The sequence below is a fragment of the Pleurodeles waltl genome, chromosome 4_1 (assembly GCF_031143425.1).
Source record: "Pleurodeles waltl isolate 20211129_DDA chromosome 4_1, aPleWal1.hap1.20221129, whole genome shotgun sequence".
Lineage (NCBI taxonomy): Eukaryota > Metazoa > Chordata > Amphibia > Caudata > Salamandridae > Pleurodeles > Pleurodeles waltl.
Genome location: NC_090442.1, coordinates 131,109,463 through 131,253,641, shown reverse-complemented (window position 1 = coordinate 131,253,641; position 144,179 = coordinate 131,109,463). Strand labels below are relative to the sequence as shown.

At 47.2% G+C, this 144,179-nt stretch overlaps 1 protein-coding gene and 1 long non-coding RNA gene across 2 annotated transcripts; both read left to right on the top strand.

The window, feature by feature from the left end:
* Positions 1-53,400: 53,400 nt before the first annotated feature.
* Positions 53,401-63,893, top strand: LOC138287451 (interferon-induced protein with tetratricopeptide repeats 5-like). The gene is made up of 2 exons (XM_069227880.1): positions 53,401-53,504; positions 61,156-63,893. The coding sequence occupies exon 2, from the start codon at positions 61,160-61,162 to the stop codon at positions 62,456-62,458; it is 1,299 nt and encodes a 432-aa protein (XP_069083981.1). The 5' UTR covers positions 53,401-53,504; positions 61,156-61,159; the 3' UTR covers positions 62,459-63,893.
* A 9,463-nt stretch (positions 63,894-73,356) lies between these two features.
* Positions 73,357-142,055, top strand: LOC138288482 (uncharacterized). The gene is made up of 3 exons (XR_011202409.1): positions 73,357-73,564; positions 115,768-115,835; positions 141,941-142,055. It is a non-coding gene; the product is annotated as an uncharacterized lncRNA (long non-coding RNA).
* The last annotated feature ends 2,124 nt before the right edge of the window (positions 142,056-144,179 follow it).

The window sequence follows — 144,179 nt, the reverse complement described above, 5'->3', positions numbered from 1 at the left end:
CTGCAGTGGAACGTGAGCCTTCTCCACTGGTGGTTGGTGTGGCTAGAAAAAACATTATACAGTCTTTAGATGCAAGGTACACCTCCCCTTAATTTTTTTTATCCAAAAAATGGAACCGCAATACATTGTTACAGTTCGGTTACCACTCAGTATCTTCTATCAAAAATATCACTCTGGGCATTTTGCTGATTCATGTTAGAAAAGCCAGGTAGTCAAGGCAACCAAAAACTTTGACCCATATTTATACTTTTTGATGCAAAACTGCGCAAGTGCACTTTTGTGTTAAAAAGTTTAGCGCTGGCTTGCGCCATTTTTTAGTATCATATTTATACCCTGACACAGGATGGCGCTAAAAACTGGTTAGAATAAAAAATGTTGACATGAACCCTTGCACACTGTCGTAAGGCAAAATGACGTTAACGCTGCAAAATTTACGCGAATCGGTTTTACAGCACGTAAACATGTCGCGAACGGATATGCACCATTTTAACCATGCATTGTGAGAGGAGGCCTCTTTTTGCATGGTTAACTCCTCCACTTTTTGCCTGATGTTGATGTGTTCTAGAAGTTGGTAGTGCCCAGGGCACCTGCTAAACAGGTTCCCTGGGCCAGAGCTCTTTCCCTAAATCTGTTGTGATGCTTGGCACAATTGGATACACTCTTAAATACCCCTGTTAGTCCCTAGTATATGAGTACCCAGTACCCAGGGAAAGAGATATTGAGAGTAGGCCCCTGGGGGCAGCAGCACTGATTGTGCCACCCCCAAGGGCCCTGCACTCAGATGCACCCAGCATTGCCATTGCAGGCTGAGTGTACTGGGGCAACCCTAAAAAGACAAACTCGACATGCACTGTGTGCCCTGTCCACCCTACACTGCATATATTATGGATAAGAAACCCCTCTGGCAGGCCTTCCAGCCCTAAGGCAGGGTGCACCATACTGTATGTGAGGGCATAGCTGCATGAGCAATATATCCCCACTGTGTCTTTGCCAATCATAGGACATAGTAAGTGAACAGAGCAGCAATTTTAAATGCATGTACTGGAAACTGGTCAAACACGAGTTTTCTAGTTACATGATGGCTACTCTGCACCCTGGGTTGTTTGGTGCCAGTATTGCATTTATCCATAAATGTACCCAGGGGTCACCTTAGAGGTGCCCCCTGCGAAAGCTAGCCCTAACTGGCAGAGTTGCTGACTGGTTTCATCCAGCCTGCCACTCCAGACAGTCAATCTACAAACCTGGGGGAGAGCCATGGCTCTCTGGTTTGTAAGTCAATGCCCTTCCTGGATGGAGGAGCTAACACCCCATCCTGGCGGTGAGATTCAAAGGGCTACAGCCCCTGAAACTTGAGCCCCCAGGCCTGCTGCTAGCAGCAGAGGGCGTCCCCCCTTGCAAACCCACACTTTGGGCTGGAGCCAGGGTGGGAAACCAGACAAAGGGTAGGAGGAGTGGCCTCACTGGACATGAAACACCCTAAGGGCTGGCATGCGAAGTGGACCCTCTGATTCAGTTTTATCCAACTTAGAATGGAGGAAAACAGCCAATGAGATTTAGGTAAGTGACCCTTCCCACAGGAAGTGGTCACTGTAGTGAGTGTAGCCACCCAGGGGTAAGTGTCTAATTGGACACCTTCAGGTTCCCCCCAAAATGCCCACTAAATTCAGTATTTAGTGGGCTCCCCTGGACCAAGATTTTAGATTTTGAAAAGGATCCCAAGAAGAAAAGAAGACCAGCACCAAAGAACCTGCCAGGATGGGAACAGAGGACCTGCTGCACCAGAAGAGGCTCCAAGAACCCTTCTTGCTGAACCAGAGTCCCGACAATCGTGACTACGGAGGAGCTCATCCCTGGACTGACCCCAAGAAACCCAAGGGACCTCCAGGCTTCAGGGATCGCCACAGATCTCCCTCCTGAGTGGAAGCACCACTCAAGAAAAGCAAGAATCCTGCAAAGGACCAACAAACCAGTGAGGGTCACTTCACTGAATCGCCAATATCTCCGTGACTGGAATTCACAGCCATACCTGACAACACACCACTGACCACCCGGACGTTCCGCACCACTGGGCCAAGTTTGGTGGCACTGTACCCTCCAGTGGCCGAGCTACAGCAATACCCTGGGTACTGGTCAGCTGACTTCGGACCAGGAGAAAACCAGCTCCCCCAGAGCTGAAAAAGGATCAGGAGGAAGCCCAAGTCGAGAGACTTGAGGAACACCCCGGACCTCTGACCAGAGTGCCCTCTTGTCCTCTAAGTCGCCTTCAAAGAGACTCACCTCCAGCTCCCGTAGACTTCATTGCGCACAACTTCCAAGACCTCCAAAATGCCCTGCACCTGGCTGCCCTGGGCCTTTTATCGCGGGATCTGGGCTTATAAGGTCCCCAACCCCTTGCGCACTTATCAGCCCAAGAGGACCCCCAGGCACCAACTTTAAATCAGCACACCAGCCCCTCTTCTAAGTGGCCCATCCAGGTGGCCCTGTGCCTGTGTCAAGAACCTTTCCAATGCTGCTCCCACCGAAACCGGGAGCTGCCCGAGGCTCTCCACCTGGCACAAGGTGCTTACTGACTACTGCAACTACCCTGCAAAAGAAGAGACTGGTAGCTCAAATGTGCGATTTTTAATGCATTTTTAAAAGTGACTGCCTATTGATTCCTATGGTGCGTATTTACGCACAGAAAGACTAACTTTATTAAAAATTCAAAAAGTCATAACTTAAAAAGTACTTAACGTATTCTATAGAGTTTGGTCTTACAAAGTATATAAAAGTCTGAAGTATTTTTTATAAATTCTGGTCTCGAGATATTCATCGAGTGTGTGTGGTGCATGATTGGATTTGTGAGTACAGCAAATACTCAGCACATCTCCTGGATTAGCCTAACTGCTCGACCAGCTCCTTTAAAATTTGAGTATTAGGTGGTCTGATTTTTACCTCTGGAAACCAACATGTGGTTGCTTGAACCCCCTGCATAGTGTACTTGGTTTTGTTCACTGCATAGAGGGCCAGCCTCCAACATGCATTAGCGTCAACTTTAGACGCTAATGCAGGACACTTTGCAAAGCAGAGGGAAAATTGAACCAGCAGGCCAGGAGAGACCCCAGGGTGACCCCATACAACCAGGAACTAGCCAGGAGGACACACAGAAGTCCCAGGGGAAGGAGAAGAAAAGGAGAAAGTGTTGGTTGAGTGCGGAGGAGCATGAAATCCTTGTGAGAGAGGTGACGGAGCACCAACATCAACTATTTGTCACCTCCAAATTGCCAATTGGCAGGAGAGAGGCAATATGGCAACAGATAGTGGACAAAATTAACAGTGTGGAAGAGGTGAGAAGAACGGTAACCGAGTGCAAGAAATGCTGGCCTGGAGGTGGAAGTCCAGCACCACAGGAGGACCTGAATGAGATGGAGGAGATGGTTGCAGTGGTCAACTGGTCATTGGAATCGCAGGACAGCGCAGACTAACAGGAACCACCACAAATGCAGGGTGAGTTGCAGGGGGTATCCAAATGCAAAATTAACAAATGCAGGAAGGGGGAGGCAAATAGGACACACTCAATGCATGTGAAAGGAGTGCAGAGGGACACATTGGCCATGAATCAAGTTACACCACTCAAACAGAAGCAACACATGAACACACGCCTTGGTTGTGCCATGCACCACAACACATACACAACCTGGACATATGTTAATCACCAGGGCCACATACCAACATGTACATATGCAGCACATCAATCAATCAATCAATCAAATTTATTAAGCGCGCTACCCACCCGGAAGGGTTTCACGGCGCTGGGGAGGACGCGGGGGAGGTGATGAGATACTGTTCAAAAAGCCATGTCTGGAGGTGTTTTCTGAAGGTCAGAAGGTCCCGGGTCTTGTGTAGTTTGGTGGGGAGGGAGTTCCAGGTCTTGGAGGCACATAGGATGGAAGGCATGTTTAATTACTGTGCTTGTGGTTGTGTCATCGCAACATCCCTTGTATATAGTCAAACAAGCCCTAACAACACAACTAAGACATCAGAGAATAGAAAGTCCGTCAATACCATTCCTGGGATTCCGTCTGTAGACGGGTCTCCTCGACCACGCCTACCTCTGCAGCGGCCTGGCGCCTTTTGCGCGCCGCACCAGAAGGACTCACGCGTTCCCATGGAAACATGGGGACGCCGCCGAACGTGCGCGAGGCCGAGTTCCGGAGCCCCGCACTGAAAGAGAGGACGGACTCCGGAAGAGAGGGTGAGGAATCCTCCGGACAGACGCCGAAGACTGAAGACGCGAGAGAGACGCCGCGAGGAGAGAGAGAAGACCGACAAGCCCTCGAGAGACGCGAAGGAGGGGGAAGTCGAACCCCCGAGACGAGCACTGGCCGCCACGACCCCGGAGGGTCGGGGCTTACTAAGGTACGGTCCTTGTTACAAGGACAGGGTAAACACCGTATAATCCACAAAGCAAAAGGGGGAGGAGGAGGAGGAGAAACGGAGGGGAGGGAGAAAAGAGAGCATATCTGAAAGCAGACCCAGAGGGGAAACTAACTAGAAAAGAAACCACTACGGGCCAGCACTTGCCAGGTATTGATTGTCACAAGTATTTCTGCCCTGCACAACCTCACTACTGGGCTATCTGTAACCTCACCTACCCTTCTCTTCCACAAATCTCCCCTTTTCCTGCATGTCTGCACATAAACATCCCCAGAATTTCCAAAAGACTTACCTTCGTTTTCCTGCTGTATTTTGTGTTTCCGGTTCCACCTGGGAGGCCCAAGAACTGCCACCATTAGAAGACCTGGGGAACGTAGGAGAGACAAGAGAAGAAGAAGAGGAAATTAACAGAGCAGCCATCATCATTCCCTGTTAGATATTATATCAACACTCACTATTCAATAAATTTTTACTTTTACACCCTACGTACGTCTCCGACCCTCAGTACCGCCGATCCCCCACCACAGTGGTGTCAGAAGTGGGGTTTTGGAATCACCCAGGCGGTACAACGAGATACCCAGAATGGGGGAGAAACCTAGGCTGGAGGATATGATCAAACAGTTGGCAGAAGGCCAACGTCACCTCCAATTGGTATGGGAGGCACAGCAAAGGGAAGCAAAAGAGGACCGGGAGGCTCTTCAAAGTGCCTTAAAAAGTCAAGCCACCATTATGGCGAACAATCAACTGGTGCATGAGACTGCAATCCAGAAATTGACAGAAACCATTGCTGCAAGTAAGGTACACCCTAATGTCCCGAGCTCAGTCCTACAAAAATTTCAAGAAGGTGAGGATCCTGATTCCTTCTTCACAAACTTCGAACGGGTGGCCTCCTCGGCCCAATGGCCGGAAGAACACTGGGGACAATATGTTGCCCCACTCCTGACAGATATCCTTCAGACTGCATACCAGGCCGCGAATCCAGGGGGCAATACACCCTACAAAGATATTAAGAGTAGTATTTTGGAAAGAGTGGGTCACGATACTGAATACTATAGGATGAAATTCCCGAAAGTAAAATGGGGACAGAGTGAGAACCCCCGGACATTCTATTTCAGAGTAAAAGACTTGGGTCTAAAATGGCTGGGTCCCTTAGGAACCGACCGAGAGGATGTCATTAAAGCAGTTATCCTTGAACAATATCTGGATTCCCTCCCAGGCAGTACTAGGAACTGGATTAGACAACACCCCAAGATAAACACCAAATTGGCCATAGACCGCGTCTGTGCGTACCACAGATCCACTGACATTAAGGCTTTAGGTCCCCGAACTAATGTCAAACCTCCCGTGGGTGCTTTTAAATATCCCCTTCGACGAACACTGGAATAACCAGGAACGTCCAGACCCGGAGACACAAACTCCATGCAACAGCCACAATGTTTCAGCTGTGGAGAATGGGGACACATTGCGAGAGTGTGTCCCAGAAAAAATGACAGGGTGGAACCTATGGAAATAGGAGTTACCCGGGGTCAAGTACTCTGCACGGGAAGAGGGCATCATCAGTTCAAACATGTCATCAAAATAAATGGAACAGCAGTAGAAGCTCTAAACGATTCGGGCTGTAGCCAGTCCGTAGTCCGTAGCACCTTTGTAAACCACCCTGAACCGACCACGAGTCAGTGGGTTACCATCTGTTGCATTCATGGGGACAAGGAGAATTATCCACTAACCTTGGTTAGAATAGAATGGGGTGAATTTCATGATTTCCTCCAGGTAGGAATTATGGACAGATTAGTTGAAGACTGTGTCATTGGTACAGATTACGTCCACTTCAAAGCTCTTCTGGAAAAAGTAAAAAATCAGGGACTATCTCCTGATTGGTGGGCGGAAGCACCTTTTTCCAACAGTCACATTGAGAGTTCCCCAGTTTGCACTAAACTGTCGAGGAGGGAGAAAAGACAGGAGAAGCACAAGCACCAGACTTCAAGGACCGAATCGTTCCCTGAGAAAGTAATAGCCAACAACAACAGAGGGACCCTCTCCTTTAGAGCTAGCCAACGCGAGGACCCTACTCTATCTCATGCGTGGAAAACCGCCAAAATGGAACCCGCAGAAGAGGTGGGTCCTTATTTTTTAGTCCATAAGAACCTGTTGTATAGAATCACTTCATCGGCCCAAGGAGAAAAGAGACAACTAGTGGTACCAGAACCCTATTGACAACAAGTCCTCTTTTTGGCCCATAATCAGCCGGGGTGGACATTCGGCTGAGAAAAGACTGAGGAATACTTGTTAAGAAGATTTTATTGGCTAGGGGTATATGCTCACATTAGAAAATATGGTACTCAGTGCTCAAGATGTCAATTAATAGAACCTGGAGCCCTGAGGAAGGCCCCTCTACAACCCTTGCCCATCATTGAGATCCCCTTCAGTCACGTGGGTATGGATCTGGTAGGACCCTTATTGCCCTCCCCCAAAGGACACACCCACATACTTGTTTTGGTAGACTACGCCACTAGATACCCTGAGGCGATCCCTTTATCCAGCATGACCACTAAAGTAGTGGCACAAGCCATGATAAACTTTTTCTCCAGAGTCGGGTTTCCACAGGAGATCCTAACAGACCAAGGTACTCCATTCATGTCCTCCCTCATGAGACAAATTTGCAAAATACTAGGGATCACCCAGATAAAAACCTCTGTATACCATCCTCAAACTGATGGGCTGGTAGAACACTATAATCACACTATTAAAAATCTGCTGAGGAAAACCGTGGAAGACTCCGGAAGGGACTGGGATCAGAAATTCCCTCTGGTTCTCTATGCCATCCGGACTCATTCACAGTCCTCCACCGGTCGCAGTCCTTTCGAGTTAGTCTTTGGAAGACAACCCCGTAATTTGCTTGATATGGCAGTAGAAAGGTGGGAAGAAGAGAATGAGGAGGAAAAACCTTTGTTAGACTATGTCAACAAGTTAAAAAGTCACCTACACACTGTCTGGGAGGATGTCCGGAAACACCTTGAAAAAGCACAGACTAAACAAAAAGCTTATTACGATCAGGGGACTAAGTTACGGTCCTTTGATCCGGATGATCAGGTCTTGATAATGCAACCTACTTCCGATAACAAATTATTAGCTAAGTGGCAAGGACCCTACCGAGTAATAAAAGCAGTCTCCCCTGTCACATATCTTATTGAACTTAATCAACACCCAAAAAGGACTCAGATATACCATGTCAATTTACTAATAAAATGGGAAGTAGCAGAAGATAACAACAACGTTTCTGCTTCCGGGTTTTTAATTACCCCAAACCCTGAGGTAGAGATGGACCTATTCCCCCACGAGACCGAAGAACCATGGGAAAAACCGTGTATAAATGAGTCCCTCACTAAGTCAGAGAAAAACCAACTAGACGCCCTGTTACAACAACATTCCCTACTGTTCTCTGGGAAACCAGGGAGAACCACATTGATCCAACACTGTATCAGAACCCCAGAAGGCAAAAATATCCGCCTACGTCCCTACAGAATTCCAGAAGCCCGAAAACATCTGATTGAAGAAGAAGTAAAGAAAATGCTAGCCCTAAAGGTTATCGAACCGTCCACAAGCCCCTGGTGCTCCCCAGTGGTTTTAGTTCCTAAACCAGATGGGTCGGTCCGATTTTGTATCGACTTACGTAAGTCAAATGACTTGTCCCTTTTTGACACATATCCTATTCCTCGTGTAGATGATGTGTTGGAGAAACTAGGGAGGGCCCGCTATATGTTGACTCTAGACTTAACGAAGGGGTACTGGCAAATTCCCCTTGCCACGACAGACAAGGAAAAAACTGCCTTTGCAACCCAGTCAGGCTTATACCAGTTTATTGTCCTTCCCTTCGGTCTCCACGGAGCACCCGCCACATTCCAACGCCTAATGGACTGGCTCTTAAAACCATTCCAAACATATGGCGCAGCTTACCTAGATGATATTGTGATTTTTAGTGACTCTTGGTCTGAACACCTTCACCATCTAGGCACTGTATTCCACGCCTTACAAAAAGCTGACCTTATCGCCAACCCAAAAAAATGTATATTAGGGAATACCCAAATTTCTTATCTCGGTTACCTTATTGGTAACGGGGCGCTTCGACCACAGAAAGATAAAGTCGAGGCCATTATGACAGTCCCAGTGCCTAAAACAAAGAAGGAACTGCGGTCCTTCTTAGGTTTAGTTGGGTACTACCGAAGGTTCATTCCCCAGTACTCTACGATTGCCTCCCCTCTCACCGACCTCCTAAAAAAGCAGTATCCCTATAAACTACCCTTATTCAACAGGTCGCAACTACTCAGCTTTGAGCAATTGAAACTATCCCTCGCATCCAAGCCCGTCCTTAAATGTCCAGACTTTACCAAGTCCTTTCACTTGTACACGGACGCCTCCAATGTCGGGTTAGGGGCGGTTCTCACTCAGCCTGATACTGATCAATATGAACATCCCGTTGTCTTTATCAGCAGGAAACTGCTTCCTAGGGAGTGTCACTACCCCGCTATTGAGAAGGAATGCCTAGCGATTAAGTGGGCTGTGGAAAGTTTGAGGTATTATCTCCTGGGACGTCCTTTCATCCTCTATACTGATCATACCCCGTTGACCTGGTTGGCCGCCCATAAAGACACGAATTCCAGGGTGTTACGATGGTTTCTGGAGCTCCAACCTTTTACCTTTCAGGTCCGCCACATTCCTGGCTCCCAACAGGGCCCAGCTGATTAGCTATCTCGGTTCCCCACCTCTTTGGTCCTCTACCAGTCCCGATCATGGGATGGGGAGTGTAGACGGGTCTCCTCGACCACGACTACCTCTGCAGCGGGAGACGCCGCAAGGAGAGAGAGAAGACCGGCAAGCCCTGGAGAGACGCGAAGGAGGGGGAAGTCGAACCCCCGAGACGAGCACTGGCCGCCACGACCCCGGAGGGTCGTGGATTACTAAGGTACCGTCCTTGTTACAAGGACAGGGTAAACACCGTATAATCCACAAAGCAAAAGGGGGAGGAGGAGGAGGAGGAACAGAGGGGAGGGAGAAAAGAGAGCATATCTGAAAGCAGACCCAGAGGGGAAACTAACTACAAAAGAAACCTCTACGGGCCAGCACTTGCCAGGAATTGATTGTCACTAGTGTTTCTGCCCTGCACAACCTCACTACTGGGCTATCTGTAACCTCACCTACCCTTCTCTTCCACAAATCTCCCCTTTTTCTGCATGTCTGCACATAAACAACCCCAGAATTTCCAAAAGACTTACCTTCGTTTTCCTGCTGTATTTTGTGTTTCCGGTTCCACTTGGGAGGCCCAAGAACTGCCACCATTAGAAGACCTGGGGAACACAGGAGAGACAAGAGAAGAAGAAGAGGAAATTAAGGGGCATATTTATACTCTGTTTGCGCCGAATGTGCGTCAAAAGTTTTGACGCACAATCGGCGCAAACCCTGCCCCATATTTATACTTTAACGTCCGACCCCGCGGGCGTCAAAATTTCACCATGTGCGTCATTTTTTGGAATGGGGAACCAGCCTTGCGTTAATTATATGCAAGGTAGGCGTTCCCTTCCAAAAAATGACTTTAAGGCCTGTGCCCCATAGTTATACTCTGACGTCATTTTGACGCACAGGAGGGGGCAGGCCTTAAAAAACATAAGTCCCCTGGGCATGGCCATTGGTCAAGGGGGCATGACTCCTGTCTTTGCTAAGACAGGAGTCATGTCAATGGAGGTTGGGCATAAAAAATAATGGCGCAAATCCGGTTTGAGGCCTGAATTTTGCCTCAGACCTGACTTGCCCCATTTTTTGACGCACAACCCCCATTTTCCCCTACGCCGGCGCTGCCTGGTGTGAGTCATTTTTTTTTACACACACCAGTTCGCAGCGCCGGCTAACGTCATTCCATAAATAAGGCGCTCGCATGGCGCGTTGGAATGGCGTTAGCCGGCGGTAAAATCTTTGACGCACAACTGCGTTGGCACAGTTGTGCGTCAAAAAGTATAAATATGGGCCTAACAGAGCAGCCATCATCATTCCCTGTTAGATATTATATAAACACTCACTATTCAATACATTTTTACTTTTACACCACGGGAAACATGGCACTACCCAGTGTAACTAACCTGGTGCACTGTGGAGTCACAGATACTGATGAAGATCAGAACTGTGCGACTAGAGGAAAAATGCACTACAGATTGCAATCTATAGGTCACAACACATACAGGCTGAGCCCACAACTACTCTGACATAACCATGTGAGTCACATAGGAATGGGGAAACAATTACACAAACGCAACATATGGTGTATGCTTGTGAACATCATGGTGTACTACATCACATTGACAGGTGGGGGATGGCGAATGGGCAAGTCTGGTGTTGTTAAGACTGCTAGTGAAGTGTACCCTCCGCGGTTGGCAGTATGAGTATCACGCTGGGATGGCGGGTGGAAATCTGTCTCCTCATGTCAGCTCTGTGGGGCAGTCACCACTACATTGTTGATGGATCAAATAGAGGTAGCGCTAATCTTGGGGTGCAATGGGTGTGATAGCACACACTGCACTTATCACTGCAAATCAACCAGTGGAAAGCGCAAGGGTCCTGGGCATGGGGCCCCCTGCAGTGCCCATGCCAGGTACATGGGCTGTGCAGGGGCACACCACACAACATTACCACCAACCTTTGCATGGGGGTTTGACCGCCATGCAAAGGCTGGCGGATAAGCAGGAACATACCTGGAGGGTAGCTCTGATTGTAATACTGGTCTGGTGTCACAAGACAGGTGGCATTTCCAGTCTGTAAGCTGTTGGCAAACTGCCAGTGCCAGGCCATTGGCCCATGGGGCATTCCCCATGGACAACATGTGCCACTTCCACCTGCGCTGTTGGTGGTGGTTTATATCCCCAATGGCAGTCTGGTGGTCAGAGGACAGCCAGACTTGTAATGAGGGTCCATGTATGCACCAGTACAACTACCTGCAAAATCTCCATGAAACTAGCTCGAGGCCCTGATCTAACTTCAACATCAGTCAACTGGCTATGTCCAGGATTTTGTGGCATCAGACACTGTCATGAGGAAAATTATGTTCACATCAACAAATAAAACCCATGCTGACCATCCCTGGGTCCACCCCTGTGCCAGAGTCAAATTAGCTGCACTGCCACAATGCTGCATCTCTTGCACCATAGTGCAAGGATGGCTGCATTGAGGGGGAGATCAGAGTTGTGTAGGAAGGGACACCTTCCAGCACAACCAGAAACAGAAATTGCAGTCTGATAGGTCCATGTGTGCTGTGCAATGTAACACACATACACATATATCAATATGAGGATCAATCAAAGTAAACAACAATATAGCGCCTTGGTAATGCCATCCCTGGGGTGGTGTAAGTTGTCGGTGCCGCCTTGGTGCATGGAAAACACGTAAAACTGGGACAGGGGCAAACTGCATTGTGTGTTGTTGTGGCTTGACCACGGCAACAACCATTGCAAGGCCTTACCATGCAAATGGATGCATAGGAAGTGGCCACAATAACAAGATGGTGTCAAGCCACCAAATGGAAATGCATCACACCTTGTAAATATGATGCAGCCTATTGTGTTACTTGAGCCTTCCTTTACATGACACTCAGGAGACCATAGAAAGGTTAATATTACACAATCTCATTGCAGAGGATGATGGCTATCCTGTTGATCTGCCTGTCCTGAAGTTCTCCAATGACATGGATGACCAGGTGACAGCCATCAGCCAAGAGACTCTCCAGGATGTCCTGGTATCCCTCCAGACACCACCTCCAGTTGCAAGGAGGACAACCAATGTAGCAGCCATCCCAGATGACTCACCCAACACCCAAATATTACAACCTGCCAGCACCGACACAGCTGAGGACTCTGAGGACCCAGGGGGTAGGAGTCCAGCGGAAGCTGGCCAAGCAGGTGCGGTGGGGATGGAGACCGTGGCAGCTAGCCTAGAGGGAATGCGCACATGTCTTGTGACAGCTAATGAACACACAGCTGCCAAACAAGGCACACACTCCCCACTGTGTGGAGTCCAGCAGTGTCTGACGGACATTGCTGCTGCCATGAGAGAGAGGCCACAACAACTGCCCTTCCAAACTGGAAGCAGCATGATTGAGAACAAGATGGACTCCATTCAGCGTGAAGTGGCCTCCCTCAGGGCAGACACAGCTGCCTACCACCGGGATGTTGATACTATCCTAAAAAATCAGCAGTTCCTCCTTGCTGCAGTGATGCCATATGTTATTCCACAAATGGCAGCTGCTGGGAATTGGGACTCTGCATCTTCAACCACTGAAGTGTGTGTGGCTCCCTCTACCTCTCAACCACCACTACCAATGGCACAGGAGATACCACACCCATTGGAGGATGAAGATGTGGAACAGATCACCTTTACTCGGGAGAGTACCCAGTAGCACCAGACTATGCCACATGGGCAGTGTTCTCCTTAGTTCTGTGCTAAAGATCATGCCAGTGTTTTCACAGTAGGATATGTGCACTCTTCACCCACACACTGTTGACCTGTCTGCTATGGACTGTCATTGTCTCTCACTTACCAATTGGCAATTTTTGTTCCTCCACACAGATTGACACTGCTCTGAAGACATGTCCCTAAACCCTGGACTCTGATTGCGTCAAAACACTGTTATTCACAAATGAGGTATCAAACCTGGATATTGTCGTTATATCACGTAGACTTTTTCACCCCTAAATAAACACTTTGTACACATTTTCCATGTCACCGTTTTCTGTGAACCATCTACTCAGCAAAATAATAGTATTGAGTGAAACCATGTCAATGAATTCAGAAGATCAGAACATGAGTGCTGAACTGTGGGACCACAAAGCTACATGCATGGATTCAAACATGACAATGGTGTATAATGTAGACTTCTCATAAACTGATGGATACATATAGACTTTGGTCACGATATATGGCAGGTCAGGCAGAAAACCAAGTAAAAGGCAATGTAGCCAGCTGGAAGTGCCAGAATAACTCATTAGTGTGGTACAGAGGTAGCTAACCTCATCAGTGATGGGCACCCATCTATGTGGAAGGATATAGTACCATTTGGGCATGATGTCAGATATGTGACAATTCCCAACATTGTTCAAACAGGACCAAAATAATGACAGCTGAAGGATCAGACTTACCTGTCCAAGAGAAAGTAGACATAGACATAATGAATGGTGGCTACTCTGCATGGCAGATGCATGGACTAGTAGTTGTGATGTTGCAGCCAATGTGACAGCTCAGTTGTCACTACGTCACACTCATGTTAAGAGAAGGATTTGAAGGCAGGACGGAATCCCTAGGCCAACCCCTAATTTGCCCTGTGCACTCATGGAAAGACCCTGAGACTCAAGCATATTACACAACTTTTATGGGAGAATGCAATAATATTTATTATAAATTACAGTAACCTAAAATAACCTAAAAAAACGAAAACCTACCCTATCCAAAACTAACGTATAATACTTATACTTATCCAACAACTAAAGCTATCTACCCTATGCTAAACTTAACTTACACATTGAACACCACACTCTAAACATTGGCCCTCCACTCCCCTTAAGTTACAAGACACATATAGGACAACAAATACTAATACTACACATGTACTAACTAATCCTAAACAAATATATAATTTTTTGTAATTTTATTTTTTATAAAACACATAGATACCCTAACATGATCACCACCCAACCACCTGCAAATAAACCCATAAGAAGAAAAAAAAACACCCCCCAACTACACTTATCCTAACTAATCTATAAACCTACATTAACCTAAAAGTAACCCTCTAAAACCCACAATAAAATATCGGATAACTTCATAAGGGAGGGGACTGAACTGGGAGGTTGCAAATCACAATGAAGTCACAGTTTTGCCTTTTTGAGCTTCTTCTTTATGTATTTTAACATCTTTTTGTTGTCCGCAAATTCCTCCTCCAATTTGTCCAAACATGTTAGAACGAGGGACACGTCTCTCTGCAGATACTGCAGCAACTCTGTTGCAATGGCAACAGGTGGTGTGAGCTGTTGTGCCGGTGTGGTGACTGCTGCAGCCGATGTGGTTGGGGTGGTGATAACTGTGCCCCTCTGCACTGCTGAGGAGCCTGAAGCTTGGTGGGCCTTTTTAGGCTGTGTGGGGCCCCTGTGTGGGAATGCCCACCATTCCCCTGTAGCCTTCTCTGCCCTCAAAGCGGCGACCCATACGTCGGTAGCCTGACTCCACTTCCAGGATGTGGCGGTACTGTACTGCCCTCTTCTGGAAGTCAAGCCTCTTCTCATATGTCATGTTGGCAGCTGTAACATGAAGACAAGCAACCATCAGTGTCAGCATTGGGTGGAGTCTGTACAGATTACTAGTTTACACTGTTACATCTAATTACACATGCACTCCAACACACATTCCAGAAAAGACAAAAAGCCTGATTTATCTAAAGTCAGCGCCTTTTTGATGCAAAAACGGAGCAATCTTACAAAATATATTTATATTTTGTAAGATTGCGCCGCTTTTGTGTAAAATAATAACGCAAAGGCAGCGCTAACTTTTTATAAATCAGGCCCAAATTTCCTCCTCATCTGTGTCTATTTCCAACCATACATCACCAGTATCTTAGACATGCCAGTGGGAGGAGGGGATGCTGTTGGTAACCATAAGGGGTCAGAGCTGATAGGTACACATGCAAGCCTGATCAACATAACTGTCACCTACACTGTGAAGATCACATCTACCTACAAATTTGGTATTCCTCTCTCCCTGAGCCTAATGGGGGATGGCCATGCTATCCATCATCTCACCAGTGCTGGTCATCCACCAAGGCCTGAACACTCATTCAATGAGTCAAAGAGTGGGCCTTTTGTTAGGAGGGCTGCCAACTAGGAAGCTGGTATCCATAGGTCAATCATATCTACATTCATGTGTCCAGGTATAGATACCCATCAATACATGATCTGCCATAATCATTCCTTTCACACACAGTTCCATGCCAGTACACACTGGGCCTTGACCTGCATGCAAGCCTATGACATTCCACAAAAGTGAAACATACATGGAGTGCAAAAGACGGAGCGCCATGCTGGGGGAAAATTGGCAGCCCAGTCCTCCACCTTCATAGCAATACAGAGATGCACTAATTTAAATTCAATATAGTGCACCCTATGTCTGGGCACATATTGATTACATACGTTAATCCAGGGAGCCTTGCCCCATGGTGCATACTTGGCTGCGTTGAGGGGAATTTTGACTGTGTGCTGGAAGGGACACCTTCCAACACAATAAAGTAACCTAAAAAGAGGATATACAATTTGATGTGTGCTGCCTAATGCATCAGCCATTGAAATATTTCAAACAGAAGATACATAAGAGTATTCATCCTTATTGCACATTGCTAAGGCCCACCATGGGGTGTGTGCTGAATTTGGCACAGACTCTGGTGTGAGCAAATCTGTTAATCTGGGACTGCGTCTAAATGCAATGGGTGTTGCTGTGGGTGTGCCACAGCAACACCCATTGCAGTTTATCACGCTGCCCCAGATATTTTAGTCAGTCAGTCAAAATTCTTTATTCAGCAAATTACCATAAAAGCACAAATTCATTATACAGAAGAAAACATTTTTAAAACACAATACATAAAATTTAAAACAGCAGTAATAAAAGATGGCTCACCTATCTGGCTTACAAACTAACTTCAAACTGGTAATTCTGCATTCTCATAAAATGCCTAAAAGCAATAACGATGTCATAATCATATTAAAATCTTACACACTTCAACCCTAGATTAATATACAACTGCTTCCATCAATTCGTATCATTTTCTGATATCCATAGCTGCTCTTAAATTTTCTTAAATGGCATGACAAATTTCAATAGATTTCAGTTGTTGCCCATACATTAGGGCATCCTTACAAGATGTAAATTTAGTCTACTTACACCTGAGTCAGAGCAAATTTGGCTAACCTCATGCCAGGGGTGGCATTAGCAGGGTGCAATGAGGAGAAAAGTTGGCATATCCCCTTGTTTGTTGCTCTTTCTATGTGTGCTGCACTCTGCAACGTGCAGAGTAAGAGTAAATCGCATATGGAGATAGTTTTTGTATCTGAGGGTGTCCCTCCTGCACAACAATTATCCCCCCTCTCAATTCAGCCGCCCGTGCACTATGGCACAAGGGTGGCTGCATTAGGGATTGTCTGCAGAATTAGCAACAACACACGGGACAACACAGGGGTACTCTGTATATGATTAAATACGGTGCATCCCTGTGTTGTGAAAAAGACGGAGTGCGCCACTGCCAATTTTCCCACAGCGTTGCACTCTGTCATTCTTAGTTACATATAGCCCTAAATGTGACTTGTCCCCACCTTGTATACATGATGCTGGCCATTGCGCACCACAAGCCTCTCAAGACTTGACCCCCTGGTGGTGCTTGGGGCTCTAAAAAATGGGCCATGATATCACCATCCAGCTTACTATGATATCTGATCATTGGACAGTTTATAACACCTAGCATTGTATTCCACACACATGACTCACTCACACCAAACCCTGGATTACTTCACAGGACACACATTCTCACACTTACTGGATGCACCATGGTCTTCAAACTGCGCCACTTCACCAATTGTGAAGGGGACTGGTCCACCTGTAAGACACGAATGGTAAACCATGCTTAGTTTCAAATCATAGTCACTGCAAGTGGACAACAAATTTCAGTTTTAACTAGTTAAGATGAGTGAGCTAGTCATCCTAGTGTAACTCAGTGGAACAGACACACCTCTACGATCACTAAATGACACATACACTCAGATGAGGTAGAGCCACACATCTGAATACTAGCACTGGGCCAGAGAATCCTGTGGTGCTACACCCTGCAACATTTATATGTGGCATTGTCATGGAGCTATCTGTGGGTACGACACCTCCATTACCAAATAGGACTGTTTGATCATGTATTTTCCATCTGAGGGCCATGCTATGGTTGTTGCAGTGGCAGGACCATTGTCACACCCATAGCATTTCTGCCTGCAACAGATGTAGGAAACATCTATGTCATCATCATAGCTCACAGACAAGCTACTACTGTGATTGTGTGGGTATTGCAAGGTGTTGGGGATTTGCATTACACTCCCTGCAATTAACAGAGCTAAATATGTGTGCCATCACAAAGCAGGCACACTTAAGGAATTGCTATGGCTGTGGACTCATGTGCAGTTGGTTTACCTACATGCACATTGACTGAATTGTGACATGTATGTATTGCAAACAGTAGGTGCCCTCCATTGTTGCCATTGTATACTATTGTTAATCCAGTGAGGGAGAAGTACATGGACATTGAAATAGCGCTCAACACAGAAACACTTGCTCTGTGGTCAGAGGATACATCTGGTGTTGCAGGTTAGTGAGTGATGTGGTAGAGATGGAGCCTCATACTGTCAGTGAGCAGTTGTAGGCCAGTGGAACAGACTCTGCTCATGTGTGTGGTATGGGGGTGGTAGAGGCTGTCTGTGACAGAACATGAACTGGAACATGGAACTGCCAGAATGTGTTTGCCAATTCATGTTCAATCTCCCTTACATGGCCTTACCTAATGCACAAAGGGACCAATAGGACAACAGTGGTGCAGCACCTGGGACTTGATTAATGAAAAGTGAGTGCCTCCCTTGGCATCATTTTCAGACGCAGAAACAACGCAAAAATTATAAATTATGTCTTTGATGTTAAATTTGTGCTGCTTGTGCGTCACACAAGGATGCAAGGATGGCGCTCACCTTTCATGAATCTGACCCATAGTGCTGCCCCCAATGAGTGTGCCCCTTAGCACACTCCTGACAACACCATAGGGCATATTTTTACCCTGTTTGCGCTGAATTAGCGTCATTTTTGTACGCTAATTCAGCGCAAACCCATTGCCATATTTATATTTTGACGCTGGACCCGTCATTTTTCGGATCTGTGAAACCTCCTTGCGTCAATGAGATGCAGGGTAGGCGTTCCGGTCCAAAAAATGACTCAAATACCCTAGCGCCATGTTTAACCACCCGGGCAAAAAAGACGCACTGGTGGGAGGCGGACCCAAAAATGACATCAACACTGATTTGCTTCAAAATATAATGCCTGGGTCAGGGCAGGTGTTAAAATGAGGCAAACACACCACCACTTAAGGAGAACACACAGAAGCAACATTACAATCTACAGGAGTTGATGGAGGTAATACTGATACATCTTGCTAGATGGCGCAGAGGACAGCAACAACTCCAGCAATCACCAGCACGGCAACACAGCCCACAAAGGCAATGCAGAAGGCCAGAGAAGGTCTTCAGAACCAGGACAAACCTCCTTGGCCTCAGGGACCTGGACATCATTAGGACTTATAGACTCAACCGGCAAGCCATACTACACCTGCTGCACCACATTGAGCCACAAATTGCAGCCAGCCTGCACACCCCACAAAACATACCACCTATAACAAAGCTGCTCGCTGTGCTGCACATGTTGGCAAGTGGCTCATTCCAAACATCTGGTGCATTGGTTGGTGGTATCTCACAGCCGTCGTTCTCTGCATTCCTGCCAAAGGTTTTAGACGCCAGATTCCCCAACACCCAGCAAAAGCAACAGGAGAGCAAACAGGGGTTCTATCAAATCCATGGCTTCCCGCATGTGCGTGGTGCAATTGACTGCACCCATGTCCAGCTCGTACCACCTGCAGCAACAGAGCACTTATAACGGAATCGCAAGCACACGCATTCCATTAATGTGCAGGCCATAGTGGACCACTGCAGATTATTCATAAACATTGTGTCCAAGTATCCTGGGAGTGTCCATGATGCGTAATATTCCGGCACAGTACGATCAATGAACAGTTCCGGGATGGACAACTTCGAAATGGCCTACTTGTGGGTAATTCTACAAATCTAGTAATGTACACACAACACCCCAACCCTGTCGGACACACAGGACATACACCACTACAGTAACATATGATCAGGCTTACATACATGTGCAGGTTATAACATATATGCAACATGCTGCAGTACAGCACGATCAGTGCACAACACCAATACATACACCCACATGTACTTAACACACCCACAACTTGACAGGCACACCACAGGAAGGACAGGTGCAGACATGTACCCTTTGAAAACAGAAGAACTACACAGACCACTACAAGTGCCCTCAGGTTGCCCACTATGTAAACATCACACACACTACATCAAATAAATAATAGCACAGAACATCAAAGGCATACACCATGCCCATGTCATGTAACTTACAAATAGGAACAGATGTCTCAAGTCATGTCTTGCTAATCACTGCCAGAACAAATATCAAACACCACACAACGTGCGCCAATATCTACTGCATCTCATCAACGCATACCTAACTTGTCTGTAGTGTGCAGAGACATCTGCCTGATGCATTAGCGCACACACATTGGAATACTAGATCAATCTCCATCACATACCAAGTGCCAGATGTGTTAGAAGTAGAACCACAGTCACTGTAGTGCAGCCTCACATTCAAACCCTAACTGACTCACAACACCATCATGTCCGTACCAGATACAAGAAATGGCCTAACAGGGGGAAGAGACACAGTCAGACAGTGCAGATCATCAATGTCATAGTGGGACCCAGTAGGAGATAACATGACATCACTGACCTCACATGCACTGTGCCAAGGGACACATTTGCTAAGTCGCTGAGCTACATCCCATAGCCTGAACTGTGCATGTGACAACAGTAGAAATGCACATAAATGTTTTGGAAGATAGGAGAGACACTGCTAGTTATGTTGATCATCCAGTGACAATGGGATACACACCTTTGGATACCTCATGGCTGACACAAACATTAACTGCCACCAAGGGAACAATGTAATAGCCCACAGTTTCATAGTCATGGCCTGCACTGAATGGACATCTTAGAAGATGACCATTTCTTCATTGCTTGAAGCCACATTCTAAATTGGCCACCCTCCCATGCTGCATGTAGCGTGGAAGGGGTGTGCAATATTTCTCTCTGCAGGTCAGTCACCACAAGATACATAGCATGAATGTGCAAACTCACATGTAGCTGTCCCGTAAAACCTGAGGAAGTGCCAATTAAAAAATACCACCCCAAGGGTGCAGTATGCAGGTTGCAAATAGGAAGTAGACTGTGCTATGAACCCAGATGAATGTGGCACAAATGCATGCTGTACACAGCTGCACACACAGGAAAAGCCAATTGGCCATCATAAAAGCATATGTCCAGGGCGATGAACCGTACAGCACAGGTGCATCTACCTCCACATGGCAGAGAGCCAAGTACCCTGGTGTAGGGTAGGTAGCGTTGGTGCACGACTACACATGAGCAACTGGTGCAGGTGGCAACAAAGGGTTGCCAAGTAACATGTCACACATGGGACATCCTTGCATAGTTGAAATGTTGCAGAACACAGCAGCCAATTTAGGAGACATGTTGTTCATTCACACTAACCAATTTCATAGGCCCGACATGTCACACCTCATCTGCAATGACACATGTCAAAAGGGATGGGATGTCCAGGCACTGTAGTGCTAGCATGTTGCCACCACATCTGACCCCATTGTGTTGTCAGGATGTGTCATGTCCCCTCTATTGATAGCACACTGATACAAAGGGGCACTACACAACACAATGTACATACATAATGACTATCAGTGTGGAATCCAAATCAAGTTTTGTAGGTCCTTGACCCAAACACAAGATTGTCATGTCCAACAACCTAGTACTGAGGAAAGATCACACAAGGTTAGGAACTCACACCAGAACACAAATACATATGAGCCACAACCAGATCCTAATATCAACTGCCATGCTACATGACTTATACAGGAAGTTGGCTCTGTATATACTATCTCAAAGTGAGATAGTCCAAAGATTCCCCTTAGAGGTTGATAGTGGCAAAAATAGATAATACTAATGCTCTATTTGTGGTAGTGTGGTCGAGCAGTCGGCTTATCAGAGGGTAGTGTTAAGCATTTGTTGTACACACACAGGCAATAAATGAGAACACACGCTCAAGGACGTAACTCCAGGCCAAAAGGTTTTTTATAGAAAAATATGATTTTCTTAATTTATTTTAGAACCACAGGATTCAAAATTCAAGTAAATACATAAATTGTAAGGTACTTGACATAGGTAAATATAGAACTTTGAATTAAAACAGTAATATACACAGTTTAGCAGAAAATGGCAATATGCTATTTTAAAAGTGGACACTGCAAAATTCAACAGTTCCTGGAGGAGGTAAGTACAAGTTAGTTTAGCAGGTAAGTAAAGCACTTACACGTTCAGTCTCCGGGACATATGCAGCCCACCGTTGGGGGTTCAAGTCAACCCCAATCACCCAGCAACACAGGGCCGGTAAGGTGCAGAGGTCAAAGAGTGGCCCAATTAACATAGGCTCCTATGGAAACTAGGGGTGCTCCGGTTCCAGTCTGCTAACAGGTAATTACCAGCGTCCTCGGGGAGCAGACCAGGGGAGTTTTGTAGAGCACTGGAGGGGTCCCAAACAGGCACACAAAATACACCCTCAGCGGCCCAGAGGCGGCCAGGTTCAGTGTGCAAAGTAGGTGTTGGGTTTTGCATTGAAATCAATAGAGGGACCCGGGGGTCACTCTGGTGATGCAGGGAGGGCACAGGGAGGCTTCTTGGGCCAACCACCTACTGGGCAAAGATGAGGGTCGCCTGCTGGTCACTCCTGCACCAGTAGTTGGTTCCTCTAGGGCCTGGGGGCTGCGTGTGCAGTGCTTCTTCCAGGCATCGGGTTCTTTGTTACCGGGCAGTCACGGTCAAGGGGAGCCTCTGGATTCTCTCTGCAGGCTTCACCGTGGGGGTGCAGGGAGGTCGTGTCAGGGTGGCCACGTCAAAGGAGTCACCTGGGGGTCCTCGCTGAAGTGTTGGTTTCTCTGGACACGAGCCGGGGGCGAGGGGTGCAGAGTGTTGGGGACTCACGCTTCAGGAGTGAGGCTAGAGTCCCTTTAAAGATGGTTTCTTCTTTGTTGTTTAGACAGAGCCGCTGTCCACGGGAGTTTCTTGGTCCTTTGGGTTGCAGGGCAGTCCTCTGAGTCGGTAGAGGTCACTGGTGCCGCTGGATGCATCGCTGTTGCAGGTTCTTTGAATCTGGAGACAGGCCGTTAGGGCTGGGGCCAAAGCAGTTGTCGTCTCCGTCTTCTCGGCTGGGTTTTCAGGTCATTAGTCCTTCTTCTTGTTCAGGTTGTCAGGAATCTGATTTCCTGGGTTCAGGGCCACCCCTAAATACTAGATTTAGGTGTGTGTTTAGGGCTAGAGGGCAGTAGGCAATGGCTACTGTCCCTGAGGGTGGCTACACCTTCCTTGTGCCTCCTCCCTTTGGGGAGGGGGGCACATCCCTAATCCTATTGGGGGAAATCCTCCAAAAAAGATGGAGGATTTTCTAAGGAAGGGGTCACCTCAGCTCTGGACACCTTAGGGGCTGTCCTGGCTCGAGGGTGACTCCTCCTTGTTTTTCCCATGATCTCCTCCTGACTTACCGCCAAAAGTGTGGGCTGTGTCCAGGGGATGGGTATCTCCACTAGCTGGAGTGCCGTGGGGCGTTGTAACACCAGGCTTGAGCCAGGAGTTGAGCTGGCATGCAGGGGGTATCTCTAAGATGCCCCCTGAGTCCATTTCTTAATAAATCTCACACTGGCATCAGTGTGGATTTATTGTGCTGAGAAGTGTGATACCAAACTTCCCAGTATTCAGTGTAGCCATTATGGAACTGTGGACTTCGTGTTTGACAAACTCCCAGACCATATACTCTTTATGGCTACCCTGCACTTGCAATGTCTAAGAATTGTCTTAGACACTGTAGGGGCATAGTGCTCATGCAGCTATGCCCTCACCTGTGGTATAGTGCACCCTGCCTTAGGGCTGTAAGGCCTGTTAGAGGGGTTACTTACCTATGTCGCAGGCAGTGAGTTGTGGGCATGGTACCCTGAGGGGAGTGCCATGTCAACTTAGTCTTTTTCTCCCCACCAGCACACACAAGCTGTGAGGCAGTGTGCATGTTCTGAGTGAGGGGTCCCCAGGGTGGCATAATGCATGCTGCAGCCCTTAGAGACCTTCCCTGATCACATGGCCCTTGGAACCCGGGATACCATTTACAAGGGACTTATCTGTGTGCCAGGGCTCCGCCAATTGTGGAGACAAAGGTACAGTTTTAGGGAAAGAACACTGGTGCTGGGGCCTGGTTAGCAGAGTCCCAGCACACGTTCAATCATAACTAGCATCAACAAAAGGCAAAAAGTTAGGGGGTAACCATGCCAACAGTGGCATTTTCCTACAACTCACCTGTTGCAAGCCCTCACAATGAATTACTCCTGTAATCTTTTGCAGCGGATATGGGTTATGGCATACAGCCATGGATAATGACCCCATTTCACAACCAAAGTACAGCAGCAGAGTGTGCATATAATGAGGGAAATCGGAGGACACAGCCCATTGTGGAGAGGACATTTGGCATCCTGAAGTTTAGATTCAGGTGCCTGGACATCACAGGATGCAGCCTCCTATATGCCCCACAAATGATCAAGATCAAGATCATATTGACTTATGCTATCCTGCACAACATATATGTACGGATGAACGTACCATTATATGAGCAGGTTGATGACCTGCCTGAGTAGGAGGATGGTGGACAAGAAAATTAGGGGGAAGACCACAACACAGCTGCTGGGATAGACCGCAGACTGCAAATTGTACAGAACTCATTCACATAATCATCACCCAACTTACCTTGTAAATTTTGTCAATAAACATCTCACTTATCAACAGAATCTGGCTTTGGTGTCTTCAATCTCTTCAACATATACTTTAGGATTATGAGTCTAACCTCAGGGAGCATGTCACAAATACAAATCTGAAGAGTACTGTAGCAACATCACATGTGAAGCGTAAGAGTGAACTGCTACAGTCACACACATCACAATTAGCCTCATCACTTGAATGTGAGAACTGAAAGACTCAGTTTATTGGCCACAACGTATTAATAACATTCACATTGCCAACTTGTATAACAATAGCACATCACACACAACAACAACATGTCTAAAAATGACCTAAATAAGGGACCCACACATGAGGCAGTGGATGTCAAAATATGGTGAGACTGTAATGTTTGAACAGACCACTAACACAACTCAGTGTGAGTTGCAATGGCTGCATGGAGCATGTGTGACAAGGTGGGGATATCATTGGTGACAATGCCCAACATGATTAGCTCAGGTATGACAAGCAATGGGAGAAATGGACAGTACATCCATGGAAATCACTCCTGCGACTGCCATGGGGCCCAATCCTGTCAAAGGGTACACATGACCTCACACTTTGCATGGGCATGTCTATGGAATGCACATCAGAATGGATGAGAACATATGCAGCTAGGGCTGCTAGGTCTGCAGGTCCACCACAAAGTAATTGTAATGACAAAGCAAAATGTTTTGATTTTCAACTGTCTATTGTGTTCAATACATGATATGCTTGGAATGTAGGCAGAGTGTGTCAATCACAGTATGCAGCAAAGATGTACACATGTCAGATATGTAGTCCACACACAAGTCATCCATATACTCAAGATCAACATATGGAAACATTTGTTGCATAGGATTTGCCAATTTACAATCATCAGCTATCATCAACAATCCCTGAGCTCTGAATGTTGTATTAAATGTGATGCTCTGTAAGACAACTACACACAGCACATAAGTGAACACAAATCACAATCACATACCATGACTATTGCATAGTAGTGACTGCCATACATATGTGGATACACTGTTGTCACACATACAGACATATGCATGACATGTATACTTTTGCATGCTGTGGATTCTGTAACACACACATTGGTGTAACACACCAATCACACACAAATCACATTGTACAAGGAACTGCCACATGTGGCTATACACAAAATGCCATACTGCAGCCCAGCACATACAATTATTAGGTTGATACAGGGTGCATACATTAACAAATGTAAAAATCACACAATCACAATTAGAGTAAAAAAAGAAAAATGACGCATGTGCGTCGAAAATATCTGCAAACGCAAGCTACATGACCCATGGGCCCTGAGAATGCTGATTTTCTGGTAAATCGACGCATGAGGGTAATGCGTCTATGTATATGGACGCACATAAGTAATGTGTCAGAAATACTCACGCAAATACCAGATGCGTCAAAAAAATACACGCATAACAGAAATTGTCTTGCAAGGGCACAGGAAGTGAGGTAATAGGATATCCTGTTTACAGGCATGGTACAGTGGGTGTACTTTCACTTTCTCTTTACAGTCTGTGCCTCTTTTGACTGTCTGCTTGTGTTTTGGAGTTGGTGGTGTCTTCTTGCTAATTAGTCTATCTTGTGCTGTCCCTCCTGTTGTGTTTACTGTTGTATTTTATTGTCATTTGTACCAGTGTCTGTGAATTTGTGTGTCTAGTGTATTTAACCTTGTACTTGTGCTGTGGGGTGTCTGTCTGGGTTAGTTCTATAGGTGGGTTAGTTGGATTCGTGAATGAAAAGTTTCCTTTCATTATTTATGTTTCTCCATTGTACTTCTTAATAACATTTTTTTCAACCTGAACAATGTCTGGTGAGGGGGCAGACCAGAAGGGGGGAGGAGGAGCTGGGAGGCTTTATTTGGCTGGCAGCCCACTACCTCCCATTGATGCTAGAGATGGGTGGCCGTGTGATCCAGGGCTACTGTATGGAGGCAAGGCAGCTGCGGTGGGGAAAGGTGCTCCAACACCTGAAGAGGTTGTCGCAATGACCATCAGCTGAAGCATCGTTGGACTGATCTTGTGGCCAGGGAGCAGGATCTTCTGGACCATCTTGGTGTGGTGATTGGTGGCCCTGTAGGTGAGTACCCCATTGGCTAACTAATTACTGTTCACTGCACTTGAATGACAGTAGCAGAGGTGTTGGCGTGCTCCATGCGATACTTGTGGAGAGGTTGCATGCAACCAGAATTGAGTGTCACTGTGGCAGTATAGACATGGGCTTCACATATCCAAACATTTACCAAATGCAAGTCAGAAGTTAGGATAGTCATGCACATCCATCACTAAGTCACACATTTCAGGGGCTATGGCAACACTGCCAGCATACCATTTGTGAGTGGATTGTGATACCTAAGTACGACAATCCATGTATGGTGCAATAATGTCAGATTTTCACATACATCATCCATGCCATTATGTTTACAAAAGGGGACCTTAGGGGGCACTGGCAATGGGCCATTTGATGCCATCACCCAACTGTGACACATCAGTCATGGATTACTCAATGCATGAAAAGTGCAGACTAACTATTTAGCCGCTTGTCCTCCACAAAGTGCCTCTGTGTGCCTTGCAGGGCAAGCCAGAATACTTGAATCAGTTGTCTTGTGGAGCACAAGGGTTGTGTCATTTATCTGTCACCCAACTCCCCACCATTCCATGGAGTTCCATCTTCTACAGATTGGCCACACATGGTTGTTGCAGGATGTAGCACTACATGAGTCTCAGGCCAGTGTAAGAGTGCAGATGTTTGGCTCTCATTCAACAGAGTGCCAGTCTCATTATGAGTATGCAGTGGTGTGTCTGTTGCACTGTCCACAACCTGAATGAATACCTCACTCTTCTGAAATAGTACATACTGCCATATGTTGTCCACTAGTAGTAACAGTGATGTGATACTAACCATGGTTTTCCATCCATATATTTCAGGTGGACCTCCCCCCTACACCATTGGCGAAGTGGCAAAATTTAAGGACCCATATGTATCCAGTAAGTGTGATTTTGTGTGTCCTGATCAGAAATCAGAGTAGGATGGATGGTGACACTGTATCACATTTAAGTGGTTCCCCATGCACAAGCAGAGACTTGTGAGGCTTTTGGCGATCAATGGCCAGCATTGTGTAAACAAGGTGATGACAAGCCACATGTAGCTCCTTATGTGACTTAGATGTGCACCATTGTGTATGTAATGGCACTGGAACACACCGTCATTCACACAACACAGTGATTCACCATTGAATTGACAAATTGGCGCATCCCTGTATTGTAATGTACATGTAGGAATGTGTGGGCATTTGTCCCGCATCATGGTGCCAATAATCTTGTAGGCCACTTATGTGACAACTAAATGGAATGTGATGGGCGTGCATTCAGGTCAAGTACAATCGTGTGATGGCATGGTTATGGCTGTGTGAGGAATGGTATTGGATGATCAGGTATTGATGGGTGTCTACACCTGGACACATGAATGTAAAAGTGATATACCTATGGATACCAGCTTCATTTTTGTCATTACCTAAATTATTGTCCACTCCCTGACTCCATGTATGAGTGGACATGCATTGGTGGATGGCCTGGACAGTTGAGCTGTTGATCTGCATGGCCAGACCCCTGGGGCCCAGGGGGTGGGATCAACAAACGTGAAGATAGATGTGATGCCCACTATGTAGGTGACAGTCCTTTTGATCAGGCTTGCATGTGTACCTTTCAACACTGAACCCTTATGGTAAACAACAGCATCCCATACTCCCAATAACAGCATCAAGTTTCAGGTGATGTATGCTTGAAAATTTGGCACTTATGAAGATGAATAGTGGCCCTGATCAATGTGAATGTGATGCTGCCTTAGCATTGTCACACATGGTGCAAAGTCTAAGCAGATCTAAAAGTGTTTGTTACCGAATCTTGTTGTGGCTGGCTATGGTGTAAGGGAAATGGTGAAAAGGCAGCGTTGTCATTTCATCCATCAGGGCCATTGTATCATATGGATTTTGAGTAGGAGTGCAGGTGCTATTTGATGCAGATAGTAAACTAATTTACTGTATATACTCCACACAATGCTTACACTGATGGTTGCCTGTCTCATTTTAAGAGCTGTCAACAGGAACGACCAACCTCGTGCCTTTCAGAAGAGGGCAGTGCACTATAGGCACATACTGGCAGTGGAATCTGGGTTCAGGAAGATGGCACAACACTATTGCTTGGAGCAATCCACTGGTAAGTAGCAGGCATTCATCCAAGGGGGACCCACACTGCCCACACAGGCCAGACCAAGCACAACAGCTGTGCAGGGGCCCACAGCTGCCAACATTAATATTGCTCCAGCTGATGCACCCACAAGTGCCATCATACAGCCAACCACATCAGCTGCCATCGACATGAGTGCCATAACAGATCTTCAGAGGGATGTACAACAGGTTCTCCAAAAGTTGGACTCCATTGAGAAGGAGGTGGTCAAGAATAGCAAGTCCCTCAACAATATAAAAAAAGACTGAAGAGGGCCAACCGCTGAATGACATTATGTCACTCCTCCCAACTTAACTCCCCTCCCTCCTCTTTTTCTAGGTGTTTTGTGGGTATTGGGGGTTAGTTGTAAGTTAGAATAGCTTAGTGGGTTAGTTAGGATAAGTAGGTTTGGGGATGGGTTTTCTACTCTTAGGTGGTCATTACAACCCTGGTGGACGGTGTTAAAGCAGCGATAAGACTGTCAACAGGCCGGCGGTAAAAAAATTGGAATTCCGACCGTGGCGGAAACCGCCAACAAAGACAGCCACTTTAACACTCCAACCGCCACGGCGGTACAAACAAACAGCTTGGCGGTCACCGCCAACAGACAGGCGGAGGACAAAGTACCACCCACAGTATCACAACCTACCAATCCGCCACCTTTTCCGGGGCGGATTCACCGCGGACAAAAACACGGCGGAAACAGGACTTCGAAGGGGAAACGCTCACCTCTACACACCGCACGAGGAACCAGGACGCCATGGAACCAGAGCTGCAGATCCTGCCAGCCCTTATCTTCTTGCTCCTCTACCAGGAGCACGAACGCCGGCGGCGAAGACCACAGTGAGTACTGCACCTACAACACAGGGGAGGGGGAGGGAAAAAACAGGGACACACACATGCAACACCCCCACCCTCACCCACGACAACACACACACTAATACAGCATGATACATTATAGTGAAACCCCCAACCCCCCCGGAAGAATGCAAAGACCAAGGAAAATTATTCTAACCATTGTAATATATTAAAATGCAGTACGCAAAAATATACATATATACACTATAAACAAAATATATACCGAGAATAGTAGTCCAGGTAGTGCTCCATTGAAGTCCGTGGAACACTGGGCCCACACGGTATGGGCGAGGCCCACACAAGATCCCCGACAATGACGGAGAGAACACTGCACGGGCATCAGATAGCAATAAAATAGGCACCTCAGGGGGAGGGAAAGGGGGGCACCTCAGCCGGTTGAGTGCATGACACCAAATCCATGAGGGGGCCACATGCCCACTGTTAAATCCTGGGGAGTGCAAAGCCACAGTCTCCCAAGTCTCTACAGTGGGTGGTTTGCCCACTGTTCAATCCTGGGGAGTGCAAAGCCACAGTCACTCAAGTCTCTACAGTGTGTGGTTTGCCCACTGTTCAATCCTGGGGAGTGCAAAGCCACAGTCTCTCAAGTCTCTACAGTGGGTGGCTTGCCCATTGTTCAATCCTGGGGAGTGCAAAGCCAAAGTCTCTCAAGTGGATGACAGTCTCCACTGGTTCTGGAGGGGGCTTGGTGCCTAGAGTGCTTCATCCTGCCAAGGACTGAGGTAGTGGATGTATCTCTCCACTGGTTCTGAAGGGGGCTTGGTGCCACAGAGCGCTTCATCTTCCAAGGACTGAGGTAGTGGATGTATCTCTCCACTGGTTCTGGAGGGGGCTTGGCGCCCAGAGTGCTTCATCCTGCTCGTGACGGACTCAGTAGCGTCAGTGCCCTTGGCGCTCATGGGCCAGCGGTTCATGTGGCGGCGGTGCCCTGTTCAGCGGTGCTTGTTGCTGTGGTGCCCTGTTCAGCAGTGCTTGTTACGGCGGTGCCCTGTTCAGCGGTGCTTGTGGTGGCGGTGCCTTGTTCAGCAGTGCTTGTTGCGGCGGGGTCCTTTGCAGTGATTCAGCTGCTGGCCGTCCTTCATGGCCCAGCGGGGCTGGTGCTGGCGGTCATCTCTGGCCCAGCTGGGCTGGTGCCGGCGGTCCACTCTGGCCCAGCGGGTCTGGTGCTGGCGGTCCTGTCTGGCCCAGCGGGGCTGGTGCTGGGGGTCCTGTCTGGCCCAGCGGGGCTGGTGGCGGTGGCCTCTTGAGCAGCGGGGATGATGGCAGTGGCCTCCTGGGCAGCGGGGATGATGGCGGTGGCCTCTTGGGCAGCAGGGCAGGTACTGGTTACCGGGGATGATGGCGGTGGCCGCTTGGGCAGCAGGGCAGGTGCTGGCAGTGGCCTCCTGGGCAGCGGGGATGATGGTGGTGGCCTCTTGGGCAGCAGGGCAGGTGCTGGCGGTGGCCTCCTGGGCAGCGGGGATGATGGCGATGGCCTTCTGGGCAGCGGGGATGATGACGGTGGCCTCCTGGGCAGCGGGGATGATGGCGGTCTTCTCCGCCGTGCTGCTCTTCCCAGACCTGCTGACTTTCTTGTGGCCCTTCCCCACCTTGGAAGGTGTCGCAGCTGACTCCACACTCCCACCTGTACGCCTGGGAGTGGCTTTGGTGGCTGGAGTCTTCCCCCTCTCCCGCCGGGCACTGGCCAACTTTTGATGCTTGACAGGTGGGGGACTGTCCGTGCTGTGGCTCTGTGCCACACTGGCTGCCCTGGTGGCCTGTGCACTCCAGATTCCGGTGACTACAGGCACCACTGGTCCCGGAGATGTTGTGGCTGAGGTGCTAGGTTGGTACCTGGAGAGTCGGGCCCTAGGAGACGGATGGGGTGGGGGAGGTGTGGGAAAGAGGTCAAGGTTGGACAGGAAAAGTTTTTGGGAAACACTGGGATGAGTAGCTGGAGGGGGTTTGGGAGTGGAGGAAGTTGTACTAGGTGTTCTTTTGGTGACTTTAGGTGAAGGTGCATGCACTGGAGGCTGTCGTGAGGTGGATGGCTGTTGGGTGGGTGTGTGCCTGCGCTTGTGTATCTTGGGAGGTGGCATCACAGACACACTGGGAGAGGACACAGGGGACGTGTGAATGGCAGTGGGGGTGGTGACTGCACGTGAGTGGGGTGTGGTGGTGTGTGTGCTGGTGATGGCAGTAGTGGCTGTAGATGTAGTGCATGCAGGTGTGAGTGTAGACGAGACTGGGAGGGAGGAGGGAGACAAGGAGGAGGGGGACACAGTGGAGGCAGTGGATGTTGGTGTGTCAGCATGTGTGTGATGCTTGCTTGAGTGCCTGTGGGATGTGTGGTGCTTATGTTTGCCTGAGATTCCCTTGTGTGTTGACGTGTGTGCATGCTGGTCTGAAGGTGTGCTGAGGTAGAGGGGATTGGGTCTGGGTGGAGGACGTTGGAGGGGGGAGCCTAGGCACAGGGACAATGGCTGCCATCACTGCTGAGGCCAGAGTCTGAAAAGCGCGCTGAAGGGCCGCCTGATCAGAATGAATGCCCTCCAGGAATGCATTTGTTTGTTGCAACTGCCTTTCTACACCCTGGATGGCATTCAAAATGGTAGACTGCCCAACAGTGAGGGACCTGAGGAGGTCAATGGCCTCCTCACTGAGGGCAGCAGGGGTGACTGGGGCAGGGGCTGAGGTGCCTGGGGCGAAGGCGATGCCCACCCTCCTGGGTGAGCGGGCATGGGGCAAAGGCTGAGGGGCTGCTGGGAGGGCGGTGCTGGTAGGGGGGTGGCTGCTGTACCTGTAGATGCGGGGGCACAGACGTTGCCGCCACCACAAGGGAGCTCCCATCAGAGGAAGAGTCCATGTCACTGGTGTCAGCTCCTGTCCCCGCCATGGAGGTCCCCTCGCCCTCCGTCCCACTGGTGAACTCCGAGTCCATTGTCTCGCCCTGCAGGGCTATGTGGGATGAAACTCCCTCCTGCTCCGGTGCCACTGCTCCTCCGCCTGATGATGCTAATGCATACAAGAACAGGGAGACCACAAAAAGGGGGACGACGACAGAAGAAAGACATGTTGAGTGCATGCATTACCGCTACCGTTGGCGGTCACGACAGACACAGAAGCCCCAAACTCTACGCCGCGCACTTGGGCTCCACTGTTCAATCCCTGGGACATGGCCTACAACGCTATGAACGACATCTGCACACATGGATGACACAGGAGCCTGAATAGGTGTACTTGGCACTGTACACAGGTGGGGTGAGGTGCCACAGGGTCTGCCAGAACAAGGGGACCTTGCCTACTAAACTCGACCTGGCCTAGGGAAACCCAAAGCCCACCTCACCCACCCAGACACCTCCACTGCGCACAAAATCAGCAGAATGAGACTGTACTCACCCCCTTGTGGCTGCTGTGATGCCCCCAAGCGCCCATCTAACTCCGGGTACGCCACCGCCATGATCCTGAACATCAGGGGGGTCATGGTGCGACGGGCACCACTCCCACGTTGGGAGGCCATCCCCAGCTGGGCCTCCACCGTCTTCTTGCTCCAGCGGCGAATGTCCTCCCATCTCTTACGGCAGTGGCTGCTCCGTCTGTGGTAGACCCCCAGGGTCCGGACGTCCTTGGCGATGGCACGCCAAATATCTTTTTTTCTGGTGGGCGCTGACCTACATGAATTGTACAAGGGGAAAAGAAAAGTTATTACCAAATGCACAGTCACACTCATTGGCCCCCATCCCTACCCTTGCCATGATGCACATGCACTCACCGTCGTTTCATGCACGCCTCAATCTGCCCCCAATCTTTCATCCACCCCACTCCACACAGGCATAGCCCATACAGCATGCTCCCAGTGTACTTACCTGTTTGTCTGGAGGACCATAGAGTAGCGTGTACTGGGCGAGGACCCCATCCACGAGTTTCTCCAACTCCTCCGATGTGAAGGCAGGGGCCCTTTCCCCAGACGCACAAGCCATTGTCTCTTCCAGACCGAGGTCACAGCAGCACTTGCAGTGTAGGTCCTCTCCTGTCGAAGATCAGGTATCGAGTGATTGAACAGATAGAAAATGGCGGTCACGTCCGCAGTGGTGCGTACCGTCACCGCCAGCGTACATCGTCATTGGCTCCTGGGACCCATAGGGTCTAATGTTAACCAATGCAGCATTGCGCTGCGGTCTTCGACCACCTACCGCGACGGTGTACAACGGCAGCGCAGTTACCTCACATCCCATTGTCCCACTTCACAGGTCAGGCAGCCGCCATTTCAGGGGCCCACATGGCTTAATTTTTAACTGCGTCACACATACCTAGGCCTAGCCTCAACACACATACAGGCCAATTTTTGGATTATGATTTGTGTTCTATGTAAGCTGTGGGTACGTACCTCTGAGTTGTTTGACTCTGTGCTTGCTTTTGTCCTTCATAGGAGGAGATGGCGGCATCCTCCGGTGTACATACCGCTGGTGGACCTGTCGACAATGGAGGAAAGACATGTGATCATCACCTACAGGCTTGACCGTGCCACAATCCAGGAACAGTGTGCCCAGCTGGAGCCAGACCTGATGTCAGCTATATGCCATCTCACAGGAATCCCCCCTCAAGTGCAGGTGCTGTCAGTACTCCATTTCCTTGCAAGTGGGTCATTTCAAACAACAGTGGCCATAGCATCAGGGATGTCCCAGCCTATGTTTTCCAACATGTTGTCCAGAGTGTTGTCTGCCCTGCTGAAACACATGCAGAGCTACATCGTTTTCCCTCAGGTGGAGGATTTGCCTACAGTGAAAGGAGACTTCTATGCCCTGGGACATATTCCCAACATCATAGGTGCCATTGATGGGACCCATGTGGCTTTGGTACCCCCCCGCAGGAGAGAACAGGTGTACAGAAACCGGAAGAGTTATCATTCCATGAATGTGCAGATGGTGTGTTTGGCAGACCAATACATTCCCATGTTAATGCCAAGTTCCCTGGCTCAGTGCATGTCGCTTACATCCTGCGGAATAGCAGCATCCCTTATGTGATGGCTCAACTCCCGAGGCACTGTGTGTGGCTAATAGGTGAACACCTGGAAGCAAGTCAGTGGGAATGGTTGTCTGGGTCTGGGGATATCACTACAGGTTAGTGTGTGTCTAATAGTTGTCCCTCGCCATTTGCAGGTGACTCTGGTTACCCCAACCTGTCATGGCTACTGACCCCAGTGAGGAATCCCAGGACAAGGGCAGAAGAATGCTACAAAGAGGCCCATGGGCAAACTCGGCGGATAATAGAGCGCACCTTTGGCCTCCTGAAGGCCAGGTTCAGGTGCCTCCATATGCCAGGTGGATCCCTATTCTACTCACCAAAGAAGGTGTGCCAGATCATTGTGGCCTGCTGTATGCTTCACAACTTAGCTTTGCGACGACAGGTGCCTTTTCTGCAGGAGGATGGTCCAGATGGCGTTGTTGTTGCAGCTGTGGAGCCTGTGGACAGTGAAGACGAGGAAGCAGAAGAAGAGGACATGGACAACAGGAACTCGTGATCCTGCAATACTTCCAGTGAGACACAGGTAAGAATACAAACCTGCATTCTACATGTACTTTAACACTACTACCTCTCTACTGTCTTTCGTTTTCACCTAGTGTATGGTCACTGAGTTGTCACTTTCCCTTACAATTTCACAGATGTGTATCCCACAGTGTGACATCTGCTTTGTTTCCTCATGGAATAGAGCTGTGTGACATAGGTATGTTGACATTACAATTTAAAGAGCATTTTGGCACTGTAATTGCTAATACACTATTTCGAAATCACAGACAGACTCCTAATTGTTTTGTGCTTTAAGGGTGTTTATTTAAGTGCTCAATATTGGAGGGGGTTGTAAAATGGTGAGGGGTGATGGTGGAGGAATGTCCATGGCAGAGTCCAGTCTATTAGTCTCACAGGTGCATTGCCCAAATGGGCATAGGAAGTGGAGCTGGGGCAGTATGAGGATGGACAGGGTGACAAAGTGGGACAGAAAGATGACATTCAGGGTGGTCTCATTTCTTGGCGGGGGTCTTGGCATCGTTCTCTGTCTTTGTCCTGGATCTCAGGGACCGTTTGCGGGGTGGTACTCCCTCTGCAGGGGGTGGGGTGCTGGTGTGGTGGTCCTGTGGCGGTGCCTCCTGTCCACTAGCGCTGGCAGAGGTGGTGGGCAGTTCATCGTCCAGGCTAGTGTCAGGGACCCCTTGTTGTGCCACAGTGTCCCTCCTGGTGTTGAGGACTTCTTTCAGCACCCCTACGATGGTGCCCAGGGTGGAATTGATGGCTCCGAGTTCCTCCCTGAAGCCCATATACTGTTCCTCCTGCAGGCACTAGGTCTCCTGAAACTTGGCCAGTACCGTTGCCATCGTCTCATGGGAGTGGTGGTAGGCTCCCATGATGGAGGAGAGGGCCTCGTGGAGAGTGGGTTCCCTTGGCCTGTCCTCCCTCTGTCGCACAGCAGCCCTCCCGGTTCCCCTGTGTTCCTGGGCCTCCATCCCCTGGACCGTGTGCCCACTACCACTGCCCCCATGTCCCTGTTGTTGTTGGGGTGGTGGGTTAGCCTGGGTTCCCTGTAGTGGTGGACACACTGCTGATTGACATGTCCTGGGGACAGAGGTATGGGCCCGCTGGGTGGGTGCTGTGCTGGTGTTTCCAGAGGGGGGAAGGTCTGTGGTGGCCTGTGGCTGTGTGAGGGGAACCGACTGTCCCGAGGTCTACGATGGGCTGGGCTGGTCATCTAGATCCAGTTGGACAGAGCTGCTGTCATCACTGTGGGCCTCATCTGTTGGTGGTGTGGACATGTGTGGACCCTCCTGTCCGGTGATGTTGGGTAGGGGTCCTGCAGGGGTATAAAAGGATGTTTATTACATCTGTGTGTGCCATGGTGTGCAATAGGTTGGTGACCGTGTACCCCAGTGCTTGCATTCCTGTGTGGGACCTTGTGTGATGGTGGTTTAGGGGGGTGTATGGGTATGTGCAGTGGCCATGCTTTGGGGATGGGTGTCCATGCTTTGTTGTTGCATGCAGGGCTTGGTGTTGGGATGGGTGGGTTGTGATAGTGGGACATTGGTGAGGAGTAGGAGTGATGGGGGTGAGGGTGGGGGTATGTGATGGCATGCATGTAGGGTGGGGGATGAAGTAGTTAAAGGTTTGACTTACCAGAGTCTATTCCTCCATCTACTCCTGCGTGGCCCTCAGGATGCAGAATCGCCAAGACCTGCTCCTCCCATGTTGTTAGTTGTGGGGGAGGAGGTGGGGGTCTGCCGCCAGTCCGCTGAACCGCAAGGTGGTGTCTTGAGACCACGGAACGCACCTTCCCCCGTAGGTCGTTCCACCTCTTCCTGATGTCATCCTTATTTCTTGTGTGCTGTCCCACTGTGTTAACCCTGTCCACTATTCTTCACCATAGCTCCACCTTCCTAGCTATGGAAGTGTGCTGCACCTGTGATCCGAATAGCTGTGGCTCTACCCAGCGATTTCCTCCACCATGACCCTGAGCTCCTCCTCAGAGAACCTGGGGTGTCTTTGCCGTGCCATGGGGTGGTGTGGGTGATGTGTGGGGTGGTGTGTATTGTGATAAGTGGGGTGATATTTAGTGGTGTGTTGTGTGAGATGCGTGGAATTTCTGTGGGTGATGGTATTGTGTGCCTGTGGATGCTTGGTAGTTGTTTGTGGTGTCTCTCTCTGGCCTTCTCTCAGTAATTGTGGTCGTAGGGGTTTGTGGGTGATGTGGGTGTGTGTTTTATATTGTAATGGGTGTGTGGGAGTGGTGTGTGTATGTGTATCAGGTATGTGTATTTCGATTTGTCCAATGTGCTTGTGTTTTGTAAGAGTGTGTGTATTTTGAGTGTGGCGGTGTGTACCGTCAATGGAATACCGCGGTTGAAAGACCGCCGCATGGATTCGTGTGTCGTGATAGTGTGGGCGTATTTCTGTTGGCGTGACGGTGGAGGTTTTGTTTTCGCCAGTTTATCACTGACCTTTGGTGTGGCGGACTTGTGTGGGTGTCTGAATTTTGGCCGATTCCGTGCTGCTGGTCATAATAGCTGTGGCGGTGTTCCGCGGCTGCGGCGGTGTGTTGGCGGTCTTCTGCACGGCGGTAAGCGGCTTCTACCGCCAATGTTGTAATGAGGGCCTTAGGCCTGTATTTATACTTTTTTTGCACCGCAATTGCGTCATTTTTTGACGCAAAATCGGCGCAGACTTACAAAATACAATTGTATTTTGTACGTTTGCGCCGATTTTTCGTCAAAAAAAGAGGCAAATGCGGCGCTAAAAAAGTATAAATACGGGCTTTAGTGTTTTACTATGTGGGTGGGTTGTAGGTTGATGGTGGGGCTTTTATGTTTATGAAAAAAAAATACAAAACAATTTTAAAAAACAAAAATCCCAAAAAATAAATATTTGTTTAGTCATAGTTAGTAAATGTGTAGTTTAGTGCATGTTGTCCTGTATGTGTCCTGTGATATAAGGGGGGTGCGGGCGAATGTTTAGAATGTGACGTTAAATGTGTAAGGTAAGTGTACCATAGAGTAGTTAGGGTTTGTTGTGGGTTATGTATAGTTAGGATAGGTTAGATTAGGATAGGTGTTTATTACTATTGTTTTATTGATTTATTTATCATAATAAATATAATTGGGTACTCCCTTACTTCATGTGTCATGTGCTTTGGTCTCAGGGTCTTCCCATGGGTGTACGTTGCATATTGTGTGTTGTCCTGGGTACTCCATCCTGCATCCAAATCCCTCTCTTGACATGATCAACACCTCCTTATGAGTGAGCTGTCACATCGGCAGCTACAACACATCTACTTACCTGTGCACCTGCCATCCAGTGTTCCTACCACTCAAGCTGACTATGTTGACCATGTATAGGACAGGATAGGTGTGGGAATTCGGCTAACATTGTATGGGTTTTGTTTTGGGATGTTGGGCACTGTGGGACATGTTACAACTGCCTACATCTCATTCCTATCCTGCTAAACTGACCAGTGGCAATAATAGATGAGTTTGAGTCCCTCTGTTTCCCACCAATGTGTTCTACTTGTACTCTCAGCTGACGATATTGCCTGATTACTGTTTCACACCCATTCTTTCAGTATGTAGTGGGTGTAGCATACATGTTTTCAACATATATCACATATTCATTGATTTGCTTGTAGGGGATGAGGCCAACATCGAAGTACAACATGTAGGTATTATGTGCATAGATATGTGCCTACATATTCATGCACTCTTGTACTGACACTCTGTGACTTGAGACATGTTACACACATCACAAACTCTAGGCATAGTAGAAGTGTCACAACACACATAAACATACTGGTTGTGTAGGTGGTGTTTATTTACAAGTGTAACAGTGCTAAGTATATACAAATTCCAGGTCTGTGACCACATTTGTGGAATCCATCCAATTGGGACACAACACAAGTCCAGGGTTGAGGGACATGTCATGGGACATGTTTGAGTAAGTGTCTTTCAGTGCAGGAGAACATAAATTGCCAAATGGAAAGTTAGGGACAATAGCAGTCCATAGCAGAGAGGTCAACAGTGTGTTGAGAAGGAGTGCATATCTGTCAGAGTGGCAACACTGGCATGATGTCAAGCACAGGACTAAGGAACACACTGCCCATGTGGCATGGGCTGGTGCTACCAGGTACTTCTACGGATGAAGGTGATCTGTTCCACATCTTTATCCTCCGATGTGTGTGGTGCCTCCCCTACCCCTGATGGTGGTAGTGGGGAGGTAGAGGGGGCCACACACACCTCAGTGGCTGCAGGTGTGGAGTCCCAATTCCCGGCAGCTGCCATCTGTGGCACTACATATGACATCAATGCAGCAAGGAGGAGCTGCTGGCTTTTAAGTATAGCTGCAACATCCCTGTGGTAGCCAATTCCCGGTGCATGGAGTCCTTATTGTTCTCAGGCACACTGCTGCCAGTTTGGGAGGGCAGTTTGGCCTCTCCCTCATGGCAGCAGCTATGCCCCTCAGACACTCCTAGACTCCACGGATTGGGGAGGGTGTGTGTCGGTTGCCTGCAGTCTGTTCTGTTGTCATGACATGCACACCTGCATCCCCTCAAGGCTGGCTGCCATTGTTTGCATCCCCACCCACACCTCCTTGGCCAGCTCCCGCTGGACTCCCACCACTGTCCTCGGAGTCCTCTGCTGTGTTGGTGCTGGCAGGTCGTACTCTTGGGGTGCTAAGTGGGGCCTGTGGGATGTCTGTTAATTCAATACTCCTCCTTGTGACTGGAGGTGGTGTCTGCATGTTCACAAGGACTTTTTGGAGGGTCTCTTGGCTGATAGTTGCGAGCTGGTCATCCAGGTCATCAGGGTTCTCCAGGACAGGCAGATCCGCAGGACAGCCGAATGGCAATAAGATGGAGTAAAATCAGTCTATCTGTGTTGTGGCAGTTGACAAGTCATGTCACTGACTTGATATTTGAGGATCATTGTCATAATAGTCCCATGTTGATGTAAATGTGGTGCTGCTGCATAATGATAGTGCTGTGCAATAATAATCAGTGCCGCACTGCTTCACTTTGATGAGACAAGAATGCACTGTATGTAAGTGAATACGGGGCACCCCTGTGTTGTCCCATATGCTGGTACAAGATTCAGCTGCCAGCTTCATAGCAGGCATCCTTGCACCATTGTGCAAGGATGTATGCGTGGAGGGGTGTGACTGTTTATGTGCATGAAAGTGTCCCTTCATGCACATTAACAATCACCAGTGGCACTTTGGCACTTCTGTGTGAGCCGTAGAAAGCAGCGCATATTAGAAAATCAGAAATTAAGGAGGTATAAATGTATTCTTCCTCCTTGCACCCTGCTAATGCCACCCCTGGGGCTGGCGTAAAAGGTTTGGCCCTATCTCAAGTTTACAATATTTCATTTATCTGAGGCAGCATCGAAATGTAATGTGTGTTGCTGTGGCACGCCCACAGCAACACCCATTGTCCCACCTTCCATGCACAGTCATGATCAGGTGGCTACGTAATTACGAGGTGACATTATGCCAAAAAAAGTGGCTTAACGCTACCTTGTCAATACAGCACAGTGCTTAGCGCCACTGGAGCATCACTGAAAGTGATGCTCCAGTGGCGCTAGGGGCCTTTAGTGCGCACATTAGTTCCGATGGAATGTTCCAGTACATCATAGCTGCAGTCTACAGCTCTATGCCCAACCTGCATGTCACATGAATGGAAGCCCAGTTGCCACTATTGGCTGCGTCATATCTTCTAAGTGTCTTGTCTATCCTTATTGTGTCTTGACAGCCTCTTATCTTGTTCTGCCTCCCCTTTGCATCCATTTGCATGGTGTGGCCTTGCAATGTGTGTTGCTGTGCTCATGCCACAGCACCACACATGGCAATTTTCACCTGTCCCAGTCTTATATGTTTCACATATACCCATGCTGTGCTCTTGTTGCCACTGATGTCTCCTCATGTTGTCATTTGTGTTTGTGTGCTACTTTGCATAGTACTTATGGACCTGGCAGAGTACTGTTTCTACTCCTGTCAGAGTAGGTTGTTTACCTTACCGAACACCTATGTCCTCCCCCTCAATGCAGCCCTCCTTGCACTATGATACATGAGTGGAGCATGGTGACAGTACAGCTCATGTGACAAAAGCACGGGGTTGACCCCAGGGATGGGCAATATGGGTATGAAACGTCTGCTCTGTACATCTAATGTTAAATGTGTCTATGGACATTGCTAATTCAGAGGAGTTGTACTTAGGTCAGGGTCTGAGGTAGGTTCATATTTCATGTGCATCAGTCCAAGGGCCACCTGACTGCCACCGTGTAATTGTTCCCCCTTGCAGCACAGGTGGTAGGGGCAACTGTTGTCAATGTGTAATGCCCCATGGGCCAATGGCCTGGACATGGCAGGTTACCAGCAGCTGACAGCTGGCTATGGCATCAGTCCTATGACACCAGACCAGTGATACGTTCAACACTACCCTCCAGGTAAATTTCCAATTTTCCTCCGTCCTTTGCATGGCGATGTAACCCCCATGAAATTGTTGTTGGTGAAGTGGTGTGGTGTGCCTCTGGGTGCCCCTGCACAGCCCATGTACTTGGCATGGGCAGTGCAGGGTGTCCCATACCTTGGCCCTTTCCCCTTTCCACTGCCTGTTTTGCAGGGCTGGGTGCAGCGTGTCCTGTTACACCCAATGCAGGCCACAACTGGCGCTGACTCTATTTGATCCATCTATATTGTCTAGTAAATGCCCCACAGAGCTACCATGTGCAGATATATTACCAGCCGCCATCCCAACGTGTGACTCATACTGCCACATGCAGTGGGTACACTGCACTGGCAGTCTTACCAACACTGGGCTTGCCCATGCACCATCCCCAGCACATTGAAGTGGAATTAACCGCCATTATGTGACAGCCATACCCCATGTGTTGTATGAGTGTGTTTATTTCCCCATTCCCATTTGTCTGACATGGTTATGTCCAAATAGTTGTGGGCTCAGCCTGTGACTGTTGTGACCTACTGTTTGCTATATGTGGTACATATTTTGTGTTGTGGCACATTTCAGTTCAGCATCAATATGTGTGGTTGAACACAACTTCAGTTTAGTTTGTCTGGGTAGTGGCATGTTACCAGTCCAGCCTGCTATTCCGCCAGCATCTGTTGAGTAAATTGTTTGTGCACCCAGAGGACACCCTGATTGTGTGTTGTTGACTGCTTCATGTGGATGTGTTGTCTAAGTGTGGTGGTGCTACCGGCACATGCCTGGGCCTCTGGGACAGTTGCAATGACTAGTGTACTGTGAGATGCAGCACACATGTGTTTGGGCAATGAGGCAAGGCTGTTACAAAATGTTACAGCAAGGGACACCACTATGTAGTTGCCCCAGGAAGGGTGTTGACTGACTACCTGATCTCTGAGGTCTTGGTCGTGTTAGTGGTGTTGATGTGACTACATGCAAGGGATTTTGTGATATCACAACCAGTGGCACAGTGATTATACATGCCATCCATCCCATGTGCTGCATTTGTACATGTGGATATTTAGGCCTGGTGTTCTTAATATGTCCAGGTTGTGTATGTTTCAATGGTGCATGGCACTCCCAAGGTGTAGTTACATGAGTAAGCTTAGGTTGGCATGGTGCAAGTTGCTTAATGTGCATTGTATCCCTCTGTGCTCCTTTGACATACATTGTGTAAGTCCTATGTGCCTCCCCCTTCTTGCACTTGACATTTAAGCATATATTTCCCCCATGCAACTTACCCTGCATTTGTGGTGTTTCCTGGTATTCTGCGCTGTCCTGTCCTTGTATCCCTGTGATGATTTTTTCCGGGATGACCGCGGCAACCATCTCCTCCATCTCATCCATATCCTCTTGCGCTGCTGGACTCCCACCTCCTGTTTGCAGTGCTGCCTTCCTGTTCCGTGCCATTTTTTCCTTGGTCCTTCTCTTGCAGTCATGCCACTGTTTCTTGCACTCAGTCACAGTTCTCCTAACCTCTGCCACACTGTTGATCTTATCCACAATCTGCTACCATATTGCCTCCTTTCTTCCAATTGGCAATTTAGAGATGACAAGAGTTGATTTTGATGCTCCGTCCCCTCTCTCACCAGTAGTTCATGCTCCCCTGAGCTGAAACAACACTTCCTCTTTTTCTTCTCCCTCCCCTGGGTCTTGTCTGTGTCATCCTGGTTGGCTACTGGTTTAATGGGGTCCCACAGGGGTCTCTCCTGTCTTCAGGGATCCATTTTGGGGCTCCTTTTCTCTGTTTGCTCCGTTAGTGTCTGTTTTTGACGCTATTGCGGCCATAAATTGTGTGTTTCCGCTTTGCGACGTGTTTACATGTCGTAAACCGGATTAGAGTCATTTTTCCTCCCTTTACGTCATTTCGCCTTACGACAAGGTGCAATGGTTAACGTGGGAAAAAAATGACTCGAAACATTTTTTAGCGCCACCCAGCATCAAAGTGTAAATTCGACACCTGAGTGGCGTTAAAAAATGGCGCTAGTTAGCAATAACCTTTTTGACGCAAAACTGCATTAGTGCAGTTTTGCGTCAAAAATTATAAATCAAGGCCTTGTGTTTGGCCCGTCTATACAAAATGGCACAACATGGTGTAAGGGGGAGTTGTGTTGAAAATACATGACACTACCCTGGCGCTTTGCACGATTTACATCTCAAGTACTTAAGCTAGTCCTGCAAGGCACCCAGAGGTGCTTTGTAATTTAAGTGCGGCTCTTTTGAATGTCTGCAATGATCATACGTTGAATATTTTGTGACTGATGTGGCAAAGTTGTCTCACTGAATCAAATGCTCCATATCCATTGCCCCCTTAGGGCGGGTAAACCCCGTTTGCAAACATAATGGCTGGGGCAGAGCTCATGTGTGTGAAATGCTGACAAAGTTGCACTATGCATGCATCGCGCCACTTTGTTGACACAATCCCGGGAAAAATGGTAGGGTGGCAGTGCCTTAGCATTTCATACATGACACAATGCCAGTGCACATGTGGCGCTATGGGCTCTGAAATGTATGCCTTTGTGATGGTTGTGCAGGACTTATCAGACATCTGACCTGTATTGGTTTCATTGTCAGACATGTGAACTGCAGGCCTGAACTGATGCAGATATTTTTCATATCAGTTGAATACAACCTGTTCACAAGCATTGCATGCAGCACTCCAACTTATCGGCTACTGTCATTCAAAAGCAATAAACAGTCAAAAGTATGCCAATGGGAGATTTACCAACAGCACCGCTGTTCTCGATCCCCAGGTGATCCATCCGATCCTGCTCCCTGGCCACCAGAGCTGCCCAGCAATACTTCAGCAGGTGGTCATTCCGGCCTGTATTGTAGACACACCTCAGGTGGTGGAGCACCTTGCCCCACCGCAGCCACCCGGCCTCTGTCCGGTAGCCGAGGATTACCCAGCTACCCATTTGCAGCATCATTGGCAGGTAGTGTGCAACTAGTCAAATACAACCTCCCACTCATCCGCAGACATTCTGCTCATCCTGCCCTTGCCAGACATGTCGACAGATGAATGGATTTCACCCCAAAAAAGTTTGATGAAAAATAAGAGAAAACTTAACCCCGCTAACTTAACCCAACTATCTCAACTAATTAACTACCCCGGACAGACACCCCACAATACAATTACACAACTGGACAATAACTACACAAATCTACAACTGTCATATGACATGGGCTGTGCTGCAATGTGGCATATGGGGTATGGCCACATGTGGAAGTCCATGCAGCAATTTGGTAAGGGTGTGATTGGTTGGTTCCACCAATAAGTGTGTTCCGGAGTCAACAGCATGCAATCATTTGCACGTAGTGCATATATATGGATATGTACCTACAGTTTGTCCACATATGTTTGGCACATGTGTGCTCTATGTGTAGATATCTGAATGTGTGGGTGTGCCACATAGTAAACTCTGTGACAATAGTGTTTAGACATAGCCATAACTGATGATATGAGATGGCCTGACTCCAACCCACGCTCAATCATGTGTCACCCATTACAATTTGGACTCAGAGTATGCAGTGTACTTGAACTGCTTAAACATCACATTTCCTCTGATGAGTTACGTGGCATTGTGTGTTGACTCTGTGGTTTGTAGTTGGGTGTTCCATCTTATAGCTCAGGTACACATGTGCCATGTGGTTACCCATGCATCTCAGTTGCTGGTGATATCACGCACACCAGTGTTAGTAATATATGTTATAAGCCATGTGTGTGTAGAAACAAGTGTAAGTGCATTTTGGTAACACATTACGAGATTGTTGTCTGATGGGGATGTTCAAGGTCACATTACAATCTTACAGCATGGGCAGATATTGGAATTTGACTATTGCATATGCAGTCACATCACTGTCACCTATACAATTTGTATGTGAGAACACATGTGGAGATTATATATGGATGTCACAGGTGGTTTGCTACCTATGCCATCATTGTACTGTTGGGTTGTTTTCTGTCCTGAATCCTGACACATTACAATGCCAGGGTCATTATGGTTGAAAGTGTGCTGAGATATGTTGTATATGTGTGCTAGCCTCCTATTGGACTCTCAGATTTGTCTCGTTCATGTTTGTCATTACTGCCACATACTCTGCTGTACCACGGGGTACCAGTGTTCAAGTGTGGCATAGTTTGCAGGGCTACTCTGTGTCATCACTATGTGGGTATGAATGGTAACAGAAACACATGTTTGTTTGTTTGTTTGTTCTTGCCCCTGTGTAGCTACAACAGGCACCTGACTATGTCATATGTTGATGTAGTCAGGACAGTGGTCTGTGGCTTAACAAAGCTGGGATCTCTGCCATTAATGAATGGAACTCAGCAGCCTATGCTGACTCCCCAGTGGTTCTACACATGCACAAATGTGTTCATACAGACCAGGATGTGCTGCTTTGCTATGCAGAACTTGTTGTCAGGCCTTCCCCTCTCAGGTACAGTGCTTGGATGCTTGCACATGTAGGACATCTCACATTCATGGGACTCATTATCTGTTTCCATGTGCACCATGTGTGAGTGTAGTGGTCTCAACTATCAACTAATGGCATGGTACAGATGGTGTTGTACATAAGAGGCTCATGTCATGGAAAGACGGCTGTGACACACTAGCAACCAGTGCACCCATTGTCTGGAATGAACCACTTGCCAGCATATGCAGGACAGCTAGCAGCTTTGTGATAGGTGGTATGTTATGTGGTGTCTGCAGCCTGGCTGTGATCTGTGGCTCAATGTGGTGCAGCAAGCGTAGCATGGCTTGCCGGTTGAGATGCTAAGTCCTGATGAGGTCTTGTTCCCTGAGGCCAAAGAGGGTTGTCCTATTCTGAAATATCCTCTCCTGGCTTCTGCGTTGCCTTTGTGGGTGCCATAGTGGTGGTTGTGGTTGCTGCGGTAGTGGTGGAGGTTGCTGTTGTGTTTGTTGTCCACTGCGTCGTGTCCCAAGCTGGAGCAATAACACTTCCATCTTGTCCTGTGGGATGCCAATGTTGCTTCTGTGAGTTTTCCTTAAGTAGCGGCGTGTGGGCCTCATTTTAACACCTGGTCTGACCCAGGCATTAAAATTTGCCGCTAATCGGGGTTAACGTAATTTTTTCGCTCCACTTCTTAATTGCGTGTCATTTTTGCGTCGGGGTTAAATATGGATCTAGGAGGTTAATGTCATTTTTTGGACCGGAATGCCTACCTTGCATATCATTGTCGCAATCCGACGAAGGTGTTTTGGTGCATCCAAAAAGTGACGCTAACTCCAATATTTTGGTGCTAAACGGGTCTAGCGCCAAAATATAAATATGGATTTAAGTTTGCGTTGAATTAGAGTAAAAAAATGACGCTAATTCAGCGCAAAGAAAGTATAAATATGTACCTTTGCATAATAGAGGGGCAGAACTATAGCCTATGATAATGATGACTCGGAATCATTGGTGCACATTGAAAGGGTGGAATAAAAATGGTCAATGAAAGACAAAAAAGATAATGCAGGCATAACAGGAATTAAACCAAATTTGAATCGGGGTATTGGAAAAAAGTTTTAAAAAAGTAAACAAGTTAAAATTAAAAGTAGTATAATAGTGGGCAGAGGTAAAAGTTAGGGAAATTATAATAATATTAAATACAGTAGGACTTACTGGGATGAGCAGAGCCCACAGCATTAACGCAGGTGGTAAATAAAGTCACAGAGGACACTAACTCACTGATATCACTAATTCACTATGGTGACTGGAGAACAGAGGAGTAAACATTTCAATGATTTCTTAAATAATCAGCCAAAGCGAGCGCCGACGAGTGCGATTAGGTAACGCCGAGTACCTGCCTAGCTCAAACTGGATCACATAATAATATTCTTAACATAAACTAAACTAAACTAAACTAAATTTACCTCTGACTGTGAGGAGCATGCTATTCGGAAAAAGAAGTTAGCATTGTAGAAGAAAAACCCACCAAATAATATAATTAATACTCACTGAGCCTCGGAATCTCAATGTCTAGCAGGTCCTGCTCACGGTTGATTATAGCCACCCAGCGGTGCGTCAGCTGCTGGGTGGTGCCATGGACCTGGTGGTACGTCGGACACACTGGCGCACTCTAGCCCAATGCAGCTGATGCTCCCGCAGGGGGTAACTGCTACCATGCCTGCCACCTGCTGCCAGCATGGAAGAGAGGTGACACTGCACGTAAAAAAACAGTGCTGCCACCTCCTCCTCACTAAAGATGGGCTGAGGCTGCACCCCTTGTTAACGCTGCCACCCACAAGGTAGGTGGCTGCTGCTGGCTAATCAGGGGGTCTGGGGCTGCTGCTCCCCTGTTCGCCGGCACCACCCCTCTCTGGCCATGGTTCTGGGTGGTGGCGTGAAGAAGAAAAGAAACAGGAGAAGAAGGAAGGAAGAAATAAGAGAAAAATAAACAAAAATACAAAAAGTCACAAAAGGCAAGAAAGAAATAGAAAAACAAAAATAATTGGGCACAAAAAGGCACACTTATACAGTAAATAAAAATGAGGTGTAGATTAATTAGAAGGGTGGAGGACTGAAAAGATTAATGAGGGATAAGAAAACAGGGCCAGCACTATAAGCAGAGTGAAAATCAAGATGGCTGTGACCATGTGAACTGCGTGGTACTGTTCATGCGAGATTTTGAATGTCAATCATTTCATTTGCTTTTAGTCTTTTTTGGTTGAAAGTATATCTTTCTAAATCAACATTCATGATTGGACTGAACCTGATATTTAGTGCTTCTTTCACTTGATGGTATGAGACTTCATCAGCATGTGGTATCTTTTTTATTACTTCTTTTATTCCTTCACCTGCAAGATTTTTAAGCTATTTGATCATCTTTTTTGTCACTTGCTACTTCCAGTGTATTGATGAAATCATCAAAAGTTTCTATCCAGGCAGTCTATCTGGCGCCAATATTCTGCTTCTTGGCGGTATCGAATGGAAGTGGTGGTTTCAAGAAGACAGGGCTGTGTATTTCATGCCTCCTTCTACAGTCAGTGAAAGTATGTGTTGTTCAGACAGAGCTTTATGTGCACCTTACTCTGCACCTCTTGGAGGTACTGTTTCAGTATTTGATCGTGGGTCGTCAGGCCCACTTACCTGGCACACTGCATCTTCTTCCTCTTTTACAGCAAGTACTTGTTTTGTCACATGCACCTGTTCTTCACCCATTTTACCCTTCTGCATTGTACCTGGTTCTCACTGCCTTTAGCATTTCTCTGTATCGGGCTATCACTGCTTTTAGTGCTTCTTTGCACTTAGATATCGCTGCCTCTAGCACTTCTCTGTACCCGGCTGTCACTTCCTTCAGTCCTTTTCTGTACCTGCTTCTCACTGCCTTTAGCAGTTTTGTTTCTTATCTCTTATAGCTCTGTGTTGTATTGTGGTGCAGTACCTCTTTCACAGCCTCACCAGCAGGTTGATGGCCAATAATACACAAATTTCTCTGTAAAGCCTTCGTCGTCTTCTAAAGCTTGCCACTGACTGGAGTGCTGTTTTGACTCCACATACGCCAAACATCAACCTTAACTTTGCCTGAGACATGTGTGGAATCCACAAGCAGTTTTCTGGACCACAGCAAACTGTCTGGGGGAGCACTGTCAGTTCTTTAAGTTACATATTTTCTCTCACGTCATCAGGTGTAGTGTCCTCCCTAGCCTTGGTACATGTAAATGACTACACCACTCACGAAGCTTGGTATTACTTGTCTTTATTCCTCAGCATGTAACCACAAAATCAACATTTTAATCATGAATTCTATTAACAACACTCCAACACCTATGTCACAGTTCTATGGAGTCTGTCAAGAACAAAAAGGGCCCTGTCATCTCTAACGCACAAGGCACTACTCCTACCACTCAGTGTTTCCACACTTCTCCCAAAACAATTGGTACCTCTCTTGTGTGTCTGGGCCTATTGGACAGGAGAAGCCCTAAAACAAAACAAGGAGACATCAAGTTATTTCCTTTAAAATTGAGACATTCTTGTGACATCAGTAGCTGTGTTATTTGGGTCTGGGATCAGTTAACCCCAATGGAAATCTACCAAACCCAGACATTTCTAAAAAAACTAGATACTCTGAGGAGTCCAGGGTGGTGTGACGTGCATGGATTCCATTATGTTGGCTTAACCAGAAGCCCTGCAAACATCATCATTCACCACCACCTTTAAATGCCAATAACAAACTTTTAAATATTGTTAGGTCCTGAATCTGTTCCTGTAAAGGGGTCTTCTGTAGGCTCATTTCTGATCTCTAAATAAATAAATAAAGCCTGTCCATTCACATCTTTGGTGTAGGAAGCATGTAGGGTTAGAAATAACAGGATTGATCAAGCAATGCAATCACAGTTTCAGTTGGCAACTGCCCCAGGGAAAGCAATCAGATTTATTTGATGATTTACATGACTTAACATCAATATATACTCAAGATACTAGACATTACCTCATTTGTGTGAGGGAAAGGTCAGCAATCTGGGAGATACTAATATCCCAGAATATAATTATATTTTGTAATTTTGTATGTTTGCGCCGCTTTTGAGTAAAAAAATGATATAAAGGCGGCGCTAACTTTTCATAAATCAGGCCTTAAATTCCTACCACAGAGGGTTCAGACACTTCTCACAACAAAACTGCTACTACACTTGTTTAAGAAAACATAGTAGGATCCATGAAAATCACAACACCCTGGATTCACCTGGGTCTAAGTTTAGATATAATCCTCCAATCTTCACCTATTTCGGGCTTTCTGACCCAAAAGAGTGGTCAGCGTCCAACCAAATGTTTTCTCCAAGATCGCACATATTGGAGAAAACATTTGGTTGGAGGCTGACTGCTCTTTTAGGTGAGGAAGTCAGAAATAAATGAAAATTGAAGGATTATATCTAAACTTACAAAACTCATGCCTACAGCTTTGGGTGTGCGAAGTGAGCCACTTGGCAATCATGCTTAAGGGAATATGAATAATAGGATCCTGGGGTATTCCCTTATCACTTCTTTGGGGCCCTGAAAAAGTCCCTATGTTTTGGGACAAAAACATGTTGACTGTGTTCGTGTTCGCATTTTAAGATTGGGTTTATGCTCAGTGAAAGAAAGAAATAAAGAATGAACACTTCTGTTGATATCTGCTCTGTGGTATTGTCTAATTGAAGTTCTACACATCTTGATGTCCTATCTCTATATAGGTTATTAGCCCTTATTAATGTCTTCCAATTGAAAGAGATTTTTTTTAGAAAATATTGTTATGAGTGCTCCTCCTTCTGTCTTATATTAGTTAGTGGGCTTCCATGGTTACCCACTGACCCAGAGCCCAAATAATGCTCCCATTCACCAGGGCACATGAGAGGAAATTGGGTTTTACTCCCCTACATGCCAATATATGCCTGTATGTCAAAGCTACACCTAAAAGAATCCAGGTTTCTTCTTGCTTGCCATGTGGATGCTCTAGACCCAGGTTGGTGGGGGGGGGGCAGTGGAGGTTGGAGGCATGGGGATGGTTGGGGTCTAGGCAACATGGTGTGTCATGCTGTCAGCATGGTTCAGCCCCCATCTCATTTTTTTGTAAATATCCATGCTGTCCATTGGAGTTTCTGCCACGCACCAGAGGGGTCTATTGAAAAAAATCATCCAGTCTTTCGACTGACTATTGGGGTTTTATAGGAGCAGGTGTAGCCCAATAAAAAATAAATAAACTGGCAACATTAGGGAAACTCTTCCCGTGTGTACAAACTTTATGTAATAAAAAGAAAATCCTTCTGGTGTGTGCACCAAAAGGATATTCCTCTGCAGTGTCATGGACAAACTGTTCCTATCCTCTGCACTGCTGAGATAGTTCAATGTATCTTAATGGTTTGTCGACTGCACTTAAGGGGTTACGGAGCCTTTAAATAAGCTCTTGGCATACTTTGTTCAAGTGAAACACATGTTGGCAGAAACAGTTGGGCTGGAAGTGTTGAAGATTCTTCATCAACCTCAAAAAAAAATAAAGTTAAAAAAAAAAACTTGTAATGGACTTTTTTTAATTCCTTTATTTCCTGTTACATTTGGAGCATGCATCCCACCTTAACAGTGCTCTCAGTGTGACTTGGTTTCAGGGCTATATAGAAGGTACACAACAGAGCTGAATTAGTATATGATAGATGTTGGGGTAATCACAGTATATTTCAAAAGTCCAAAGTACTAGCATGGGGCAGTTTCTTCTATAATATAATTCAGTTAAATAGACTTCCACATAGACTTCCAAAGTGACAAACACAGTGTTTCACAATAAGCAGTCAACACATGTTTCTCCACCTCTTGGCCTGCAAGCCTGGAGCTTTTTCAGGGCATTTTGGGTAATTGTGCTAAGGTACTCCGATAGGCTAGCATTAAACAAAATATTCTCCTTTCATGTTAAATGTGGTTCATAGTGGCCAAAGGCCTTAAAATGAAGTCGGGGGTCCCAAGATTCTCAGATTGGTGAAAGGTCGTCCTATGCTGTCCTGGTGGAATGGAGCAGCGTAAAAGATCGTCCTATGCAGTCCTGGTGGATTGAAGCAGCATGTTAAGTCTTACGGTGCAGTTTTTTGGCTGCTTATTGTGAAAAGCTCAAATCTGATGGAAACAAGATTTGGTGACAGAGACGATCTGTTTTTCAGGAGCCAGGTGAGATTCTGGGATTACTCCTAGATCTCTTATTGATGGTGATACGTTTTCTAGGTTTCTTCTCGCAACACAGAGATTGGTTTTCTAGACCCCCTGGCACAAAGGACTCAGGGGCACATTAACGCTGAGCAAGAGCAGCGCAAATGAACAATGAGATTTATGAAACCAAGCAAGGCTACTTTGCTTGGGTGGATCTGTGTGGCTTCATAAATCTCGAGTGATGTAACGCAGCACAAATCGGTGGGTTGCATTACTCTGCACCAGGGGCCGTCTACATGGGTGTTGCGTGTGTGTTTCCATGCAACATCTATGGATTTTGATGCATACCCAGATTTACAAAACCTGGTAAACCTGGGAATGCACCAGAAAATACATCTTTCCAGGATATGCGTAACAAGGAGAAACATCTTTAGTTTTTCTTGTTGTTCCCTCTGTCCATGTGTTCTTCACTCTGCATTCTGCTGCACACATAAAAAGAGGAAAAATCCTCTCCGGATTGTTTTTGTGCAGGAATGTGCACCTTCGTGCACTCAAACAATCCTGCATGCAATGCACTGGCGCAAGGCAGCCCATTGTGTACTAGCATAGGGGAAAGGACAGGAATGCACCACTTTGCCTTAAATACGGCGCATTCTGGCCCTTTCCCTGTCACGCAGCACGACAAGGTGACTTGGCCATAAATATGGCCCTCAGTCCTTGTCCTGAACAAGAAAAAACAGTTGTACTGCAACCACCCCACAACCCACTACGCATTATTTGAGCAAGAAGTGTTACAGGTAATGGTCCATCCCATGAGACATTACAAGGATAATTAGTTCAATGCCCAATCCTTCTTTCACTAAGAACTACACCCTCTTCAATAAGAAATCGCACACTCAAGAACACCAGAACATGAGGGATACATTTTAAAAACATATCTTAAAATAAAAATCCTAGTCTAGTGCACTCTATGTGAATTGTAACCACAATGAAGATAAATAAAATGGAGGCAGAGATGTTTAATGAAAGTGTGACTAAGAGGAACCACTCCAACACCATTGCTGTTATGAATTATTGCAAACCCACTTTCATTCCGTTACATTTAAAAGCTCCCTTTACCCGGCGGCCGAGTAAATAGCGACTACCGACAGAAAATGCTGGCGAATGTCTGGGGCTCTATCGTCTTGGCAGTAAGGCACTTGCAGTGTGTGAAGTGAATCCCTATAACCCGTTATTTCTTTGAGTGAGTATTTGCAGCCAGTAGAGTTCAGGAATTCATTCACTTTATATAGTGCAGACAGGCACGTAAAAACAGGCGCTCGGCTCTCTCTCTTGCGGATGAGGAGGGGGCCTTGGTTTCATATGGTGCTTTCAGTTTCCCAAGAATAGAAACCATGAATGAGTTAAGGAACATCACTGTGCGATAGGAGGAGCCAAAGGCATTGCCACTCCTTTAGCAAACAAATAGAAAGGCCACGGGCTATACATCTCCCCTCCATTCGGTCAAGAATAAAGCAGCTGCAAAACGAGGTAAGTTTCAATCGTTTATGTTTTTTAGATGCTGTTATTCTGATTTACTTTCTCTGCTTTAGTCCTGTTTATACTTCGACACTCCACTGGTTTCAGTACTGTACTCCAAAACAACAACGGAAACTGCACTGTGGAAGCTTCCATCACTGTCACGTGGTAAACTCCAGGACAGTGTGAACTAAAAACTACCCATATAACAGCGGTTTCCTCCTGCAAGGTCCATGGTAGACAGCACTGTTGAATAAATTACTTTGCTACGTCGCCATATGTCTGAAAGGCAGCTGCACCATCTACAATGTGCATTTAGGTTCTTATTAAAGCAGAACATTGGCATCAGTCATGCTGCACTCCTCCAGGAGCAACCAGTTTAATAAGGAAAGGTAATATCTCATGCAGACACAGTCAGTGCTTAATTTGTAACTAAAAAGGTGCCGGTGCCCAAAGCCCTCCTCTTAAACACGCGGCTGCTGCAATTAAATGTGTGAACATGGAATACTGAGGCGGCGTAATACTGAAGCCATCTCCGGCCTCTTCAATCCATACAAAGCACCTCCCTGCCCTTTCAGCTCACTCTTGCAGCTTTCTACTTTCTCCCTTTGTGACGCTTTTTCGTTTTTCCCTTCACCCGTCTTTCCCATATGTGTCTTTTGCTCGCAGCAAATGCTTGAGGCAGAAGAATAAGCCCCGACCCTCAAAAATAAGTGCCGGTGCTCAGCACCGGAAACAACAAGCACAAATTAAGCACTGGACACAGTATGAGCTCGTAGCTCACAAGTCGGAAGAAGTGTGCAGTGATTGCCTCCCGCTGTTTCCGAGCTCTGCTGCCTGCAGTTCATGGATTAACTCTGACAAATTCCGAGTTGCACGCATCACAGTTGAAAAATTCTTGGATTGCTCTGATACAATAATTGGATATCTCTCTTGCACTGATGATGGTTATAATATACTTGTCACACATGGGATGCATACAACACGCAGCAGCCAGGCTCCCACCCTGCACAACCATCACCTCTGACCTCAAAGAGCTCCACCGGCTCCCTGTCCCCAAACACACTCTCTTCATGCTCCTCACACACTGTTATAAAGACGTGCACAGTCCAGATCTCCCTGTTACCTTAGCTGCATCAAGTTCCAATCCCCACCAGCAGTGGCGTAGCGTGGGGCGTGCAGGGGGGGCCGGGCGCAACATCTTGGAAGAGACTAAATCCACGGGTTAGGGGGCGCAAATTACTTGCCTTGCCCCGGGTTAGGGGGCGCAAATTACTTGCCGTGCCCCGGGTGCTGACAACCCACGCTACGCCACTGCCCACCAGAAATATATTTCGGCTACCCTTCTGCTCACTGACCTGCTCCGCACCCACACGCCCAAGCAATAGCCTGGAACAACCTCCCCCTGCACATCAGAACCACCTCCTCAGTCCCTGGATTCCACAAGAAACTGAAGACCTGACTCTTTACCTAGACCTCAGACTTGGACAGCCCTGTGCCCCTCATCTAATGCCTGGATACCCTCCCAAGTGAGATGTCAGTTCGACAAATAGTCAAAACATAACGTGTGATGATATAGTAAAAAAAAAATTGTAAATGTATTTTCTAGCCTTGTCAACATTGTTGGGATGATCACCCATTGAGAAAACGTGTGTTGGCTGGAGCTCATTTATTGACTGAAAGTCTGAAATGAAAGAAGACTGCTTAAGCTTATTTATGGACTCACCTTGAATCAGCTTTTACTGAAGGATTACTGCACTACTAGAATTTGGGTCACATTTGTGGCAAAGTGGTGCAGTGCAGCGCATCAAGTCACCTTGCCGTGCTGCATTGCGTCACCACGAAAGGCGAGGAATGCGCCGTATTTAAAGGCATAAAGCGCATTCCTGTCCTTTTCCTCTGAGCTGGTGCACAAAGACTGCCTAGCGCTAACAAAGGCACCCTTGCACCATGGTACAAGGGTGCCCACGTTGCATGCAGGATTGTTTTTGTGCAAGAAGGGGCACCTTCCTGTACAACAACAATCCTTCGAGGCATATTCCTCTTTCTATGTGTGCTGCAGAATGGAACGCCTCCCTTGAGAAGAGTGATTTCCACTGTATTGCATTACTCCAGGTGTTTGAAGCCATTCAAAGCCACACAAAGTGACATTGTGTGGCTTCAAAAATCTGTATCAGAGGTTTGTGTCACACATGTATCAGGTTGTGTGGTGCAAGCGTGACAAAAACTTCTCATAAATATGCCCCTTAGTGGGCAAGTAATTGTTTGAATATGGAACTTTAGTGTTTCATAGTGTTAGCTGCTTTCCATATAAGGTTAGCACCCATTTAAACTTTAAAATGTATATTTGCTCCTACAAATTAATATTTCCTGTGTAAAACCTGTGTGAGGTGTGCACCACTATTTCCTCTAGGTACCCAAAAATTGTCTATTCTAAGATATATCAATCCACCAGTGACAGTCTATTCTGACCCATCAAATGTTTGAACTTTGGAAGTATTTAGGGGTATTGGCTGCCCCAGATTAGAAGATACCTGAATATGTGGGTGAAATTTCACTACCATGCCAGCCACACTGTGAAGATATTCTCTTCAGCTCTTTTCTCTAACCTATGCTTCTCTACCAAGCCCCACAAGAACATTGCCCTCTTCAAAGCTTCATTATTATGTTATTGCCATTTGTATAATGCATACTCTGCAGTTGGTACAACATTGAACTGGTTTAAGCTTTTTCGCGTTCCCACTCTTCTCAGTCCTTTTCTTCCCCTGCCACACTCTCCCATTGACCTTTACTTTCTCAACATCCCAACCTCGCCTCCACCTTTTATTAAGCCTCTGTCCGACCCCTCTTCTGCTTAAACATCTTGCTCTACCCATTTCACCTGTGCCACCCATCTGCCCTCCCAATCCCTATCCTCAGTCTGTGCTTTCTACAAAAATCCTCTTATTCCCTCACCATTTACTGCTGCTCTACTGATCGTCTTTCCTGACTTCCTGGCCTATTACTCAACACTCCTCTCCATGTATGTATGTATCTGTATGTATGTTGCATTTGAAAATGTGAACTTGGCTGAGTGGTGCTTTACTGGGATGAAGGCAATGACACAGTCCTTGAGTCATTGGAAGGGCTGGTGAGTTCTGAGAGCAGAAATGGATTGTTACTGCATTGTAATGTAGTGGTCTTTAAAAAGGGAGGTCTGTTCGATCAAGCAATCAAGGTCTAATGTCTGTGCCCAAGGTTAAAAGAGCGAGTAGTGGTGGCCGCTTCTTTGTGTATTTCTTTCCCAAGCTCCGGAACACCCTCCCTACCTCCCTCAGAAGCCTGCAGTCGGAAGACAGATTCTGAAAACGTCTTAAAACCCACCTTTTCTGAAGCTGGGCCTCTAGCTATATAGGTCTATGCAGGTATTCTTTGAGGTTGTTGCAACACGCGCTGGGAGGCCCGGTCGGATAGCTATGTGCTATATAAAAACAGTTCAAATTGAATTGAAGTTGGAGAAAGGTTGGGGCAGTCTGCATGTATACAGTAATTTCTTTGCACATTCTGGGTGCACAAACGGAGAAGGCCTGATTTTTCTTGTGCACACATTTTTGTCACCAGTCTGAGGATGTCCTGGCAGACGGCATGCCATGAACCACCAGAGACGGTCAGTTTGTCTAAAGTAAGCGGGGGTGCTGGACACAATGCATTTGTACATGTTGATGATTCGGGTCGACAAGGTTAGCCAGTGGAAGTCCATTGTGGGAAACACTTGATGGGACATGATACAGATTGCAAAATGCCCCACAAAGGGCCACTGATGATTCTGGGAGACTGAGGAGTATGATCTTTACCCTATCAAGATACCAGAGAAGAAGGGCTTGATTTTGTTTTGTATAGATTGGTGGTACTTGGCTGTCTAGCTTTTCTTTCTGATGTTTCCTTGAGGGTAAGTCATTGTTCATGTTTTTGAGCTAGGTTTGGACTAGTTGTTGCTTTTTGTTCATGATAAATAATAGAAATTCTGTTTTGGTGGTGTTAAACTTCAAGTAAATGCTGGATATTAAGCTCTCAATGACATACAAGCTGTGTCTGAGGTGCTGAATGTCTGGAGGGGGGAGGCTTTTCAGTGGAGTTGTATGTCATTGGCATGTTGGTAAATTTTAGTCCTTTTATTGGTGAATAGAGTTCAATAGGCTCCATGTTGAGGTTGAAGAAGTTAAGCGGGTGACATAGAGGTTCTTGGACCCAGAGGTATACATTTGAATATGCTGGTGTTGGTTTGATATTGAAAGAGAACCAGTGAAGAAGTTATTGGTGAATTTGAGATCTCAGGGCGAGAAAGAGAGTGGGCTGGAAGAAGGTGTGAAAGGCGGCTGAGACATTAAGCAGTATGAGTGGTTAGGGCTTTTCTTTCTCTGGCATCTATAGAATGTTTCTGATGAGCAACATAACTGTTTCTGAGCTGCAGCATTATCTGGAGCTGTATTGGCACTTGTGATTGGTGTTGATATGATCATGGAGATGAACACAGACTATTTTTGCAATTATTATGATGATGAAGTTAGTAATAGGCCATTTCCTGGTGTGGTCTTCAGGGTGTAGTGTGGATTTCCTTAGAAGAAAAAGGGTCTGGTATGTCTTGAGAGCTGCATAGATGCCTTGTGTGAAGGAATCATTGATGATTGTGAGTAGAGGTGAGAGAGCTTCTCCAGAGAGGACTTTGATGAAAAACAAGAGTAAGACATCATCTTCATACAAAGTGACTCTGAGAGAGTTGAGTATTTCAGCCAGTTATGTGAGAAACTCACCCTCTGTTTTTCCTAAATCATTTCTCAGACATCTCCTCCCAGACTTCCTTACACCATTCTTCTTTACCAAACATCAGGATCAACCCTCTTCAGTACCTTTTACTCATCCTTTCACTATCCAATTTGCCTCAATTTTTCCCCACTCCTGCTCCACCAAACTTGTCAGATTAGCTGCAATCTGTCGCAGCCTTCATCTCACAGGCTACCCTCCTCCCTCCAAAGCATTTATGATTTACCTTCCTCCTATCCCAGCTTCTAGCCTGCCTAGCTGGTGCATCTTTTGTGTTGATTGAAATGGTGTAGCACCAAGGACCCTCCACACTCCTATTCTGAACTCAAAGGAAAACTGATAGGAATTTGCAACATGCCAGGCTCTGCGACAGTGAAAGATGGAGGTCCCATATGTCTCAGTAGCAGAGGGGGATGCAGAGCTGTTGTGGTTGATTTGTTGTATGAACAAGCCAAACATTTTTTGCTGTGCTCTGCAACCGGGTAAAACGCCCTCTCCTGCGCTCTACACATGGACAAAAACCTTTTGTTCTGTATTCTGACCGAAAACAAAAACACTTTCTCCTATTTATTTACTATGGCCCTCCACTTACCTTTATGGCAGGCGGAAGATGTCTACTGCATTTGCGCTCTCTATTGGTCCAGTGTCAATGCAACCGAGACTGTCTGGGTTGGCAGGAGACAGAAGGTAGCTATTGTTCTCTGACTCTGCACTTTAATTGCAATCTTAGCACATGCACCATGGCTGAGATGGAGGTGGAGAGGTGGAGGAAATGTGCAAATGTGTCAGAGTGGTAAACCTCTCTGATGATCCAATTGCAGGACATCTTTGTGGCTTACCTGGGTTCTAAACAAGACTAGGATACTAAATGGCCACGTCTAATTTCCTTATTCTGATTTCTGAGGTAATTCCAATATGGGTGGAAACTCTCCAGAATGGGACCAGATGTATTCAAATTAGCATTGGTCATGCTCCAATAGGAAAAGGCCAGTCAAAAATGCCAGCCCATGTCTCTTCTCGAAAACAGCACAAGCAACATTACACCAATTTTGACCTCCATAGCTGTAGCACTTAGTATATCACACTATAGACAACACAAAGGTGATGGTGGAATGCATGTAAATATCTCATCCATTTCCAGTCACTCGAGCCGCATTCAGTCCATCATTTTCCACCCACTATACCTCAGCAGGCTGTAAGAAGACAACCATGTCTGCTTATGGTCAGGAGGGTTCTCGCATCTTTACTTAACTTTATGATAGGTGTCTTTCAAAGGTAAAATGAGGTGTTGTGTGGATGTGGCACTGTTGTAATTATTACAGCAACATATCTACATCACTTCAACTGCACTTATTTTCTTTTGAATATATTTCCAGATAGCTTTTTTGGTACTTTGGTCGCCGCAGTGGCCAATTTCCAAAAAGCTAATCAGCGCCCCTGTCAGGAACAAGATCAGGGAGCAAAATACAAATAGGTATGCAGAGGGACTAGAATGTAAAAACTGCGCCACATTTCTCACTGAGCAGAAACCACCTTCATTAAATAATAAGCTAGTTGGTATACATGTGGCTTGTCAGGAATCACATTTTTACAAAAAGTGAACTTAGTGAATACAATTTCTATGAAGTCATGTATACAAATGAAAGTTGTTTACCTATTTGGTTTATTTGCTTCTTTAATAGTAAGTTTATGAGCCTGTAAGAACTGTCTAACCTGAGGGATAAGCTGGCGTTTAAACCCGTAACTGAACAAGCTGTGTAGGTTCATTTTTTCATCTTTCCCCTTCCAAATAGATTATTATTCATATTAGCACCGTGGAAGTCCTAAAGCAATTAGATGTCTTAGAATAGTTACATAAACTCATGTTGCTTTCCTGCAATCTGCATGAAGATAAAACCTTAAACAAAGACATTAAACATATATGCCTTCAGTGGGGTAAACTAGGGCTCTCTTGGTCTAGTCATCCCCTTTTGCCAGATATCACCACCTCGCAGCTGTTATTTCCCCTCACCATCACATCCTTGACTCCAGCCCATAATTACTTCACGCAAAATTACCACCTTATAATTTAATTTGTACACCCTCAATAGAGAGCAATAGCACTTACCTATGTGACAGGTGATTTTCAAGGGGTAGGCGTGGTAGATAAAAAAAGGATGTACAAGATTGAAAGATCCTTCAAGATGCTTAGCGCGAAGACACTTTGCTCCAGAAGTAGCTGTTTTTTGTATGCACTGAATAAAAATGGCATATCATTCATTCATTCTTCATATATTTTAGGAATTGGCATCCCCAAATTATGTCAACAAATTGTGTTTTGGTCTCTGTCTTTGGGGTATCATTCAGTGAAAGTCACTGACTGTGTCCAATGTTTTTTTCTCCCATGGAGGGAAACCTCCAAACACCCCTGGATAGGGTTGAGTTTGCTTGATGTTTTGGAATATTCCATTAAAAACACTTTGGTTGTTAATCAGTTTATTTGTGAAGTAAAATGCACAATTTGGCTCATTTGTTTGCTATACATTTTCTCAGGCAGAATGTCCCCACTCCCCCTCCCCCTCATAGTTCCTTTAATGCATATTCCTCACTGGCTCCATACAATTGTCTTAGGTATTTGTACAACCCCTCCCCCATCTGTTTCAAAGTTCACCACTTGCCACTGTCCCAAGTAACTGAAAACATCCTTCTTCTTACCACCCACTCTCATTAACACAATCGGATACACATACTCGCAAGCACAAAGAATGCCACACACAGGTGGTGGCAAAGAAATTAAGTTCTGCAAAGCTGGCAAGTCCAGCTGACTGTTCCCAAGAAGTGAGAGATGAATAACATGTTCTCTGTGACTCTCTTTTCATTGCAGTACCATGTCTTTGAAGGAGAGACTGGAGAAGCTTCAGTGTCACTTCACCTGGAATCTTGAGGAGCAAGACAAATTTGATGTAGGACACGTGAAACAAACTCTCATCCTCAGACTTCAACACACGCCTTACAACAACCATTCCACCTTTTACGCACTGCAGGCCTATACACACCAGCGGGAAGGAAGATACCAGGAGGCCCTTGACAGTCTTAAAACAGCTGAAGAGTTTTTGGGAGAAGGTGAACAAGCTAACCTACAAGGCTCTAAGCTGGTCATCTATGGTAACTACGCCTGGATCTACTATCATTTGTGCAACTATGAGATGGTAGAGCAATACCTCAACAAATCTGACACAATTAGTGAATTCCTTTCTAATCCCTCTCAATCTACGTCAATTATTCCTGAGATTAGTGGAATTATTGGTTGGTCCTTGTTAGCAATTGGTTTTCGATACGGAGAGCGGGCAGCAAGTTGCTTCCAGGTAGCATTGTCAGAAAGCCCCAAAAATATTGAAATGTGTGCTGGGATGGCAATAGCACTTTATGCAGTGGCCACACGCTACGGAGCAGGCGAAGAACTGATAGAAGAAGCAATTTCCAAATTTAAGGAAATCATCCACCAAGAGCCAATCAATTATGAGTGTAGGGCGTACCTGGCTCAGCTGCTTAAGAATTCAGACTTTGGTCAAGCGCAAGAGCTTGCAGAAGATGTGGTACAGAACAGTCGCGATCCTGAGGTCCTCCGCAATGTGGCACACGTCTTTCTACCAAACAATTTGAAAAGATTTCAAGACATTCTAGAGAAAGCCATTTCTGTGGGTGAAGATTATTATCTTCTTCATAGAGACCTGGGCACCTTCTACCAGAAGCAACTCATAAGGAATACAAATAAAAGAAGGTTGCCATCAGAAAGTGATATATCAGCAGGGATCCAGGCTTACAAACGTGCCATTCAATTGGCTCCACATTGTTTCTATGCAAAAATTGGCTTAGCAGAAATGTATGGGATTTCTAACCAACAGGTCTACCAGCAAGAGATATATGCTAATCTAGAAAGGGAGCTCCCTAATGCCAGTGAGAAATGTCAACAAGCTTTTTATGTCAGCTTTGGGCAATTTCTACTGTATAAAAAATGTTTGCTAGATGATGCAGTCAACATGCTTGTGAAGGGCTTCAAAATATCTAGTGAAACAAAGAGCAGAAAACAAGGTAAATATGAGTTGTCAAAGATAGTTCGTTGGTTTGAGAGAGATGGTAGAAAAGAAGAGGCAAGAGAGCTTTCACAACTCCTCCAAGAAATCTAGAAAGGAAGAGATATTTTGTAGGAACTACAAAGCAGAGCAGATGTAGTCATTAGAGTAAGTTATAGCCACAGCAGATCAGAGTGCATGGAATAGAATTCTAAATGGGAACATCCAAGGAAAAGAAAACCAAAACCTTGGTCAATAGAGCAGAACAAATGTTTTCTAAAATGCTACACCAATGAGAATAGGCCTGACTGAGAAGGCAATTCAGGGTGAGCCAATAGCATAGGGTCCCATACACAATTTATTTGTGCACCTAACTTGTACTTTGCTGTGCTAACAGATTAATTTATGAATGCAAATTCTCATTGGAGGGTCACAATATGTGATTTTGCACTAGTAAATAGCTTTGCTTATGCAGAAAATTCTCTCAGCAAGCCAGTGTGCTGGAATTTCTGTGTGAGCAAATCTGCTTACAGTGGTACGTTTGTGGGCAAGCCTGTGAGGACACACCTTCATAAGATGGTGAACATTCACAAAAGTATGGGTTTCTGCTATTCAAAGCTCTTTTACATGTGCTGTACTGGTAGCTTCCTTCCCTAATTATTGAGGAGAGGAGTGACTAGGTTTTCAGGGTGGAAAGGGGAGGGTATATCCCAAAATTGCTGGAGGTGTCCAAGAAATTATGTCCCATCTCCACAGGAAAATTACTTTCCCTGTGGAGAAACATAAATAAATAAATACAATTGTTTTTTTCAGTATGACATGTCTGAATGTGAAAAGGTTTACCCATGGGAAAACCCTCAGGAATCTGTGATAGTCACGGTTCGTTCAATCCTTTAAAATTCTCAAAAAGTCACAAATGCAATGGCTACATCACTTTGATCCACTGTGAGTAAGTTTCCAGGTTGCTTTATTATTGGGACCCACAGATACTACATAAAGCATCCAAAAAGTATATGATATATAAAATATTAAAGGGTTGTAGGAGGATGATAAAAACACATACAATTGAAAGACCTGCAGCATGAATTATATTATCATATAAGGGGATACATTGAATACATTGCACTCATGGAAACTCAACTGAATTCACACTAAATTTATAATTACAAAAACGGTCTACTGAGACAATGGAAGATTTGAATCTACAGCTATGAATTGTAATTCTATAAACACACACAATGACTTAGGACAATGCTGTGATAGGTTTAGCATAAAGAATGTAAAATAGCAAAAACAAAATTATAGTACATGTTTAAGCTAATATGTCTAGTATTATGACACATAGACACACCATAAAACTGGTAATCTATAAGTAAGCATGTTTGATTAATAGACTATCCACAACTTAACTATTCACGTTATTTATAAAAAATGATTAAAAATAAACAGAAACATGCTGACATTTCCAGACTTAGCAATATACTGCATAAGAAAATGTCACCAATATAGTCCATTTATTTCAAAGCATATTAAAACAATAATTACTTTCTATTATGTTTCTCTTTGTCTGTTTTATTTCTCCCCAGTACAGAGTGCTATAATGCCGCGGGGTGTACCTCACCAAGGGAGGGGCAACAAACATAAATCACCAGAGGCAAGAAGTTTTTGGCACAATGAGGAGGGATGTTTGGCCATAGTATTATGTTAGTAAGAAGCCGGTCAGTAAAGTGATAAAAAAGCCACAGGTTAGAGTATGTTCACGCAGTGAAGTGAGGTTGCAGAGCCAAGGAGGAGATGCTATAATAGAGAGAATATGAGTATGAGGCGCACCTGTGGTAAGGGAATGCAGTTTGTAGGGAAGATCAGATGGAGAGGAAAAGGAGGAAGAAGAAATGTTTAGCACATAGATTAGGTATATGGTGTGGGCAGGAGGGATTATGAAAAAGGCTGCCATTTGGAGTATCAAGAACAGAAGTTGTGTTTTGGAAGGGAAGAGGAGAGATGCAGGTCAGCAAAGCAAGAACACAGGGGAGGTAAGAGGCGTGCAGCACGGTGTTAGTAAAGTACAGTTCAAGTGGGTAGAGTGGGGAAGAGGTGGCATGAGCAAGAAGCTTGGGTAGACTAAGGAAGGGGGAATTGGATAGGAATATTGAGTCTCTATTAATATCAAAGGGAGGCAACAAGTTAAGTGTAGCAAGGTGAACTGGAAAGTGTGCAGTCTGGTAATATAATTTGACGTCTATAATTGATGGAGGATGAGTTGGTTGAACAAAGAGAAGAGGGTCTGGTTGTGGCAACACACGCACCAAAAGAGTTGTGGGAGAAGACCCTAAACCTACAATACTTCTTGATGTTTCAATACTCCCAGAGGAAGAGTAATTCAGGGACACGTGTGAACTCAGAGATAAAGCCACAGAGGAAAACTTGGGAGGTCCGCTCCAGCAACAATAACTCACATCTTGTGGCCACATTTGGCATAAGGGCTTCAGAAATATAAGGAAGATGTAATTGTACTATGTTGCAGATTGTTAAAACAGTTTTTAATAGATTTTTAAATTTAACAAAAAACTAAACAACAGCCTTCAAGTGGCTAGGCAGTAAGTATTACAATACATAGGTACTGGGACTTCAAATGTTTATAAAAAAAGATATTATATTTCTTAGTTTTTCCTAGACTTTCCATGTGAGATAAACGTATTATCTAATATTTCCCTGTGAGCATAAGATTCCTTCACCATTGTTGTTTGAAAGTGGATTATTGGTAAGGGCAGGTAAGTACTTACACTTAGCAATAGGCAACTAACCTGCACTTAGGTCTAGTTAGGTCTCAATAAATTAAACCCAAATCAACCCTTGGTAGCTTGGCAGCGAGTGACAAGGATTAACTTAGGAGACAAATGTGTAAATGTGTAAAGCATTTGAAAATAAATCACAAAACAGTAAATAAGTAAAACACAAAACACAGTAAAAATCCAAAACCAATTCATAATAATTTATTATATATTTATCTTTAAAATGACACCAAAACGAATAGAATCGGATAAGGGGAACTGGAGATATGAATTTTTAAAGAATTAGGCGGTCATTATGACCCTGGCGGTCTTTCGACCTCCAGGGTTAATGTGGCGGTATCACCGCCAACAGGCTGGCGGTGAGGACTGCCACATTATGAGTGTGGCGGGTTGGCCACTGGCGACGCGCCACATCTCCAACCAGCGGTCCACAGAGGGCCGACAGTAGTATTAGGAGCCGGCCCACTGCCATGGTTTCCGCAGCTGTAGCACCACCATGAAGACCATGGTGGTAGGGCTACCGGTGACAGGTAATTCCCTCCCTGTCACTGGTAGATGGCTCCCCCCCAAGCAAGCACCTGACCTCCCATCCCCCTACAGTCACAGCACCCCCACCCCCTGTACTCACAGAGTGCCCACACCTTTACCCCCACATCCCTACTCACATAGCGCCCCCACCTCCACCCCCCACTCACATAGCATCCCCACCCCCATACATGCACACACACACCACACGTGCACCCACTCACCTACACTTCCAGACATGCATCCACTCACACTCACTCATCCATGCATTCACTTACACATACTCACACGCATTCAGGCATGCATACACACAAACATCCAAACATGCATCCTCACACTCATACACACTGACATGCAGACATGCACTCACTTCAAAATTCATACACGCATTCACTCACATGCATACAACCACGCATAGACCACAACACTCAGTCGCATTCACACACTCACACACACATGCATACACATGCAGACACCACACACTCAAATTCACACACACACCCTCCCTCCCACCCCGTCCCCTGTCGGACGCCTGACTTACCTTGTCCGGCAAGGAGGTTGTCCGGCAGGGAACAGGAAGGGGCGCTGCCACCGCTGGCAGCGCCCTGGCAACAGGACACCGCCAGGCCGTATTAATGGTCTTAATAAGGGTGGCGGCGTCCTTCTGGCGGGACGGTGCTGGTGGTAGCAACGCCAATGGGCCACCTCCCGCCATCATGGCTACTGCCGGATATCCACCCAAAGTGTGGTGGAAATCCAGCAGCACCAATTATATGGTGGGCGGAAAACCTGCCGCCGCCTGTGGCTTTGGCGGTCCCGCTCAGAGACTGCCAAAGTCATAATGAGGGCCTTAGTATTGTTTAGCGCCTAGAAACAAAAAGCACCCATCCGGTCACACCTTGACTGGGACAAAGTCAAAGTTTAAGGCGGACAGCAATGGAGCTCTGCTTGGCTACAGCAAGTGGGAGGCCTTGGTCAAATGTTTACCTTCGGACTTAGTCATTTTCTTGAAGATTTTCTTCAGCAGGACGAAGTCTCCAGTCCGAACCGACCTCCCTGGAGCCCGGATATGAGTTGCTGGAGCCATTGGTGAAGATTTCTACGTTCAGACTTAGATGATTTTTCGAGATGAAAATCCTTCGACCAGGCTGAACCTGAATCTTGATCCGACGTTCATGGAGCCTCTTTCGGATACACTGCTCGTGAGGTCCCGGTCAACTTTCTAAATTCGGACATAGGGGGTCATTATGAACACGGCGGAAACAACCGGAGTGTTCATGCTGGCGGTCAAAACACTGACCGCCAGCGACCCCGGAACCCTGCCGGCCAGATTAGGAACGTTTCTGAGAGCCAGCCGGGACATTAACGGCGGCTCCACATGGAGTCGCCTTCAATGCCTCTGTGCGGCAGGTGCAGTTGCACCCGTTGCGCAGACCACTTCCCAAAAATCAGGCAGTGACCTACCGCGCCAGGGCACTGCACCGGGGCCCCTGCACTGCCCATGCATAGTGCATGGGCAAAGCAGGGGCCCCCAGGGGTGCCCCGGGGCACCCCCTCTGCCAGCCTTTTCCTGGCGGGATATCCCACCAGGAAAAGGCTGGCGGCAAAAGAAACATTAACCGCAGGGTAGCGCCGCTACCCTGGCGGATGGTGTTTCATCCTGCCGCAAGGCTGCCTGATGGCAGGAGCCTGGCGGTGGGTGCCGGCTGCCGCTGGCGGCCGTCACCCTGTTCTTTATGTGTCAGTTCAGCCCGCCATGATCATAATGGGGGCCTTAGTCATTTTTTCAGAGATTTTCTTGAGCGGGATGAACCTGCAAGTCAGGCCGGGTCACGGTTGAGGCAAGCCATCTAGACTTGCCGCGGTGGGTCGGTCCCTCTATGGAGCTTTTTTTAAAAAGTTCACCAATCTTCTCCAAACTTCTGGATCTTCTTCCAGAAGGACTTTTAAGGTTCGTTTGGAGTCCACAGCTCACCCCAAGGTTCCAGAAGCTCTGAGTTGCTCCTTGAGGGTGCAGATTACAACTTACAGAACGCACCTGGCTCAAACTCCAAAACGGCCACTGAACAGTGGTCAGCTGGTCAGTTTCTTCAGGATCTGATGCAGGGGGCTCTGGTTAGCTATTTTTCACCTGTAGCAAACAGGGAGTCCCTCCTTGAACCAGTTGAAGCCAGACAAAGTCCTTCTTGTGGTGGAGCCCAAGAACGCAACTAGTGCAGTCCTTCAGAGTGCAAGTGTTCAGTTGCAGGCTAGGGGTCCAGCATGGTAGTCCTTCTTCTTCTGATGTTCTTCCTTGTAAGAATCCGGTAGGGAGCTGAGGTGTGGGTGCAGCTCTGCCATATTTATCCTTGCTCCTGGGTAAAAAACAGGGGGTCCTGTGATGACCACTTCCTGGGAAGTGTGGCAAAAATCAATCCCAGGGAGCAACATTCTTCAAAAGTCCATCATGGCTGAAAATTATTTTTGACATTAGATCTGGCTGAGCACACCCAGTGGTGTGGCTACAAATTCTAAACACACCCCTCTCCTGCCCTCTCCTCATCTAATCTAGAGGGCACCTAATTGTCTGGGGTGGCAGGATGTGAGGGAGGTGCTGGGTTGCTCCAAATGTCCCTACCTGACTTTGAAAACCAGTTTGGCAGCCCTCCCCCTTCCTCGCTGCTGAGGTAGTTCTCCTCCCCCAGGCACATCTTTTGTGTTCAGCCCAGGCCACTTCACTCCTCATCAAGGCTGCCTGGCCAGGCTTCCAGAGGCTGGCCAATCACAGAAGGGCACTACAGAGCTGAAGTTGGCCACGTTTTAGGTAGAGTTTAAAACTCTTTACATGAAATAGTTATATTAAATCCAACAATTGTAAGTTGTGGGATTTATTATAACAATTCATTTGATATCAAACTTGAGGTATCTGACACTTAAGGGGACTTTGTTAATTAAAATAAAGTCTCCCCATTTTATCCTATGGAGGCCATTCCCTACAGTGAGGGAAGAACTAATTTGGCTATTTTATCTCACCATGGGTTCTAAAACTATTTTTATAAGGTTCCTGCTTAAAGTTACATGGCACCCAACCCTATGGGCACTTAGAGCACACCTTAGGGGTGACTTATATGTAAAAATAAGGTAGTTTAAGACTTTTGAAGTACTTTTAATTCCAAAGTTGAATTTGCATGTAACTTGAATTTAACAGCAGCCAGCAAGGCAGGCCTGCCTTTAAAATGACCCTGGGCACCTCAGCAATGGTGCAATAGGTATGTGTGCACCTCCTATGCTGTGGTCCCTAAACCTACATGCCTTACCATATACTAGGGACTTATAGGTAGGTTGATATAGCCAATTACAATTAGCCTATTTTGCATACATATTTTATACAGAGCACAGCCCCTGGGACTGGTTAGCAGTACCCAGGGCACCATCAGAGCCAGGAAAACACCAGCAAAGAGTGAAAAATGGTGCAAAAAGTTAGGGGGCCTCTGCAATCAGCCCTCTTTTCTCACAATTGTCAATTAATTCTACCATCACCTGTTGCCAGTCACAAAGGTGCTCCAATGGACTATTGTTAGTTCTAACTCCAGACATATGTACGACTTCTGTAGTCAAGCATTGTCTTCCATCTCATTTCCATAGCCTAGGAGATTGGTCAGAAGCTGGTACTCAGTGTACCATTAGGTGCCTCTCAACTAATAGCTAAGATAAGGCTACACATTTGAAGCAGAAATTTGGTCTGGGGTGTAGACCCAATATGTCTCACGGTATCTGTTTCTTGTACTCAATGTTCCATAACAGGTGGGTATGACAATACCGTGTGCATAAGATCAGCTGCACTGAAATGACCTCTTGGACAGTCATTTATCCTGGATGAATACATTTTGGCCAGTATCCTTAGACTTAGACAGCCCTATGCAATGTTATCAACTGTGTAAGATGCTAAATAGTATTAATAAGTGTTGCACATGATATCTATTAATTGTATACCAATATCCCTATCCCCTTTCTCTTATGCCCACCAAGGTATTAATGGGAAATCTAACCATTAAAAGACACTACTTAAATAGTACACATCAGTCGGCCAGCATGTGTCAGGGCACAAGTTCTGCCAATGCGGCTGAGTTGTATGTATAATATAACAATGATCTGACCCCTGTCCTCACCCTATCCTGTTATGCTAGCCATGCTTTGTAGGTTATGAAAATGAGGAACATCCCTAAAGTAAATTTTCTGCTAGGAATGGGTTATGTTTGATCACCTTCTTTACATGCAAGGCCTAGAGTTGTGCCTGTTTGGCATCTAACCAACAGCAGGTGGTCTTGACTGGGTAGCTCATCCAACTACATAGGTAAGTGTATCATTTGGGATGCTAGAGATTAGTATTCAAAGTCTGAAAAGGTCAGACCTCTCTGTTCATACAGCAGCTTTTGGGTGCTCAGCCTGATTCTGGAACAGGGACCAGCGCAAAACAAGGAAGTCAACAAGTGGTCTATAATGATAAATATTGTGCTTGGCAGTAGGCACATTGCTTCCTGGAAGATGGGGCATCTGTGGAGATAGGTCCCCAATACACAGTTATCCCAATAATGTGTCATTTTGACTGGATCATGGAAAAGAGTTGTCCTATCATAGGTTGAACAGGTCCTGTGGGTCTGTTCTTTGCCCCCCCATACTTTTTATGTACATGGTGTTTGTGGAGCACCAACAGTTTTATAGCTGTGACTTGTGCCATTAACAACTACAGGAGCTTAGCGGGGTCTTAGAAAAGGACAGAGCAACCCATGCTTTTCATATGTATATATTCACTGAAAAAAACTAAGTTTAATACATATATATATATTGTTAGAAATTGGGTCTTTGGTTGGCAGTCAGGTTACCCCCTGTCCAAGCAAGGACCCTAACTCTAGTCAGAGTAAAGGAGAATCACAGTCAGTTAACCCCTGCTCACCCCCTTGGTAGCTTGGCACGAGCAGGCAGGCTTAACTCAGAGACAATGCCCCTCATTACAACCCTGCTGGTCGGTGTCAAAGCAGCGTTAATACAGCCACCAGGCCGGCGGAAAAAAAAATTGGATTTTGTCCCTGGCGGTAACCGCCATCAAAGACCGCCACTTTAACACACCGACCGCCAGGGTGGTAATGGTCGCTGGGCTAGGGACTTCGGTCTCCAGCCCGACAGCCGTCACAGTCCCACCCTCGGTATTAAACCCGGCCTACCACCATGGTTTTTGTGCCAAACTTACCTCCAGGAAAACCATGGCGGTAGGCACTATCAGTGCCAGGGAATCCCTTCCCTGGCACTGACAGGGGTCTTCCCTGCCCCTCTCCCCCTCCCTGGAGTCCTCCCAGAGTCCTCCCGCTTCCTCTCCTGCCCCCCACACACATACACACCCGCACCCATATACACACATGCACACACGCATACCCACCACCACCCACGCATGCACACATACATACCCACACACCGCAACACACACCAACATACCTTGTCACCAACATGCACTCACAACACACAACACTCACAATCACTCATTCACGCACGCATTCAGTGCGACTCACACCCGCATGCACGCATTCCAAAACATACACACACACACCCCACATACACACAACACCCCCCACCCCCTCTCCTGTCAGAGAACCCGACTTACCTGCTTGCAGGGGGTCCTCCGGCTGGAGACAGTCTGCGGCGCTGCTGTCAGCAGCAGCATCCGCCAGGAAAACACCGCCAGGCCGTATCATCGGTCATGATACGGTCAGCAGTGTTTTGCTGGCATGGCGGTGCTGCAGTCAGCAGCGCCGCCTTACCACCGTCTGCTGCCCTGACCGCCGGCGGGGTTCCGCCAGCATTCTGGCGGTATACCCTCGGCGGTCATGATACGCGTAGACGGCTGGTAGCCACGGCGGCGGTATGTTGGCCGCCGTCGCCGTGGCAGTAGGCGGTAGTCGCCAATGTTGTAATGAGGGTCAATGTGTTAAGTATTTGTACAAACAGACACAGGAACCCAGTGAACCACTACAAAATGAGACAACACAGGTTTAGAGAAATATTAAATATTTTATCTAAATAAACAAGACCAAATATGATAAAAATCAACAATATACAGTTGAAATACGAATTTATAACTTAAAAGCAAGAAAACAGTGATCTGAGGTGAAAACACTGCAAGTTGGTAAACTACGGCATCATAACGGGGTTGTTTTCTACAATGCAATGCCAATGGCGCCATTCACGGAGTCGGTCGACACACAGGTACAGCACCTTCAGAACAAGTAGAAAACAGGCCGGTGCACGGGGTAGAGGGGAGCGGCTTTGCTGGATCCTATGCGGCATCGGTTCTGGTGCCACAGGGCAGAATAACTGCGGCATCACGCAGCGCCGTTAGGTCCTCTCTACAGGGTGGTGTAGGTGAGGCATCGTCGGATGTGAAGTCGGTCCCTTGGTTCCAGCAAATGCAAAGTCCGGCGGAGTTACGATGCTTCGGGGTGACCTCACTGGGTCTCGATGACGTCACAGGGCGCAGGCACTGCAATGGCGTTGCATCGTCACAGACGTTGGACTTACAACACTTCGATGTCAGCGAAGTCGGGCAGGAACGGCAGTTGCAGCGACGCAAGGCCTGCAGGGTCATCAGACTTCTATTAGGTCCACGGCCTCTGGGCAGGCTGCGGCGTGGTTCCAGGGTACCAGCGTCATCTCACAGGGTCGTCGGATTTGCAGTCAGCGAGGTCCACGGCCTCGGGGCAATCGGCATCACGGTTCCGGGCAGTGGCGTCCTTTGTGAAGTCGCACTGCATTGTCCGACGTCGGTAGACTGGTTTTTCTCCAGAAATTCAGTTTCAGGGGTCCAGAAACTGGAATGGCACCCTCTGACAAGATAGACTCAACAGCAAGTAGACTCAGGTCTGGTTGATGAAGCCTTTGCTGTCCCTGGGGCTTCAAACAAGAGGCAAGCTCTACCCCAAGTCCTTGGAGTCACTTCTCAAGCAGGAATGCAACAAAGTCCAGTCTCTATCCCCTAGCACAGGCAGAAGCAGCAATTGCGGGATAGCCTAGCACAGTCACAGGCTAGGGCAGCACTTCTCCTCAGCTCTTCAGCTCTTCTCCAGGCAGAGGTTCCTCTTGAATCCTTGAAGTAAACTAATCTTCAGGGGTTTGGGGTGCTCTTCTTATAACCCTTTCTGCCTTTGACGTAGGCCTACTTCAAAGTAAAGTCTCAGGTGTCATTGAAATCCTTTCTTGTCAGGCCAGGCCCCAGCCACACACCAGGAGGTTGGTGTTAGGATTCGCACTCACACACGCACGCTTCTTGCTGCACCCTCACAAAATAAATCAGCATGCAGGAAGAATGATGAAACATGTCATGAATGTGTTTACAGCACAGCACTTCCCTGTAACTTGTGAGGAAAACTACATTGCATGTTTGTTTATATTGATAAAAAAAGTGTTGTTCCATTTGTGAACTGTGTGCCAAGTGGTTTGTGGAGACATCGAATTCCTTCATATGAATCATCAGCAGTGTTTGATGACTCATCACCAGCATGTGGCTGATGACTCTTCACCAGAATTTCTTCATATGAATCATCAGAAGTGAATGATGACTCATCACCAGCATGTGTCTGATGACTCATCTCCAGTCTATAAATAGAACTGCCAAGGTGTTTTCTGTGCTTGACTTCGAGTCTTCCTTTGCTCACAGGTGTTCCTGGTTCAGATGGAGTTTCCGTGATTATTTTTTGGAGTCGTCATTTCAGTGCGAGGGTTCATCAGAGCTTCCCTCTCGGGAGCGGATTACTTTCACAGCAGCTGGAGAATTTACAAATATTATTCCATCTCCCTCAAATAATCGAAAACATTCCAGGAGAAATCAATTTATGAATAATCCCCCTCCCGTTCCCCTGTTTTCAGCCTTCTCGAGGTTAGTGATCTTTTGGTGCATTATGAAAAACATTCGTCGATCCTGAGAAACCCATGATATAAGGCTATTTTCAAAAGACAGCTTGAGAAGTAATTTTAAAGGCAGAATTGAAGTTAAGTGTTGTGAACTCCGGAAAGCATCGCTCGATATCTATGTGAAATTAGATGTTTATTCTAATTGTTTTGGGAGCTAGTCTATTGTGTGAAAATGAATAACAAAAGACAAATTCATAAGTTTGATTTTATAATGATTTTGTTGTGAGTTACAAAAGTGTGTTTAATAGCTGAGCATTCACTGCTAATGATTGTTGTGATTTTGCTGAAAGACTCGGCGATTGCTCAATTGAATGATAATAATTATTTTTATTTTGCTGAAAGACTCTGTGATATTTGTACTTCTTTTGTTTTTGATTTGTTTTTGGTCTTAGAAATTCCTGCACCAAACCCTGAGGCAACTTTCTTAGAACAACAGTGATGCTCCTCTGTGAACCAGTGTTTTGTTTCTTTTCCCCTCCCAAATCCCTGTTCCCTATCCCCTTCCCCCAGAGACTATTTGCTTGTTTCCTGTTCAGTTCAGATACGAGAGAATAGTGTATAGGGTTGAGGGTTTTATTCTCTTCACTCCTGTGGAACCTGGAATTCAGGTGAGTGGACATGGTCTTGTCAGTTGGAGACTGCATTGTGAGAGGGCAGGCACAGCCCAGCTAGGTGTGAATGTCCACACCTCCCCTCCCACACAGATGGTTCATCAGGATATGCAGGCTACACCCCAGCCCCGTTTGTGTCACTGTCTAGAGAGAGGTGCAAGCAGCCCAACTGTCAAACTGACCCAGACAGGGAATCCACAAAACACACAGAGTCACAGAATGGTTTATGCTAGAAAATGTCTACTTTCTAAAAGTGTCATTTTCAAACACACAATTTGAAAACAAACTTTACTAAAAGATGTATTTTTAAATTGTGAGTTCAGAGACCCTAAACTCCACATTTCCATATGCTCCCAAAGGGAATCTGCACTTTAATAATATTAAAAGGCAGCCCCCATGTTAACCTATGAGAGGGATAGGCTTTGCAGCAGTGAAAAACGAATTTGGCAGTATTTCACTGTTAGGGCATGTAAAACACATAAGTACATGTCCCACCTTTAACATACACTACATCATGTAGGGTCTTAGCTACTTCAGCACCCAGACCACAGAAAAAGCTTCACGCTCTATTGCACTCCACCTATGTTCCCTAGGAAGTAACCTCCTGCTAATGTAGGCTACAGGTTGATCTAGGCCCTCTTCATTAAGCTGCGAGAGTACTGCTCCTATTCCATGCTCTGAAGCGTCTGTTTGCACAACAAACTCCTTGGAGTAGTCAGGTGCCTTCAGCACAGGAGCTGTGCACATGGCAGCCTTCAGGGCATCAAAAGCGGTCTGGCAAGCCTCCGTCCAGATCACCTTTTTGGGTTGCTTCTTGGAAGTCAGCTCATTCAAGGGGGCAAAAATAGTGCCATATCCCTTGACAAACCTCCTGTGAGGCCTAAAAAGGCTCTCACCTCAGTCTGGGTCTTGGGAGGCCCCCAAGCCAGAATGGTGTCAATCTTTGGCTGTAGGGGTGCCACCTGGCCACTCACCACCTGGTGTCCCAAACACAACACAGAACACTGCTCTATTTGTCACTTGCCTTAATAGTGAGGCAAGCAAGCCTTTTGCAGGGCCTCCAACACTTTACAGAGGTGTTGCAAATGTTCCTCCCATGTGGAAGATAGCAATGTAATCCAGGTAGGCAGAACTGAACTCATACAGTTCAGCCAACACCGGTTGACCAACCTCTGAAAGGTGGCAGGGGCATTCTTCATCCCAAAGGGCATCACCTTAAACTGGTAGTGCCCATCCGGTGTGGAGAATGCTGCCATCACCTAAGCCCCTTCAGTTAGGGCAATCTGCCAGTACCCAGAGGTAAGATCAAAAGTACTTAGGTACTTGGCAGCTCTCAACCAGTCAATGAGCTCATCAACTTGGGGATGGGGTGCACGTCAGTCTTGATGACCACATTGAGTCCCCGGTAATACACACAGAACCTGAGTTCTGGAGTGGCACCAGTAGCAGCAGGCTTTGGGACCAAAACCACCGGGCTGGTCCAAGGGCTGCTGGAGAAATCAATAACCCCTAATGCTAACATTTTAGAGACTTCGGCCCTCATTATGACATTAGCGGTGAGTGATAAAGTGGCGGTAATACCGCCAACAGGCTGGCGGTAATTACCGTCAAATTCTGACCATGGCGGTGAGAACTCCCATAGACAGCCAATGTGCCACACCAACCAACAGGGCATTAACACCACTGACTGCGGCGGTAGCCGTCAACAGCCAGGCGGAAGACAAAATACCACCCACCATATTATGACCCTGCAATCCACCAGGATTTCCGGGATGGTACCAACACCATCAAAAGCCTGGTGGAAACAGAACACAGAAGACCAAAGACTCACCATCAGAGATACAGGGAAGAACAACGCCGCCATGGAACCGGAACTGCAAGTCTTTCCAATGCTCATCTACATCATGACCCACCTGGAACACCAACGCCGATAAAGACGACTACAGTGAGTACAGCCACCTAGCACACAAGGGAGGGAGGTAGGAAAACGACAGTGACACACATACTCACGACACACACCCGACACAGACACATCATACACTCAACCAGCTGCAGACGAAGATGGCACACAATACATGGCAGAATAATGCAAGGACAACAAGAACGCAGTAATGAGAATGTATTGATTGTAAACAGCTACCAAAACAACAAATTGTACGAAAAACAGTTATGTACAAATGTACACAAAAGGACAATGCCCAGTCCAAAGTACTAAGGGCCCACATGGCCACAGGGCACAGTCCAAGGCCCAACTCGAAACCTGACTTCATCCGGATAGAACTCTGCATTGGCATCAGTTTGCAAGTGGGCAGGCACCTCAGGGAGATTGGGGGGACACCTCAGCCAAATAGGGGAACAACCCCACTGGTTCCAGAGGGGGCTCCATGCCCATTTCTCTTTGCTGGGGAGAGCAAGGCCACAGTCTCTGGAGTGGGTGACTGTCCCACTGGTTCTGGAGGGGGTCCCTGCCCATTTCTCTCTGCTGGGGAGTGCAAGAACACAGACTCTCATGTGGGGAACATACTCACTGGTTCTGGAGGGGGCCCCTTGAACAGCAGTCCCTGGATGGCGGCCTACATAGCTTCCGCTGGTGGTGATGGCTGCACTGTGTCATCTGGAGGTGAGGGCTGCCCTGTGTCAGCAGGTGAAGGTGCCTCCTGGGCAGCCTCGGCTGAAGGTGAGGGCTGCACTGTCTCAGCAGGTGAAGGTGGCTCCTGGGCAGCCTCTGCAGGAGGAGTAGGCTGCACTTCCTCAGCTGGCAGTGAGGGCCCCCGTGACCACTGGTGGTGGTGGTGTCACCCTGACAGCCTCCGCTAGAGTTGAGGGCTTCTTCCCCTTCATCGCAGGAGGCGGTGGATCCTTACCCTTCCTGGCAGGGGTTGAGGGCTTCTTCCCCTTCATGTCAGGATGTACGGGCTCCTTAGCCTTCCTGGCAGGAGTCAAGGGCTTCTTCCCCTTCATGGCAGAAGGTGTGGGCTTCTTCCCCTTCATGACAGGAGGTGAGGGTTCCTTCCCCTTCATGGCAGGAGGTGTGGGATCCTTAACCTTCCTGGCTGGTGGAATGGGATCCTTCACTGACTTGCGACCATGACTAGGTGGTCCCACCACTGTCCGCGTGGACTGTTTGGCTGAGGTGCTGGGCAGGGTCGTTGGGACCCTGCTCTTACGGGCAGGATGGGGGGAGGAGAGGGAAGAGGTCAAGTCAGGCAAGGAAGAGCTTCTTAGGGATGGTGGGGTGGGATGAGGGAGTGGTTGTTGGAGGTGTATGTCTACTACACTTGGGTGCAGATGCATGGGCAGTGTGCTGATGTGAGGTAGTAGGCTGTTGGGTTTGTGAGTGCTTGCGTTTGTGTCCTTTAGGAGGGGGACAGACCGGGTGGGAGAAGACACAGGGGGCACATGCAGGGATGTTGTGGAGGTGTCTGCTAGTGAGGTGTGTGTGCTGCTTGGTGTGGAGATGCTGGTGGAGGATGTTGATGCAGTGCATGCAGGTGTGAGTGTGGATGTGACTGTGAGGGAGGTGGAGGAGGAAGAGGGGGAGACAGTGGAGGCAGTGGATGTGGTTGTGTCTGCAACTGTCTGGTGTTTGCGTGAGTGCTTGTGGGATGAAGTGTGGTGCCTGTGTTTGACTGTGCCACTCTTGGGTGTTATCTTGTGTGGAAGCTCGTCTGTATGTGTGCATGGGATGGGTTGGGGTTGAGGAGACTGGGACTGGGAAGTGAGAGTTGGAGGGGGGACGGTAGGAACAGGGACAATGGCTGCCATCAGAGAGGAGGCCAGAGCCTGAATCGATCTCTGTTGGGCTGCCAATCCACAGTGAATGCCCTCCAGGAATGCATTGCATTGCTGCATCTGGGATGCCAGTCCCTGGATGGCATTCACAATGGTTGACTGCCCTACAGAGATGGATCTCAGGAGGTCAATAGCCTCCTCACTCAGGGCAGCAGGGCTCACTGGGGTAGGGCTCGAGGTGCCTGGGGCGAAAGAGATGCCCACCATTCTGGGTGAGCGGGCACGGGAAACTCTCTAAGGGGCTACTGGGGGGGCGGTGCTGGCACGGGCGTGGTGGCTGCAGCTGGGGTGGTCACAGAGGTGTCCCCCACCACCAGGGAGTTTCCATTGTAGGAGATGTCTGAGTCTGTGTTGTCACCTCCTGTCTCCACCGTGGTGCTCCCCTCACTCTCCGTCCCACTGGTTCCCTCGGTGTCGGTGGACTCTGCCTCCAGGGTCCTGTGGGATGCAGCTCCCTCTGTCACTGGTGCCTCTGCTCCTCCGCCAGATGATGCTAATGCACACATAGACATGATAACAGAAGAAAAAAGGGGGCGAGAGAGAAAGGAAACACTGGGTCAATTACTGCACCAACACCACCGTTGGCATACACAGCACTGTCACACACAGGGATCAGGTTTGAGCACTATGCAATACACTGCCAGTGATTTGGCTAGATGCCACGGCAAGATGAGGGCCACACACCACCAACTGCACCCCTTCTGATACCCACAAAGCCCTGACTAACATGGAATGCTAACAAGCTAGGTTACCTGCATTTGCCATACACCCATTACCCTTGAGCTGGATCACACTGCAATATTTGGCCTGGCATTAAGGGGCACCCACTAACTCACACCCACCACCGGGATCCCAGGCCTCCTGCCAATTATTGTAGTAATGCCCACTGTACTCACCCCTTGTGGCTGCTGTGATGCCCTCAAGCGCCCATCCAGCTCTGGGTAGGCCACCGTCAGTATGCGGGCCCCCAGGGGGGGTCAGGTTTCGACGGGCACCCCTTCCTCGTTAGGAGGCTATCCCCAGCTGGACCTCCATGGTCTTCAGTGCCTCAGTTCCTCCCACCGTTTCTGACAGTGGGAGCTTGTAGGAAAGTACCATCTTGCCTGGCATGTTACCCCCATATTTCACTGTATATATGTTGTTTTAGTGTATGTGTCACTGGGACCCTGCCAGCCAGGGCCCCAGTGCTCATAAGTGTGCCCTGTATGTGTTCCCTGTGTGATGACTAACTGTCTCACTGAGGTTCTGATAATCAGAACCTCAGTGGTTATGCTCTCTCTGCTTTCTAAATTATCACTAACAGGCTAGTGACCAATTTCACCAATTCACATTGGCATACTAGAACACCCTTATAATTCCCTAGTATATGGTACTGAGGTACCCAGGGTATTGGGGTTCCAGGAGATCCCTATGGGCTGCAGCATTTCTTTTGCCACCCATAGGGAGCTCTGACAATTCTTACACAGGCCTGCCACTGCAGCCTGAGTGAAATAACGTCCACGTTATTTCACAGCCATTTACCACTGCACTTAAGTAACTTATAAGTCACCTATATGTCTAACCTTCACCGGGTGAAAGGTTGGGTGCTAAGTTACTTAGTGTGTGGGCACCCTGGCACTAGCCAAGGTGCCCCCACATCGTTCAGGGCATATTCCCCAGACTTTGTGAGTGCGTGGACACCATTTCACGCTTGCACTATACATAGGTCACTACCTATGTATAGCGTCACAATGCTAACTCCGAACATGGCCATGTAACATGTCTAAGATCATGGAATTGTCACCCCAATGCCATTCTGGCTTTGGGGAGACAATTCCATGATCCCCCGAGTCTCTAGCACAGACCCGGGTACTTCCAAACTGCATTTCCCGGGGTTTCACTGCAGCTGCTGCCAACCCCTCAGACAGGTTTCTGCCCTCCTGGGGTCCAGCCAGGCCTGGCCCAGGAAGGCAGAACAAAGGACTTCCTCAGACAGAGGGTGTTACACCCTCTCCCTTTGGAAAAAGGTGTCAGGGATGGGGAGGAGTAGCCTCCCCCAGCCTCTGGAAATGCTTTGATGGGCACAGATGGTGCCCATCTCTGCATAAGCCAGTCTACACCGGTTCAGGGATCCCCCAGCCCTGCTCTGGCGCGAAACTGGACAAAGGAAAGGGGAGTGACCACTCCCCTGACCTGCACCTCCCAGGGGAGGTGCCCAGAGCTCCTCCAGTGTGCTCCAGACCTCTGCCATCTTGGAAACAGAGGTGTTGCTGGCACACTGGACTGCTCTGAGTGGCCAGTGCCATCAGGTGACATCAGAGACTCCTTCTGATAGGCTCTTACCTTTCTTACTAGCCTATCCTCCTTCCTAGGTAACCAAACCTCCTTTTCTGGCTATTTAGGGTCTCTGTTTTGGGGAATTCTTCAGACACCGAATGCAAGAGCTCATCAGAGTTCCTCTGCATCTCCCTCTTCACCTTCTGCCAAAGGATCGACCGCTGACTGCTCAGGACGCCTGCAAAACTGCAACAAAGTAGCAAAGACGACTACTGCAACCTTGTATCGCTTCATCCTGTTTCCTGGTGGTGCATGCTCTGGGGGTAGCCTGCCTCCTTCTTGCACCAGGAGCTCTGAAGAAATCTCCTGTGGGTCGACGGAATCTTCCCCCTGCAACCGCAGGCAACAAAAGACTACATCACCGGTCCTCTGGGTCCCTTCTCAGCACGACGAGCGTGGTCCCTGGAACTCAGCAACTCTGTCCAAGTGACTCCCACAGTCCAGTGACTCTTCAGTCCAAGGTTGGTGGAGGTAAGTCCTTGCCTCCACACGCTAGACTGCATTGCTGAGTACCGCGTGATTTGCAGCTGCTCCGGCTTCTGTGCACTCTTACAGGATTTCCTTCGTGCACAGCCATGCCTGGGTCCCCGACACTCTAATCTGCAGTGCACAACCTTCTGAGTTGTCCTCCGGCGTTGTGGGACTCCCTTTTCTGACTTCGGGTGGACTCCGGTTCACTCCTCTTCTAAGTGCCTGATCCGGTACTTCTGCGGGTGCTGCCTGCTTCTGTGAGGGCTCCCTGACTTGCTGGGCGCCCCCTCTGTCTCCTCATCCAAGTGGCGACATCCTGGTCCCTCCTGGGCCACAGCAGCTTCCAAAAACCCTAACCGCGACCCTTGCAGCTAGCAAGGCTTGTTTGTGGTCTTTCTGCGTGGGAACACCTCTGCAAGCTTCTTCACGACATGGGACATCCATCCTCCAAAGGGGAAGTTCCTAGTCCTCTTCATTCTTGCAGAACACAAAGCTTCTTCCATCCGGTGGCAGCTTCCTTGCACACTCAGCTGGCATTTCCTGGGCATCTGCCCACTCTCGACACTGTCGCGACTCTTGGACTTGGTCCCCTTGTCTTACAGGTACTCAGGTCCGGAAATCCACTGTTGTTGCATTACTGGTGTTGGTCTTCCTTGCAGAATCCCCCTATCACGACTTCTGTGCTCTCTGGGGGTTCTAGGTGCACTTTACACCTCCCTTACAGGGTCTTGGGGTGGGCTATTTTTCTAACCCTCACTGTTTTCTTACAGTCCCAGCGACCCTCTACAAGCTCACATAGGTTTGGGGTCCATTCGTGGTTCGCATTCCACTTTTGGAGTATATGGTTTGTGTTGCCCCTATACCTATGTGCTCCTATTGCAATCTACTGTAACTTTACATTGCTTGCATTACTTCCTTTTGCTATTACTGCATATTTTTGGTATTGTGTACATATATCTTGTGTATATTTGGCATCCTCATACCGAGGGTACTCACTGAGATACTTTTGGCATATTGTCATAAAAATAAAGTACCTTTATTTTAAGTACATCGGTGTATTGTGTTTTCTTATGATATTGAGCATATGACACCAGTGGTATAGTAGGAGCTTTGCATGTCTCCTAGTTCAGCCTAAGCTGCTCTGCTATGGCTACCTTCTATCAGCCTAAGCTGCTAGAAACACCTGTTCTACACTAATAAGGGATAACTGGACCTGGTACAGAGTGTAAGTACCCCTTGGTACCCACTACAAGCCAGGCCAGCCTCCTACAGTGCTCCGCCTGCCATAGAGCCCCAGGGTCTGCACGTCCTTGGCAATGGCACACCATAATCACCATAATCCCTTCTTTTGATGGGTGCTGACCTGCAGAGGTAATACAGACAGGAGGACACCATTACACATACAATCCAGCCTGTCACACATATGGCCCACCAATCCAATTTCCGTCACCATTTGCACACACATCGGCCAGCGCACACCATGTACACCACCACATTACATCCCCCCCGATGCTTGCACACACATCTCCATGTATCCTTCCCACATGCATTGTGCCAAAGGTGTACTCACCTGTTGGTCTGGAGACCCATACAGCAGTCACACCCTCCATAGTAGGTTCCAGACACAGGTTACAGCAGCAACCACAGTGTAGGTGTTCTCCTGTTGAAGGTCAGGAAACAAGTGAGGAATCAGATAGAAAATGACGGTCACGTCCGTGACGGTGTACACCGTCACTGCCGGCACTGATCCCCATTGGCCCCTGTACTTCATAGAGCCCCCATATGATCCAATGAGGAATTGCACGGTGGTGCAAGACCGCCTTCCGCCACGACGCCCAATGTCGGCGGAGTTACATCACTTCCACCCGTCCCGACATATAGGACAGGCGGTCGCCATTTCATGGTGGTGGACAACGGTCGTATCAACCTTAAATGCGTCACAACCTAGATTAGCACATACCTCGCTATTCCCACTGTCCCATCACATAAATGCACTAAGTACATCTAGGTTGTGGTTCCATTGTTCAAATTGTGACAGCCTACTTACTCTTGCATCCCTTAGATATCTACTGCTGTGGATGAATAGGAGGAGGAGACAAACTCCTTTGTACAGACCCCTTGTGGACTTAGCTACACTGTAGGACAGGCACATAATACTAACCTATAGACCGGAAAGGGCCACAATCACAGAGCTGTGTGCCCAATTGGAGCCTGACCTGATATCAGCTATCCGTCATCCCACTGGTATCCCCCCTCTTGTGCAAGTGCTATCAGTGCTCCATTTCCTGGCAACTAGTTCTTTCCAAGTGACAGTGGGTTTGGCAGTAGGAATGTCACAGCCAACGTTCTCAATCATGCTGGCAAGAGTTTTGTCTGCCCTGGTGAAACACATGTGCACCTACATAACTTTCCCCCAGGTGGAAGATCTGGCCACTGTGAAGGCCGGATTCTATGCAATGGGACATATACCCAATATTGTTGGGGTGATTGACAGGACACATATTACATTAGTCCCCCCGCCAGAATGAACAGGAGTTCAGGAATCGTAAGAGTTTCCACTCACTGAATGTGCAAATGGTGTGCCTGGCGGATCAGTACATCTCACACGTCAATGCTAAGTATCCTGGGTCGGTGCATGACGTCTTTGTTCTAAGGAATAGCAGCATCCCAAATTTGATGGCCCAACTACAGAGGCACAGGGTGTGGCTAATAGATGAGCCATGGTCCCCACCCACTGTATGTTAGTGTATGCCTTCAGGTGTCATCCCCATAGCATTGTGTGAGGCTAAATGTTGTCCCTCAATACTTGCAGGTGACTCTGGCTACCCAAACCTATTGTGGCTGCTGACCCCTGTGAGGAATGCCAGGACAGGGGCTGAGGAACGTTATAGTGAGGCACATGGGCGAACCAGAAGGATCATTGAGAGGACCTTCGGGCTCCTGAAGGCCAGGTTCAGGTGCCTCCATCTGACAGGTGGATGGATCCCTATGCTACTCACCCGGGAAGGTCTGCCAGATAGTAGTGGCATGCTGCATGGTGCACAACCCGGCCCTTAGACGGCATGTACCTTTTCTGCAGGAGGAGGAGAAGACTGGAAATGCCCCTATGGCAGCAGTGGACCTTGAGGACAGTGAGGATGAGGAGGCAGAGGAGGAGGATGAGGACAACCGAACATCAGTTATACGTCAATACTTCCAATGACTCACAGGTGAGACAGTGCAACTGACCATTCCTCTGACTCTGTGTGGCTGTAGCATGATGGCATTAACTTCCATTGCATCTCAACATAATGTCACCTATGGCTTGTCATTTTACAGATGTTGGTGAGATAACAACTGTGTACTGATGTGATGAGTACTGACAGCTAGAGGTCATTATTTCTGTGCTCTCACAGTGTTCAGATCACGTGACTGTTCCATAAATGCACATTTTCAACACATAAAATACTAGTAGTCAAGTTGTGTTCAAGGGTGTTTATTGTAGTGCTATGAAATTGAGGGAAAAGTGCAATGGAATGGGGTGATGATGGAGGAAAGTCCAGGGTGTTGTTCCAGCCTGTAGCACAAGTCCAGTGTCCAAGGGGCCATAGGAAGGGGAGCAAAGGCAGTTCAAAGTGGACAAGGTGACAGTGTGGGACACAAGGGGGTCAATCAGGAGAGTCTCATTTCCTGGTGGTGGTCTTGGCAGGTGTCTCTGGCTTCTGTCTGAGTCGCAGGGAACACTTGCGGGGTGGTTCACCTTCCGCAGGGGGAGGGGTGCTGGTGGCCTGTGGGTCCTGTGGCAGGGCCTCCTGCCCACTACCTGCAGCGGAAGTGGAGGGCTGGTCAATGGACTGGCTAGTGGTAAGTGCCCGCCGCTGTGCTGTTGCTTCCCTCATGATGCTGGCCATGTCTGCCAACACCCCTGCTATGGAGATCAAGGTGGTGTTGATGGCCTGTAAGTCATCCCTGATCCCCTGATACTGTTCCGCCTGCCGCCGGCTGTTCTCCTACACGTTGTCAAGGATCTGGCCAATCATGTCCTGGGAATGTTGGTAGGCTCCCAGCATCTCAGTGAGTGCCTCCTGGAGAGTAGGTTCCCTGGGCCTCTCCTCGCCCGGCACACAGCGGTCCTCTCAGTGTCCCTGTTGCCCTGTGCCTCTGTCCCCTGAACATTGTACCCACTGCCACTGACCCCAGGTCCATGATTGTCTTGGGGGCGAGGTGTGGACTGGGGTCCCTGTACAGGTGGGCACAATGATGATTGACATGTCCTGGAGACAGAGGTGTGGGTATACTGGGTGGGGGCTGTGGTGTTGGATACTGATGGGGTAGGCTCTGTGGTGGACTGTGAGTGGGCTAGGGTGACCGACTGTCCAGTGGTCCCTGATGGGCCAGGTTGTTGGTCCAGATCCTGAAGTCCAGAGTTACTGTCATCACTGGGGGCATCTTCTGTTGGGGGACTGGATAGTCGTGGCACCTCCTCTCCGCTGGGATTGGCTGGGGCATCTGTGGGGATTTAAGTGATATATTATGCTTCATGTCTGTGACATATTGTATATCCCTGGCTTCCCCTCTATCGTTGCTGTTGCCCTGCCACCTTTATTTGTGTATGGTGATGGATTGTGGGATTGTTAGTTTTCCTATGCTGTGCATGCTTTAGTGATTGGTGTCCATGCAGGGCTGGGAGGACTGTCCATGCATTGGTATGGCATGCAGGATTTGGCATTGGGGTTAGTCATATGTGTAGGTGCAGTTTGTGGGATGGAGGGGAATTATGGGAGTGAGGGTGGGGGGGTGTAATGGCATGCAGGCATGGGAGGTGATAAGTAGTAAATATTGACTCACTAGTGTCCAGTCCTCCGGCTACTCCAGTGAGTCCCTCAGGATGCAGTAATGCCAAGACTTGCTCCTGCCTTGCTGTGGGGAGGAGGTGAGGGTCCACCGCCAGTCCTCTGTATGGCGTGCTGGTGCCTTGCTGCCACAGAACGTACCTTCCCCCGTAGGTTGTTCCACCTCTTCCTGGTGTCATCTCTTGTTCTTGGGTGCTGTCCCACGGCGTTCATCCTGTCCACGATTCTCCGCCATAGCTCACTCTTTCTGGCAATGGATATTTGCTGTACCTGTGCTCCAAACAACTGTGGCTCTACCATGACGATTTCCTCCACCATGACCCTTAACTCCTCATCAGTGAAACGGGGGTGCCTTTGTGGGGACATGGATGTTGTGTGGTGTGTATCGGTGAGAGTGTGTTGTGCAATGTGGTGGGGTATGTGATATGGGGTGCGTGCCACCGCGGCGGAATGTTGCCGGCCATCAATGTGGCAGTAGGCGGCATTTACCGCCAATGTCATAATGAGGGCCTTCGTCTTTAATGTCAGCCCTTACTCTGTCAGTCACTCTGTAAACTTTGTGTTTAACAGGAGGACTGTCCCCAGTGTCCACATCATGTGTACACAAGTGTGTAACCCCTGGGATCAGAGAGAACAGCACGACGAACTGTCCCCTCTGTTGCTCTGGTGTCAGGAGGAGAGGATCACTCCCTCCACGGACCCATCTTTTTCTCCAGCAGACAGGAGGTCAGGAAGAGGCTCACTCTCTTCATCCACCCCATCATCTGTTACTAGGAGATTGGACAGTTCAGTTCGCTCAAAGTGTGGCTTGAGCCGGTTCACATCTAGGACCCTTAAAGGGTTCAAGGGAGTCCACAAGTCCACAAGGTAGGTGACTTCACTCTTGCGCTCCACCACCTCAAATGGTCAAGTCCACTTGTCCTAGAGCGCCGTAGGCTCCACTGGCGCCATTACGCACACTTTTTGTCCAGGTTGTAACTTGAACAGAGTGGCATTCTGGTCATACCAGGTCTTCCTGGCTGGCTTCCAGGTTCTCCTATGCGAGACCCCTGAAGCGGGCAGTCTTGTTTCTCAGAGGCAGCATGTAACTGAATACATCCTGGGGGTAAAATCCCCTATCAACGAACGACCCACCACATGGGAAGTGGTTGACCCAAGAGGAATGGCTTCTGGGTAGCGGGTGGCATGGTCCACCAAGACCAGGATGAACCTGTTGCCCATGGCTGTCTTAGGATCCAGAGGCCCCACAAAGTCAATACTGACCCTTTCAAAGGGAGTACTGACCACTGGAAAAGGTTTGAGGTAAGCCTTGCATTTCCCCCACTCTTGCCACTTGCCTGACAAGTCTGGCAAGAACTGCAATGAGTGTCTGAGTGCCTGCACATTAGGAACCAGAGGAAGTGGGGGACAAGCTGCTCAAAGGTCTTGTCCTGCCCCAAATGTCCTGCTAAAGGCACATCATGAGCTAAACCGAGAAGGAAGACTCTGAAGCACTGGGGTACCACCAGCACACGGCTGAACCAGGCTCAGGAACCTTAGACTCACTATACAGGAGGCCATCCTACCTATAAATCAGAAGAGATCCGGGCTCCATGCCAGCTGCCTGGTCTGCAGCCTGCTACTACAAACCCACTAGAGTAGGGAACGTCTTCTTTACTTCACAGAATGCCTCCCTGGTGGGTCCCCCTTCCTGCTGCCACTATGACAGCTCAGAGACTTCACCCAGTTGAGCCACCTGTTCCCCTGTAGGCTCCGGGACATCACCCTCAGGCTTCGCCTCCTCCTGGGACGTGGGAATTTCTGGGGCCAGTTTCCCATGCCCCCTTCACTTCCTCTTTTTGGTGGTCCCCTGGGCCACTGTTTCAGGCTCCAGGGGCTCTTGACCATTCTGATGGGCTGCCATTGGCCTTGTTGATACGCATACCCACCCAGGCAGACCCAACATCTCCAAGTGTGACCTGTGTTCCATCTCCTTCCAAGGGGAATCCTCCAGGTCATTGCCAAGCAAACAATCCACAGACAGCTACCTTCAGGGAACCTGAGACCCCCCCCATTCAAAGGGAACCTGCACCACTATGTACAGGCGCTCTCTGAGTTTTCCACTGCAACTACTTGGTGAAGTACACAGGGATCAATCTGCTCTTCAGACACCAGGTGACTCCTCACTGTAGTCACGCTGGCTCCTGTGTCTCTCAGAACCTCCACCCTCTGTCTATTAATGGTCACCCACTGCCTGTACTTTTTAGTGTTCTCAGGCACAAGGGTTCTCTGGACCATTTCACTGTCCCCTAGCGAGACAAGGGTCCTCTCAGCTGGCTCCCACCCAACTGGAACCAACTCCTCCCCAAGCGCTATACTAGCCAAACCCTAGGACTGCGCACCAGTAGGTGCCGTGTACTCTTGGGGCATTTGGGATCCCCCCCTCACATGACCCAGCTGGTCACATAAATAACTCTTACATGAGGGACTCAGCTACACAGGATTCCCTTCGGAGAACCATGGCTTCTTTTCACTGGGGAGCTGGGAATCCTTACCCTGGGAATCAGATTGGGGCCCTTTAGAGACCTCCCCCTGTTTACCCTTACCTCCCTTTCGTCTGAGAGGGACCCTGCCCACCCTTGGTGTGGTCTCCCCCATACCTCTTGTGGACCCTGGTGCTCTCCCAGGGGTCCGCTTCCTGCGCAAGCTTCCTGGGGTCAGTCAGCTTGCTCTCAATTAGGTGCTGGCGCAGCTCTGAAAAACATAAACTGTACAAGTGCTCCCAAGCAATTAAATTGTTAAGCCCCTCATACGTTGTCACCTTACTGCCCTTCACCCAACCATCCAGTGACCTCCAAAGGAATCCACACACTCCAACCAGGTTTGAGACTCTTTCTCAAGTGTGGTGACAGTGAAGATGGCAAAAGGTGATCAGTGAGCATGCATAACTATACGTTTTGGTGATATTTTAGTGTTGTGACTTACCCTACTCCACTCCTCCAGGTATTCCTGTCAAGCCCTCAGCCTACAGTATGGCCAAAACCTTGTCCTATGAAGTGAGCTGTAGGGGAGGAGCTGGGGTCCACCGCCAGTCTTCAGGACCGCAAGATGGTGCCTGGATGTCATGGAATGGACCTTCCCCCTGAAGTCGTTCGACCTCTTCCTGATGTCGTCTCTTGTGCTTGGAGAGGTGTCTACAGAATTTACTCTGTTGACTATCCTTTGCCACATTTCCATTTTTCTTGCGATGGTAGTTTGCTGGGCTTCGAATAATTGTGGCTCTACTCATGATTTCATCCACCATGACTCTTAACTTGTCATCTGTGAAATGGGGATTTTTCTGGGGTGATATAGTGGTGTTGGATGAATACTCACGTCCCCTGGCCATGGCCATTGGGCACAGCGCCATGTACGGGGGCCCAAGTTAGGCCCCCCTATGGCACTTTGAAAAAAAAAAAAAAAAACTTACATGGACTTACCTTGGATGGGTCCCCCCATCCTTGGGTGTCCTCCAGGTGTGGGTGGGGGTGGCTGGGGATGTCCCTGGGGGCAGGGAAGGGCACCTGTGGACTGCTTCCATGGTCTCTGACCATGGAAATGAGCCCACAGGTCCCCTAACGCCTGCCCTGACCCAGGCGTTAAATAATGGCACTAAACATGCTCAGCACCATTATTTAAGGCCCCCCTCCCCCGTGCGTGATTTTTGCACGGGAGGATAAATATGGGGCAAAGGCCTTATAGTCATTTTTTGCCCGGGAATGCCTACCTTGCATCTTATTGACGCAGGGTAGTTTTCCACGGTAAAAAAATGACGTTAACTCCAAATATTTTGATGCTAGACAGGTCTAGCGTCAAAATATAAATATGGAGTTAAGTTTGCACCTGATTTGTGTAAAAACAAATTACGCAAATCTGGCACAAACAGAGTATAAATATGGCCCCAAAAGTCCACAATATACAGTTAAAAATACGAATTTAGCACTTAAAAGCAAGAAAACAGTGATCCGAGGTGAAAACACTGCAAGTTGGTAAACTACGGCGTCATAGTGGGGTCGTTTCCTACAATGAGAGGGCAATGGCGCTGTTCACGGAGTCGGTCGACCCCCAGGTACAGTACCTTCAGAACAAGTAGAAGACAGACCGGTGCATGGGGTTGAGAAGAGCGGCTTCGCTGGATCCGGTGCGGCGTCTGTTCTGGTGCCACGGGGCAGAAGGACTTGAGTCACTTCTCATGCAGGAATGCAACAAAGTCCAGTCCCTGTCCCCTAGCACAGGCAGAAGCAGCAACTGCAGGGTAGCCTAGCACAGTCACAGGCCAGGGCAGCACATCTCCTCAGCTCTTCTCCAGGCAGAAGTTCCTCTTGAATCCTTGAACTAATCTAATCTTCAGGGGTTTGGGTGCTCTTCTTATACTCCTTTCTGCCTTTGAAGTAGGCCTACATCAAAGTAAAGTCTCAAGTGTCTGTGAAATCCTTTCATGTCCAGGCCAGGCCCCAGCCACACACCAGGATGTTGGAGACTGCATTGTGAGAGGGCAGGCACAGCCCAGCTAGGTGTGAGTGTCCACTCCTCCCCACCCTTCCAGCACAGATGGCTCATCAGGATATGCAGGCTACACCCCAGCCCCCTTTGTGTCACTGTCTAGAGAGAGGTGCAAGCAGCCCAACTGTCAAACTGACCCAGACAGGGAGTCCACAAAGCACACAGAGTCACAGAATGGTTTAAGCAAGAAAATGTCTACTTTCTAAAAGTGGCATTTTCAAACACACAATTTAAAAACACACTTTACTAAAAGATGTATTTTTAAATTGTGAGATAAGAGAACCTAAACTCCATATTTCCATCTGTTCCCAAAGGGAATCTGCACTTTAATAATATTGAAAGGCAGCCCCCATGTTAACCTATGAGAGAGATAGGCCTTGCAACAGGGAAAACCGAATTTGGCAGTATTTCACTGTTAGGACATGTAAAGCACATAATTACATGTTCCACCTTTAACATATACTGCACCCTGCCCATGGGACTACCTAGTGCCTACCTTAGGGGTGCCTTAAATGTAGAAAAAGGGAATGTTTAGGCCTGGCAAGTGGGTACACTTGCCAAGTCGATTTGGCAGTTCAAAACTGCATACACAGACACTACAGTGGCAGGTCAGAGACATGATTACAGGGCTACTCATGTAGGTGGCACAACCAGTGCTGCAGGCCCACTAGTAGCATTTGATTTACAGGCCCTGGACACTTCTAGTGCACTTTACTAGGAGCTTACTAGTAAATCAAATGTGCTGATCATGGAAAGCCAATTACACATACATTTTATATAGGAACACTTGCAGTTTAGCACTGGATAGCAGTGGTAAGGTGCCCGGAGTAATAAAAACAGCAAAAACATCAACAACCTGGGAAACAGAGGCAAGAAGTTAGGGGAGACCATGCCAAGGATGCCAAGTCTAATGTATATATATTACCTAGTGGAGGTCACCACTAGATAGTTATAGTTAGGACCTAGTTTGTATACATAAAAAGCGTTTTTTACTTGTTTATATCTTAGGTGCCGATTGACGAATCTTCACAAAACCTTCCCCAAAAATTTGCCAGTTCCGTCAGCTGCTGCCTGGAAAGTTTTGGGGTGATCTGTGCAAGGGGGACGAGAAAAAGGGAGGGTCCCAAAACACGTTTTCACCATGCATTTTTCCATAGGAATTTTGAACAGCGTGGGCACAAAAACTACTGGACGGAATTACACCAAATTTGTCACGAAGGTAGGTCCTGGTCCAGAAAGAGTGCTTCTTTGTTTTGGTGTAATTCTGTTTGATAGTTTTAGAGAAATTAAATAAAATCCAAATTTGTATATCTAGGGAAGAGAAGGATTTGCGACCCCTTCCGATCTTGTGCTAAGATCTGATTGGGTGATAGCACTTCAACAACAGAAGCCATTGAAGTGTTGTCAGCCATCTTGGGACTCGGCTGAAGCAGAGTCCCAAAAAACCCAGTAAAAAATAAAGAAAAGGAGCCACTATTACTATAATGCCCTCAGGGGCTTTTGTGAAAAAAGCAGGGGAGGGGCCTCCTGGCCCCCTCTTGTTGTCCTGGGGACTGTCACCTCCCTGGAGCTTATGAGTTATATGCGGGGGAGGGTGCATGCCCACTGCTGCACCGGGGACCACCACCTCCACAGGGCACTAAGGCCCTAATTACAACATTGGCGGTAAGTGCCACCTACCGCTGCGGTGACGGCCGCCAAAAGACCGTAGCCGCGGCTAACATCCATCTGTCAAATAATGACCACAGCCGGATTTCCGCCACAAGAAGGGTGGAAATCCGCCTGTGGCCATGCTGCTGGATAGTGTTAAGGTGGCGCTGCTACCACCAGCAGCGCCAGGCCAGTAGACTGCTGCCAGCCATATTATGACAAATAATACGGCCTGGCTGTGTTCTGCTGGCGGTCACTGCTGGCGGTAGCAGTGCCCCGTCCCATCCCCTGCCAGAAGATCCCCTGCATTCAGGTAAGTCGGGTTTCCGTCAGGGGAGTGGGTGGGGGTGGGGGGGTGTGTGTGCATAAATGTGTGAGTGTGTGTGTGAATGCGAATGTATGTGTAGTGTAGTGTTGTTTGTGTTGGTGTATGCATGTGTGAGAATGTGTGTATGAATGGATATGTGAATGCATGTCTGCAAGTCAGTGTGAATGTGGTACGGATGTGTGCATGAATGAATGGATGCATGCGTGTATGAATGCATGTATGCCTGTGTGAGTGAGTGTGTGTATGCGTGGTACGAGTCTGCGTGTGTGTGTATGGGGGATGGGGAATTGGAAGGGGGGAGTGTGGATGGAGGGGAGGTAGGGAGCGTCTGAGGAGTGTTTGGGGGAGGGGGACCTCCTATCAGCGACAAGGAAGGAATTCCCTGTCACTGATAGGGCCTACCACCATGGTTTTCGTGGTGTTAAGAATGCCACGAAAACCATGGCGGTAGGCAGGGCCAAAATACCTGAGGTGGTACAATAGCTGCCGCCAGGCTGGAGATTCTTAGCTCCAGCCCGGTGGCTGCTACCGCCATGGCGGTCGGAGTGGTACATTGGCGGGTTAGCTTCAGCCAACCCGCCAAAGTCATAATGTGGCGGTATGTACCACCAGCCTGTTGGCGGTACTACCGCCACATTATCACCAACCGCCGGGGTCAAAATGACCCCCTAAATGTACTTAGTGTGGTCCCATGCCCCGAGGACCTCCAGCCCCTAGGGCTACACTGAATTTTGAGCATAGGGCAAATATTTAAAAACAAAAGAAGTGTCTATCAAGCTCTGAGGAACACCACCTCCCCGAGGCTGTGTGCACAGTTGGAGGGGGGCCACGCAGCCCCCCCTGTGGAGCTACAGCTGGCGATGTGGAACGTCACCCCCGAGGGCCTGCTCCTGCTATGTCCTGCTATATCCCAAGGTGCCCACCCTTGGGGCACAGCTGTTTGCTGTGGTTTGGCTGCAGCTCTGCAGCTGCAGCAAAGCCACAGCAAACACTTTGGGTTTTGACAGACAGGTCCCGCTGTCAAAATCTGAAGTTTCTTCTCTGTCCCTGGTACACGTGCAGTGAACAGAGATGAAATGCTTCAGCAAGCAGGGAACTGCTGTTATAGCAATTCCGTGGTTGCTGATGCAGTGGCACCGCAAGGGAAACCTTAAAGCTTTCCCTGCGGTGGCAGGTAGCCTGTAAGGGCTTTTTATTTAGAAATATATTTTAAAAATACATAAATAACTAACTAAATGTATAGGGACCGCTGGAGAACCCTTGAGGGCTCCCTCGTGGTCTCAGATAGCCCATAAAGGGCAACAAAAAAAAAGAACAACCCATAGGTCAGTGTGAATATCACAGACCTTCACACTGAGCTTTGGGTGTTTGAGTCCAGCTGGACTAATTTCCCTCTTTTTTTGTTTTTTTAATAAAAAAAATATTATAGTATTTAAAAAAAAAAAAACATTTTTTATTTCAAATAAAACACAAATATCTCCTTCTAAGTATATGAGATATTAAAGGGTAGGTAAAGGGTAAAGGACAGCATGGGTTTGGGCAACCTCCCCTGCACAGTGGTGAAGGCTGCGCACGGTGCAAGGTTGGGTGCCTATAGGGGATTGGCCTCAGGGCCTTCAACCAGTGCCGCCCACAGCCAAAGCCCATGCATGGTGGTGGTTGGATTAACATATAGGGGGTCATTACAACCCTGGAGGACTGTGTTGAAGGTGCGGTAATACCGCAAACAGGTCGGCGGACAAAAAAAGGGAATCATGACCGTGGCAGAAACCGCCAACATAGACAGCCACTTTAACACTCCGACCGCCACGGCGGTACAGACAAGCAGTGCGGCGGTCACCGCCAACAGACAGGCGGGAGACAATGTACCGCCCACAGTATCACAACCCGCCAATCCGCCACCTTTTCCGGGGCGGATTCACCGTGGATAAAAATACGGCGGAAACAGCTTTTGCAATGGGAAAACGTTCACCTTCTACACATCCCACGCGAAAGGAGGACACCATGGAGCCGGAATTACAAATCCTACCTGCCCTTGTCTTCCTGCTCATTTACGAACACCAGCAACGGCGGCGGCGAAGACAACGGTGAGTACTGCACCTACGGCATAGGGGAGGGGGAGGCAAAAGTCAGGGGGACACACACGAAACACCCCCACCCCCACCCCCACCCTCGCACATTATAACACACACAGCTATGCATGTCAAAACATCACAGTAACAACCCACAACCCCCCAGAAGAATGCAAAGACCAAAGGAAATCAGTCGAAAAATTGTAATGTATCAAAATACAGTTACCAAATATATACAGATATATATATATACACATTTAAAAGTATATACATTACGAGAAGCAGTGCAGGTATGCACATATCAATGTCTGTGCACCACTGGTCCAAAAATGCATGGGCGAGGCCCACAATAGATACCTGTCCACAAACGGAGAGAACACTGCTGGGGCATCAGATCGAAATACAACAGGCACCTCAGGGGGAAGGGAAGGGGGGGCACCTCAGCCGGATTACAGCACCACGCCAGATCCACGACGGGGCTCCATGCCTATTGATGTATCCTGGGGAGTGCAAAGTCACAGTCTCTCAAGTCTCTACAGTGGTTGCTTTGCCCATTGAACAATCCTGGGGAGTGCAAAGCCACAGTCTCTCAAGTCTCTACAGTGGGTGGTTTGCCCACTGAACAATCCTGGGGAGTGCAAAGCCACAGTCTCTCAAGTCTCTACAGTGGGTGGTTTGCCCACTGAACAATCCTGGGGAGTGCAAAGCCACAGTCTCTCAAGTCTCTACTGTGGGTGGTTTGCCCACTGAACAATCCTGGGGAGTGCAAAGCCACAGTCTCTCAAGTGGATAACAGTCTCCACTGGTTCTGGAGGGGGAATGGTGCCCACACTGCATTTAGCTCCCCGTGACGGTTCCTGTTCCGTCACAGTCCGGCTGTACATGGGATAACGATGCTTGATGTGGCGGTGTTTCCTTGTTCATCGGTGCTTTGCCATGGCGGTCTCTGATCTGTTCAGCAGTTCTCTGCCCTGTTCAGCGGTGCTGTGGCCTGTTCAGCGGTCTTCACCATGGCGGTGATTCCCTTGTTCAGCGGTGCTTTGCCATGGCGGTCTCTGATCTGTTCATCGGTTCTCTGCCTTGTTCAGCAGTGCTTTGCCCTGTTCAGCGGTCTTCACCATGGCGGTGATTCCCTTGTTCAGTGGTGCTTTGCCATGGCGGTCTCTGACCTGTGCATTGGTGTGTGGCATGACGGTCCCTCATTTTCCAGCGGGGCTGTGGCAGCCGGGGCCCTCCTGCGCACTGACTCTGGCGGTGGTCTCCTGACCAGTGACAATACTCCTGCCCTCCTGGGCACTGACTCCGGCGGTGGTCTCCGGACCAGTGACGATATTCCTGCCCTCCTGGGCACTGACTCCGGCGGTGGTCTCCTGACCAGTGACGATACTCCTGCCCAACTCCTGCCCTCCTGGGCACTGACTCTGGCAGTGGTCTCCTGACCAGTGATGATGGTGCTGGTGGTGGCGTCCCGGCCGCCGGGGAGGATGGTGCCCTTCTCCGCCGTGCTGCTCTCACCAGACTGTGCAGACTTCCTCTGGCCCTTCACCACCTTTGGAGGAGTCACAGCTGACTCTGCAATCCCCCTGGGGCCCTTGTGAGCAGTTTTGCCGCCAGGAGTCTTCACCCTGTCCCGTCGGCCACTTTCCAACTTGAGATGCTTTACAGGGGGTGGACTGGCAGTGCTTTGGCTCCATGTCACACTGCCTGCCCTGGTGGCGGGTGCACTCCACACACCTGTAACATGCACCACTGGTACTGGAGTCTTTTTGGCTGAGGCGCTACTACGGGACTTATGAATTGGAGGTGTGGGGATGGGGGCAAAGAGGTCAACGTTGCTGAGAGAGAGTTTATGACGAACACTGGGATGGGTAGCTGGAGGGGGTCTGGGAGTGGAGGAAGAGGAGGTGGTTGTAGGCGGTGTTACTTTAGGTGTTTTGGGTGCAGATGCATGTACTGGAGGCTGTCGTGAGGTGGATAGATGTTGGGTGTGTGGGTGCCCGCGTTTGTGTACTTTGGGAGGGGGCGTCACAGACACTGGGAGAGGACACAGGGGACGTGTAAATGGGAGTGGGGGTGGTGAGTGCAGGTGAGCGGGGTGTGGTGCTGGGTGTTCTGTTGCGAGTCCTAGTACCTGTAGATGTAGTGCATGCAGGTGAGAGTGTAGACGACACTGGGAGGGAAGAGGGAGACGATGAGGAGGGGGACACAGTGTAGGCAGTGAATGTTGCTGTGTCTGTATGTGTCTGATGCTTGTGTGAGTGCCTGTGGGATGTGTGGTGCCTATGTTTGCCTGAGCTACTTTTGTGTGTTGAGGTGTGTGCATGCTTGTCTGATGGTGTGCTTGGGATAGGCTGGGGTACAGGGGCTTGGGTCTAGGTGGAGGAAGTTGGAGGGGGGAGGATAGACACAGGGACAATGGCTGCCATCAGCGCTGAGGCCAAAGATTGCAGGGTTCGATGAAGGGCAGACTGACCAGAATGAATGCCCTCCAGGAATGCATTACCGTGTTGCAACTCCCTTTCTATACCCTGGATGGCATTCACAATGGTAGACTGCCCAACAGTGAGCGACCTGAGGAGGTCAATGGCCTCCTCACTGAGGGCAGCAGGGGTGACAGGGGCAGGGGCTGAGGTGCCTGGGGCGAAGGTGATGCCCACCCTCCTGGGTGAGCAGGCACGGGGCAAACGCTGAGGGGCTGCTGGGAGGGCCGTGCTGGTAGGGGAGGTGGCGGCTGTACCTGTAGAAGTGTGGGGCACAGATGGTGCCGCCACCACAAGGGAGCTCCCATCGGCGGACTGGTTGGTGATCCGGTGCCCGATGTGAAGCTCCCCTCACCCTCCATCCCTCTGGTGCATTCTGAGTCCGTGGTGTGGCCCTCCATGGCCATGTGGGATGCTGCTCCCTCGTGCTCCGGTGCCACTGTACCTCCGCCTGATGATGCACAAAAGAACAGGGAGAGCAGAGAAAGTGGGGGGGGACGACAGAAGAAAGACAGGTTGAGTGCATTGGCTTACCACTACCGTTGGCGGACAATACAGACACAGCAGCCCCCTGCACTACGCCGTGCTCCTGGCCTCTACAGATGCAATTCCTGGGATATGGCCTACATCGCTATGGTGGACATCTGCACACATGGATGCCACAGGGGCATGTATACCTGTACTTGGCACTCTACTGCGGTGGGGTGGAGTGCCACATGGCCTGCATTACGGAGGGGCCTAGCCTATGGAAGTCGCCCTGGCCTAGGGAAACCCACAGCCCTCCTCCCACACCTAGACCCCTCAACTGCGCGCAAAGTCCCCAGAATGAGTGTGTACTCAGCCCCTTGTGTCTGCTGTGATGCCCTCAAGCGCCCATCCAACTCAGGGTAGGCCACCGCCAGGATCCAGAACATCAGTGGGGTCATGGGGCGACGGGCACCCCTCCCACGTTGGGAGGCCATCCCCAGCTGAGCCTCCGTCGTCTTCTTGCTCCAGCGGCGAATGTCCTCCCATCTTTTACGGCAGTGGGTGCACCGTCTCTGGTGGACCCCCAGGGTCAGGACGTCCTTGGCGATGGCACGCCAAATGTCCTTCTTCTGGTGGGCGCTGACCTACATGACATGCACAGGGGAAGAAGAGAAGTCATTAGCAAGAGCACCGTCGAAGTTAGTGGCCCCCATCCCTGCCCTTGCCATGTGGCACATGCATTCACAGTCCTTCATGTTCACTGCACTCTGCCCCCTTCCCTCTTACAACCAGCCCTCTCCACCCAGGCATAGCCCATGCAACATGCTCCCTGTGTGCTTACCTGTTGGTCTGGAGGACCGTAGAGTAGTGTGTACTGGGGGAGGACCCTGTCCACGAGCTTCTCCAACTCCTGAGCAGTGAAGGCAGGGGCCCTTTCCCCAGACGCAGCAGCCATTGTCTCTTCCAGACCGAGGTCACAGCAGCACTTGCAGTGTAGGTCCTCTCCTGTCGAAGATCAGGTATCAAGTGATTGAACAAATAGAAAATGGCGGTCACGTCCGCAGCGGTGACGTCCGTGGCGGTACGTCTTATCACCGCCGCCGCACTTCATCATTGGCTCCTGGGACCCATAGGGTCCAATGTTAACCAATGCAGCTTTGCTCCGCGGTCTTCGACTGCGTACCGCGACGGTGTACAACGCCAGCGCAGTTACCTCACATCCCATTGTCCCAGTTTAGAGGTCAGGCAGCTGCCATTTCAGGGGCCCACATAGCTTAATTTGCAACTGCGTCACACATACCTGGGCCTACACTCGACACACATACAGGACTCTGTGGTCGCTGCTGTCCTTCCTAGGCACCGTCAGCTTGGACATTTGAGAAGATGGTGGAATCCTCCGGTGTACCGACCGCTGATGGACCTGTTGACAATTGAGGAGCGACATTTACTCATCACCTAAAGGTTTGACCGTGCCACTATCCAGGAACTATGTACCCAGTTGGAGCCAGACCTGACGTCACCAATCCGCCATCCCACAGGAATCCCCCCTCAAGTGCAGGTGCTGTCAGTGCTCCATTTCCTTGCAAGTGGATTGTTTCAGACAACAGTGGCCACGGCATCAGTGATGTCCCAGCCTATGTTTTCCAACGTGTTGTCCAGAGTGTTGTCTGCCCTGCTGAAACAGGTAAGGAGCTACATCGTTTTCCCTCAGGTGGAGGATTTGCCAACAGTGAAAGGTGACTTCTATGCCCTTGGACATATCCCCAACGTCATAGGTGCTATTGATGGGACCCATGTAGCTCTGGTCCCCCCCCCCACAGGAGTGAACAGGTGTACAGGAACCGGAAGAGTTATCATTCCATGAATGTACAGATGGTATGTTTGGCAGACCAGTACATCTCGCAGGTAAATGGTATGTTCCCTGGCTCAGTGCATGACGCCTACATCCTGTGCAATAGCAGCATCCCTTATATGATGGGTCAACTCCAGAGGAACCGGGTGTGGCTACTGGGGGACTCTGGTTACCCCAACCTGTCCTGGCTATTGACCCCAGTGAGGAATCCCAGGACCAGGGCAGAGGCCCATGGGCGGACTAGGAGGGTGATCGAACGCACCTTTGGCCTCCTGAAGGCGAGGTTCAGGTGCCTGCTTATGACAGGTGGTTCCCTATTCTACTCACCAAGGAAGGTGTGCCAGATCATCATCGCCTGCTCGATGCTTCACAATCTTGCTTTGCGACGCCAGGTGCCTTTTCTGCAGCAGAATGGTCCAGATGGCGGTGTTGTGGCAGCTGTGGAGCCTGTGGAGCCTGTGGACAGTGATGAGGAGGACGCTGAAGAAGAAGACATAGACAACAGGGAGTCAGTCATACAGCAATATTTCCAGTGACACACAGGTGAGAACAGTTTTCTTTTTACCATTACATTCACTTTCACACTTCTACCTCTATCCTGTCTGTCAGTTCATAGAAGTATTTGGTCACTGAGTTGTACCTTTCCATTACGGTTTCACAGGTGTGGTTAGCAACGTGTGTCATCTGCTTGCATCCTTCAAGGACTTGTGATGTGTGACATAGGTATGTTGGCTTTAAAATTGGAAACGCATGTTGACACTGTCATTGATTATACATATTTACCAAATCACAGACTGACCCCAGATTGTTTTGTGGTTCAAGGGTGTTTATTTCAGTGCTCAAAAATGGAGGGGGGTAGTGATATGGTGATGGGGGACGGTGGAGGAATGTCCATGGCAGAGTCCAGTCCATTAGTCACACAGGTGCACTGCCCATATGGGCATAGGAAGTGAAGATGAGGCAGTTCCAATCGGGACAGTGTAACAAAGTGAGACAGTGGGAGGACAATCAGGGTGGTCTAATTTCCTGGCGGGGGTCTTGCCATCTTGCTCTGTCCTGTGCCTGGATCTCAGGGACCACTTGCGGGGTGGTTGTCCATCTGCAGGGGGTGCGGTGCTGGTGTGGTGGTCCTGTGTCGGGGCGTCCTGTCCACTAGCGCCGGCGGAGGTGGTGGTCAGTTCATCTTCCATGCTAGTGTCAGGGGCCCCTTGGAGTGCCATGGTGTCCCTCATGGTCTTTTGTATGTCCTTCAGCACCTCTACGATGGTGCCCAGGGAGGAGCTGATGGTTCTGAGCTCCTCCCTGAACCCCAAATACAGTTCATCCTGCAGGCGCTGGGTCTCTTGAAACTTGGCCAGGACCGTCGCCATCGTCTCCGGGGAGTGGTGGTAGGCTCCCATGATGGAGGACAGGGCCTCGTGGAGGGTGGGTTCCCTTGGCCTGTCCGCCCCCTGTTGCACAGCAGCCCTCCCAGTTCCCCTGTGTTCCTGTGCCTCCGTCCCCTGGACCGTGTGCCCACTACCACTGCCCCCAGGTCCCTGTTGTTGTTGGGGTGGTGGGTTATCCTGGGTTCCCTGTAGTGGTGGACACACCGCTGATTGACATGTCCTAGGTACGGAGGTATAGGCCCGCTGGGTGGGTGCTGTGCTGGTGTTACCAGAGAGTTGAAGGTCAGTGTTGGTCTGTGCCTGTGCAAGGGAAACCGACTGTCCCGAGGCCCACGATGGTCCGGGCTGGTAATCAGGATCCAGTAGGGCAGAGCTGCCTCCGGTGTGGTGACGTTCCGTAGTGGTCCTGCAGGGATATAAGAGCATGATTAGTGCATGTGTGTGAGTAATGTTGTGCAATGGGTGGGTGTTTGTGTACCCCAGTGCAAGCATTCCTGTGTGTGGGTTTGTGTGATGATGGTTAGGGGGTTGTTATGGGTATGTGCAGTGAGCATGCTTTGGTGAGGACTGACCGTGCTTTGTTTTTCCATGCGGGGCTTGGTGTTGGGATGGGTGGTTTGTGTTATGAGTACATTAGTGAGGAGTTGGAGTGATAGGGGAGGGGGTGAGGGTGGGGGTGTGTGATGGCATGCAGGTAGGGTGGGGGATATGATAGTTGAGATTTAACTTACCAGTGTCCATTCCTCCACCGACTCCTCCGAGGCCCTGTGGATGCATGATGGTCAAGACTTGCTCCTCCCATGTTGTTAGTTGTGGGGGAGGAGGTGGGGGTCCGCCGCCAGTCCGCTGTACCGCGATGTTGTGCCTGGATACCACAGAATGCACCTTCCCCCGTAGGTCGTTCCACCTCTTCCTGATGTCCTCCCGATTTCTTGGATGCTGACCCACAGCGTTGACCCTGTCCACGATTCTTTGCCATAGCTCCATCTTCCTGGCTATGGATGTGTGCTGCACCTGTGAGCCAAATAGCTGTGGCTCTACCCGTAGGATTTCCTCCACCATGACCCTGAGCTTCTCCTCGGAAAACCGGGGGTGTCTTTGGCGTGATATGAGGTGGTGTGGGTGATATGTAGGGTGGTGTAAGTGTTGATGTGTGTGGTGATGTGTAGTGGTGTGTGGTGTATTGTGCGTGTAATGTTGTATGGGTGATGGTGTTGTGTGCCTCTGTGTGGTGGGGTTCTCAGGTGCTGTGCTCTCTGTCTATCTGGCCTTTGTCTCTGATTTGTGGTTGTAGGAGTTTGTGGGTGATGTGGGTGTGTGTTTTATATTGTGTTGGGTGTGTGGGAGTGGTGTGTGTATGTGTATCAGGTGTGTGTATTTTGAATTGTCCAATGTGGGGTGTTTTGGAGATGTGTGTGTATTTTGAGCGCGGCGGTGTGTACCGCCAATGGAATACCGCGGTTGAAAGACCGCCGAGTGGATTAGTGTGTCGTGATAGCATGGGCGTGTTTCTGTTGGCGTGACGGTGGAGGTTTTGTTTTCGCCAGTTTATCACTGACCTTTGGTGTGGCGGTCTTGTGTGGGTGTCTGAATTTCGGCGGATTCCGAGATCTGTGTCATAATAGCTGTGGCGGAATTCCGCGGCGGTGTTCTGCACAGCGGTAAGCGCCTTTTACCACCAATGTTGTAATGAGGGCCCTAGTAATTACAATTAATATACTTTAAAAAAACATAGAAATTCACTGAAAAAAACAAAGGTTACAGGGACATTATAGTTAGGAAATAGAATTAAAAAAAACATATTAATTTGCTGAAAAAACCAAAGGTTCCAGGGACATTATAGATAGGCTCACATTTTAGGCGTACAAAACCATAGAAATTTACCAGTTATAGTTAGAGTTACCTCAAGCAACTATAACTTGTGTCCTAAGGTAACTATAACTCGCGCCCTCTCCATGCACTGCTATTTACCCTACTAATTACGGCATTCATGTCATCTTTCATAATATCATTTTAATATCAATGTAACATTTGCAGTAACATTTTTGATGAAAAAACTGTGCATAGCAAGGGCGTGAGTTATAGTTACCTTAGCGCACAAGTTATTGAGCTTAACTATAACATCCCTGTAACCTTTGGTTTTTAAGTGAATATATATATATATATATATATATATACACACATATAATTCTTCAACAGATGGACTGATGACCATCAGACGGCTGCACCAATCCCATCGGATGTATCCCAAAAATTCAATACGCTCGTATTCAGTTTCAAAGATTTATTTGCTTCCACAGGTAACACAGAGTCCTGAAATGCAGTGTCTGTCAACGCGTTTCGGCAAAACGCCTTCTACTGGACAGTTTGGCTGCAGAGCCAGCATCATTTACATGCGAATTCAAAGTCCTTCATTTCTTTCCATAACACCCTAGTGTGATATAAAACAGTGGCCATTTTGAAACATGCAACAATCATTATTTAAATAAATATAACAGTTGATAACGGAATCACCTACATTCATAAGACTATTGTTTTAAGAGTTTAGAATTAAAAGGTCATAAATAATGTATATGTATCACTTAAGAGGCCTAAACAATTATCATTATTAATATACCATTCATTCATTCTGATAACAGTTATTGATTGACTATATGTTGACAAAAAATATATATATACAAATAATTTGATTAATTCATCATTGAAACCACATTTTTCAATAGTTCCAATTAGCCTATACTAGATCATCATGTCAGGTGTTGTGTAAAGTATGCTTTAGAGTTATATTTCTAAACGTTATATTCTTCTCTGCAGGTATATCATTATTAACTGCAGTTTTTTCAATTTGTAAACATCATCATTCAAATACCAATTTGATAAATATTATAAATATTGCAAAAGTATAAAAACTAGTAAATATAAATGAATGAATGAATTGTCATTACATATGAATCAATATTGGAAACGGGTAAAATGGTTAATTTAGACCAATCAACTATATAAAATAGTGTAAAATTATACAAATTATTACAAAGTTGTTAAATAATTAATAGATTGAACATACAAACCCCCCCCAAAAAACAAAATCATATGTAATTTCTCAATTTACCATTTATTATATATACCAACAATCAATTACACTACGTACATACTTGGAACCTCTCTTATGTCATCAATAGATCTCATATTAATAGTAATGAATTACAATAACTTTTAATAGAGAATAATGTTTGGTCTCATATTAGAATTATTCAAATAGAGACGGACCTACATCATCTTATTATATATTTGAATATTTGAAGTTGTCATTTTATTTTCTCTATATAGCCAATTAGTACCGAATATCAGAATTTTATTAAATTATATAGTGATGACTGAGTATGTCTCTAATATTTATACATTCCAAATTAATTCTTCTCTATCCTTATCTATGTAGTAGGTGGCTCTATAGACGCATGTTAATAAGTTATAAATAGGTGTGGCCTAAACCTAAAGTGAATAGTGCTAAAAATCTATGATAATGGTACGTGCAAAAAGAGCATATAAAGTGCAGCTAGATGTTACAAAACCCTAAAATTAAGAAAATGTTTTTAGTTAATGTCTTTGTCTCCTATCCTTTTCATTATATACATATCTATATATATTAATTCCATATTCTGCATTTACTAAATTACAGGGAGATATAATAAAAAAAACAGAAAATCATCATCAATGGCACAGTATAGCCTGCATAGTCATTCATAAGACCCGATTACCTGCAAAATTCATAAGACTACAATATGGAGTCAAAAGGATCTAGATTTCTAAATTATAATCCCTTTAGAAATTCTTTTGTAATCATTCTACGCTGATTACAATCTACTCACCTATCTTCATAAATATGATACTGATAAAATGTTACCAAATTGGCAATAGTATTTACTGAAATGAGAGGCATTAAGGATCTCTTTCTGGATTCAAAAATAAGTACAATAGATGGTTATGTTATCATCTGAGGTGGATATGTAACTCTGCATCAATATACACATATATATATATATATATATTAATAATATATATTATATATATATTATTAATAATAATAATATATATATATTAATAAATAGAGAGAGGGGGGGAGGGAGAGAGAGATTTTGTGCACTAGATTTGGGCAAAAGAAAGAGTTGGTGAATTTCCCATTGAAACTATTTTAGGGTAAGGAGGGGAAAATTAGCAGCTTCATTCATTCCTTTTGAGGCACCAGAGAAAACTAATCGGAGTCAAGGGACTGGGGCCTTGCAGGTGACAACAGACATTAAGGAACTTTCAGGAGTTTATTCAAGTTCAACTAGAGGGATAAAATCACCCCTCCACCAATGTTTTACGCACCCCAAGAGAGAACAGGTGGAAAGTGAGGCACTGACGGGCTTATCTAGCATGAAGCCAATGACTCCCACAGTAATACCCCATTTTTGATGATCAATGAGCTAATACCTAAATACCTCAGAAAGAGATTTGCATTTTGTTTGCTACCAGTTCCTTCAGCCAGCTACAGACTGTTGGGTTTTTGAGCTAAAGGGAGGTTCTACTTTGAGCTGTACTTGCCTGTTAACTTAACATTCAGTCTCACCAGTTTTTGGGATCTTTGATTCTTCCATCGAATAGAGGTGCAAACCAGGGACTCTGATGGATGGCGTATCTCACTATCTGTTAGATAGTCGGTTATTAGTAGTGATAAGTAGGGACTTACCACTAGTAATAAGGTCAAAATTACAATGTAAGTTTCAGTTAGGGTCTCAATAAATGAATCCCTTGCTCAACCCCTTGTAGCTGGCAATGAGAAGGCAGGCTTAACTTAGGAGACAGGTGTGTGAAGCATTGAAAAACACCAATACATTAAATATGTAAGACATAACATACAATAAAACTCCCAGACCAATTTATAAACATAGAAAATATTTGTATCTTTAAAATGACACCAAAGCAAATAAGATCCAAGGGAACCGGAGATATGAATTTTTGAAGAATAAATAAAAAATGCCTAAAAACCAATAGGACACACCGGGAACATCTGGTTGCGCTTGACTGGCACCAAGTCACAATTTGAGGCTGACCGCAATGGAGCCCTGCTTGGATACATTGAGCGGGAGACCTTGGTCAAAGTTTTACCTTTGGACTTAGTTGTTTTTTGGAACTTTTTATCTCTTCGTCGGGCAAGGCTCCTGTAGGAAGTTGGCTCTGTATATACTATTTAAAAGTAAGAAATAGTGTGCACAGAGTCCAAGGGTTCCCCCTAGAGGTAAGATAGTGGCAAAAAGAGATAGCTCCAATGCTGTATTTTGTGGTAGTGTGGTCGAGCAGTAGGCTTATCAGAGGGTAGTGTTAAGCATTTGTTGTACACACACAGGCAATAAATGAGGAACACACACTCAAAGACTTACTCCAGGCCAATAGGTTTTTATATAGAAAAATATATTTTCTTAGTTTATTTGAAGAACCACAGGTAATACTTCAAATGAAAGGTATTTCACTCAGGTATTTCAGGAACTTTGAATAATCACAATAGCATGTACAGTTGTGACAAAAATGGCAATAAGCTATTTTAAAAGTGGACACAGTGCAAAAATCAACAGTTCCTGGGGGAGGTAAGTAAATGTTAAGTTCACAGGTAAGTAAAACACCTACAGGGTTCAAAGTTAGGTCCAAGGTAGCCCACCGTTGGGGGTTCAAGGCAACCCCAAAGTTACCACACCAGCAGCTCAAGGCCAGTCAGGTGCAGAGGTCAAAGAGGTGCTCAAAACACATAGGCTTCAATGGAGAACACGGGGCCCCGTTCCAGTCTGCCAGCAGGTAAGTACCCACGTCCTCGGGGGCAGACCAGGGGGGTTTTGTAGGGCACCGGGTGGGACACAAGCAGGCACAGAAAGTACACCCTGAGCGGCACAGGGGCGGCCGGGTGCAGAGTGCAAACAGGCGTCGGGTTTTGTATTGAAAGCAATGGGGAGACCCCATTCAATGATGCAGGCAGGCACTGGGGGGGGGGGCTCCTCGGGGTAGCCACCACCTGGGCTAGGCAGAGGGTCGCCTGGGGGTCGCTCCTGCACTGGAGTTCGGTTCCTTAAGGTCCGGGGGGCTGCGGGTGCAGTGTTGGTTCCAGGCGTCGGGTCCCATGTTACAGGCAGTCGCGGTCAGGGGGAGCCTCTGGATTTCCTCTGCAGGCGTCGCTGTGGGGGCACAGGGGGGTCGTCTCTGGCAACTCACGGGCTTGCAGTCACCGTGGAGTCCTCCCTGTAGTGTTGGTTTTCCGCAGGTCGAGCTGGGGGCGTCGGGTGCAGAGTGGAAAGTCTCACGCTTCTGGCGGGAAACGTGAAGTCTTCAAAGTTGTTTCTTTGTTGCAAAAAGTTGCATATAGTTTAACAGAGCTGCTGTTCACTGGAGTTTCTTGGTCCTTGGGTGCAGGGCAGTCCTCTTAGGCTTCAGAGGTCGCTGGTCCCTGTTGGGTGCGTCGCTGTTGCAGTTTTCTTCGAAGTTGGGAGACAGGCCGGTAAGGCTGGGGCCAAAGCAGTTGTCGTCTCCGTCTTCACTGCAGGGCTTCAGGTCAGCAGTTCTTCTTCTTCTTTAGGTTGCAGGAATCTGGTTTCCTAGGTTCTGGGGGCCCCTAAATACTGAATTTAGGGGTGTGTTTAGGTCTGGGAGGGCAGTAGCCAATGGCTACTGTCCTTGAGGGTGGCTACACCCTCTTTGTGCCTCCTCCCTGTGGGGAGGGGGGCACATCCCAATCCTATTGGGGGAATCCTCCATCCACAAGATGGAGGATTTCTAAAAGTAAGGGTCACCTCAGCTCAGGCCACCTTAGGGGCTGTCCTGACTGGTGGGTGACTCCTCCTTGTTTTCCTAATTATCTCCTCCAGCCTTGCCGCCAAAAGTGGGGGCAGTGGCCGGAGGGGCGGGCATCTCCACTAGCCTTTGAGGCTCACCGCCAGGTATTACAGTTCCTGCAGGGGGTGGTGTGAAGTACCTCCACCCAGTACAGGCTTTATTCCTGGCCACAGAGTGACAAAGGCACTCTCCCCATGTGGCCAGCAACATGTCTGGTGTGTGGCAGGCTGGCAGAAACTAGTCAGCCTACACTGGAAGTTGGGTATGTTTTCAGGGGGCATCTCTAAGATGCCCTCTGGGTGTATTTTACAATAAATTGCACACTGGCATCAGTGTGCATTTATTGTGCTGAGAAGTTTGATACCAAACTTCCCAGTTTTCAGTGTAGCCATTATGGTGCTGTGGAGTTTGTGTTTGACAAACTCCCAGACCATATGCTCTTATGGCTACCCTGCACTTACAATGTCTAAGGTTTTGCTTAGGCACTTTAGGGGCCTTGTGCTCATGCACCTATGCCCTCACCTGTGGCATAGTGCACCCTGCCTTAGGGCTGTAAGGACTGCTAGAGGGGTGACTTGCCTATGCCAAAGGCAGTGTGAGGTTGGCATGGCACTCTGAGGGGAGTGCCATGTCGACTTAGTCCTTTTCTCCCCACCAGCACACACAAGCTGTGAAGCAGTGTGCATGTGCTGAGTGAGGGGTCTCTAGGGTGGCATAATACATGCTTCAGCCCTTAGAGACCTTCCCTGGCATCAGAGCCCTTGGTACCAGGGTTACCAGTTACAAGGGACTTACCTGGGTGCCAGGGTTGTGCCAAATGTGGAGACAAAGGTACAGTTTAGGGAAAGAACACTGGTGCTGGGGCCTGTTTAGCAGGGTCCCAGCACACTTTCAAGTCATAACTTAGCATCAGCAAAGGCAAAACGTCAGGGGGTAACCATGCCAAGGAGCCATTTCCTTACACAACCCCCCCCCCCAAACAAAAGAGGATGAGACTAACCTTTCCCAAGAGAGTCTTCATTTTCTAAGTGGGAGAACCTGGAAAGGCCATCAGCATTGGCATGGGCAGTCCCAGGTCTCTGTTCCACTATAAAGTCCATTCCCTGTAGGGATATGGACCACCTAAACAGTTTAGGATTTTCTCCTTTCATTTGCATCAGCCATCTGAGAGGTCTGTGGACAGTCTGAACTACAAAGTGAGTACCAAAGAGGTATGGTCTCAGCTTCTTCAGGGACCAGACCACAGCAAAGGCCTTCCTCTCAATGGCACTCCAACGCTGCTCCCTGGGGAGTAACCTCCTACTAATGAAAGCAAAAGGCTGGTCAAGGCCATCATCATTTGTTTGGGACAGGACTGCTCCTATCCCATGTTCAGAGGCATCTGTCTGCACAATGAACTGCTTGGAGTAATCTGGAGTTTTTTGAACTGGTGCTGTGCACATAGCTTGTTTCAGGGTGTCAAAGACCTGTTGGCATTCTACAGTCCAGTTTACCTTCTTGGGCATTTTCTTAGAGGTAAGTTCTGTGAGGGGTGAGGGGCGCAACTATGGATCCATATCCCTTCACAAACCTCCTATAGTAACCAGTCAAGCCAAGGAATGCCCTGACTTGAGTTTGGGTTTTTGGAGCTTCCCAGTCCAGAATAGTCTGGATCTTGGGTTGGAGTGGCTGAACTTGGCCTCCACCTACATGGTGTCCCAAGTAAATCACAGTACCCTGCCCCATCTGACATTTAGATGCCTTGATAGAGAGGCCTGCTGCTTGCAGGGCCTGCAAAACCTTCTTCAGGTGGACGAGGTGATCCTGCCAGCTGGAGCTAAAGACAGCAATATCAGCAATATCATCAAGATAAACTCCACTAAAGGACTCCAAGCCAGCAAGGACTTGATTCACCAACCTTTGGAAGGTGGCAGGGGCATTCTTTAAACCAAAGGGCATCACAGTAAACTGATAGTGCCCACCAGGTGTAGAGAATGCTGTTTTCTCTTTTGTTCCTGGTGCCATTTTTATTTACCAGTACCCTGCTGTTAAGTCAAAGGTACTTAAGTATCTGGCAGCACCCAATTTGTCAATTAACTCATCTGCTCTTGGGATGGGATGAGCAGCTGTCTTGGTGACAGAATTAAGCCCTCTGTAGTCCACACAGAACCTGTGTGGCTGAGTGGCTGAACTTGGCCTCCACCTACATGGTGTCCCAAGTAAATCACAGTACCCTGCCCCACCTGACATTTAGATGCCTTGATAGAGAGGCCTGCTGCTTGCAGGGCCTGCAAAACCTTCTTCAGGTGGACGAGGTGATCCTGCCAGCTGGAGCTAAAGACAGCAATATCATCAAGATAAACTGCACTAAAGGACTCCAAGCCAGCAAGGACTTGATTCACCAACCTTTGGAAGGTGGCAGGGGCATTCTTTAAGCCAAAGGGCATCACAGTAAACTGATAGTGCCCACCAGGTGTAGAGAATGCTGTTTTCTCTTTTGTTCCTGGTGCCATTTTTATTTGCCAGTACCCTGATGTTAAGTCAAAGGTACTGAAGTATCTGGCAGCACCCAATTTGTCAATTAACTCATCTGCTCTTGGGATGGGATGAGCATCTGTCTTGGTGACAGAATTAAGCCCTCTGTAGTCCACACAGAACCTCATCTCTCTCTTGCCATCTTTTGTGTGAGGTTTGGGGACTAAGACCACTGGGCTAGCCCAGGGGCTGTCAGAGTGCTCAATGACTCCCAACTCCAGCATCTTGTGGACCTCCACTTTGATGCTTTCCTTAACTTGGTCAGACTGTCTAAAAATTTTGTTTTTGACAGGCATGCTGTCCCCTGTGTCCACATCATGAGTACACAGGTGTGTCTGACCAGGTGATAGGGAAAAGAGCTCAGCTAACTGTTGTACGACTTGCCTGCAGTCAGCTTGCTGTTGGCCAGAGAGGGTGTCTGAGTAGACCACTCCATCTACTGAACCATCTTTAGGGTCAGAGGAGAGGAGATCAGGGAGAGGTTCACTCTCAGCTTCCTGGTCCTCATCTGTAACCATTAACATGTTTACATCTGCCCTGTCATGAAAGAGTTTGAGCCGGTTCACATGGATCACTCTTTTGGGGGTCCTGCTAGTGCCTAGGTCTACGAGGTAGGTGACCTGATTCTTTCTCTCTAGCACTGGGTAAGGGCCACTCCATCTGTCCTGAAGTGCCCTGGGAGCCACAGGCTCCAGAACCCAGACTTTCTGCCCTGGCTGAAACTCAACCATAGCAGCCTTTTGGTCATACCACATCTTCTGGCGCTGTTGGCTGGCCTCAAGGTTTTTGATTGCCTTTTCCATGTACTCTGCCATCCTGGAACGTAGGCCTAGTACATAGTCCACTATATCTTGCTTAGGCTCATGAAGAGGTCTCTCCCAGCCTTCTTTCACAAGAGCTAGTGGTCCCCTAACAGGATGGCCAAACAGAAGTTCAAAGGGAGAAAACCCTACTCCCTTCTGAGGCACCTCTCTGTAGGCGAAAAGCAGACATGGGAAGATGTCATCCCATCTCCTTTTGAGCTTTTCAGGGAGCCCCATGATCAGTCTCTTCAATGTCTTGTTAAACCTTTCAACAAGACCATTGGTTTGTGGATGGTATGGTGTGGTGAATTTGTAAGTCACCCCACACTCATTCCACATGTGTTTCAGGTAAGCTGACAGGAAGCTGGTACCTCTGTCAGAAACCACCTCCTTAGGAAATCCCACTCTGGTAAAAAATACCAATGAGTGCTTTGGTTACTGCAGGGGCAGTAGTGGACCTAAGGGGAATTGCTTCAGGGTACCTAGTAGCCTGATCCACTACTACTAGGATATATTGATTCCCTGAGGCTGTGGGAGGTTCAAGTGGACCCACTATATCCACTCCCACTCTTTCAAAGGGGACCCCCACCACTGGAAGTGGAATGAGGGGGGCCTTTGGATGGCCACCTGTCTTACCACTGGCTTGACAGGTGGTACAGGAGGCACAAAACTCCTTTACTTTCTGGGACATAATGGGCCAATAGAAATGGTTGACTAACCTCTCCCATGTCTTGGTTTGTCCCAAATGCCCAGCAAGTGGAATGTCATGGGCTAAGGTCAGAATGAATTCCCTAAACTCCCGAGGCACCAGCACTCTCCTAGTGGCACCAGGTTTGGGATCTCTTGCCTCAGTGTAAAGGAGTCCATCTTCCCAATAGACCCTGTGGGTTCCACTGACATTTCCTTTTGTTTCCTCAGCAGCTTGCTGCCTAAGGCCTTCAAGAGAGGGACATGTTTCTTGCTCCTTGCAGAGTTGTTCCCTTGTGGGTCCCCCTGGGCCCAAGAGTTCAACCTAAGGTTCCAACTCCATAGGCTCAGTTCCCTCAGGGGATAGAACGTCTTCCTGAGAAGAGAGGTTCTTTTTCTTTTTTTGTGCGGAAGCTGGTTCCCCAATCTTCTTTCCTTTTCTCTTGGAGGGTTGGGCCATTATTCCAGACTCCAACACCTTTTTTTCACCCTGAGCCTTGCACTGTGCCCTTGTCTTGACACACACCAGCTCAGGGATACCCGCTTGGGTTTTGAGTTCTACCTCAGCCCATGTTGAGGACTCCAGATCATTTCCAAGCAAACAGTCTACTGGGATAGCAGAGGAGACTACCACCTGTTTCAGGCCTGTGATCCCTCCCCATTCTAAAGTTACAATAGCCATTGGATGTACTTTAGTCTGATTGTCAGCGTTGGTGACTGGATAAGTTTGTCCAGTCAGGTATTGTCCTGGGGAAACCAGTTTGTCTGTCACCATTGTGACACTGGCACCTGTATCCCTCAGGGATTCTACTCTAGTCTCATTAATAAAGAGTTGCTGCCTGTATTTTTGCATAACTGGAGTAGTAGTAGAAGTGGAACATTTCTTGGGACAGGCCTTGTCTCCAGTTTGGTGTCCCTGCTGATTACAGCTATGACAGCAGGCCTTTTTGGGATCAATGTCTTTATCCTTGTACCCAAATGAGGATTGTGAAGAGGCTTTGGACCCTCCCTCCGGAGCAGGTTTTTGGGGCCCTGTAGGAGACTCTTTACTTTTTCCCTTGGATGTCTCAACACTCTTCCCCTGGGGAGTCTTTGTGACCCCTTTCTTTTGGTCACCCCCCTGTGGAAGTCTTGGTCACCCTAGTCTTGACCCAATGGTCTGCCTTCTTTCCCAATTCTTGGGGAGAAATCGGACCTAGGTCTACCAGATCCTGATGCAGTTTATCATTGAAACAATTACTTAAAAGGTGTTCCTTCATAAACAAATTATACAGCCCTTCATAATCATTTACACCACTGCCATTAATCCAACCATCCAGTGTTTTGACTGAGAAGTCAACAAAATCAACCTAGGTCTGGATCGGGGATTTTTTAGCCCCTCTGAACCTAATCCTGTACTCCTCAGTTGAGAATTCAAAGCCCTCAATCAGGGTAGCCTTCATGAGGTCATAGGATTCTGCATCTTTTCCAGAGAGTGTGAGGAGTCTATCCCTACACTTTCCAGTGAACATTTCCCAAAGGAGAGCACCCCAGTGAGATTTGTTTACTGGAAAAGGTGGCGGATTGGCCTGTCACAATAGTGTGGGCGGCACATTGTCTCCCGCCTGTCTGTTGGCGGTGACCGCCAGGCTGTTTGTTTGTACCGCCGTGGCGGTCGGAATGTTAAAGTGGCTGTCTTTGTTGGCGGTTTCCGCCACAGTCGTAATTGCAAATTTTTTACCGCCGGCCTGTTGGCGGTCTTACCGCCGCTTTAGCACCGACCGCCAGGGTTGCAATGACCACCTTTGTGTCGTATAGTCAACTCGCGGATTTTACTGTTCATATCATAAGGAACTTTCTGTTTCATCTGGGCTTCTTGTAGCTGTTTATGGACATCCTCCGATACAGTATGTGAGCTGTCTTTTAGCTCACTAGTATATGTGAGTACGTCTTTTGTTTGTTCCTCGGTTTCCTCCCATTGTTCAGCCAACATTTCTAACATGCTCTGTGGTTGTCTTCCAAATAGGAGTTCAAAGGGACTATGCCCAGTGGAAGACTGTGTGTGTATTCTTATGGCATACAATACCAATGGTAACTTTCTATCCTAATTCCTACCAGATTCGCTGATGACTTTCCGCAAGAGATTTTTGATAGTTTTATTGTATCGTTCTACCAAATCATCTGTCTGAGGATGGTAAATGGATGTCCGTATTTGTTGGACACCAAGAGTATGACATATCTCAGACATTAACCGGGACATAAAAGGAGTTCCCTGGTCTGTCAGGAGTTCTTTAGGGAATCCAACTCAAGATAAAAACTCAATCATGGCTTGAGACACGCTCTTAGTAGTCATACTTGCCAAAGGAATGGATTCAGGATATCTGGTTGCACAGTCTACCAGAACTAGAAGGTATTGGTGACTGTTAGAGGAGGGTATCAAGGGTCCCACCAAGTTCATACCCACCCGGGAGAAAGGGGTCTCTATAATTGGTAATGGAAGGCGAGGAGCCTTCGGGTCCCTAGAGGGGTTTACTAACTGACCCCTTGGATGTTGTTGACAATGTTTTCTTACATCACCATAAATCCCAGGCCATTAAAATCTCCTGGTTCTATATTCCTCTGTTTTATCCCTTCCCAGATGACCTTCTCCTCTATCACCATGTGCTAGGTGAAGGACTTGTTCTCTGTAATTTTGGGGAACTAGCAACTGGGGCTTTCTATTCCCTGGTAGGATGCGATATAACAAATCTTGTTAATTCGAAATTGTGGACCTACTGTCTTGGGCTTGCTTGTCAGAGCAACCTGCCAGGTGTTTTTTAACGTAGGATCCTCTCGTTGAGCTTGCCGAAATTGTCCTGTGATGGAAAAAATCAGTTTTGTGGAACCAGAGTTAGGGGCATTACCGTAATTGTCGTCCCTGTGATATGCCTTCTTATGCTCTCGTTTTTGGGATCTGGTTAAGTGTTTTCTTGGGATCTGTTTTTCAATATCTGATGCTGCAAAAGGGGCCTCCATCCACCAGGTTTCTGATTGTTGATTAGGATTGAGGCTATCCAATAGTTTGGAAAATGAGGTATAATCAGTGTCTAGTATAAGTTCTTCAACAAGATTAGGGATAGCTCCTACTACCACGGACTCTTCCTTTCCTCGCCAGTTCATTTGTATGACAACAACAGAGTATTTTCTACTATCGCCATGTACACAGGTGATCATGACCTGTTCACCCTTTATCCATTGATCTGGTCTGACATACTTTTGGTTGATAACACTCTGACTACACCCAGAATCTATTGTTTTTCTTCTCTCTTGATTTACCAGGAGGGTGGTAGAATACTGACTCATTGTATTGTCTAACCATAACACCCTTTCTTTGGTCATCCCAATCTCCATTGGTTCACCTACATTGTTTTTCTGAGGACAGTATCGTGCTATGTGTCCCCATTCTGCACAATTGAAACACTGAGAAGTGGTCAGGGGTTCTTTTAAGGGACCACAATAAAGTGACGGTCTTTCTATATTTGACCCTACTACCAGTTTGTTTGGAACGGATTGGGGTGGTAGTGTTTTCTGAGGAGATGGGGTGGATTTCATACTGGTGCCCCGGAAGTCGGGAGCGAGATGATATGCACAGGCTAGTTCCACTGCGGTAGTATTATTCAGCCCGGGATGTTGTCGAATCCAGTGCCTCTAGATATTGGTCCAATACTATTGCTTCAAAAATTTCTTCCTTGATGGTATCAGCAGGGTTCAACCATTTGTTAGCTTCATGATGAACCCTATAATACAATGACCGTGGATCTTCCTGACTCACCCATTTAGTATGTCTAAACCTGAGGCGGTAACTTTCCTGGTCTAACCCAACCCGTTCCAGGATGGCCTTTTTTATATCTTCATAAGGGGTTATGCCTACAGGGTTAACTGCTTGATGAGCAACCTGCAGAGGACCTGTGAGGAGCGGAGTGATATATTGACCCCACCTTTCCATGGGCCAGTTAGCCGAACTGGCTACCCGTTCAAAGTTTGTGAAGAATGCGTCCAGATCATAATTCTCCTAGTATTTCTGTAAAACAGTACTGTGGGTACGTTTGGGTGTACTCTGGTAATAGCTATTGTTTCAGTCAGTTTTCCTAGAGCAGCCTCATGTACTAATTGATTGTGGCAATAATCGTTGCTTGACTTTTCAACGCAGTATGTAAAGCTTCACGTTCTTCCTTTGCCTCCTTCAGTTGTTCTTCCCAAACCAATTGCAGATGTCTTTGGCCCTCTGCTAACTGAGCGATCATATCAGCTAATATGGGTTTTTCCTCCATTATACTTTTCCTTTCTTATGGGCCTCTTAAACTATCCCACTTCTGACACCACTTGGGACAGGTAAGTAATAATGGACCCAGAAGGCTTAAAAAAATGTTGTATGTGGTCTTTTATTTTTGTTTCTTCCACACTTTCTTTATCTTTGTATCTTTCTCTCAGGTCTTGTCTTGCTGTTATATGGTCTTCGTTTTTGTTTCTTCTGGGTTGTCCTAATTGGGTCTTCTTAACCATTCAGGTAGTCACCTCGGAATTCAGCGGATGAAGGTACCGGAAGAGGGAGCAAGAAGAAGCCGTTTTTAGAAGGTACGTTGGTTTATAATGGACACACCTGTTCCCCTGTCTTCTTCCTTTTTCTCTTCTATATCTTTTTTTATTTTTCCCTGTTCCCCTGTTTCCCTGGCCAGTGCAGTTAGTGACTATTTCCTTTTCTTCCCGTATTAGATGGATTTTATCTCTCTCTCCATATCGTGCCTCAATACTGTCTTATTTATAGCTGCTTTGTCCCTTTTCTTTGGTTAGTATAGTGCCATCCCTTTTCACCCAGTGCCTTCTTTGTTTTTTGTTCTTAATAATATTGTTCCTTTTATTGTTTCCTTACACCACCCCCCCTTTCATCCAGATTTATTCATCAAGTGCTTTCATGCTTGGTAAGCGGTTTTCTTCACCCTACCTCCCCATCCCCAGTACACCCCCGTACCTGATCTGGCCACGTTCTTCCTAGAACGTGGCCTGCTCCAGCGCTTCCTCTCTCTCCTCCATCTCCTGGCTTCACCGTAACTCCGTCTCCTGGCTGCGATTCCCTTCCGGGTTGCCACCTGTCACCATCTCTGGGTTGCAACTCTCTTTCTTGATCCAGCGGCTCACCGAGTTGCATTTCTCCTTCTCGGTCCCACGTCTCTCCATCTCCTGGTGGTTTTGTCTCTCCTTTGTCTCTCATCGCTGGGGTGCTTCTTACAGCGTTCTGTCCTCTCCTTTAGGTTGTCCGGGTCTTCCTGGCATTGGGTGCTTTGAAATAGCCCGCCCCTTCCTGCACGGACTCAGCATGCGGCAAAGTGCCCCCGGGGTACTTCCCTCTCGGCCTGGTACACGCCGTCCTACCACAGGGAGTCAGAGCTCATGCACTGGGGCCTGGCTAGCACAGTCTCAGTGAGCTGAGTAAATAAAAAAACAGCAGCATCACTCCAAAAAAGGGGGGTGATCTTGCAATCAGAGGGATTATTTACTACATACGCAATCCATTGAGGACATCAGTCCAGTATTCACTGACTCACATGGGACTATAGTAGTTTAGGTAATTCTAAGTTCCCACGATCAAGGTATTATTTTTAAGGATAAGAACCATTTAGATATTAATTGTAGCCACTTTACAGAAACTCCACAATATTGCTGGGTGGCCAGGGCTAATCCTATGTTGTTTGTTGGTCCTGGTATTCTTGGTGGGTTGTGTGATTGCATTTCGATCCCTACAAGTGGTGAGGTCTCCTCGGCACAAGGACTGCTATTTTAGTCTTTGGAATGCGGAAGACACGACCCAACTGTGGAGGAGAGTGTGTGCATTGTTGGTGGCTAGAATGGATTGTGGAAATGGATCCCAGCTCAGACCATAAGGTAGCAGATCACCTTGGTCAGGTGGAGTAAAGTGGAATACTTACTGGAACTCTCGGCCAGACTGGGAGAGCAATTTAGCGTGAGCCACACTAAGCAACCTGGCTGGCACAAGCAACCAGACTCATCTAGCATGGGGTTCTACTCTCAGTTAGTATGCAGGCTGGCCTACTGTCAATATGGCTGGTATTCTGAGTGTCTTGTTTAAACTTGTCCCTTAGCCATTTTGGGGTTTTTGATTCCCTAAGGAGCAGCAGGAAGGGGAAGTATGGTTTTCTGGTGACAGGACGGCTCAGAATGACCAGCAAATGGACAACTTCCTTTTCCTGCTTGCAATTTCATGTTGGCAGAGGTTGATGAAGATCACTGCCCCATCCATGGACTCAATTGATTTTGATGACAGTGTATTACAGTGTCAGTGGGCGGCCACGTATGGTGCTTAACTTATTACAAGGTTTGGCTGGAGTATATTTGATTTATTTTTTTATATTTATTTGTTTTATTATTTGCATGACCCCTTCCTTCAAGTTCAATAAAACTCACCCATTTAGAAGTAATTATTCTACATTTCAACCACTCCTTCTTGTTCCTCTTACATTTACTACAAAATTAAATACCAACATGTGTGGAGATATCTGCATATGGACCGAGATGTTCTACATAAAAAAAGAGGAAGGCAGAGATATCCATTGCAATTTGTAGTAAATAAAAAATAGTTCAGTACTACTTGAGGTAAAATGCAGTTTGTGAATCAGGCCCCTAAATTGATCATTAGAGTCTGTAAACTCAAAAGCTTCACATTTTATTGTCCATTGAAACCCTTGCAAGTAAGCCTAGTATTACTACAAAACAATCTACATTTCACACTTCTAATGCCTCCTAATTGAATTGTTAAGACAAAATATTATCTCTTATGCTATAATCAAACGTTATAAAGATTGCACATTTTTGGGACATGCTTGCTTTGTCTGTTGGTAAACGTTAAGTCAAGGTGTATTATTTATTACAATCAAATATCTGGAGGATTAACCACTTTGGATGCTACTCTCAATATTTTTTATTACATTTACATAATTTACGCTTTCTATTTCCTCCTCCTTAGCCTGATAAATACCATCAATGCACTAACATGTGCTCCCTGCCTTAGATTTTCCCTATGCCTCTCTATCAATTAGTGGGCAACCTCAAATTATAATAATATATTTTCAGGTTTGGACTGCTCTGTTCCGTCAAACACTTCCACCATCCATAAATCCCTATGTGGATGCATCACTAAGACAATATGCCAGTTGGAGAAACCAGTGGGGAAAAGAGAGGACAGGCAAGATTAAAATACAGGACTGAATTAATATTGAGGCTGGATTTGACTAACACACAAAAAGGTATTACTCACATATTGGTCTTGATGGTGGATGCCACAATCATTAGATCCTAATCCCAGTGGACAAGGATATCTGCAAAGGAGCTCTAACATCAGAAGACAGGAAGGTCATAAGCTTTGGAGGCAAGCGTTTGGTATGATATTAAAGTGTCAAACAGGACAAAAGGTGAAAAATTAGTAATCCTCAGAGTAGTCACATTCAAGGTTAACAATAATATCTATTACCCTGGTCAGGTTAGGGGTTTAGATGTGGTACTGTGAGCTAGCCAAAACAAGCCAACATTTACTGATGATATATGTAGAATAAGGGCCTAATTTAGATCCTGGTGGCGGGGTAACTCCATCACAAACGTGATGGATAACCCATCCACCTTATTATGAGCTCCATAGCATATTATGGGATCGTAATACTGCAAACAGGATATCTGTCACATTTGTGGTGGAGTATTCCCCGCTGCCAAGATCAAAATCAGGCCCTAAGTCTCTACATTCTGAAGTTCTTGTTGACATAATACACAGGCCCACAAACTCATAGGAACCATATAACAGTTGTAAGAGGTGGTACAATTAAAAATGTTTTTAACTGGAATGCTTTTTACTCTCACAGTCCATATTCTCATATTGTTTACCCACTGCATATACAACTGCTGGGCGGCTTGGATTTACATGCAGAATTGGGTGCTTTACTTAAGGTACCAGTAGTTCTGTAAGAGTGTAAACATCTCTTTACACTTAGGGCCTCATTACGAGGCTGGCGGACACATTACCACCAGCCTCACGGTGGCAGTCAGACCACTGCCATCCAACCACCATCTCTGCCAGGCTCCTAGATCCCGACGAGGTGACAGGGGTCTTGGTTGCAATCAGCCAGGGTAGCGCTGAAGTCAACGCCGCCCTGCTGATTACAACCTTGTTCTCCACCAGCCTTTTCATGGCTGTTTCACCACAATGAAAAGACTAGTGGAGAACAAGTGCAGGGGATCATAGGGAGGCCCCTGCACTGCCCTTGCCTATGCCCTCCTGCCCAGCACCATCAGAATTTGCAATGTCTGCTTTCCAGACAGTGCACATTTCGAGTGTGCTGGACGGCCCCCTCTGTGCTACGAGATAGCATTAGGCTCCTTTAAGGGAGCTGAGGGCTATCTCATAGCACTGTTCCTGCCAGTCAGGTCGGCGGGAACGCTCTATTTCAAGGTTTCCGCCAGTCAGCCAGGTCAGGCCAGCGGAAACATTCTAATAGGGCGGGGAGGCACCACCGAATGGCGGTGGCGTCCGAGTTTGGCGGTTCTGCATTGGAACCACCAAACTCGTAATGAGCCCCCTAGACTTATATTTATCCGCAAATATCACTAAACATCCTTGTGTGATTTTGATCTTTTAGTATCTCATTTATTGTCTAATATGTTTTTCACCCATACAAAATTCTCACTACAGGATATACTACATTTGATGTTTAGGATGTCCAAATGTGACATATAATACATTGTTGACAGTTGTTTCTTTTCTGTGATTACAAACGTATAACGTTATCAGTTATACATATTGCTCAGTTTCACATATTTCCCAGTCCAGGAAATGTATCTTGTATAACATATGCTGAACCGAGTTCTCCTTTGAAATTCAAGACTTCCTACTCAGCCTTTAAAATCAAGAAATATTATCAATAGATTGACACCAAAGGTCTACTGAATCTTGATGTATTACCATAGCATAACTCAAGATTCACCTCCACTCATACGTCCCATGAATAGGTTGGCATGAGAATGAGTAAACCAAGAGCCCATCACACTTCATGTTTTTAGTCTACAAAATTGAGCTTCATAATAAAAATAATTATGCAGCATGAACAATGCTAATTCTACTAATATAGAAGTAAGTACAGACTTAGGGGCCGATTTAATTCTTGGTGGTAGGGATACTCCTTCACAATGGACCTTAGGGTTAATCACTGTGAAATCTGCTCTATCTCTGTTGTGATTAATCCCCTCCTATGGTACTGTGGAGGAAGGACCGTGAGATGCTGACCTGTCATTCCGTCCACCTAATTTAGATAGGCAGAATGACAGTTCAGTTTTCACTGCCAGTCATCACCAAAAAAAACCCTGGCAGTAAGGGGCAGTAAAAATGACTAAATGCTCCCCTTGCCATAGGAGACAACTCCCATGGAGAGGGGACAAGTGTATTTTTTTTCTTTTTTCAAAAAGAAAATCCAGTTTTGTGATTTTCGTTTGGAAATAAATAAAAGTAACGTGTTTGGTACAGGTCTATGTCCTGCTAACAGAGTCCTGTACCAAAACAAAAAATGCATTGACAGGAACATCTATAATGGCAGTTCCAGACAATTCTTTAAAAATGACCACCAACAGATGGTCCCTCCACCAGGGCGACAGAGTAATTTACTCATTCAGACTGGTGGAACAACGGGACATCCACTCATATATAAATGTGGTCCTTAGAATTCAGAAATCACTTCATTTCAAGAGCTTTGTATGGTAAATTCATTGTAACAAGGAGGTATATGTCACACGGTGGTATGCCACTAAGCCTCTTTAAAAAATCTGTAGTGTCCTTGATAAGATATTTGGGTTGCCACTACAATAGTTAAGTATACTAATGTACTGTGGCTGGTGTTTTAGCTTTAAATGGGTGTAAACTGGGCCTTTGTCTATGATGGTCCCATGAATAATACATAAGATACAGACAGTTGAAAGTCTAGCAATGTGTAGTCAATTAAGCTCTTTTAGGACCAGTAAAATGGGATCATACAGATGATCACACAGCAGTTATACAGCTGTGGCGGTCTGGATCCTTTGTATTTTTGGCAATAGTTAGATTGAGACCCCTACTATAGACCATTTTCATAGTCAACACAAAACAAGGGAGGTGGTCACTTAAATTCATCCTATGGTATGAATGTTGTAGAAGATGTGTCTCAGGACTTGGTCTGACAGGAGAACCAGGGATAAGTTAAAGGATCACTCTCAGGGTTCTCAGTTTTTGTTGGAATTAATCCAAGTTCCTTGGGCCAGACTGATGAGGGATAGTAGTTCTTCAAATTATGTCAGGATCTCCATTTTGGATGAGTTAAGTTTAATGTAGTTACTCAACAGTCATGAGCCAACAGTTCTGAGACTTCGGTTTAGTCCTGATCCATCCAGATCCATTGGATTTTCCATTTTTAGGTTGAAATGTGTATCATCGGCATAGTAGCATGTCAAGTTTGAAGGATTTGATTAAATACTGCAGTAGGCAGGGGTAGGCGATGAAGATGAACTGGCGATGGTGGTCCTTGAGGTGCACCTTCCTTGACATTGTCAGTGTTGCAAAAAGGGGAAGTGAGAAGATTATATCAGAATAGTAGGGGAGATTCAGTCAAGGGTATTTAATTCAATGCCACAATTATGTAGACTATCTAGAGGGTGTGGGGGGTCAGCTGTGTTGAATGCTGCAGATGAGTCCAATAGAAGAAGTGCAGCAATGCCATTGCAGTCTTTAGGTCATCCCAAACGGGCATCAGAGCAGATTCTGTACATTTCCAATGGTAGAATTTGTTTTTTGATTTATGTAAGATTGCCTTTCTTCAAGCAATTTGAAAATCTTAGTAAATGGTGCTCTTCATATCAGTTTTTCAGTAAGTAATTGGCCAGGCCTGCTAGGTTGAGATTGTCCTTCTCTATGAGCAGGTGTATGTAGGGAATCTTGAGTTACGATAGGAAGGTACCAGATAGCATGGAGCTGTTGGCAATGCACACCAACTGAGTTTCAACAGCCCCTGGAGAATGTTCTTCAAGATTCTTGAAGGTTTGTGATGATCAGGGACATGAAGGTGAAACTGCAGGGTCACTAGCCATAGCCATAGTCAGTTGTGGCATCTGAGGCTGAGAGTTGCTTGTTAGGAACAAGTGTCAGAAATTGGTTGGCTGGCAAAGTCTGCTTTGTCTTTCCTTTGGATACCTGTGATCGGGCATCTTGTTGGTAAGATGAAGTTTGAGCATCCAAGCTTTGGCCAAAACGTGATTTGTCATAGACTTACAGAAGTCCTGGTACTTAGAAATGTATATGTTGATATTACAATAGCAATGGACTTAAAGTATTTAAAATAAAATAATTAATTATTTATGGTCAAAAGTTTAGGCATTGGTTTATTATTTGAAACACGTGTAAATAAGGTATAAATATAAAAATACATTTTTAAAACATTTTAAAATAGTTAAAATTGTAACGATATTGCACAAATATAGTTAAAATTGTAAATGGAAATAATTGTTAAACACTAACACAATGTAAAACATGATTTATTCAGAAAGCTATGTGTTAAGTTCACATAATTCATATATTAAAGTATACATATTTTATGTAAATATATATTTTTATTAAAAATATTTATATATTTAAATATACAGAAGCAGCATGTTACTTTACTTATTTTTGGAGACAACACTGAAAAAATCACAACAATAGATCTTATATATATAAATGAAGTTTATATATTATTCTTTCATTAATTAGGTTGTATTTGTTAATAAAATTTACATATCTACTTTGTTACCTTTTACCATTTTTAGCTTTTCATAAACATCAATAAACATTTATTTCAATGACTTTGTCATTTCATGTGTATAATATATTCTGTAATTAAAATATGGATGTAAATGTGTGAATTGTTTCTACCTTGATATACAATAGTAGTTTTACTTACTGATGTTTATTTTGTAGTGATGATGGTATAGTTTTTAACATTGTATTCCAGTTTAATTGTGATAATTACTAAAAAATCAATATGAGATTTTTATGCTCAAATAAAAACATTTGTTTAATGTTGAGTTGTATAGGATTATAACAATTCTTACAATTAATAACATTATTAAATTATTGTATATGGAATTTGAGAATTTTAAAAATAGCTTTTTAATTATAGAGGAGTTTTGTACAGATTGATAATTTGCCTAGCATAGTATCTGCATATGTGGTGGAGTAGGTTATAGGAATGCTTGAGCATCTCTTTCTACGTTGTGTACTTCTTGTTTGGAAAGAGATATACTTTGGTAGCAAACATCGTCTGCACTTAGCAAATTTAAGCAGTTTTGGGAATAATTATGCAAAGGGCTTGCCGTTGATGCAGTTCCTGACAGTCTAAAAAGGGCGTTAAGCTTTTCTTAATTTGCTTGATAGAATGGGGAAACTAGTAGTAAGTTCTGATGTTTTTTTAACTTCTGTTAGTAGTACATATGCTAGAGCAATTGAGTGTTGGTATACTAATCTAAAATCAATGTGGCATTTTTGCAATGTCTCCATTAGGCTTAATTGAAATGGAAACAACATACTTATATAGATTTGTGTGGATATATTTTAAGGACCTTTCAAATCATTGCCTGTTCAAAATTGATAACTGTTTTCTGTGGGGATTCATTATTAGATTTCTCATTTATAGGTGTTAGTACTTCCTGATATGTGGTCCTTTGTATGATGGTTTAATGGACAAGAGTGCATCAATTATTGGTATGGTAATGTTTTGGTATTACCCGTGGATATATCTGGGTATAGGTTGGCAGGCAAGATTTAAAAGTGCTATTTATCACATTGTGTTATGGTTAGTATATTGTTAGCTGCGCTGAAAATTATATATTTTTTCATTATCATAAAGAATGAAGTTCCTTTTTGTGTGAGTAATTGTTAGGTGGTCAGGAATATCTATTTCCTGAAATCTTCGTCTGGTTTACCTTTTGGTTCTTCTGGTTAAAGTAATTAGTCTGTTTAAATTTGTTATGGAGCTTACCAGTCCCATTACTTCCTCATGAACTTTATGCAAATAAGCCCAGTAATAGAAAGACGCAGCTCATAAAAAATTGTCACAAACTGCACATTGACTTTTTGCAGCCAGCCTCTGAATTTTCAATGTGACTTACATAATTAACTGATCACATTGCAAAATATCTACTCACAGCAGCTTACAGACAGATCTGCATTGTAGTGCTGCATTATAAATATTAAATAGGCAGTTTTGCAGTTCCAAATCCTTGTGACTGGCCACAAACACAAGGAGGGTGACCTACAATGAAAAGCAAACCACAATCTCTGTGTGTGCTTTCCCAAACGTGAATCTTTTTTAAGCAGTCAATGTTCCTTAAAGTAAGTGATGCTGCTTTAATTAAAAAAGTTACCTATTTGAAAACATCAGTGAAAGCACCGCCTGCTCACCTAGTATCATCCAACATGATACTGAAAGGGTAAAGGGACCAAAGGGAACCCTTCCCATCTGCAACTCACTCACCACTTCCTTGGAGGTGTCAGTAACTGATCAATTGTTTACAACCATGATTGAAATACCAAACAATTGAAAAATATCAAAATTAATTACAACTATATGGAGCACCCCTTTTACACCCCTTAGTAATTGTGATTCCGTATGGGTTACACATTTTGCGAGTTAGAAACGTTTTTCTAAAATGAGTTTATTAAAGAGGTATTAGCCACTCTGCAGTCACAAACGCCGTGATTTTGTGAACTGCACATTTTTGATTGCAAAATGTGCACTTGGTCCCCTAGTCTTTTAAAATTGTTCTGATTTCTGCTGAAAATATCGTGCCTGCTTTTATCATGTCTTGCACTAATTTACAAGTTTGACTTCAGTAATTTTAGGTGGATGACTGTGTTCTGTAACCCTCCCAACAGCATTGCTTATGGTAGTTGGTCAACCAAAATATCTGTTAAAGTAATATTTATTGACTTTTTAGTGGGTTCTTTCATTGGCAGGGATCGCTTTAGTGTCTGTATAATTCATACAGGTTAGTACAGGTTTCTGTGAAGTTGTGTAGCTACTGTGAATTATACACATTAGAGAAACATACATTTAATTTATTTAATTTAAATTTTTATAGGGTTATAAATATAGGGGCACCATGTAGGGTTACATGGTGATGAGTTAATAATTTACAACATTTCACATTACATACTTTTTTTTCTTTTTTTCTTACTTGCTTTCCATTTGTGCAGTACATCACAGTTGTTTCAGGTTTTTACCTGGTCATTTCAGAGGCTTCATACATTTGGTTCTTGTTGGACATGACCATCTCTAGTGAACTTGTTTTTGTTGGCCACAGGATTCTGCACCCTTCGCTAACTAGTGGTAATTGGAAGAATTGACCAAAACTGGAGATCAGATCCCCTATGTAGGCAGCAAGAAGACCTGACTGCCATCTAAACACAAACACAATGCTCAACCAGATCTGAAAAATATAAGTTAGAAGGCTTGAAAGTTGCAATTTTCCTTAAAGATATTAGGTGATGAAAACGTCTGTGTAAGGGAACAGCTTTTAATTGTCTTGTATCTGAACCCAGGTTGCTGAGTGGAGTTCCTTGATAGGCTTTAGCAAATGTGGTTCAGTACATAACTCTATTAATTTCTTCTACAACATTTACCTGTCAGTGTTCTCATAAACTGCACTGTCGTTGGTAAAAGAACAGTGCTGCTTTCGGCGGGGGGCCAGAGAAGCGCATGCCATTAAGCAAAGAGTAGTATATTATCATCAGTTGAGTAACCTTTCCTCAAGCCAGTCTGCACAGGTTTGATTAGAACCTTTGCTTCCATCTACTCGTCTAGATGAAATAAAATAATCTTTGAAAATAACTTGCATTCTACCTCCAGGAGTGCTATAAATCTACAACTACTTGTAACTGATTGGTTACCTATCTTGTGCTGCCTCTCCATGCCTTAGGGGCTATAATTGTGCCAGACCTTACATGGAACAGAAGAAGACAGCACTTGGTGCAAAATGCTGGTTGCATTTTAAACATCACAATCTGGATACCGTTCAGGTCAACAACTCTTGTCTGTTAAGCAGATTTAATTAAACCTTCAGTTAAGACATACTTTTGAGACTAATTATGAAATTCGAAGGAGAACCAAATTAGAACACAATATGCTCCTTCTAAGCCTCCATTGAGATATTATTTTCAAATATATTTAAAAATACATTACACTAACTAACGGCCAAGAATTGCAGTTATCCTTGGACTTCATTGTAACTCTTGGTGCTGGTCGTGATCCTGAGGGTGTTCTTGTGGACGATGGCGATGCCTCCTCCTGGTTTGTTGGAGCGGTCCCTGCGGTGATCTTGTAGCCGTCCAGATGCCTATGGTGATGTCGGGCACTGAGGAGGGGTTCATCCAGGTCTCGGTCAGGAAGGTGACGTCTGGGGAAGCTGAGTCGATTAGAATCCATAGTTCTACTGTGTGTTTGTGGACGGAGCGGGTGTTGAGAAGGATACATCTGAGATGTTTGCGTCCTGCCTTGGTGGGTGGGTCATTGGAGTGGAGGCTGGTGAAGGTGCATTTCCGGCAGGAGAAGGGTACATAGGTGATCTGCGGGAGGCTTGAAGGCAGGCGGGGGAGCGGCCGGTGTTGAGGGCGTGGATGGTGGTGCCATCGTAATGAGGATGCGTGGCAGCAGTGGGGGGGCGAGAGCCAGGGGTTCCGGCGCTGGGCACAATTCAGGTGCGGATGGGCACGGATGGGCTTGCCTTTGGCGCGCCAGCAGCGCGGCCGCCATTAAGCAGGTACGGGGAGGAGAGGACAGCTGGGAGGCAGGAATGGGGGTGAAAATGGCGCAAAAGAAGGGGGTGGGCCGTGGGGGCAGCAACGGCGGGAGAGCAGCGCGAGGGAGAGGAGGGGGGTGGGCCCGCAGGGGCAGAAGCGGCAGGGGAGAGAGAGAGGCGGGAGGGCGAGAGTGAGAGAGAGAGTGGAGGGAAAGGCAGAAGTGAAGCAAAAGTACAGAAAAAAGTAAAAGGCAAATGTAAAAGCAAGTCAAAGGGGCACACAGGAGAGCGACCAGCAGCAGGGGCCAGGGGGGGGGGGGCAGACAAGGAGAGAGAGCACACGGAGAGAGGAGTAGAGAAAAGGAGGAGAGAGGCAGCCTAGCAGGAAAGCAGAGCTCTCCACTAGACACCAGGGATGAGGCGAAGACAGAAGCCTGCCGGTGGAGGAGGGCCTTGAACTCCTGAAAGGGGTCAGGAGTTCAGAGGAGCAAGGGATGAGGGGTCTACTTACCAGGTGGAGCCACAGGAGGCAGAGCAGTTCACTGACCAGGTCAGTGGTATTGCTCGACGTACCGCACAGCGGCCACCATTAAGTAGGGGGGGCAGAGAGGACAGTCGGGAGGCGGGAACAGGGGTGGGAACGGCGCAAAAAAAGGGGACGAGCCGCGGGGGCAACAGCGGCGGGAGAGCAGTGCGAGGGAGCGGAGGGGGGCGGGGCCCTAGGTGCAGCAGGGGAGAGAGAGAGGCAGAAGGGCAAGAGTGAGAGAGAGAATGAAGTGAAAGGCAGAAGTGAAGCAAAAGTGCATACAAAAGTAAAAGGCAAAAGTGAAAGCAAGTCAAAAGGGCACACAGGAGAGCGAACTGTAGCAGGGGCATGGGGGGCAGACACAGAGAGAGAGCACATGGAGAGAGGAATAGAGAAAAAGGAGGAGAGAGGCAGCCTAGCAGGAAAGCAGAGCTTTCCCACTAGAAGCCAGGGATGAGGCGCAGGCAGAAGCCTGCGGGTGGAGGAGGGCCTCGAACTCCTGACAGGGTTCAGGAGTTCAGAGGAGCGAGGGATGAGGGCTCTACTTACTAGGTGGAGCCACAGGAGGCAGAGCAGTTCACTGACCAGGTCAGTGGTATTGCTCTACGTACAGCACAGCGGCCGCCATTAAGTGCGGGGGCGGAGAGGACAGCTGGGAGGCGGGAGCGGGAGTGAAAACGGTGCAAAAAAAGGGGGCGAGCCGCGGGGGCAGTAGCAGCGGGAGAGCAGCGCGAGAGAGCAGAGGGGGTGGGGCTGCAGGGGCAGCAGCGATGGGGAGAGAGAGACGGGAGGGCGAGAGCTAGAGAGACAGTCGAGGGAAAGGCAGAAGTGAAACAAAAGTGCACAAAAAAGTAAAAGGCAAAAGTGAAAGCAAGTCCAAAGGGCACATAGGAGAGCGAACAGCAGCAGGGGCACGGGGGGAGACATGGAGAGAGAGCACACAGAGAGAGGAGGAGAGAAAAAGGAGGAGAGAGGCAGTCTAGCAGGAAAGCAGAGCTCTCCCACTAGACACAAGGTATGAGGCGCAGGCATAAGGCTGAAGGTGGAGGAGGGCCTGAAACTCCTGACAGGGGTCAGGAGCTCAGAGGAACGAGGGATGAGGGCTCTACTTACCAGGTGGAGCCACAAGAGGAAGAGCAGTTCACTGACCAGGTCAGTGGTATTGCTCGACGTACCGCACAGCGGCCGCCATTAAGTGGGGGGGGGCTGAGAGGACAGCTGGGAGGCGGGAACAGGAGCGAAAATGGTGCAAAAAAAGGGGGGGGAGCTGCGGGGGCAGCAGCAGCGGGAGAGCAGTGTGAGGGAGCAGAGGGGGGTGGGGCCCCAGGTGCAGCAGTGGCAGGAGAGAGAGAGAGGCGGAAGGGCGAGAGTGAGAGAGAGAATGGAGGGAAAGGCAGAAGTGAAGCAAAAGTGCAGAAAAAAGTAAAAGGCAAAAGTGAAAGCAAGTCAAAAGGACACACAGGAGAGCGAAATGCAGCAGGGGCACGGGGGGGCAGACACAGAGAGAGAGCACATGGAGAGAGGAATAGAGAAAAAGGAGGAGAGAGGCAGCCTAGCAGGAAAGCAGAGCTCTCCCACTAGACACCAGGGATGAGGCACAGGCAGAAGGCTGAAGGTGGAGGAGGGCCTCAAACTCCTGACAGGGGTCAGGAGTTCAGAGGAGCGAGGGATGAGGGCTCTACTTACCAGGTGGAGCAATGGGAGGCAGAGCAGTTCACTGACTACGTCAGTGGTATTGCTCGACATACCGCACAGCGGTCGACATTAAGTGGGGGGGGCGGAGAGAACATCTGGGAGGCGGGAGCGGGGTGCAAACGGCGCAAAAAAAGGGGGCGAGCCGCGGGGGCAACAGCGGCAGGAGAGCAGTGCGAGGGAGCGGAGGGGGGCGGGGCCCTAGGTGCAGCAGGGGAGAGAGAGAGGCGGAAGGGCGAGAGTGAGAGAGAGAATGAAGCGAAAGGCAGAAGTTAAGCAAAAGTGCATAAAAAAGTAAAAGGCAAAAGTGAAAGCAAGTCAAAAGGGCACACAGGAGAGTGAACGGCAGCAGGGGCGGCACACACGGAGAGAGAGCACATGGAGAAAGGAGTAGAGAAAAAGGAGGAGAGAGGCAGCCTAGCAGGAAAGCAGAGCTCTCCCAGTAGACACCAGGGATGAAGTGCAGGCAGAAGGCTGAAGGTGGAGGAGGGCCTCAAACTCCTGACAGGGGTCAGGAGTTCAGAGGAGCGAGGGATGAGGGCTCTACTTACCAGGTGGAGCCATGGGAGGCAGAGCAGTTCACTGACCAGGTCAGTGGTATTGCTCGACCTACCACGCAGCAGCCGCCATTAAGTAGGGGGGGAGGAGAGGACAGCTGGGAGGCGGGGGAGAAAACAGCGCAAAAAAAGGGGGCGGGCTGTGGGGGCAGCAGCGGCGGGAGAGCAGTGCGAGGGAGCGGAGGGGGGCGGGCCACAGGGGAAGCAGCGGCAGGGGAGAGAGAGAGGCGGGAGGGCGAGAGTGAAAGAGAGCGTGGAGGGAAAGGCAGAAGTTAAGCAAAAGTGCAGAAAAAAGTTAAAGGCAAAAGTGAAAGCAAGTCAAAAGGGCACCCAGGAGAGTGAACGGCAACAGGGGCACTGGGGGGGCAGACACGGAGAGTCAGCACACGAAGAGAGGAGTAGAGAAAACAGAGGAGAGAGGCAGCCTAGCAGGAAAGCAGAGCTCTAGCACTAGAAACCAGGGATGAGGCGCAGGCAGAAGCCTGCGGGTGGAGGAGGGCCTCGAACTCCTGACAGGGTTCAGGAGTTCAGAGGAGCGAGGGATGAGGGATCTACTTACCAGGTGGAGCAACAGGAGGCAGAGCAGTTCACTGACCAGGTCAGTGGTATTGCTCGACGTTCCGCACAGAGGCCGCCATTAAGTAGGGGGGGAGAGGACAGCTGGGAGGCGGTAGCGGGCACGAAAAAAGGGGGTGGGGCTGCGGGGGCAGCAGCGGTGGGAGAGCAGTACGAGGGAGCGGAGGGGGGTGGGGCCATAGGTGCAGCAGGAGAGAGAGAGAGAGGCGGGACGGCGAGAGTGAGAGAGAGTGGAGGGAAAGGCAGAAGTGAAGCAAAAGTGCAGAAAAAAGTAAAAGGCAAAAGTGAAAGCAAATCAGAAGGGCACACAGGAGAGCGAACGGCAGCAGGGGCACGGGGGCAGACACGGAGAGAGAGCACACAGAGAGAGAAGTAGAGAAAAAGAAGTAGAGAGGCAGCCTAGCAGGAAAGGAGACCTCTCCCACTAGACACCAGGGTGAGGCGCAGGCAGAAGCCTGCGGGTGGAGGAGGGCCTCGAACTCCTGACAGGGTTCAGGAGTTCAGAGGAGCGAGGGATGAGGGCTCTACTTACCAGGTGGAGCCACAGGAGGCAGAGCAGTTCACTGACCAGGTCATTGGTATTGCTCGACCTACCGCACAGCAGCCGCCATTAAGTAGGGAGGGTAGAGAGGACAGCTGGGAGGTCGGAGCGGGGGCGAAAACGACACGAAAAAAGGGGTTGGGGTCACGGGGGCAGCAGCGGTGGGAGAGCAGCGCAAGGGAGCAGAGGGGGTGGGGCTGCAGGGGCAGCAGCGATGGGGAGAGAGAGAGAGAGAGACGGGAAGGCGAGAGTGAGAGAGACAGTCGAGGGAAAGGCAGAAGTGAAGCAAAAGTGCACAAAAAAGTAAAAGGCAAAAGTGAAAGCAAGTCAAAAGGGCACACAGGAGAGCGAACGGCAGCAGGGGCACAGGAGGGGCAGAAACGGAGAGAGAGCACATGGAGAGAGGAGTAGAGAAAAAGGAGGAGAGAGGCAGCCTAGCAGGACAGCAGAGCTTTCCCACCAGACAGAAGGGATGAGTGGCAGGCAGAAGCCTGCAGGTGGAGGAGGGCCTCAAACTCCTGCCAGGGGTCAGGAGTTCAGAGGAGCGAGAGATGAGGGCTCTACTTACCAAGTGGAGCCATGGGAGGCAGAGCAGTTCACTGACCAGGTCAGGGGTATTGCTCGAGCTACAGCGCAGCGGGCGCCATTAAGTACGGAGGGGGGAGGAGAGGACAGCTGGGAGGCGGGCGAAAACAGCGCAAAAAAAGGGGCTGGTCCGTGGGGGCAGTAGCGGCGGGAGAGCAGCGCGAGGGAGCGGAGGGGGGGCGGGGCTGCAAGTGCAGCAGCAGCAGGGGAGAGAGAGAGAGGCGGGAGGTCGAGAGTGAGAGAGAGAGTGGAGGGAAAGGCAGAAGGGAAGCAAAAGTGCTGAAAAAAAGTAAAAGGCAAAAGTGAAAGCAAGTCAAAAGGGCACACAGGAGAGCGATCGGCAGCAAGGGCACAGGGGGGGGCAAACACGGAGAGAGAGCACACAGAGAAAGGAGTAGAGAGGCAGCCTAGCAGGAAAGCAGAGCTGTTCCACTAGACACCGGGGATGAGGCGCAGTCAGAAGCCTGTGGGTGGAGGAGGGCCTCGAACTCCTGACAGGGGTCAGGCGTTCACAGGAGCGTGGGATGAGGGCTCTACTTACCAGGTTGAGCCATGGGAAGCAGAGCAGTTCACTGACCAGGTCAGTGGTTTTGCTCCATTATTGAATTATGTAGACTCCCTAGGGTCAATGGTAGTGTAGAAAGGTATTGTTGTCCTTTTAGAAGGAGATGGAGTAGGGCTAAGGATGACTACTGCACATAAGGTAATAAATTGTGTAACAACATAAATAGTTTTGCCATTTTACGCAAGTAGAAACCAATCCCAGAAAACATAAGTCTTCTTGCTGCTGTTCTACTTGTAGGGTCTGACTGTAGAGATACTATGGGTATCCTTACAAAGAACCATTGTAGAGTAGTAGTGGCTGTAGTGCTGATATTGCCATCATTTTCATGACTGTCTTGCAAATCAGATTAAGTAATGCTGCTGATACTGGCCCCATTAGATCCACATCAAATCCTACCACACATGCCCCTGGTTAGAAACTGGATTTCTGGTTGGCAGAGGTATGCACCCTGTCCAAGCAGGAACCACAGTCCTAGTCAGGGTAACTCACAAACACACCCTTAGTTAACCTGTGCTCACCCTCTAGTAGCTTGGCAGAGAGCAGTCAGGTGTCAATTAAGAGGCAATGTGTTAAGTATTGTGCAACACCTCAAACAGTAAAACAGTGAAAACGCACCACACAAAAGACTCCATACCAGTTTAGAAAAATGAATTATATGTTTATGAACAAAACAAGACCAAAACGACAAATATCCAATAAGTAGAACTTGAGATATTGATTTATAAAAGTTTGAAATAAAAACAACACTAAGAAGCGCAAAGTTGTCTCGTTGCACTGGAGGGGGACAACATCACAAGTTTAGGCTGACCGCGATGGAGTGCGTGCCAGCTACAGGGACCCACTTGGGACTACTGAACACAGTACTTTAAATCCTGGGACAACGTCTGCGTGGCGAGGTTTTGCAGGGCTTCGTGTTGTCAGGCGTTGGTTCCAAAAAGCTGTGCAGCGAGGCGTTGTGGGGCTTAGCGTCATATTGTGTCATTCCCAGGGAGCTGGGCGGGGAGGATTTGGCAAAGCTTGGCATCACTGTGAGTCGATCCCTGGTGGATGTGTGGTGAGGTTTTGCAGGGCTTGGAGTCACTTTGCATCACTTTTGATGGGCTGGCCACGGTGAGGCTTTGCAGAGCTTTGCGTTGGTTGGCGTCAAGTCCAGAGAGGCTGGCAGCTGTGCAGCGAGGCTTTGCAGGGCTTCACGTTGCTTTATGCATGTTTTGATGAGGATCACAGAAGGGAGAGCACCTTAGGCCCACTTCCAAGGGTGCAGGACTGGATTGGCACCACTTGGCAGGACAAGACTCTCAGATGGCACTGTCCACATGCTGTAGGTGATGAGTTGGAAGTCTTTTGTGTCCCTGAGACTTCAGAAGAACCGGAGGCAAGCCAGCAAGCCCTTGGAGTCACTGTGGTTCTGGGTTGGAGAGATTCAGTTCAAGTCCTTCTCACTACCAGGCAAGGAAGACAGTAGGAAGTAGGTCAGCGCAGCAGCGCAGTAGAGTTTCAGTCCTTTCAGCAGCACAGCAGTCCGTCTTCCTGGCACAGTATACACATGTCCAGAAGTGTGCTGAAGTGGTTGTGTCTGAGGTCCAGGTCTTATACTCAGTGGTGCTTTTGAAGTAAAGGAAACTTCAAAGAGAGGCCTTTGAAGTACACAGAGTCCATGCCCTTCCTGCCCTAGCTCCAGACTCACTGCAGGTGGATATGCAGCCCTTTGTGTGGGATCAGGACACAGGCCATTCAGGTGTGTCAGCTCCATCCTGCCCAGGATGGCCCATCAGGCTGTGGATGGTCCATCAGTCACACCTAAGCTCTCTTTGTGTGTGGCTGTCTGGACGGAATGCACAAGAGCCCAGCTGTCGCCCACTCAGACGTGTATTTGGTGACTGGCAGAAGGCACCAGATGGTTAAAGTAAGAAAATGTCAACTTTCTAAAAGTGCCATTTTCAGAATTCCAATTTAAAATCAGACTTCATCATCAGTTGTCATTTTAAACTGTGATCCCAAAGAAAGGTTTCCTGCTAGAACCAAGCTTAGTAGTTTTGTATTAAAAGTAGTAGGACCTATTTTTAGAGCTATAATTCCTTCAGTAGATGTTGTTCTAAATTATTAGATTAGAAAGCTTTCCACACTCATGGACAATCTTCCAACTAGTGCAGCTGGATATCTACTGGCTATTTATACTGAAATGATAGCTATTAGGTCTATGGTTCTGCAGAACAGACTTGCTTCTAATAGTTATTGGGTCTATGGTTCGGTAGAACAGGTTTGCAATAGACATTTTGCTAGAGAAAGAAGGAGGAGTCGGTAAGATGCTGAATGTGAACCTTTATCCCAGATGTTAGAAATTGGGTTTCTGGTTGCACCCTGATCAAGCAGGAAGCACAATCCTAGTCAGTGTATGTTACTGCACACCCTAAAGTAACCTGTGTTCACCCTCTTGTAGCTTGGCACAGAGCAGTCAAGCTAACTTGAGACACAATGTGTAAAATATATGTGCAACACTTCATGTAGAAAAAGTGTAAACACCATACAAAAAGATACTACACCTGGTTATACAAATAGAGCTTAATCTAATAAGTACAACAAAACCATAATGACAAAAATCCAGTAAGTAGAACCTGAGTTATGAATTTTTAAAGAATAAACTGTAAGATAGAGCTTTGAAGCAAAAAGCGCCAACCAGGGCTATCTGGTCCACCAGACCGGGACAAAGTCAAAAGTTTAGGCCGACTGTGATGAAGCACAAGCTGGCTGCAGGAACCCCATTTGGCCTGCTGAACCAAAGTACCCTAAAATCCTAGTGCGGGAGCATTGTGCTGGTTGAGAACCACACTGTCGAGGAGATGTGATGATTTTCCCCAGTCAGTCGAGGAGATGCATCAAAGTTATCCACACAGAGGTGGTAATGTGTCAGAGCTGAGATGCGATGGTGTTCTAGTACAGGTGCCGACCACGTCGATGTCAAGAAGATGCACTGGTTCCGATGAGCGCAGTGGCCGTAATGCAGAGTTCTGTCATCAACTGAGATGCAGAGACCTTGCACCGAAAAAAAGAACCACTGTGCTGGTTCTGTAGGCAATGCATGGGTTTTATCCACACAACTGTGCAATGTGCCAGTTCTGTCCATGCAATGGTGGAGATGTGGTGGTACTGCCGGAGCAGCACCTGAAGTTCTATTTCCAAGGACCCAGGGCTGGGGTAGTACTACTTGGCAGGTCTGGCTCACAGCTGGCAAAGTCCAATTGAAGTGTTGTGTTGATTGGAAGTCTTTTAAGGCCCTATGACTTCAGATCAGGAGATCAGCCAGCTGGCCCTTGGAGTCACGCTGGGTTCTGGGTTGGAGAGAGGCAAGTCCAGTCCTTCGCACCAAGGTCAGGAGGGCAGCAGGCAGCAGGTCAACACAGCCAGGCAACAGTTCTTCTAGAGCAGCAGACCAGCAGAGTGGCAGTCTTTGTAGCAGCTCAGCAGGCCTTCTTCCTGGCAGGGTATACACAGACCCAGAAGTGTACTGAAGTGGTGGGGTATAGGGTCCAGTTCATATACCCAGTGGTGCCTCTGCAGTAGGGGAGACTTCAAAGAAAGGACTTTGAAGTGCACAGCGGTCCTTCCTTGCTGTCCTGGCTCCACACTCACTACAGGGGATATGCACAGGCAAGAAAAGACACAGCCTATTTAGGCGTTAGTTTGAGACTGTGGCCAGCTCCTCCCTCCCATCCTGTCAGGATGGCCCATCAGGGCCCATCAAGTCACACCTAAGCTTCCATTGTGTGCAGCTGTCTAGAGGGGATACACAAAATCCAGATGTCACCCCACCCTAGACACGTAAGCAGAGACAGGCAGCAGGCACCAAATGGCTAAAGTAAGGCAATACCAACTTTATAAAAGTGGCATTTTGACAACTACAATTTAAAATCTGATTTCACCATAAATTGTGATTTTAATATGTGATTCCAGTGCTACCAAATTCGAAAAACGTATCTCTTCCAGCTTGGGAATTACACTTATAAGATGTAATAAGGTAATTCCAATATTATCCTATCAGAGAGATAGTACTTGAAGTAGTGAAAAATGAATATAATGAATATAAGAGTGGACATGTACAACTTAACAGTACATGCCCAGCGTTTAAAAGACTCTGCACCCTGCCCTTGGGGATGTCTAGGGTCTACCATAGGGGTGACATATATGTTTTAATTATGTATTTGTCAGTTTAAATTTACATAAATTCATCAACACGTTCAAAACATTAAAATCAAGATAACATAGCATCATAGACATCAAAATGATTAAGACAGTAAAAGTAGAAATAAGAATGAAAGTAATAAGATAAAATACAATGCAAGCACCATAATTATGAAATCATTCCTTGCGGCAAAGGGAAGAATTGTACTATACAATTCTCAGATTTTTAAGTATGCAGACATTTGCTTCTAACAAACAAAGCTGCTTTCAGGAAGCTAGAAACAGAGGACACTACCTTTGGGTGTGTATCTGCTTGACAAATTTGTAGATCCTCCAAATAATGTCTAATCCCCATGCCTAAGCATAGTTACATTTCCCACTGTGCTTAAACCATTTTGTATGCAGGGCAAAAAAAAACATGCTGGATGTCTTCACGAGCAGGGTTACACACTGGGCATGTGTCCTTATTAAGCAAAGGGTTAGACCTGACACTCATAAAAGAGGCTAATGGAAGGACGTCTAGTCTTAACTGAATTCAAAGCTTCCTTTGAAGCTGGGCTTGTACGAAATCAAGATATTCTTCAAACTTAAAATCAATTTTTTGCCAAGAATGCATCAGCTAGGGATCCATGGGTTGTCTCTCCACATAGAGTCGTCTGGGTAAATTGCCAAAATGATTTTTTGTACTTATGGAGTTAAGCTATAAGAGATTGAACCAGGATAAGACTAAAACACTTGCAAATCTAGCTTAAATAAAGAGCACTGGATGCATTTTATCCAAGGAATGTTCAATGCTTGAGACCTACTAATTATTTCTTTTGAGGCGACTATGTAGTAGGACTGTTCTTCTGTAGACCAGGGTCTTAGCCAATAAAGAAAGGGCTTAAGCCTCACACTATCACTTATCTTATGCAAGTTTAAGTCCATGTGCAGGGGGAGTAAAGGAGAACTCTGTTGAAGCTTTAACAATGATCTTATGAATTATTTCAAATAGCGAAGTAAACCTTCAACTCCACTGTGGCCACACAACTCAGTACCATAAGGCGCAGCAATTACAGCCTGAGTTCTGTAGACCTCCAAAGTGAGAGAGACTGGAACATTTTTAAACCCCCCAAAGAACTTAGTGATGGCACTGGTCATATGCTTCAAATAGGCCATACGCTTGATTACTTACGCTCCCCAACCTTCACAATCCGCCATTCTAATGCCTAGGTAGTCAAAATCTTTGAATCTCTCTAAGGGTTTTACATCCACAGTGATTCGACACCTATTGGGCTTCTTGGTGTGAAAGGTCATACATTTCGTCTTGGAGGCGTTGATTTAAAGGCTGCTCTGCTTTCAAAACTGGTCGAACTTGTCTACCATGATTTGTGGCCCTCTAGGAGTATTTGAAATCAAGAGGGTAGTGTCCAAAAAGAGTAGTGCTGGTATTGTCTTTCCTGCCAAAATGGGTAAATCACTCTCTGATTTTAGCAAGAAATCTGTGCACCAATGAATATGTAATAAAAATAGTGAAGGGGCCAGCACACACCACTGGCGCACCTACCTGTTGACCTCTATTTTGGAGGTGGGTTCCCATTGTGGGGCACTACAGACTCCAGTGTAGTTAGCTGTGTGAACTCCTGAGACATTCTCAGAGCAGACAAAACTTTCCACAGGTTGGTTTTAGGGACTGCGTGCAGATCAATGACCGCAACATAAAGGCTGCCCTTACCTAGCATCACAACTTTCCACCTGATTAGTTGAGACAAGAAAACTTGGTCAACAGTGCTGACTTTTTGTTGAAAGCCGGCCTGAAGATCGGTTAGGATGGAATTCATAACATCCAAGCCTTTACCTTATTCAAGACTTGTTTCTAAAGATGTTTTGCAAATTGTTAATTAAACTATTCGGCGGTAGTTAGCCATATCATCATGAGAGCCCTTCTTGTGGATTGGGACTATTCATGCTCCCTTCTAGCTCACTGGGATCAGGGATCCCTGTAAAATCGCATTGTTTAGTTTGATAATATAAGGTAGTCATAAATCGGAATTAGACAGATAGATCTCAGATGGGATTTTATTGAGTCCAGTGGCCTTGCCAATTCTTTGGGAGTTCAGAGCTGTCAGAAATGGAAAAAGATAAAGTTTGGTCAAATTTGTTCGGATGTAAAATGTACAGGAGTGAGAGGAAGAACACGTTCAAAACATCAAAAGCAAGATAACATAGCATCATAGACATCAAAATGTTTAAAAGACAGTAAAAGTAGAAATAAGAATGTAAGTAATAAGATAAAATACAATGCAAGCACCATAATTATGAAATCATTCCTTGCGGCAAAGGGAAGAATTGTACTATACAATTCTCAGATTTTTAAGTATGCAGACATTTGCTTCTAACAAACAAAGCTGCTTTCAGGAAGCTAGACACGGAGGACACTACCTTTGGGTGTGTATCTGCTTGACAAATTTGTAGATCCTCCAAATAATGTCTAATCCCCATGCCTAAGCATAGTTACATTTCCCACTGTGCTTAAACCATTTTGTATGCAGGGCAAAAAAAAACATGCTGGATGTCTTCACGAGCAGGGTTACACACTGGGCATAACCCTTTGTCCTTATTAAACAAAGGGTTAGACCTGACACTCATAAAAGAGGCTTATGGAAGGACGTCTAGTCTTAACTGAATTCAAAGCTTCCTTTGAAGCTGGGCTTGTATGAAATCAAGATATTCTTCAAACTTAAAATACATTTTTTGCCAAGAATGCATCAGTTAGGGATCCATGGGTTGTCTCTCCACATAGAGTCGTCTGGGTAAATTGCCAAAATGATTTTTTGTACTTATGGAGTTAAGCTAGAAGGGATTGAACCAGGATCAGACTAAAACACTTCCAAGTCTAGCTTAAATAAAGAGCACTGGATGTATTTTATCCAAGGAATGTTCAATGCTTGAGGCCTACTAATTATTTCTCTTGAGGCGACTATGTAGTAGGACTGTTCTTCTGTAGACCAGGGTCTTAGCCAATAAAGAAAGGGCTTAAACCTCACACTATCACTTATCTTATGCAAGTTTAAGTCCATGTGCAATCACTCTCTGATTTTAGCAAGAAATCTGTGCACCAATGAATATGTAATAAAAATAGTGAAGGGGCCAGCACACACCACTGGCGCACCTATCTGTTGACCTCTATTTTGGAGGTGGGTTCCCATTGTGGGGCACTACAGACTCCAGTGTAGTTAGCTGTGTGAACTCCTGAGCCATTCCCAGAGCAGACAAAACTTTCCACAGGTTGGTTTTAGGGACTGTTCGGCGGTAGTTAGCCATATCATCATGAGAGCCCTTCTTGTGGATTGGGACTATTCATGCTCCCTTCTAGCTCACTGGGATCAGGGCTCCCTGTAAAATCGCATTGTTTAGTTTGATAATATAAGGTAGTCATAAATTGGAATTAGACAGATAGATCTCAGATGGGATTTTATTGAGTCCAGTGGCCTTGCCAATTCTTTGGGAGTTCAGAGTTCCAATTTGTTCGGATGTAAAATCTACGGGAGTGAGAGGAAGAACTCAGGCTTGCAAGATAACAATGCCTCAAAGTGGGACTTCCAATCGCTAAGTAACACATTTGGGGTCATATGTACGAACACATTTTCCCATAGACACAGAATGGGTAAAACCCTTTGCTACATCTGGCCCTTGACTCCGTGCTGTTCTGCTTCCATGCGTTAACAGGTGTCCAAAGGATTTGGAATCTTTATCCCTAGCCGCTTCAAGTACGTTGTCCATAATCGTTTTGTCCCATGCCCTTGGCAGCCTGTGTGATTAATCTATATTTCTAGCAGCTCTAATCGCTCCGCTATTTCCCAGTCTGACAGCTTCCAACAATGCTAGTTTCTTGGCTCGACACCTTTCATTGAACCACTCATTATATTTAGGGCTACGTGCCTTACCGCACCTGCTGTTTATAAAATATCTTCCAATTTCCACAAATACAGCAGCGTGGATCTTTAAGATCCTACTACGAACTTGAAGAGGAGATTGGAAAGAATTGAGAGCTGAAAAAGTTTTAGTTCTATTGCATTTAAGGAGTGTCACTTAGCAGTTCTATTGTTATTAAAGTTATGTTGTTAGTTCCCTTGTCCAGTGCAGAGTGTAAGGAGTTGGATATCAGCCCCTTCAGAAGAAGGGTCACCGTGTCATGGTTGCTTTCTGGTCTTGAAGTAATATAAAAATCAAGCAACTCAGACCAAAGTTCAAGATTAATGAAGAGATAACCTAAATGAATACTATAAGATTCTCTTCTAAATGTAGGGGTGAGTCTGCTGTTAGAAGGGAAATGCCCATTCTATGCCCTAATGCTGTGGGTTAGAACTGCATCAGTTACCTGTTGGGCAACCTTTCACAACCTCCTGACGGAAGAAAATCAATTTACGGGATGCCCCAATAAGTGGCTTCCTCCCTACTGATGTCATCAAGTAGCGGGGAGGGTTCAAATGTATATGTTTTAAAAAGAAAGGTTTGGGCCTGGCAAAAGGGTTAATTTACCAGGTCGACATTGCAGTTTAAACTGAGCACCCAGACTCTGCAATGGAAGGCCTGATGCATGTTTAAAGCACAACTTAAGTGGGTGGCACAATCAGTGATGCAGGCCCACTAGGTTAATTTACAGGCCCTTGGCATATGTGGTACACTTTACTAGGGACTTATAAGTAAATTAAATATGCCTGTTCGGTATATGCCAATCACACCAGGATTTAGGGAGCTAGCACAAGCACTTTAGCACTGGTTAGCAGTGGTAAAGTGCACAGAGTCCTATGGCCGACAAAAACGAATTCAGCAAAATTGGAGGTAACCGAGCAAATCGTTTGGGGGAAGACCAACTGAGGCTGACAGGTCTAACACCAGATAAGAGCAAAGAGATAACAGGGTGCTTGGGAAGCAGTTTCAAAGAGATTTAGGGTCTGATTTATAAAAGTTAGCACCGCCTTTACGTCACTTTCTGATGCAAAAGCGGTGCAAATTTACAAAATATAAATATATTTTGTACGTTTGCACCGCTACGTTTGCGCCGCTTTTGCGTCAAAAAATGACGTAAAGGTGGCACTAACTTCATAAATCAGGCCCTTAGTTCTATAGGTAGTTGGCTTGGCAATATTGGTAGGAAACATCTAGGCACTATATTTAGGTCTATATTGGTTATTGACATTTTCTTGATTTGTTAATTAGTTACTGTGAAGGGTTTAACTATATGACAACTAAAAAAGTGATAATGAAAGGAAATGGTACAAAAAGGAAACAGGATGAAGTTGAGATGGAGGAAAACATTGTAAGGCTTATGATGAGATGAAAGAGTTGGAGACATCTAGGCATAAACAGTTGAAGACAACAAAATTATGAAATAGTCTCAGAAGGTTGATTTGTTTTGTGTGGGAGAATTGGTGCAGTGTAATTTAATGCTTCATGAGCGTGTACATCATTTTTACTCATTATGCAACAACAATATTACCCTGTTTGCACTGCATTACTCAAATTACAGTAGCTGGCTGCACTTACCTGTAGTGAGAGCCACATATATAATCTTATTTTAATCAATGAATTCACTCATGCTAGCTATGCCCATTTGTTTGCCACGTTTTAGAATTATTTCTTTAATAAATTCATTGCAAGTTTCATGTTTTGTCTCCTCTGCAGGTGCTGTCTCAAGGAGCGCTTGTTAGTTATAATAGGCTTTGGTTTATTGATGGGACCTGTTAGATTAGCTAGCCTTACTGAAATTTAGCTGTGGATGTACACCGTGTGGTATGGGAGAGATCCTCCTCTCCAGGCAAATTGAACTGTTGCTAACTTCAAGGCTGTGCAGCTGTGTACCCCTTTATCTGACCATGGGAACCTGGGAAGTCTACCTACTCCCAGAGAACATCTCCTTATTGGACCATCCAGAGGGAGTTGTGAGAAGAAGTTTCCAGAACATTCTATTGAGTGTTGTGTGTTCCTTTGAAAAGTTTAGCAGTTTCTGTCCTGACTTTGGTGAGAGAAAACTGTTCTCAAACTCTACTGATTCCACTGGCCAGGGTGTTGAGTTTTATGCTTGATCACACCACCCATGCCTCCCTCTTGAACCTTGGCTTGGTTCTTCTGATGCTGACATCCTCCCACTTTCCTCTTTCGATGCTTTGTTCAGAATAGGGATATCGTTTTATGGAATCAATTTACGTTATATTTTGTGTTCTCTATATTGTTACATTTTGCATTTTTTTTCTACAATATACAAACTCGGACAGCATAATTATTATATATAGAAAATCATGCTTGTTGGATAAGTTGGTTTACCAAATGATTGACCTTTAACGCTTACTAATTTTGCTAATAAAAACTCTCTGGTGTTTTTAAGAAAGCCTAATTGGTTTCACTGTCATTGAAATATGTTGCTGATGCTAGCTCCTTTAACCGGTTCTGTGCCGCGGACGTAACGGTTACGTCCTGCGGCACAGTGCTGCTGTGCCGAGGACGTATCATTACATCCTCAGCACACAGCCCAAAGGGAGCGCTCTCGCTCCCTCTGTGTGCTTCCCCGCACCCCCCCCAAAGGCAGGGATGGAAGGGGAAGCCCTTCCCCTTCCACCCCTGACCCTCCCACCACCCCCGTGACATTAGCGCGCGAGCGGGCGCTGTTTGTCATAGAGCCTCCCCCATCGCGCTGGAAGCTCAGCTTTCAGTGCGATCGGAAGAGAAATGCTTTGCATTTCTCTTCCGATCACGTGGGGGAGGCCGAGTGAGGCTTCAAAGGGAAGGAAATGTATTTCCTTCCCTTTGAAGTCTCTCTGCGTTTTGGCAGCCAGATTGAAAGCAATTCGGCTGTCAAAACGCCCACTAGACACCAGGGATATATTTTTTTTTATGAAACTGGCATAAGGGAGCTACCCCTTGGGGGGGGTCATTTTTTTTAAGGCCTTTTCTATTATTAGGCCGATTGGGGGCAGAAACCTCTAGGCACCAGGGATAATTTGTTTTTTTTCTTTTTTTAAATATTTTGTTTTAGGTGTGGGGAGCGACCCCTTAGGCAAGGGTTGCTCCCCTGGAGGGGCAAATTATATTTAGGCCATTTTTGCCCAATTTGGGGACAGATCGGCAGATTTTAGGTCAATCTGCCCCCAAGGGGTGCAGAAACCACTAGGCACCAGGGATCTTTTTTTTTGTGCCGTCACGCAAGGGGAGCGACCTTGTAGGCAAGGGTCACTCCCCGGGGGGTGTGGGGGGGCACATTTATTTTAGGCCATTTCTGCCGGCCTATTGGTATTAGGCCGATCTGCCCCCAGGGGGGGCAGAAACCTCTAGGCGCCAGGGCAAATATATATATATATTTTTTTTGTTTGTTTTTTCACAGATGGGGAGCGAACCCTTAGGCAAGGGTCGCTCCCCTGGAGGGGCAAATTGTATTTAGGCCATTTCTGCCCACTTTGGGGGCAGATCGGCCGATTTTAGGTAAATCTGCCCAAAACCACTAGGCACCAGGGATCTTTTTTTTTGCGCCGTCAAGCAAGGGGAGTGACCTTGTAGGCAAGGGTCGCTCCCCGGTGGGGTGGGGGGGCAAATTTATTTTAGGCCATTTCTGCCCCCCCTGGGGGCAGATGGGCATATTGTTATTAGGCGATCTGCCCCTGGGGGACCAGAAACCTCTAGGCGCCAGGGCTAATTTTTTGTGTGTTTTTTTTTTTGTTTGTTTGTTTTTTTAGAGATGGGGAGCGACCCCTTAGGCAAGAGTCGCTCCCCTGGAGGCGCAAATTGTATTTAGACCATTTCTGCCCCCCTTGGGGGCAGATCGGCCGATTTTAGGTCAATCTGCCCCCAAGGGGGGCAGAAACCACTAGGCACCAGGGATCTTTTTTTTTGCACTGTCACGCAAGGGGAGCGACCTTGTAGGCTAGGGTCG

Bases quoted from the DNA above. Each gene is read 5' to 3' on its own strand.
- LOC138287451 (XM_069227880.1), top strand. From the start codon at position 61,160: ATGTCTTTGAAGGAGAGACTGGAGAAGCTTCAGTGTCACTTCACCTGG.